Source organism: Narcine bancroftii, chromosome 8 (assembly GCF_036971445.1).
Source record: "Narcine bancroftii isolate sNarBan1 chromosome 8, sNarBan1.hap1, whole genome shotgun sequence".
Classification (NCBI taxonomy): Eukaryota; Metazoa; Chordata; class Chondrichthyes; order Torpediniformes; family Narcinidae; genus Narcine; species Narcine bancroftii.
In genome coordinates this window covers 158,175,382-158,319,560 of record NC_091476.1, presented here as the reverse complement: position 1 = coordinate 158,319,560, position 144,179 = coordinate 158,175,382, and the positions used below count along the sequence as shown (strand labels likewise).

The window sequence follows — 144,179 nt, the reverse complement described above, 5'->3', positions numbered from 1 at the left end:
TTAATGCAGGTTATTTATTTTTTAATAGTTGCAGGAGATTCAAGCTTGCGCCGAAACTTCCAGATCCAAAGAAGATGAACAATTGAACCAGCTAACTGCACACAGGGAGTGTAGGCCCTGATATCCCTAGGTTTTGGTCTTTTCTCTGCAGGTGTATTAGTAAGTCTCCATCTCCATTTACGGCACCTGCAATCCCTGTAGGTGCTAGATAATGGGGATTTTACTGTATTGATTTGAATTGTCTTAATATTAAACAGTCCAGAGCTAAATAGCACATTTGATCCTATAACCCCCTCTATGTCATTATTTGGAATTAAACGTGTTTTAATTCTGAAGTCAGAATCAGAATTTATTCTCATGGACATGTCACAAAATTTGCTGTTCTGCGGCAGTATCATGGTTTAAACATTTTGTATAAACCACATTATAAAATAAATATAAACAGTGCAAGGAAAAGACAAAGTAAGGTAGTGTCTGTTGCTCATTGTTCATTCAGGAATGTAATGACAGTGGGGAAGAAGCTGTCCTCGTGGCATTGAGTGTTCGTCTTCAGGCTCCTGTACCTTTTTTCTGATGGTAGCAGAGTGAAGAGGGCATGGCCTGGGTGGTGGGGGTCTTGCAGTATAGAGGCTGCGTTCTTAAGACACCACCTGTAGTAGATGTCCTTGATGAAGTGAAGTCTGGTGCCCATGATATCACAGGCCAGGTTAACAACCCACTGGAGACTTTTTTTTCCTATCCTGTTGAACCGCCATACCAGTCAGAATACTCTCTGCAGTACATCTGTAGAAAGTTTCGAGACTCTTTGGTGACATACTGAAGTATCGGTAAGAATTGATAAGATGTTATGTTTCTTCCCACTGGTTGTCGTGGATCAGACCCATTTGAGCTAACAAACTGTCTTTCCCTCGTGAGCCCTCACAGTCCCCAGTGACTCTGTGCTTCCAGTATCTGAAGCAGATGCGAACAAAATCTTCGGGAGAGTGAATCCTCAAAGCTTCCAGTTCAGACAATGTACCTGGTGATGTCCCCAAGACGTGCAGGAATCAACTAGCTGGAGCTTTTGGCCATTTTGGCTGAATACCTGCAAATAATGAGTCAAGAGCACAGGATAGTTGGGTGGTGCCAGAACAATAATTTTGCTCTCATTGTCAGCAAGACCAAGGACTTATTATTGATTTTAGCAAGGGGAGACTTAGGAGCCACGCATCTGTTGTCATTGATGAGGTGGAGGTGGAGAGAGTGAGAACATCCATGTTCCTGGGAGTCTGCATGTCCGTGAACCTCTCCTGCAGCCAGCACATCAAGGCAACTGTGAAGAAGATGCAACAACTAATTTCCTCAGTCTGAGGAGATTTGGCCTGTCATCGGATACTCTATCAAACTTTATATACTGACTGGTTGCTTCACAGCCTGATTCAAGTAATTCCAGGAATACAGAAGACTGCGGAAGGTAGCCAACATGCTGGGACCATCTCAGTCTCCAATATCCATCCATTGAGGTCATTATATGAGGTGCTGCTTCAAAAAGGCAACCAAAATCATGAAGGACCCTCATCACTCTGGTCAGAACCTCTTTTCACAGCTGCCTTTGGGCAGAGGGTACAGAAGCTTGAAGACCAGCACCTTCAAGATGAAGAATAGTTTCTTTCCAAAAGCTATCAGACTCTTGAACTCCCCTTGTTTCACCAATCAGAGGTTGCTCCAACACCACAAAAGGACTGTACTATTGTAATGGCACATTTTTTTCTTGCACCATGGTAACCAATATATTAACTACCTATCTTTTGTATTTATTACTTATTTTTAAAATTTTTATTGAATGCAATGTGCCTGTTTGGCTGCAACAAGTATGGATCTTAGTGCAATTGTGCAAGGTATGGAACAATAAGCCCATTGTGCTATGCTTCTCTGTATGTCCAGATGTCATCACAAAGCAATCACTTCTAAACCAACAGGAACTGACTTAAAACAATAATTCTGGTTTATCTGAACTGCACTTTAGAATATATTGTAAAACAGGTTTGGTCTGAAATGTGAATGCAAATTTAAAATCTGCAACTGATATGTTATTCTTTTTGGGGAGTCCATCAGGATCAAAGATCCTACTCTTGTTTGGTAGGTTCCTGAGGAGGGAACTGCAGATGGGGCAGGAGATGGATGATGGGTTAGCTGGGCCACTTCCTTGCTGTTTACCTAATGCGTCAATGTGCTCCTGGAGTACGTCGGTGAGTCTTTCTATGCTTTCCGCAATACCTCTTCTCCAGAATCAGTCAGGATGTTGCTTTTCTTCCAGAAGGTTTTGACCACATTTTTGTTCCTTTTGCTCCTGTGCACGGTAATCTCTTGGGATGATGCAAACTTCGTGCTCACAGGGCTTTTATCAAGGGCATTGTCCCTCTGTGTCAAGGAGATTAGACTGCAACCCCTCAGTACACAGCCTATGCATCAGTTGCACCAAGCTTCAGTGCAATACCCCGGCAGCCTTTAATGTGCTAATGGGTGCATTGCCTTATGGGTATCTCACTGTGCTGGAAGACCAGCAAGTTTCAGGCAGACTAATGAGTGCTTTTCACAGAGTCAATTATCTTTCAGCAGCACTTGGTGTTTGTCTCATTGTGTTTCCCTGGTACAGACAGACATTCAGAGAGTCCTCTGTTTAGCAGCTACTTTGGATAAGAATCCACAATGACCTTTGCTTCTTTCTTAAGACCAAAGATGTGGCACTCATCTCCTCCTCGATGCATTTGCCTTGAAGGGAACATGTGCTGCGGGTGTTTAGGTGAGGGTCCCCTCTCAGCTCAGCCACATATGGTCTTGGTGCTTGTGGTGAGTTCTGGTCATGAGACATTCTGCCAAATTCTGCAGTCTGCTCAGGAATCCATTCCATGAGACCCCTTGCCTCTTTCTTCCGTGGTCTGTAGAATGTTCAGTGCTGTCATATTTGTTGTCAAAAATGTTTTCCTGCAGGAACCTTTCCATGAGCAGCAGGTAGTGCATCAAAAGTCAAACTGAATGGAACTATGCCAGGGCCATCCTTCGGAATATCTGGGACAGGTTGAACCTCAGCATATCATAGACCTTGGTCAGTGGAGTAACTAGGGAAAATAATGCCTATAGCAAGCAATGAAATTGCTCCCCGCCTGTTAAAACTTACTTCAATTCTTCACCCTGCAACCATCCCTCGCTGCCACCATCCCATCCATTTCACTTTCTCTACCTGTCCTCACCACTGTGGAACCCTAAAATAGTCATAACCAATGTTGAATTGTATATATTGAGATATTGGAAAATAACTTACACCTCTGCCTACTTCAAAGGCCAGCATTTGGTGAATAAAAGCAGTGAGTGGTGTTCCCCATGCCAGAGCTGAGTGGCCAAAGTTAAAGGTGTTGAGTGGCTGTCACTGTCCCCGTACGCATCCTCTCTTACCTCCGGTGGAAAGATGACTGGCGCCGAGCACCTGGTGGGAGAGAAACAGAAAGCTGCCGACCCCCATGCTCCAACTCCTCCTTCAGCGCACATCCTCCTCAGCCCTGGCTCCAACAGGGGATGGGGAGGCTTCGGAGTCGGGCGTCAGGAGCTCCCAATGTCTGACTCTGAACCCTCCCCTCAGCATTTAGAGTAAAAGTACTATTGTCAATTATTCTCTTGCTGGTCTGAAAAGTAATGTGTTTGAAATAAATCAGGCAAGGGGTGTTGGGGGAGTCAGGCTTGGGGCAGGTTGCGGGGTGAATAATTTCCAGGTACTGCCCCCCTTCAAGAGGTGCACAGGGCACATGCCTTGGCTGCCATACCCTAGATATGCCTATGCCCTTGGTTTTTGCATAGTTTGGTTCAATACACAGCTGGCTGCAGTCACACCAAGACTGTTGCCCCTATGATCTGGTGACTTGAGCATTGTAGCCATCTTCATCCTGGAAGACTGTTCAGGCGACTGAGATGGTAGAAAGCTGGGTTATGAGTACAGCAGTGGTGAGATCAGTTTGCACCTTGTTAGGTCTGCTTTGTTCATGAATGAGTGAGACAAACACCAGGCTGAGTCGAAATCAGGGTTCTTTGTTCTTTATTACCGGATTGTAACACTTGCGACTAAACATGTTAGTCGGAGAATGCATTCTGCCGTTATCAGCAAAATGGTGATTTTTTATACCCTTGGATATGTGCTTAGAACATCATCATATCATTACTTGTCCAATGACTAAAACTGTTGCTATCCTTTCCCTGCTAGCTTCCTGCCTCTCAATCCATCAATGTCTCTCTTATCTTGTAAGTACAAGGATGCATTCACATCTTGTTACAGCCCTGTACAGGGTAACTCCCTACACATTCCCATCTCATGATGTTTTACCTTACAACCTTGAGGTTATCATTGAATCAGATGATGTTCTAATTCCATGGCAGAGGGGTGTGAAGGCCAGCTGGCATATTCATACTTCTCATTTGCATGCAGGTACTTGCTCTGGCTGCCAATAACTGTAGGTAAATGTCGCAAGACTGCTGATTGTAGATGGATACAAAATGTTTGCAGCTTTTTGCAGAAAAGTATAATTTGCATTTGGATAACTGGGGGTGCATGTTAGTTTTCTGACAGTTAAAACATCAGTGGACAGTGAGTACTCCCATGGCCTATGGTGCTTTCTAGACCATAAACATATCCCTCCTTGCTATCGGTGGTCACTGTTCCTCCTCTGTGCTCCATAGACCTAAACTACAAATAGCAGGCACCTCCAAGGAATGAAAAGATGTCAGCAATGCGGCCCTTGCAAAATCTCCCAAAGTTAAAGCTCCAGTTACATTCAGTCAGCAGTAGCACTGGGCAGGCCACATCACAGGCCTCCACATCAATACCAAATCACTGCTCTGGGCTCTGTATGGAAAGAAATGACCACGCAGACACAGGGAAGGGATCAATAATGTACTTGAATCCTCCCTGAAATTTTTCAACACATATTGAATCCTGGGATGTTTTGGCTGATGAAGTGAAGAAGGAGCATTTGAGATGATATTGAGAACATGCCTTGGGAAGAGTGAGAAACCAAGAGCAGGGAGGACACCATGACACATATGAACTACACAACCCCCCCCCCCCTGTCCATAAACCCACCTCTTGACCCAACTGTGGAAAAGTCTGCAGTAGTTCCCATGTTGGCCTCATTGACCTCAGAACACAATAACTCAAGAGTGGCAGCAGATAATCTTCATGCTGGAGGAGGCTGTCTGAGAAGAAGACAAAAGGATTCATAATTAATGTAAGGAGAGATGGTCACTGTCCTGTTATCAATAACAATTATAATTGATTATGGACTGATGAAAAGCAATACACTTATTGCTCAAATAATTAAATATCAACAAAGTTAAATTGGAATTGTGAGTTGGTTTGATTGTCAGCTATTCTATATAAATAGGATAACATATTTGAGCGGCTCAAAGGCAACCCGAAAAAGATCTGTAAGTTTCTTTTAAAACTCAAATTTGGCAGTTATAGCCTTGCAAAATGTCAAGAAGACAAATTATACTTTAATTTTCTCATTTCTTGTTCAATGGTATTTAACCAGAATTCTTCTGTGTAATCTCGATTGATATCAGACAATTTGTGGGTAGATACAGTCCTAATCACCATAATGTTGAATATCACAAAATTATAGCAATCACAGTTGAAAGAAAACAGACAAAATTTCTGTTTCCCACTGATTTATTGTTCTTTTCATGACTCAAATGTTATGTCCATGGGTCGTGTTTTGTGGTGCAGGGTTCTTGCAGTTATTTAGACTGTGCTTGCTTAGGGTCTCAAAGATAAACATCCGCTGAGATGCATGAGAAACAGAACAAGCATTTGAATGAGTTCATAATCCCTCACCCTGTGGAGTTATTTGAACACCAAGTGGGAAGTAAAAAATGGAATGGGGGAATGCAGTATTAAGCCAATCCTATTTTAAAGTGCATCTGGACAATATCTGCAGTGGCCATCCCAAACTCCTGGTTTCATACCACTTCAATACTTTTTCCCATTCCCACAATGACCTGCCCATTCTCCACTGCCAGACTAAGGCCCAATTTGAACAAGAGGAATAGCACTTCATATTCTGAGCAGTCTAAAGACTTTGAATGTTTCCAATTTCAGGCAATGAGTCCCCTCTCCCTTGTTGTGTTTATGTCTGTTCTCTCTCCTTTCTTACCCAGTCTCACCCCCCTCTTGTATCTGGTTCCATTCTCTTCCACCCACATTTTACCAACAAGTTTTCCCTCTCTTCCTTGTGGTCCTATCTGGTCCAATTTGTCCTTCACATCTCTCCTAATAGCTTCCATTATTTCACCATTATTACCTTCTCTCTGTATCAGTTACCAGCACTGCCAACCTTGGTTTCCAATGATCACTCACCCTCACCCCCAGCTGTCTCCACTTCACCCTGTATGACTCATCCCCTCCACCAGAACCCTGTTTCCCACCCCCCCCCCCCACTTGCTTATATTGCCTCAGCCTCCCCAGCAGCCAATCCATCCCAATCCTGTCCTTTTTTATACTGGCTATCTCTCCTCTGCCCTCTCAATCTTCATGTAAGATTTTGACCCAAAACATTGATCCTTCTCCCTCTGATGCGGCTCGACCCACTGAGATTCTCCAGCAAATATTTTTGTCCCAGAATCTAGCATCTGCTGTCTGGTCTTTCTCGTAACAATAAAGGGTGATGGGATAGGATAGGATAGGTGCGAGCTTCAAGGTGGACAAAAATCTCTGCCAGATGTTGGTTTTACCAATATGTTCAGAAACATGATGTTAATCCATACGGTTCACTGAGGACATGCATGGAATTTCTGGAAGTTGGAAGAATATTGAAGGTTTGCAGTCCAGGGACAGGTGTCACGTTTCTCTGAAATCTATCAGACCCTGCCATTGCGAAAATATGTTTGTTACAATACTTTATTGGAAATGTAACTCCATTCCTTATAATTTCTGGATCTAAATCCTAGAACTTCCTAACCATTGGCAATGTGGGAGTGTTTTCTTCAGAAGGACTACAAAAAACAGTTTGACACCCTCTTCTTGGATATTTGTTTTTTTAATATAAATTTTATTTATAAATTTTAAACCACAAAAGATTCACGTATACACGTATTCACATATACAGCAATACAAGTCCATTTGAAATACAGGTGGTATACTTAAGATAAAGAAAAGAATGTAAGAGAAAGAACCTCGCCCTATAAGCCTCCCCCCCCCCCCCCAACTCTAACCCTCTACAAGGCAAAAAAGAATGGGATAAGTGATCTTCAACAGGAGCACTCCTTACTATAAGTCTTCTAATATACAGAGACCTTTAGGAGAAAGAGAATGTCTGAGATTCATCTAAATATTAATTCCCACAGTTTGTAAATATGGGCTCCATATTTTCCTAATTGGAAGATATTTATCTCTTAAATTATAAGTAATTTTCTCAAGTGGTTACAATTCTGAACTTCCAACTGCCATCTCTCCATTCCCAAGTCTCTATTAGATTTTCAAATTATAGTAATACATTTTCTACCTATTGCTAAAGCAATTTGAACAAACTTCACTTGATTGATATTCAATTTTAAATTAGATTTAACTCCTCTAATATCACTCAATAAAAATAACATTGGATTCTGTGGGAATTTAACCCCCATTATTCGTTCTAATAAATTACCTATTTCCAACCAAAAAGGTTTAACCTTAGGACCCTGCCAAGTAGAATGCAAAAATGTACCACCTTCCTGTCCACATTTGAAGCATAAATCCGAGAAAGTCTGATTCAATTTATTTATTTTTTGTGGTGTCAAATATAACTGATGAATAAAATTAATATATTCCGGGTATTTGGTTCATCCCACTATCAAGTAAAAAGGTTAGTTTTAAACAGCTTGCACTAACAGAACGTCCTTTGCAGATATTATCGGCAAGTATTGCCATGTTGACATAGTTATCCATCCCATTGCAGAATCTGAAACAAAAACTTTACTTGCCAATGAGCAATCAATTTTATTTAGTAAATGCTTTGTTCAGAGAATGAACTTAGGCTTTTGTCTGTTGACAGGTTAAAGCTTCTTTGACAGCACATAGCACTGCCACAGGTTCAGATGCTGGCTTTGAATGAATCCAGAAGAGATGATTATTTTCTTCCCTGTTGCATGTGTGTCACTGATAGAAGTTGTACCAGGTTGTTCACCCCAAAAATTACAATTTCTGAAATACACGCGTTCTACAATTGGCTGATAGCTTACTGCATATTGTTTTGTTTGCATTGTTTTGTTTCACTACAGTTACAGAAATGGACAGACAGTTCTAAGTAAAGTTCTATACCAGGCTTTGAATTCGGCTCTGACCATAGAATGTTACAGCACAGAAAACAGGCCCTTCGGCCACTCTATGCCGAACTATCATTCTGCCTTGTCCCACTGACCTGCTCTCAGTCCATAGCCCTTCTCTACGCCCCTCCCATCCACGTTCCTGTCCAAATTTTCTTAAATGTTAAAATTGAGCCCAGATTCGCCATTTCAGCTGGCAGCTCGTTCCACATTCCACACCTCTCTGTGTGAAGACGTTCCCCCTCATGTTCCCTATAAACTTTACCCCTTTCACTTTTAAAACCCATCCTCAGTGGTCCTTAGGATATGGAGATGACTATTTTTATTTACTGTCAATCCATTCTGGTAAAGTAGAGCAAGATGCCAAGAAAATAGCATTTCAATCATTTTAATGTCTTCCAATGCATTCTGCCAGAAGTGAAGATTTACAGGCCATCTCTAGTTATAAATGTTGCTTTTATTTGTTACCACAATGAAGTATGTGGGTATTGGCCAAAATGCAAGATTAGGTAGATGTACAAAAGTTGTATGCTGTGAATGAGAAACAGGTAGGCTCCATGAGGTCTCCGATATTCCCCTTCGTACTCTGCCATCAAATAAATCAGTTACTTATTTGGCATGCGAGTGTGTTCTTAGTTGAAATTTAATTGGATCATATTTCAAAATTCTTCTGAAAATAAATAAAATCTAGATAAAGTGCAGATAAAGCCTCAGAATAAAAAGTCAACATCTTATTGTCACATACATGGCTGATGGTGACTTTATTCTCAAGCTGTTGAAACTGAATGATTGATTGCAGGGGCAGCCATCCACAATGTTTTAACATAAGATGCCGAACTGAAATTATATTTGAATGCCAGTTTAAATTGGCATTTGGACCCAGGGCTATTATCTTTCACCAGCCTGAGTTGGGTTATTTATTGGCGGGAAGGGAAAGGTTCTGAAAATTTCCACACTGTACGAATGTGCCTTCTGTTACGGCAACCAATGAACTCTTTTAATGTCTACTGTGATCAGACAGAACAAATGAACAATTAATTGCCTTTGGTGCCTGCAGTTTTCTTGCCGCCGTTGTGCTGAGTAGCAATGCTAAAAATTGTTCCTTTTGCCAAACCTGTCTTCTGTCACATTGTAGTTGATACTTTTGTTTTCACTAGAATAAAATGATTGAAACAGTAATGGCAAGATAACAATTCACAAAACTCTGCAGTCATCTAAATCCAATATTTAAATTTACCTTCTGATTTATAGGGCCTTCATTTTATAGTTTTATGATAGGAGACTCTCCTCTGGATTTTTGGTGATCTTGTGAGAAACGTAGCTCTTGCTTTCATTTCATTGACCAAAAGACTTTAACACAGAATTGACAATATTTTTGGCCATCAGATTAATTGCTGTCCCTGATTCTTCATTGATATTGAATATTATGGAAATCAATTTTCAGAAAGACAGGAGTGAAAAAAGATTTGAAAAAATATCTAAAATCTTACTAGTATAGGAGAGAATTCTGTTTAAACTTTGTCTGGTAGATAGATAAGCACTTGCTGCTACAAAGCATCATCGAGATGACTTACAGACAGATTTTTAAGGGGTTGTGAGATAAGCAGGTGAAATAAGGAGGTCAGTTTGAGATGTCTTTTCCTCTGGCTATCCATCCCATAGGATGATGATGTTTCTTTTCATTCAGTTTTTGGGATTTTGTATGAGGATACCTCACTCCTCAGAAAGGAACAGCTTGTGCGGGAATGGATTTAGGTGAGTAGGGGTTGCCCAAGTCCAAATCCACCCTTTTGACATCCCCTCCTGGATCCAGTGGCAAGGTGAGGTCCAAGACGGCTAAGGGAAGTTCTGTTGCAGTGAATGGCCAGGCCGAGCTTCATGGCACGTGCTTGCTAGATGGCCATTGACCCTACAAGAGGGTTCGTCCGCCCTTTGACAGGTCTTGTTTTTCATCCTGCAGTGTGTCTAGCCACCCTCCTCACCAGGCAAGCCTAGTGGGGGAGCCAGATGAGCCGTTGACCACCCGACCATGCAGCAGGTAGTAATGGGTTACGTGGTATCAGATGAGTGACCTGACCAGGATAAATAATAGGAGAAGAGATAAGCAGAGTATATGTTCCACAATAGAATGATTTCCTATTGACCCTACAGCAGTTTTTTTTTTTGGCACTGCTCAGCAAGAAAGAAATATAGCTCATGAGATTAACTTGTCATTATCAAGGATTCTTTATTATTCCAACAGTTGTACTAAGTAAACAACTCTAAAGACACCCTCTTTGACAGATGCCTGTGCAGTGGCAAGTCCTGTTTCCAGATATTTCTTCAGAAACAGTTGTGTTACCTCAAATATAATGGGAAACATCTCTACATTCCCCCTCCCATTCCCCACGTGGCTCCAACAGCCCATTTCACCACTTCAGCTCGCCTGGTTCCACCTGCCTCCTCCCAGCCTTTGTCTTGCCTCTCCCTCTCACTTCCACAAACTGGCTACCTTTCCTATACACTCTGTCATGATGCAGAGCCTCGAACCTGGAGCGTTGACCATCCCTTTGCCTCCACAGATACTGCCAGCCCTATTGCGTTCGCCCAGCAGTTTATTTTTGCTGCATCTATTTTTTTTTTAATTATTTGCAGTCTTTTTTTGTATCATGTAATTATCTTTTTTGTCATTTACTCTGAGCAGCAAACTTGTAGCTTGTTTCTAAAAATTGTTTATTCACTTTCCTCTGCTATTCATTCTTGCCTGGACTGATGAGTGAAAATCCCTTCACTCAGCTTGGAGTGTGTCTGGAGCAAGTGCATGTGGTGCATTTTCATTTTCACAAGAGTTTTCGTAAGAGGAAATATGTTAATAAAGTTCAGGCACATGGAGCAATAGAATGAAAATTGTAAAGGCTACCACCAGAGCAAGTGCTCAGGATTTAGTTATTCATAATCTATATCAATGGTTTGGCTGAAGGAACCAAGAGTCCTATGTCAAAGTTTGTTGATCATACAAAACCAAGTGGAATGGTTGTGGGGCACTGAGGTAGCAGAACTCAGAAGACTGTACAACAGTCAGATAAAAGCCTGAACACCAGTTCATGCTTTGGTGGCTCCTGTGTGACTGGCCCAGGAGGGGCCGGCTCAGGTCTATATTCAGCCAGCCAGGTGGAGTCGGCCCTTAGGTGGTCTTCCTACAGGTACAAAGATCACTCCCTGAAGTAGGCTGGTGGTCATATCACCACATTGGTAAGTTAGGAGGAGGATGTAACGAGACTTCAAGGTGAGTGACTGGGCAAGAACATGGCGGATAGAAAGTAATGAGGTAAAACATAAAGTTATCCACAATGATGTACAAAACAGAGAAGCAGCATATTTTTCAATTGTGAGATACTGGGTGATTTTTCATATTCAAAATAGCCCAGGTGCTGCAATTAATTAGCAAAGCAACTGAAGTGGTGTCCTTTATAATGAGAATAGTTGATTATAGGAATAAAGTAGTCTTACTGTAATTATGTAGACCTTTGGAACCTTCATCGACTTATCTAATTAAAGGATATGCTTTCATGAAGGGAATCCAATCTACATCTGCACCATCTACAGATTTGCTGATGAACCCACTGTAGTGGGTTGTTGTAAAGAAAGTTCATGAGTTGGCAAGCAGGAGGGAGATTGAAAACTTGGCTGAATGGTGCACCAATAATGTCACCAAAACCAACGAGCTGATTGTTGACTTCAGGAAGGGAAAACCAGAGATCCAGTGATCATTGGTGGGGGTTCAGAGGTGGAGAGGATAAGCAATAAGTTCTTTGGAGTCACTATCTCAGAGGATCTTTCCTGGACCCAGCACACTAATGGCATCATGAATAAAGCAGATCATTGCCTCTACTTCCTCAGAGGTTGGTGGCGTTTTAGTGTGACAATAGAAACCCTGGCAATTTTTTACAGATGTGTAATGGAAAGTGCACTGATCAGCTGTATCACGGTCTGGTATGGGGTTACCAATACCCCTGGGCATAAAGCCACCCAAAAGATAGTTGTCACAGCCCAGGACATCATGGGCAAAACCCTCCCCATTATCGAGAATATATACCGGGAACACGGCCATTGGAGATCAACAGCAGTTATCAAAAATCCGCATACTCTGTTCTCGCTGCTGCCATCAGGAAAGAGGTAGAGGTGCCACAAGACTCACACCACCAGGTTCAGGAACAGCTGCTACCCCTCCACCATCAGACTCCTCAACAACAAACTCAATCAGGGACTCATTTAAGGATTCTTACTTGTGCACTTGATTGATTTTTTTAAATTCTCTCTGTATTGCTCAGTCAGTTTGTTTACATTCATTATCTGTTTACAGTTCTTTATTTGTTTAAATGTGTACGCTGTGTACAATTTATTTGCTCTATTGTTCAATGGTAATTTTGCCGCACCTGCAGAAGAAGAATCTCAAGGTTGTATGTGATATCATGTTTTTACTCTGAGAATAAATCTGAAACCTGAATCTGATCAGTGACAATGGTTATTTCTCAGAGGGAGCTTTCCAGGATGAGAAGAGATTGAGTAAACCAGGCCTGTACTCCTTAGAGTAGTATTTCTCAACCTTCCTTCCATGGACCACTAGTTGCCTTTGGGTTTGTTATATGCATTTCAAAAAAAGTGGTAGACAAATATTACTGATATAATAAGCAAGAAATATATAAGACAAGGTTGTAAATTTGATAACAAGCAGTATTTTCTTTGCTTATGGGCTGGAATCGGCTTCAACCATGCTGTAAAGAAATACAATAAATATATTCCATCTGTGATCAGTGTCATCTTTTAAACAGTGACCAATACCAGGTGCCACTGCATTTGGTGAGTGGATTACGGTGGCAGGACTGGTAATTAAAGAAAATCAACACAAAAATTCACTCGTGGTCTAAGAATAAAACAGAGAGAAATTTAATAACATCCAACTTTTTGGAAGTTTTTTTTACAACTCTAGTTTGAAGTTGAACATTTGACAGCTTAAATTTTTCCTCTTTCTTAGTGTATCTTGGTCCAGATGCAGAGTAGTTGTGTTTTCCTTGGTTCAAATTTCTCCATTCCTTCTACCCTTCACTAGACTGCACTCGGTAAAATTACTCGATATAATTAGGGTCCTCATATTATGAGAGGATATAGAACAACTAGTGGATGTTACAAGCCAGAGACAGAATAATGATTCCTGAAATGAGAGGATGGTTATATTAGAAAGATTAGCCTAGCCTTTACTTTTGGAAACGAGGCTAAAGTGTCATCAGATCATTAAGATCATGACAAATGGGGGTGGGGGGCATGGCGAGATGGCATAGAAGGAAGACGTGTATTCCACCTCTCCCTAGCTGGATCATTAAATACCTGTTGTTTTCATAGTATAAAAGTGATTAAAAATAAGATTTACAGTTATTTAAATAACAGTACTGTATGATGCCATCCAATGTGAAAAAATTTAAACCTCAGCTTCAGAAAAAACTACCATATAAAAATGCGGAAGAATTGAAGCCTACCTGCATAGATGAATCCACGGAGTCATTGCTGGGAGTCTCCAAGCCTCAGAGGACTCCAGCCCATTCGAGTCTGACTCCGGCGCCGATCCTGCCTCCGCAAGATGGTGTCGACACATCGGTGAGCTCGGCTGTTGCCGACCTGCTTTCATGTGAAGCCGTGCATGGGGGCGTCATGCTGATAAAGGGACCTGCGAACCCGCAACCTCGCTGGGAAGCCCGGTGGCATGCAGTGTAGTGTCGGAGGACGCTTCTGCGTGTCCGACAGCCTTGTCTGGCCTGCATGGGGCATCGTGGGTCCAAGAGCTGCTGGAGAAAGCCGAGGCTGTGGGGGAGCCCGAACGTCAACGTCCCGAAGAGGTCGGGGTGCCGGCGTCGGGTGTCCAGACCTATGATGACTGAGGAAGAAGAGGAACTTACCTTATTGAATTCATCCAGGTGGAGGAGCTTGCAGTTAAAGAAGGTGAATCTCAAAAAGTGGAAGTGGAATCAGGACTGGATTCAGTGTTCACTGTTTTGGAAGGGATTGCTTGTCAAATGCAGCAAATGCATAATATGTCAAAACAAATATCAACTCAAATGAATCAAGATTTATGGAGATGAAAATAAAAATGAATACTTCGTGTAATGAAATGTCAACTGTGAAACAGGAAATGACTGTAGTTAAAAGTGATATTCTTCTTTCTTTGACTTGGCTTCGCGGACGAAGATTTATGGAGGGGGTAAAAAGTCCACGTCAGCTGCAGGCTCGTTTGTGGCTGACAAGTCCGATGCGGGACAGGCAGACACGATTGCAGCGGTTTCAGGGGAAAATTGGTTGGTTGGGGTTGGGTGTTGGGTTTTTCCTCCTTTGCCTTTTGTCAGTGAGGTGGGCTCTGCGGTCTTCTTCAAAGGAGGTTGCTGCCCGCCAAACTGTGAGGCGCCAAGATGCACGGTTTGAGGCGATATCAGCCCACTGGCAGTGGTCAATGTGGCAGGCACCAAGAGATTTCTTTAGGCAGTCCTTGTACCTTTTCTTTGGTGCACCTCTGTCACGGTGGTCAGTGGAGAGCTCGCCATATAACACGATCTTGGGAAGGCGATGGTCCTCCATTCTGGAGACGTGACCCATCCAGCGCAGCTGGATCTTCAGCAGCGTGGACTCGATGCTGTCGACCTCTGCCATCTCGAGTACTTCGACGTTAGTGATGTAAGCGCTCCAATGGATGTTGAGGATGGAGCGGAGACAACGCTGGTGGAAGCGTTCTAGGAGCCGTAGGTGGTGCCGGTAGAGGACCCATGATTCGGAGCCGAACAGGAGTGTGGGTATGACAACGGCTCTGTATACGCTTATCTTTGTGAGGTTTTTCAGTTGGTTGTTTTTCCAGACTCTTTTGTGTAGTCTTCCAAAGGCGCTATTTGCCTTGGCGAGTCTGTTGTCTATCTCATTGTCGATCCTTGCATCTGATGAAATGGTGATATTAATAAAAGTGATATTAATAAATGTATAAAATCAGTTGATACTGTGCAAGATAATTTTAAGAAAATTGAAACAGCTTTCTCTGAGTGTCAAACTCAGGTAGAACTAATAGAGAAAAGAAGGAAAAAGTGGAAGGTTCTTTTGTAGATTGGGGATTCAGAAAAAAGATTTAATGAAGAAGATTGATTCGTTGGAAAATCAAAGTCGAAGGAATAATGTGAAACTGGTTGGTTTTCCAGAGGATATTGAAGGTGCTGACCCTATAAAATCTTTTAAGCACTGGATCCCGGAGGTGCTGGGTAAAGAGCATTTACCTGAAGGTTTAGAATTGGATAGGGCTCATAAATCTCTGAGAAGAAGACCACTTCCAGGACAAACTCTGAGAGTGGTCTTGATTCGTTGTTTAAAATATCAAGATCGAGAAAAGATTTTACATATGGCAGTGCAGAACACAAGGCAGAATCGATCTCCATTAATGGTTCAACATAATAGGGAGATTTTTTTATGCTGATTTGAGTCAAGAGGTTATTAGAAGACGATGAAAATTTAATACGGCTAAAGATGTTTTGTGGCGAAAAGGCTACAAGTTTGCTTTTCATTATCCTGCAATATTGAAGGTTTTCTATGGAAATTTTCAATCTCAATTTTTTCAGAATGATCATGATACTTTGGTTTTTGTTAATTCTTTGCCGGAATTGTGAAGAAATGGGTCTTCTCCTCCGTTATCTCCTAAGAGGAGAGTAAACGGAAATGTAAATGGACATGGGAATGGAAAGTATGGAAAGAATAGAAAGAAAGAAGAGATGACACAAAGTCTTCTTGGTGTTGAAGATCTGGAGCAGTCATTGGGCTTGGAATCATTGGGCTGAATATATGGATTATATTCAATTGTGTTTGATTAGATAATACATATGTATCTGGCTGGGGGGAGTATGGATGACACTGAAAACAGTAGTCATCTGCCACTAGTGGGTTCACCACACCCAGATTTATAGGGTATTTGGGTTTTTTTTTATATTTTTAAAAATTTTTGAGGGTTATTTTCTTTTTTGGAAGAATTATAGAAGGGAGCATTATTTTATAGTGTGTTAAAAAAACAAATTAATAGTTTTAAAATCATATTAGTAGTTAAAAAAAGATGTCTCAATTGAATTTTGCAACTTTTAATTTGCAAGGGTTAAATAATCCAATTAAGAGAAAGAGAATATTGGCTTATATATAAAAAAAGAAAATTAATATTGCTTTTTTACAAGAAACACATTTGAGTGAGAAAGAACATCTGAAATTGAAAAGCGATTGGGTTGGTCATGTTTTTTCTTCTTCTTTTAATTCTAAGGCAAGAGGAGTAGTGATTTTGATTCAAAAAATTTACCATTTGAATTGGAATCGTCAAAGGAACTGTAAAATTTTTGCTGAATCATGGACTTTGTTGAATCTTTATGCCCCTAATATAGATGATGAGCAGTTTATTTTAGAAGCTTTTTTATTGTTAACTCAAACTAATGAAAATGTTTTAGTTGATGGTGATTTTAACAGTGTCCTTGACCCTTTATTGGACAGAAATCCAAAAAGTATAAGGAAATCAAAGATGGCAACACAAATTAATGCATTAATGAAAGATTTAAATTTGGTGGATATTTGGAGAAAAGTTAATCCAACAGAGAAAGATTTCTCTTTTTATTTTTTGAGACATGATTTGTTTTCTAGAATTGATTTATTTTTGGTATCAGCACATTTACAAGGTAGAGTATTATGAGCTGAATATAAAAGTAGAGTTATATCAGATCATTCATTATTACTTTTTTCTTGTGAATGTTCAGAGGTAGTACATCCATCATTTAGATGGAGATTTAATGTAATGTTATTGAAGAAACCAGAGTTTGTTACTTTTGTTAAAGAGCAGATTTCTTTATTTTTGATTGAAAATTTTAATTCTGTGGATAGTCATTTTGTAATATGGGATGCTTTAAAAGTTTATTTGAGAGGGCAGATCATTAGTTATTCTACTAAAGTTAAGAAACAATATATGGCAGAAAGTTTAGAGTTAGAAAATAAGATTGCTAAGTTAGAGAAGGATTTTCAGAAAGGTGTAACAAAAGATTTTTAAAAAGTTACATTAGAGAGGTTGAAATTACATTATAATACTTTACAAACTTATCAGTTTGAGTACTTAATTAATTGATCTAAACAACACTATTATGAGTTGAGGGAAAGAGAGCTCATAAGGTACTTGCCTGGCAATTGAAAGCCAAACAGGTGTCTCGGACTATTAATGCTGTTAAGAAGAATTCAATAATAACATAAGCCTCAGGAAATTAATGACCAATTTTATTCATTTTATCAAAAATTATATACTTCTGAGGGGAAACAGGATAATGGTTCTATTGATTCTTACTTATCTAAATTAAAGTTACTGGTATTAGATGGAATTGATGTTCAAGAACTGGAATCTCCATTTACGGATTTTGAAATTAAGGAAGCTATTCAGGAAATGCCTAATGGAAAGTCCCCAGAGGATGATGGATTCCCTGTGGAATTTTATAAACTTTTTTATGATGATTTTTCTAATGAATTTGGAGAAGTGTTGAATCAAGTTACTGAAGATCAGAAGTTACCAGAATCATTTTCAAGTGCTTTAATAACTGTCATTCCAAAAAATGATAGAGATCCAATAAAAGTGTCTTCATATAGACCTATATTTTTATTAAATGTAGATTATAAAATTATAGCAAAAGTATTAGCTAATAGACTTGCTAAATATTTGCCTAGATTGGTACACATTGATCCAACAGGTTTTATTAAGAATAGAAATGCAACAGATAATATATTTTGATTAATTACTTCAGTCAATGCATATCAAAAGCAACCACTTATGGTGGTTGCATTAGATGCAGAAAAAGCTTTTGATAGGGTTGAGTGGCATCTTTTATTTAAAGTGTTAAAGAAATTTAAATTCAGCCCTTTTTTATTGATTGCGTTAAGACTTTATATACGAACCCGATTGCTAGGGTGGTGACAAATGGACAGATTTCTTTACCATTTAAATTGACTTATTCAACTCAACAGGGCTCCCCATTGTCACCAGCCCTATTTGCGTTTGTTATTGAACGTTAGCTCAGGTTATTAGACAAAATGATGAAATTAAAGGGATAAGGGTTAAGAATGAAGAATATAAAATTAATTTGTTTGCAGATGATGTGCGATATATTTGATGGAACCAGAACGATCGTTGAAACAATTGCAAGAGTGTTTGTTGAAATTTGGAGAATTATCTGGATATAAAGTTAATTGAAATAAAAGTGAAATTTTACCAGTTGGAGTAGGAGATTATTTTGAATTTAAAACAATTACAAAATTAAGGTGGACAAGTAAAATTAAATATTTAGGTGTGTTTATGGAAACAAATTATCAATCATTATATCTATTAAATTATGTACCTATATTAAGACAGATTAAAGCAGATTTGATTAAGTGAAAAGATCTTCCTTTAACTTTGATTGGTTGGGTTAATTGTATTAAAATGAATATTTTTCCTCGAATTCAATATTTATTTCAGTTACTATCTTGTTTACTTTCTAAGGGCTTTTTCAAAGATTTAAATAAAGCAGTGCGAGAGTTTTTATGGAAAGATAAACTAGCTCAAATGGTGTTGCATAAACTTACATGGAAGTATACTTTGGGCGGACTACAACTACCACATTTTCAAAATTATTATGAAGTGGACCAGTTGAAGTTTATTAGTAGATTGATGGATTTAGGTCAGCCTCCTAGCTGGGCTAAAGTGGAGAAGCCATGTCTTCCTAGGGTTGAAATACATGAATTTATATTTCGTTGGAATTTGATTTTGTATTGATATGTCATTACTGAAGCATTTATTAAAGATTTGGTTAAAAAAAATAGGGTGTTAGGATCGAAAGATAAATTATCTATTTTAACTCCATTGTATAACAATCAGCTTATTCCCTTCTCAATGTTTAATAATCATTTAAAGATTTGGGATTCAAAAGGTATAAAAACAATACAAGATTGTTTTGTAGAGGGGCAATTTCTTTCTTTTAATCAATTGAGAGAAAGATTTGATATACCTGTAAATTCTTTGTTTGTCTATTATCAACTTAGGGCTTTGATAAAAGATAATTATGGTAGAGAGATGATTTTACCAACTTTGTCAAGATTTGAATCTTTGATTTCCTCTATACTGAAAAAAGGGTTATATTTCAGTTATGTACAATTTGTTACAAGATAGTATGAATAAACCAGATTAGGAGAACTCTAAACTCAAATGGGAGAGTGATTCAGTATTTATTTTTCCTGAAGATGATTGGGCGAATATGTGTCAGGACAATGTAACTAAATTGACTAATGTGCAATATGGAATGGTTAATTATAATTTTTTATATCAATTATATTTGACCCCAGAAAATTTAAAAAAAATATGGGTTTAGTAATTCGGATTCTTGTTTTAAATGTGGTTCATGTATTGGAATTTTTTTACATCCTGTATGGAATTGTGTTAAAGTTCAATAATTTTGGCAAGGAATTAAAGTAGTTTCAGAGAAATTATATAATTTTATACTACCATTCGATCCAACGATTTTCTTGTTGGGAAATTTGTATTCGTTAAGGGGAAAGGGATTTGATAAATTCAAATTGCTTTTGTACGTTTGGTATTATCAGTAGCGCGTAAATGTGTTGGTAGTACCTGGAAAGATGATTCTGAGATTAATATTGCATGTTGACATAATGAATTGAAAGTATGTGTTGTTATGGAAAAAAATATTTATAATTTACATGATAATTCTTCTTCTTTTGTTAGTAAATGGTCTTTTATCGTTTAAAGATAAAAGTATAAATACAAACACTAGAACTGACAGTGTTATATCATAAAAATGCCTTTATTTGTTGAGCACAAGACTTAATTCTGTTTTGATCTTGTTTATTTTAAAGTCTAGAAAGATTTGAGTATGACTTTGCAAACAGAACAGTTTGTAGAAAAATACTTTGTTCTAAAATGCCAAATATCAGGAGTATTCATGTCTGCTACAGTGCATGAGAGGACTTCCAAAAAGATTGGAATCATGATCTGTGAAATAAATCTCCAACCGAGCAACCCTCTTTGCTTTAGACTAGGTTATCTGGAAGGTTGCTAATTAACAGTAAATGTTTTTATGATGAAGTGTTGCAAAGAAATGAATGAAAACATATCTTCATGGGCATCTGGCTGAACCAATCTCCTGACAAGATCATGTCAAGATGACATGATGGTGTCTGTGGGAAGAAAACCTACCTAGATTTTATAGAGGCCATTCAGATCATCATAAGAACATAAGAACAAAAAGAAAATAGGAGCAGGAGTTGGCCATCTGGTCCATCAAGTTTACTCTGCCATTCAATGAGAATATCCCTTAATTCCCCAACTTTGTAAAAATCTATCCAACATTGTCTTAAATATATTCACTGAGGTCACTTCCACTGGTTCAATGGGCAAAGAATTCCATAGATACACTACCCTCTGGGAAAAGCAGTTCCTCCTCATCTTCACCCTAAATCTACCACCCTGGATCTTGAAGCAATGTCCCCCAGTTCTAGTCTTCCCCCACTAATGGGAATAACTTTTCTACCTCTAGCATATCTATTCCTTTCATAATTGTTTATGTTTCTATAAGAATCCCCCCCTCCCCATTCTTCTAAATTCAAGCGAGTACAGCCCCAAGTGACTTAAACCCTCCTTAGGCTAACCCCTCATCTCTGGAATGAACCTGGTAAACCTTATCTAGACTGCTTCAAAAGCAAGTACATCTTTCTTTAAGTAAGGAGACCAGAAATGCATGCAGTACTCCAGATATGGCCTCACCAGTACAAGATTTCAGATTTATTGTCAGAGTACATACATGACATCACATACAATCTTGAGATTCTTTTTTCTGCAGGCAAGGCAGAATTACCACTTGTTGATAGCGCAAAAAAACTGTACACACCATATACATGTAAGTAAATAAAGAACTGTAAACCTCATTTTAGATTTTATTACTGGGCAATGAATATTAGATATATTACCATTTGGATTCATCATAATGAATACCAAAATGCTTCAAGATGGATTGACTCAGAGATTAAGTCTACTAAAAGGTATTTTGATACTTGGAGCACCCTTGCCTTTTTTGGCTTCCAAGTTAACTGATAATTTGGTGGTCAGACATTATACTCAGTGGTCAAGCTTGGGTATCCAATCTTTTCTAGATCTATATATTGACCAACATTTTAAAATACCTAAACATCACTTTTTTTCGTTATTTACAGATTAGGAGCTTCTTTGACGTTGAAGCTTCCCCAGGATTTAGATCATGACCTTATTTGGGAAGTTTATAATTTAAAACCTAATCATAAAGGGTTGCTTTCTGCCCTTTTAAGATCTAGGAATAGTTCCCTGGGTAGTATTAAGAAAATATGGAAAAAAGACTTTCAACCACCATTTGCAGAAACTACATAGGATTCTATTTTGAAACATGTTCACTCATCTTCTCTTTGTGCAAGTCACTCATTAATTCAATTTAAAGTAGTCCATCAGGCACACCTTTCCAAAGTTCAGTTAGCTAATTCTTATCCTAATATTTCCTCCAAAATGATAAATGCATAACTGAGAAGATACTTTGTATCATATATTTTGGCTTATGTCCATCTCTCTTTAATTTCTGGCAATGAGTATTTAGTACTTTATCATTAATTCTTCTTGCTCTTTCATTGCTATTTTTGGAATCCGCGGGCCAATGGATTTAATATTGACTTTGTTCCACAATCCCATGTAGTGCCTTTTGCTTCCCTCATGGCTAGAAGGGCTATTTTGCTGAGATGGAAAGATGCTGTCCCTCCCACTCATTCTCAATGGTTGTTGGTCTGTCTCTAGAAAATCTTGGTGTTCTCCTTCTGCAATAGATCTTAACTTTCTTTCTCTTCAGGGCCCTTTTTGCAATGACTTTCAAAACTTGTAGATTCATTGACTTTGTTTTTTTTCATGACCCCATAATTACTTAACTTGGCCAGCAGAGCTCATAACGTAGGGTTTGATTCTAAGTTTAAGAATATATTTATTTTTTTGCTCTTTTCCTTTTTTCCATTTAATAACATGGGTTTATATGTACTGTTCATTGTTATCTGATACTTGTCACTTGATATTAATTTATTATTAATACCATATGTTCCTGTGTATTTTGCATATGTAAAAACCAAAAAAAATTTGAAGAACAGTAAACAGATAATGAATGTAGACAAACTGTGCAATACAAGGAGAATTTTTAAAAATCAACAAAGTGCACAAGTAAGAGTCCTTAAATGAGTCCCTGATTGAGTTTGTTGTTGAGGAGTCTGATGGCGGAGGGGTAGTTGATGTTCCTGAACCTGGTGGTGTGAGTCTTGTGACACCTATATCTCTTTTCAGATGACAGCAGTGATAATAGAGCATGTGCTGGGTGATGTAGATCCCTGCTGCTGCTCTATGACAGCAGCATTCCCAGTTGATGTTCTCGATGGTGGGGACAATTTTGCCTGTTATGTCCTGGGCTGTGTCCACTATCTTTTGGATGGCTTTATGCTCAGGGGTATTGGTGTTTCTATACCAGACCATGATGCAGCCAGTCGACACACTTTCCACTACACATCTGTCGAAATTTGCCAGGGTTTCTGTTGTCATACCAAACCTCCACAAGCTCCTGAGGAAGTAGAGGTGCTGATGTGTTTTTTTTTCCATGATACTATTTGTGTGTTGAGTCCAGGAAAGATCCTCTGAATAATGACTCCCAAAAACTTAAATTTGTTCACCCTCTCCATCTCTGATCTCCCAATGATCACTGGATTGTACACCTCTGATTTTCCCTTCCTGGTGACATTGAGTGCAAGGTTGTTTTTGGTGCATCATTCAGCCAAATTTTCAATCTCCCTCCTAATGCTGATTCATCACCTTTCTTTATACAACCCACTACCATGGTAACGTTGGCAAATTTGTAGATGGTGTTATTATTGTAATGAACCACACAGTCCTAGGTGTAAAGTGAGTAGAGCAGGGGACTAAGAACACAGCCCTGTGGTACTCTGGTACTGATGGAGATTGTGGAGGAGAAGTTTTTATCAATCCTCACTGATTGTGGTCTGGAGATGAGAAAGTCCAGGATCCAATTACACAGAGGGGTTTTGAGGCCCAGGCTTGGAGTTTGCTGACCAGTTTTGAGTGGATGATGGTGTTAAATGCCAAACTGTAGCTGATAAAGAACATCCTGATGAATGCATTTTTACTGTCTAGGTGTTCCAGGGCTTTGTGCAGAGCTAGTGAGATGGCATCCACCATAGATCTATTGCTTAGATAGGTGAATTGGAATGTATCTATGTCATCACTCAGACAACACCAGCCTTTCAAAAGCCTTCTTCACTGTTGATGTAAGTGCTACTGATTGATAGTCATTTAGGTAGGTTACTACACTCTCCTTATGATTGACATCTGTTTGAAGCATATTGGTACCCACCCTGCTGGAGTGAAATGTTAAAGATATCCGAATATATTGGGAAGTTGGTCAGCACAGAGTTTTAATACTCGGCCTGGTACTCTGTCTGGCCAGATGCTTTCCTTGCATTCATTCTCCTGAAGGTAGCACGCATATCATCCTCTGATACAGACAGGATGGGATTATTGGGGATGTGGATTCCAGAGGGTTGGTTCTTCACTGTTACTCTCATCAAATCAGGTGTAGAGGCATTGAGTTCCTCTGGGAGCACTGCTATTTCACTGAATTTGGTTAGGTAGCAGGTTATGGCATTTAGGCCCTGCTATAGCTGTTGGGTGTCCCTTGTTCTTTCCATTTTCATCCAGAATCTCCACTTCACCCAGGAGGTAGCTTTGTGCAGGTCATATCTGCTCCTTCTGCATTGACCTGGATCTCCAGACTTAAATGCCTGTGATTTGGCTCTCAGCAGGTTCTGGGTTTCATTGCTCATCAAGGACTTCTGCTTGGGGAAAACCCTGAACGATTTGGTGGGGAAACACTCATCCGCAGCTGTTTTGATAAAGGTCACAATATATAGGAGCAGAAGTTGGCCCATTCTTTCATTTTAATCATGAGCTGATCCAACCATCCACAGCCCCAGAGGATGATGTGCGTGCTGCCTTCAGGAGAATGAATGCAAGGAAAGCATCTATCCATAACCCTTTATGCCCTGACTAATCAAATACCTGTCAATCTCTGCCTTAAATACACTAAGTGGACTTGCTTCCACAGCCATCTGTGGCAACAAGTTCCACAGACTCACAACCCTCTGATTAAAGAATTTTTTCTGCATTGTTTATCTTGAAATCCCCTACAATCCCCTATCATATTTGTGTCTGTAAGTTTGTGTCATTTTAGAGCTGCTATTGTGGTTACACTTGTGGCCATCCAAGGACGAATTATGAGGCAAGAATTCAGCATTGATTACAGAAAATGGGGAATATACACGATTAAATGAATAAATGTGGTTTATTACTGGTGACCAGAAAGCTACCAGATTATTGTAAAACCTAATAACTTTTAGGGAAAGAAATTGCCATCATTTTACAGTCTGACATTTATGTATCTTCTGAGCAGCCACAAAGTGACGATTAGAAATCCAGCCCCAATGGTGATGCTAAACAATAAACCCTTTTACACTGAGAAGCCATGGTATTGCCGTATACATGACCTGTCTTTGCTTGTTCACACAGAACAGTAAAAAACTGGCTCCATGAGTCCTTTTACACAGCAAGCCAGCTTCCTGAAGCAAAAAGGACGCGATGAGAAACACAGCAGCATCAGCGCCTAGTGTGACTTTGTGTTGTTTTGAGAAAAGAATCAGGTGGGTCTAGACACAAGGGTTTGCATTCATATGTAACCTTATTAACACAACAATTATAGAAGTGGGAAAATGTTATCTGGAATAAAGCACACACACACTAACACACACACAATTCATAAAGGAGTATGGGAAAATGTTATGGGAATAAAGCACACTCTCGCACAGTTTATAAAGGAGCATGGGAAATTGTTATAATGCTATGCATAGTTTATAAATGGTTGACTATTTCTGTTGATTTTACCAATTTTAGCAATTTTCACAGATAGAATTCAAACCTAAAAAATACAATTGTTATTGCTGCCAAGATTGAGGTTACAGAAAGCATTATAGCAACTGTAGCTATCTGCCAACAAAGGTGTGCCACCATATTAGGTGTCTATAAATGTTCCATTGTTGATATTATAGGTAATCGAATTGTAATCTGAACTAATGCAAGAGATCTGCTTCCATTGGCAGTTACAAGGGCAGGTTAAGGCTAATTGTATTCAGCACCCCTTTAGTACATAAGGCCATAAGACAGGAGGAGTAATTGTATACTGTTCAACATTTTTCCACACTCTTCTACAAATTGTTGTGTGTTAATAAAAGCAAAGTTTGATTACAAACCCTTTCTTATGTCCAGACCCATTGAATCTTTCTTTTTGAAAATTTTATTTATTAGTATCTACATACATTTCAAATTAACTTGCTATAACATTACAAAATAGATAATAAATAATTATCAATTTTCACCCCCCCCACCTCCCACCATCCCTAACCCCTGCAGATAGAAAAAAAGATAGAAATAAGAAAAGAAAGAACACATTCATCGTAATAATTATATAACCACATTAATAATACTATAATATTTCTTGATGAAAGTACCATATTTTCAAGGGAGGATTGGATTAAAGGTCTGGATTAGTCTATATTCATAAATTTCATCTCCTATATTTGACAACATTTATCATAATCATCTCTCATGAGTAATTTTTTCTAATGGGAGACAATATTTTATTTCATTAAACCATTCTTCTAATGTAACATTATTTTCCAATTTCTACATTTTAGCCACACACTTTCTGCTGTTTGCTAGACTCAAAAATCTTTTTATCTTTATCTAAGCTTAGTATCTTCATCATATATATTACCCAGCAAAAAGAGTCTTGGTTCTAATTTAATCATCACTTTTAATATCTTTTCTAAAATAACACTTATTTCTCTCCAAAAATCTTTTACCTTTTCACACAACCATACTGAATGCAAAAAATTATATTTAAAACATTGAGCAGAAAAATTCAAATTAAATTTATTCAACATATGGTGTAAAAAATTATATTGAACTATTTGATATCTAGCTTTAATTGTATTAGTTACACTATCTCTACATAATTTCATCCATATTTCTTCTTGAATTTGTATATTTAAATCCTGTTCCCATTCCACTGAATCTGATTTACATAGACATTCGCACACTATGCACCTAGTAGCATCCACTGCTCTACTCGCTACTGACTATTATCCTTTTCAGGACCCAACATTGCGATGACATCTTCTCTTGCCATTTCGACCAGGCAACATGGGTCAACTGATAGGTCCCGCATTGATATGCTCCATGTACCTTGGTGGATCAAAGACGGGTAAATCTAGAACTCACTTCCCATCCCCCCCCCCCCCCACCCCCAATCCACCTTTGTTTTTTTTTACATGGAGCTTGAAAGGCAGATGAAACCCAGCTTTATTGCTCTGTGTAAAAGGGGCTAATGAGAGCAACAGCAGATTGTCACCTGCTTCCAAATTCTATTGCAGATTTTCACTATGATATTGTGGCTATCAGTGAAACTTGGTTGCAGGAAGGGCATGTTTGGCAGTTAACTATTCCAGGATTCTATTGTTTTAGGCATGATAGAACAGGGATTAAAGATGGAGGAGTTGCATTGCTTATTAGAGAGAACATTACAGCAGTGCTGTGGCAGGATGGTTTGGTGGGATTGTCCAGTGAGGCTATTTGGGTAAAATTGAGGAATGGCAAAGGCAGAAATACATTAATGGGAATGTATTATAGACCACCAAATAGGTTGAGGGAATTAGAGGAGAAAATTGTTAAGAAGATTGCATATATGTGTAAATAAGGTGGTAGTTGTGGGAGATTTCAACTTTCCAAACATTAACTGGGACACCCATACAGTAAAAGGGTTGGATGGGGTAGAGTTTATTAAGTGTGTTCAGGAAAGTTTTCTTAATCAATACGTAGAAGAACCAACTTGAGAATTGGATCTCCTATTAGGGAATGAGGTAGGTCAGGTGACATGGTTTGTGTTGGGGAACACTTTGGGTCTAGTGTCACAATACTGTTTGTTTTAGGCTAGTAATGGAAAAGAATAGAGGTGGGCCAAAGGTTGAGATTCTTGGTTGGAAGAAAGCAAATTGTGAGGGAATAAGAGAAGATTTGGAGGGTGTGGATTTGGATAAGATAATTTCATGGAAGAATGTAACACATAAATGGAGAATATTCATAGGAGAAGTTCTGAGAGCGCAGAGTTGGTATGTCCCCATGAGGAAGGAAAGGTTAGAAACTGTAGGGAGCCTTGCTTTTCAAAAGATATTGGGAACTTGGTTCGGAGGAAGAGGGATGAGTACAACAGGTATAAACAGCAGGGAATGGATGAACAGCTTGAGGAATATAAGGAGTGTAAAAAAAATCTTAAGAAAGAAATTAGAACGGCTAAGAAGAGATATGAAGCTGCTTTGGCAGGAAAAGTCAAAATAAATTCAAAGGGTTTCTATAGGTACATTAAAAGTAAAAGAATAGTGAGGGATAAAACTGAACCCCTTGAAGATGAGGGGGATGGGCTCTGTGAAAAGCCAGAAAAGATGGGTGAAATTTTAAATGAGTTTTTTCTTCAGTATTCACTAAGGAAAAGAATATAGAGCCAGATGAAGTGAAGAAATATGGTAGGGAGCTCATGAATAATATAAGAATTAATGAGGAGGTAGTGTTGGCTATATTGAAAAAGATCAGGTGGATAAATCTCCAGGTCCTGACAAAATATTGCCTAGGATCCTGAGGGAGGTTAGTGATCAAATAGTGGGGGTATTGACAGAAATATTTAAAATGTCACTTGCCACAGGAGAAGTGCCGGAGGACTGGAGTGTGGCTCACGTTGTTCCGCTGTTCAAAAAAGGATTCAAAAGTAGACCTGGTAATTATAGTCTGATGTTGGTGGTGGGTAAGTTAATGGAAAGTGTTCTTAGAGATGGTATATACAACTATTTGGAAAGACAGGGATTGATTTGGAGTAGTCAGATCATAGTTTTGTACATGGTAAATCATGTCTAACAAATCTTATAGAGTTTTTCGAGGAGGTTACAAAAAAGGTTGATGAGGGGAAGGCGGTGAATGTTGTATATTTGGACTTTAGTAAGGCTTCTGATAAGGTTCCCCATAAGAGGTTAGTAAGGAAGGTGGAAGCATTAGGTATTAATGATGAAGTAGTGAGATGGATTCAACAATGGTTAGATGGGAGATGCCAGAGAGTAATGGTGAAAAATTGTTTGTCGAATTGGAGGCTGGTTATGAGTGGAGTGCCTCAGGGATTGGTACTGGATCCACTGCTGTTTGTCATATATATTAGCAATCTAGATGATAGGGTGGCAAATTAGATTAGTAAATTTGCAGATGATACAAAGGTTGTGCACAGTGAGGAAGATTATCAAAGCTTACAGGGTGATATAGGACAGTTAGAAGATTGGGCTGGAAGATGGCAGATGGGAATTTAATACTGATAAATGTGAGGTGCTACATTTGGTAGAATTAATCAAAATAGGACATACATGTTAAATGGTAGACATTTGAAGAATGCAGTGGAACAAAGGGATTTAGGAGTCATGGTACATAATTCTCTGAAAGTTGGATCGCATGTGGTTATGGTGGTGAAGAAGGCATAGTATGTCGGCTTTCATAAATCAGAGTATAGAACACAGGAGTTGGGAATGCTATGTTGAAATCGTATAAGGCATTGGTGAGGCCAAATTTGGAATATTGTGAGCAATTTTGGTTGCCAAATTACAGGAAGGATATAAACAGTATAGAGAGCGTGTAGAGGAGGTTTACGAGAATGTTGCCGGGATTTCAGTGTTTGAGTTACAGGGAAAGGTTGAGCAGGCTGGGACTTTATCCTCTGGAGCGTAGAAGGTTGAGGGGTAATTTGATAGAGGTATTCAAAATTATAAGGGGGATGGATAGAGTCACTGTAGATAGGTTTTTTCCACTAAGAGTAGGGGAAATTTAAACAAGAGGACATGGATTGAGAGTAAAAGGGGAGAAGTTTAAGGGAAACATAAGGGGAAATTTCTTCATGTAGAGGGTGGTGGGTGTATGAAATGAACTTCTGGCAGTGGTGGTAGAAGCAAGATCGATGTTAATATTCAAGGATAGGTATATAGATGGGAGAGGTGTGGAGGGTTATGGGCCAAATGTGGGTCAGTGGGACTAGGTGGGAGATTATGTTTGGCACTAGTAGGGCCAAACTGGCCTGTTTCTGTGCTGTAAATGGTTGTATGATTATATGGATATATTCCTGGATGATTGACTCTACTTAGCTTTTGATATGCCCAGCAAGTTCCTTAGTTCATGGACCATCCAAGAATGGGCAATTAATGCAGGGGTGAAACACAAAATTCTGCAGACACTGTGGTTGTAGTAAAATGACACATGAATGCTGAAGGAACCCAGCCAGTCTCGCAGCATCCATGGGATGTAAAAGTATGTACTGACGCTACGGGACTGAGCCCTTCTTCAAGGCATGAGCAAAGAACAGGAAGGAATCAGAATAAAGATCGAAGAATGGCAGGGGGTAGGAGTGCAGACCAACAAAAGGTGTTAAGCAGAGTTAAAATCCTTTCTCACCTTTCATTTAACACCTTTTGCTGGTCTGGACTTGTCCCCCTGCCATTTTTCGATCTTTAATCTGACACCTTCCTGTTCTTTGATTACACCTTAAAGAAGGGCTCTGGCCCGAAATGTCAGTAATGCATCTCTAGCCCCTATGGAGATTCCCTCAGCATTTCTCTGTGTTTTTACAATAAATGCAGAGATAACCAGAGCCGCGCACATTTAGTGAATGAATACCCAGCTGGAGAACAGCGAAGGGAATTGCACTGTGTTGTCAAGATCAAGGTGTAAATACAAACATTTGCACTTCAGAAAAAAAGGCCTTTTTTTTTATTGAAGCACAAGACTTAACTCCAGTGATTAATCAAGAGCACAAAATGAAAAACATCTCAACAATAGAATACAATTTCTGTTGTAGAACAGTAATTCCATTTTAACAATATTTTTATTTCACAATATCAAACCATCAAAAGCGGTTTTAAAGGCAGATTTTTTTTTTATATTTTGTTAATGTAAATTGCAACTATATGACACAGCCAAAGCATACAGCAGTGATACAAATGACTTGAAAAAGTATATTTGAAAACAAAATAGGCAGTAGTTTAGATGCAAATGGTAAATATATGGCAAGCATTCATTATTTTACTATGTTTATATCATGTACATTTAACACTGAAAATGTTTATCTTACAAAATTGAAATCTCCTCAATGACTTTAATCCTTTAGGCATGTTACCTTCAGCATGAAAGCATAGGCCAGAAATTATTTTTTTACAAAAAAAATCTCATAATTATACATTATTTCTTCTCCTTCCCTTGAAAACAAGATACTTATAAATGTGTTTCATTGATCTGATATTCAGTACGGCAGCTCATGGAAATCAGGCCAAAGAAACAAACCAAACCTGATACGGAGGTTTTGGGTGAAACCTTTGCATTTGGCTCAAGATAGTAGCAAATTCGAAGCAAACATTCAGGGTATCAAAAACAAGTAGAACCTCAAATTGGGGCTCAGAAGTAGGTTATGTGCATGATGTTCCATTGGATGTAGAATTAATGCTGCTCTACTGGCTTCATTTTGGTGCTGGGTCCTAGGAGATTGTCCATCTTGTTCAGGTGGAATTAAAGAAAAATTTAACCCGACCCAATCTCAGCATCACCTCTTTGAGATTGTAATGGTCAGCAGAGGTGTACAATACAAGAGATCTTTGGTGTTATCGAAACGCCTGCCTTGTGGCTTCTCATTCGCATAATATCCATGAATCACTGGCCAATTAAATTAAGTATTCAATTACAGTGGTTGGGGAGGGGGGCGGAGGAAGGGGGGAGAAACTGTGACCAACCATTAATTTTAATTTTTTTTTTAAACAATACAGCATGGTAAACATGCCCTTCTAGCCCATGAAACCCTTGCAGCCCAATTACATTCAATTAACCAACCAACCCCTTACATTTTGGAGGGTGGCCAGAAACCAATGCGCCCAGATAAAACCCATGTAGGCCACGGAAAGAACGTTTAAAAACTCCTTGCAGACAATGCTGGGTTTGAACTCTGGCCACTGATGCTGTAATAGCATTTTTCTAACCACAACGCTAACTGTGGTGCCCTGGTCAGTACTGGTTATCGAATTATGGATAATAGGAAGTGGCCAAACCTGTCCACTGCTTTAGATTTGCTTTGCTTGTTAAAGAGCCATGTCTTTGGCTACCAGGTTTTATTTTGGTTCAGTTGTTTTAAAAACATCTTCAGGAAGGAGAACACAAACCAGACCTCATTGAGGGGTCAGCAATGGAGAGGGTAAAGAACTTCAAATTCTTGGGTGCCAACATCTCTGAAGACCTATTTTGGGGCTATCATGTTGATGCAATCATGAAGAAGGCATGTCAGTGGCTGTATTTTGATAGGAATTTGAGGAGATTTAGTATCTCAGCAAAGAAACTCGCAGGTGTTCCATGGAGAGCATTCTGACTGGTTACATCACGATCTATGGGGGTGCCAATTCACAGGACAGGAAAAGGCTACAGAGGGTTGTAAACTCTGCCAGTGTCATTCTGGGCATTAGGCTTCCTTCCATTAAGGAGATTTTTAAGAGGTGGTGTCTCAAGAAAGCAGTTTCTACCGTCAAGGACCCTCACCACCCAGGCCATGCTCTTTTCTCACGGCTGCCATCAGGAAGGAGGTACAGGAGCCTGAAGGCACACATTCAATTTAACAAAAACAACTTCTTCCCCTTTGCCGTCAAATTTCTTAACTGGCAATGGACCTATGGACACCACCTCACTTTTCTCTTTTTTTGCACTAATTACTTTTTTTGTAATTTACAACAATTTTGCACCTATAATGCACAATACTGCTGGCAGCAAACAATAATTTTTTGTGACATATGTTCATGACAATAAACCTGATTCTGATGGCTGTGGAAAGTGATATCCTGTCTCATGGCCCGACTGTGACTTGTATCATGCTAACTGGGTAACCCTGGTAAGAGTCAAGTTTATATAGCTGATGCATCTGAACAAATTAGAATTGTATTTTGCTTTCCAGAATGCTGCCTGCAGCCTAAACTCACAGCTTACAATAGAATTGTAATTTCTCAAATAAGAAAAAGAAATAATATTCGACTCTTTTAAAAAGCCCAGCTTGGCAGATAATTAATCTTTTGAAAAACAAATATATTCAATTATTAAATAGGATGGAATTTTGCACTGAAACAAACTTTAAAAAGCGTGTAACCCGACACCCTTGTATAAGTGCTACTGCTTAATCCAGATACATTTGTACAGAAGTATAAAAGTCTGTATGTGGACAGCTTCCAGCTTCCACTTGCAATAAATAAATTACCAAGGAGACTTTACGCTCAGAAGAGATAAGCTGGAAAACAGTGAAAGCTGACATTTTTTTTATGGCCTTCTAAGACCATATTGAAGCTACAAGACTGTAATCAACAGGACTATCTTTTGCATCTTGTTTGGAAAATAAATATATTTATACCAAAGATGTGTAAAACAAGCTATTGGTTAAACACATTGTGTGACCTCAGCCTAATGGAATTTGTGGGTAAACCTCTTAAAATAACATCTTGGATGTTAGAATAATTTTCATATGATTGAAATGTACCTTTCAGAAAATATAGTCCCAATCTAGATCTATACCTGTGGAACAATGGGATGCTTGTACTCAAGTGTGCACACTTCAGTGACAACCTTCCTCTTTCTTAACATTGGATCAAGTACCGCAGCCTAGGCTGTTTTGACATAAAGCAGCAACATCCATAGCATGCAGAAAGGCTTTGTAGTGGCATCTGTGTCCTACCTGAATGCTCACTGTGAACTTATCCTATTGAGTTAATAATTTTTGACTGTCTTGGGAAATAATGCCATGATGAACATTAAATCAAATCTCTCTGAAGATTTTAAAAAAAACATAGTCTCTTTATAAGAACTTGAGCTAAGATTGAAAATAGATTTGGAAAATAACAATTATGAATTGTTTATAAAGATGCATCAAGTTGTATTAAATGAACTTGTGTTTTAAGTAGACCAAAAATTGAAAGAAAATTTAAATTGTAGTAAGTGTTCAAGCCTCACTGCAAAACAAAACAAAAAAATAAAGTTGGAATCAAGATATTACTTCTTAAGCTTTTGTTAAAGTTTAGTTTTCTAATTGTGATAAGATGGTTGAAAATAGAGATGCAACAAACCTTCCAATTTTCTGAATTATGAGTGTAATCTCTGCTCGATCAGACTTACTGATGGAAAAGGACTTAGTTACATAGGAGTAAAAATAATTGCATATTGTAGACTGGCTAGTTACAAATAATTCCAATTGAACAGGATATGTGTGAGTATTTTATAGGGAACCTTTGGGTAATTGCTGCATATCTTCATTAATTCAGCAAAATAGACCTTCAATCCATTATTTTCACATAAAAAAAATCTTCCTGAGAATGAAGGAACAAGAACATTTTTCTTGGAATATGGGAATGGTATGGGAAGAGGAGGAAATTTGGTTATGCTACCATGTTATAAAACTGAGTGCAAAGTAAAGATGTTAGAATAGCCTTGGTAACATGGAACCAGATAGAACTGAACTAGGATTAAAAAGGAAATTTAAAGATAACCTTCAAGAAACCTCAATTTCTTAAGTCCATATGGGGTCATTTGCTAGTCTGATCAATGAGAATAATTTTGGATAACCAACCATTTCAGCCATGTAACCTATTCCCACAATCATCCTTATTAAAAATATTGCTGTTACTGTAATCCAACATTCCAAACTTTTACATAAATGGCCAAAAATCTAATAAAACTGCCATTATTTGAATTTGTGTTTTGGTCAATTTCTGTTTTTTTCAGCTAGGTGCAGCAACTCACTGGGTATTATATGTATGGACAAGCAACTGAAAGCCTCAATAAAGCATTGCTGTTGGAATAAATATTACACATGCATATCAGTCATGCTAAGGCCATCTCTACTGATGTGCCATTTGAATTGTCATCCAGCTATATCCATAAGAACATATACTTATCTCAAATCCACCAAGCTTTTGAAGAATTTCACTGGCTGATCAGTGACACTGAGTCTTGGTGCATTTTGTATAGCAGTCCACAGTGCGCTAAGTAACTGGCCACGTTTCTAGTTTCCGTTGGTTCAGTGGTATACATGGAGACATATTCTGATTTTTAGCGATGTAGTTATGGACATCAAGACATTTGCAGCTCGTTGGTGGAGATTAACTCAAACATTAAAACATTTGTTTCTGGAAGTATATTGTGCTGTATTTCAGCTAAATAGAGTGTCCTGAATCAACTTGCATGGCTTGGCACTTAGGTAAAATTGAAATCTGCTGTTCTGAATGCAGCCCTACCCAGCAGGGGAAGCAAGTATTTATCTTTAAATATGCCAGGGTACTATTCCAAAATATTTTGTGCACTAATATATAGAGTAAAACAATTGGCATTTCACAAACATTTGCAAGTGTGTCTCCAAGATAGTAATTTGGCCCTTATTGTGAAGAGACGGCAGACAGAAGAAACTGAATGATTTCAGAATACTACTATCTAATGCTTCGATAAATTGGCTGGTCCTTGCACCATTGTCTTATTTGTGGGGGAGGTGGGGTGGGAGGAGGGTGGGGAGAAGAATAACATCAAAACACAGTTTTCCAAAGTTCTCTCAGCAGTCATTGGATGGTGCCTTGTGGCCTTTACTTTCTGTTATTGGCCTTCATGGAAAAATGGAATACGGCTTGTTTGAATCTCTGATGAAATAGATAAATGATGTGCGGATGACGAGACTTTCTAATCCATCTCCTTTTGTCTACTGAATGAGGCCTGCCTTTGTTCTGATAGTTGCAGAAATTCTGTCCATGTACGGTCTCTTTGATAAAGTTTTAAAAGAACACAAGTGCGGAATACTATGGTCACGCCATAGCGGAAAATAAAACTATATCCATATGACCATTTCCAATTGTATAACCATAATTGATCATTTTAAGAGGCCAAGACATTAGTTACGTCCAACCTATCTGTTACTTGTGGAATTACGATGATCATCTTTGGTTGGATGCCATTTTAACTTGTGGCCATTTGGCCACTCTAAAGTGGGCTGATTATTTTCCACGATGGCTCTCCTCATCAGGGAAGGTATGCATATTAAGTAACTTTAGTCAAAAAGTATACTCAAAACGTGGACATTTTTGGATATTTTCTTTCTACTCCAGCTAAAATCATAGAGAGAAGATATTATTGGACATTTGAACAATTACTGCTACTTGTACATCTTTGGTTGACTAATAAGGCCGCCAGACTGACTCGTCCATCCGCCCTGTGGTCGTCATTGCTGTTGGAGAATTGCTTTGACTGCCGTCAGGATCTACAACATCATTGTGGTTGGGCAAATTGGGATTCATGAGTGTACTTCCAGTGGAAACACTGGTGCAGGAAGGCAACATTCTAGTAGGTGAACGCTCTCCTCCAGCCACCATGGAGAACTGGTAGGATCCGGCAGAGGTACCGTAGTAGAGATGATACGGTGAGGCACTGGTCTGGAAGGGTCCACCCTGGTTCTGGGCTGATCCAGGATAAGGTGGTGGCAAGTATGTATGGTACCGAGCAGTGGCAGCCATACCTGTCATACTGATGCCACCAATGCCTCCGGTGGATGGGGTGGAGGAGTAGGTGAAGGCAGCAGCGGACATGGCCCCAGGATAGTGCATACGAGGATCCGAGAAACGAGATTCTGTAAGTGAAGAGAGTCCAGGAAACTGACGCTCAAACTGGCGAGGATCTGCAAATGGGCTGATGTCAGAGGTGCCTAAGAGGAAACAGACAAATTTAAGTTAACATTTGATGGGTTGTGTGGTGGGCTGTTAACCAGAATCAGACACACACAAGGTAAAGATTGTATAACAGGCTTTAATCCACAAAGACTTGCACAAAGCCAGGCTGACTGTAGCTGCAGTAACTCTGAGTGAGACTTCGGGAGGCTGACGCAGGCTTATATCCCGGAGGGTGATTGACACCCGATGGGGTGGGGCTTGATCTATTCAGGCCGACTGATTGACAGGCAGCCAGGTGTTGTCCTGTCCCCTTACACTCCTGCAGGTACAGAGATTGCCCCATACAGTAGGCCAGCGGTACACTCCTGGAGGTACAGATGTTGCCCCCTGCAGTAGGCCGGTGGTGTACAGGTTGTTGTTAAATGCATGGAATTCAAGACTACAGCTCTTTTAACTTTGTTCAAGAAGCTCTGCCTTAAATAGAGCCTCCTCTCTGGAAAAGATCCCAAGTCACTATTGACCAGAGCAAATTTCCCCCATGGTCATCATTCACTTATCTTGCTCCTTTGAGGTGGGGTCTTACTGTTTGCCACATCTGTTTATGAAAAATATATAAAAACACAATGTTGGAGAAGATCAGGAGGTCAAACAGTATCCTTTATGCAGCAAAGATACATGACCAACGACTTGAGCCCTTCAAAAAGGCATGAGCAAAATGTAGGCAGGTGCCTGAACAAAATGGTGGTGGGGAGGGGCAGGGGGAGGAACACAGTCTGACATGCAGGAAGTAAAATGTGGATAAGGTAGGGAGAGCACAACAGCAAACACGGGATGGGAGGGGGGATAACTCTGCGAATGGAGAGGGAAGGGCCGAGGAGCTGGAGGATAAAAGATAGAGCTCTCCCTCCCTTATCCACCCATTATCTCCTTCCTGTGTGCCTGTGCTCCTCCCCGCCCCCCATCATTTTGTCCGCCATTTTTTCAAGCCCGAAATGTTGGTGATTTAGCTTTATCTTTGCTACTTAAAGTGTACTGTATGACCTGCTGTGTTTCTCCAGCCTTGTGTTTTTACTTCAAATACAATATTTAAAAAATTTAGGCACATTGCAGGGTAACAGGCCATTTAGACCCACAAGTCCGTGCTGTCTAATTAAACTACATCCCCAGTACGTTGTGAACGGTGGGAGGAAACTGGAGCCCCAGGGGAAAACCCACACCAACCATGGTGTCTGAAGACTTACGTGCTTTACTTACACCCATTTATGATGCTGACTAGCTTTTCAGGAAATGAATTTCTTGTTAATACATGTAGTGTAGGAGTATTACTAATTTATAACAACTAAAAAGTTAAATTAGAATAATATGAAATCAAAGAAGGATAAATTAAAAGATCAATTCACTGAACTAGGAATGTGCCGTAGATTCTTTGTGTTTAAGCTGGAATTGTTTGTGTTACAGAAAAGCACCATTTGGAAATGATTGTAAAGCCCAGCAGTATCATTCTAAAAAATATATAAATATGCTTTTATTATAACCTGCTGCTGAATACAAGCCTTGTGAGTGCGGGTCTCTGCATAAACAATCAGAAACTGCTGCAGCTTTGAGCGATGCTGTTGGTCAATGAAGGACTGCAAAACCCAAACAGGAAAGTATTCAGCCAAAGCACTGAGTCACAAAGCCAAGCACCAGACTGTGTACTGCTGGAAACTCAATGGCTGCAACAACTTTCCAAGTGGTGTGACTTCCACAACTGCCACAAACCTGTCATTTTACAGAATGTCTGCGTGCAAACCGATTCCAGACAGGTAACAACAGTGAACTAATATATACACCAGCTTGTTACTGAGACTTTATTTTCAGTCAGTCATTCATTTTTCTATTTACTTATTTTTATGTTTTTCCAAAGGACATAATTAGTTCCTCTCTCTTTGCTTCACTTTTGTTATAAACGTGTTGGTTTCTTTTTTTAAATTAAATTTAAACTGGAGATACAGTATGGTAATGTGTCCTTCCGGCCCATGAGCCCACGCTGCCCATATACATCCATGTGACCAATGAATCCATTAGCCCTGTCCGTTTTTGGAACTAGAACAAATCCACGCTGACATGGGGAGAACGTACAAACTCATTGCACAGCGCAGGATTCCAACCTGGGTTGCTGTGGCTCTAATAGCATTGTGCTAACAGCTATATTAATTGTTTCTTTCTGACTTTCACCATTAACATCCATGGAAAAATTCAGCAGGCCCAACATTTTGAACATGGGTCCTTACCCAATGAAGGGCTCAGGCCTAAAACATTAGCTCCCCTTTACTTTATTGGAAACTGCTTGACCTGCTGAGTTTCTCCTGCATGTTTGTGTATTGCACTTGACCCCAGCAACTGCAGGCTTTCTTGTTGAATACCATTAACAGCTATGCACTTTCATATTAAAATTCCAACATTAAGTGTGTGTTGGAAATCTGACTGATAAATCCAGGGTTGGAGTTCCCACAGATGGAAATGGACAGCTGCACCTTGCCAACTGCTGAGAGAAAACAACCATGCTGCCAACCTGAGACCCGGGTGCCAGGAGAAGATGGCTTTGAAGCAATATGCCAACCCTAGACCTGATAAATTATTTTGTGGTCAGGGTCAAGCACGGTGTCCCTTAATCAGATGGTGCAGCCAATTACTGAGACAGAAGCAGTCGATAAAATTTTCTTTCAGGATGAGGAGTTTCAGTAATCTTAAAGAATGCAGCTGTCACTCTGATCTCTATATGATCAGAAGAAATGTAAAGATTTCAACTTTCATCATTCATACTACATGATAAAAGCAAAACTAGGATTGCAACACATCTATTCCATCTAGTTAAACACATCTATAAAAAGACACTGTAATTAAAAACATGTTACAGGTGTGTGGATCATGAAGAAAGCACATCAACACCTCTACTTCCTCAAGAGTTTCAGGAGGCTTAGTATGACATCGGAAAACCCCGGGAAATCTCCACAGATATGTGGTGGAAAGTGTGCTGACTGGCTGCATCATGGTCTGGTATGGGGACACCAGTACTCCTAAGTGTAAAATACTACAAAAGGTAGTGGACACAACCCAAGTCATCACAGGCAAAACCCTCCCCACCATTGAGAAAATCTATAGGGAATGCTGCCATTGGAGAGTAGCAGCAATCATCAACGATCCACATTACCCAGCACACACTCTGTTCTCACAGCTTCCATCAGGAAAGAGGGATAGATGCCGTAAGACTTGCACCACCATGTCTAGGAACAGCTGCCACCCCTCCACCATCAGACTTCTCAACAACTCAATCAGGGACTCATTTAAGGACTCTTACTTTTGCACTTTATTGATTTTTCTTCTCTCTATATTGCACAGTTTGTTTACATTTCTTTGTTTATAACCATATATAACAATTACAGTACGGTCTGCACCGATTAAAGTGTTCTCCTCTAGTACCACTTAACTGCACCTTGCCCATGTAGAGCGCGTCAAAAGAACCAAAGACTTGTTGATCCAAACCAAGGCTTTTATTAACTGAAAGACTGGAGCATATCACATGTAGGTCGACCAGTCCAGAATGACCTAGTCTGGGTAGGAGCAATCCTTTAAGACCTCCCAGTAGGCGTGGCTATGCTCTCAGCCAATCACAGTCATCCTGCACTATAATCTGTACATATACACCTGGGTGATAGAATCTGTATTATCACAGCCCATAACCCTCCAATCCCTTCACATCCATGCACCTATCAAACTTTTTCTTGACAAAATTGACCTTAATGCAAACACCTCTTCCAGAAGGTCATTCCATTCAGCACCACTCTCTGAGTGAAGAAGCTCCCTCTCACATTACTTCTAAACTTTTGTTTGGAACCCTCGTTCCAATCTCACCTACCCTCAAGGGGAAGAGCCTATTCACATCTACTCCATCAATCCCCCTCATAATTTTATATACCTCGATCAAATCCCCCCTCAACCTTTTACACTCCAATGAATAAAGACTCAGTCTTTCTCTGTATTCTAGATACTGCCATCCAGGCCACATTTTAGTAAATCTTCTCTGCACCCTCTCTGCCTTATTGATATCCTTCCTATAATTTGGGGACCAGAACTGCAGACAGTATTCCAAATGGAGTACAGTTTTTCTTGCACTAACAATAAGTGTTAATTCCGTCTTGCCCACAGGAAAAGGAATCTCAGGGTCGTATGCATGTACTCTGGCAATGAATCCAAAATCTGAATCTGGATGCAGTAGTTTCCCATAGCTGAACTTTGGCTTGAGTTCTACACTTATGTTGGTTTTGAAGGGGGCAGTTCTAACTTGAGCCACCCTAGGGAAACTGATGGTACTGGGTACAACATTAGTACCAATTCACAGCCAGCATGTGGATGGGCATGTCATTCCATACAGCCCCAATGATTTCCTGTCACCCATTCCTATGAACTCCATGAGGAGGATAGCTGAACCCTACATTCGAACAATGGAAAAAGAATGCAGTTCGATAATGACAAAATTACTGGTGTTGAGAACTTTGAGTAAACTTCAAAATGCTATCAAGAATGGTTAATTCTATTTCTGTCTTCAGAAGGTTGGGATTAGGTTTATACACTGCATATGACAGTTGTCGGTTCTTCATTGAGGTAAGAAAATAATTCTACTGGAGTAAATTCTATGTTCTGAAGTTCCCTGGTAGGTGGATTGTTACGAGTAAAGAGGAGCTGGTGTATTGCAGCAGATATCTCTTCCCCACCACCACACCCCCCCCCACCACCCCCCCTCCCCACCACCACCCCCCCACCACCACCCCCCCCACCACCCCCCCACCACCACGCCCCCCCACCACCCCACCACCACGCCCCCCCACCACCATCCCCCCCACCACCACGCCCCCCCACCACCACGCCCCCCCACCACCACGCCCCCCCACCACCACGCCCCCCCCACCACCACGCCCCCCCACCACCCCCTCCACCACCACGCCCCCCCCACCACCACCACGCCCCCCCACCACCACGCCCCCCCACCACCACGCCCCCCCACCACCACGCCCCCCCACCACCACCCCTCTCCCACCACCACACCCCCCCACCACCACGCCCCCCCCACCACCACGCCCCCCCCACCACCATCCCCCTCACCACCACGCCCCCCCCACCACCACCACGCCCCCCCCACCACCTCGCCCCCCCACCACCACGCCCCCCCCCACCACCACCCCCCCCCCACCACCACCCCCCCCCACCACCACCCCCACCCCACCACCACCCCCACCCCACGTCCACTCCACAGCCTCTCTAATGAGAACAATTAATTTTTTTGTAGTGATTTTAAGCATTATTTTAAAAGTTTAATCTTATTGGAGACACTGCTATGGATCAGGATCAGGGGAAGAGTGGGAGTGAAGGATTAGGCAACAAATGTTTAATATTGATAGTTACAGATTCAAACTGAAAGACAAGCCTGCTCCTTGAATATGGGAATGCAAAGCCAGACGAAACAATCCCATGCCAAAACGCTTTTGTAAAGGGAAAATTTTAGCAAACAAGTTAGATATTTGTAAGGTTGAAACACAGTTAGAAGCGTCAGCCTGACTAACGAATGAGATCAGATGCTTGGGATGCCTGCTAAAAACATACACAGAATAATTTTTGAAAAGAAAGGTTGCAAATCGTTTCGATGACTTAAAAAGGGAACTGTTCCTGGTGAGGTGTGTTTTGAGGATAGAGCTCTGATCCCTGTCAAGTCTGAGGCAATGTGCCACAGTAGCAGACTGTTAATCAGTGATTTACAACAGTGTAATTAAATGAAGATATCAAGTCTGCACTTTAGAGTTAGGACAGAACGTGAGAGGCAATAATTTAATGAAAATTACTGCTCCCAGAAATTGAAAAAAATAACTTCCGGAAACAGTGAATTAAAGCAACACTCTTTATAAAACCAGCAGGATTGCTCTCTTTATACTCCTGACATTTCAATTATTGTTAACTCTTGATGTACTTTGAGATGTTTCCTGGGTCCCTGGTAACGGTAGAAAAGGAGCCTGCTATGATTCATTCGCAAATTCCTCTTGGAAATACGAGTGCGAAACATCTATTAGATTCCTTTGATATGTGTTGGATTTATTACCTAAATATTGATTTGTTCACTACAATTCACCATAGTTTCTATGACCAGTTTTCCAGATAGACTATTATAATTATAATTGAAGCAATTACAATGAAAATGATTTTGCTTATTGACATTCTTTGGCTTGGCTTCGCGGACGAAGATTTATGGAGGAGGTAAAAAGTCCACGTCAGCTGCAGGCTCATTTGTGGCTGACAAGTCCGATGCGGGACAGGCAGACACGATTGCAGCGGTTGCAGGGGAAAATTGGTTGGTTGGGGTTGGGTGTTGGGTTTTTCCTCCTTTGCCTTTTGTCAGTGAGGTGGGCTCTGCGGTCTTCTTCAAAGGAGGTTGCTGCCCGCCAAACTGTGAGGCGCCAAGATGCACGGTTTGACATAGAGACACACTAAAACATACCCAAACAGTGCTCTGCCGACATTTGTGGTTAATGGGGCTGCTTCTCCGAGCAGTTAGGATTATTTTTATTCCCCGGTCTGACCCACAAAATTTGGTAAATCTATCCTTTGGCCATCCTAACTCTGGCCCAGTTCTACCGAGACTGTAAGCACTTAGTCTCATTTAAAGATCTTCATCTCTTCTAGATCCCATGGATGAAGGTAATTATATTTTTGATTCTTCTCAGTTACGAGGAACAAGGCAGCTTCAGAGAATGAACTTGCACTGCCAGACAGCCATAAGCATCGTACTTTCTGTCTGGATTCTGTTCACACCAAGGTGCACGTCATGGTTTCAATGCACTGCATTTCGACCCTAATAAAATCATACAATAAATGTTTGGGGGAATAAGGAGGGGATAGAGAATGGCAGTTTTCTGGCAGAAAACTGAGGTCCTCCATCAGCCAGCTCCCCACCATGATTACCAGCCCCCCCACATCTCCATCGGGCACACAAAACTCAAAACGGTCAACCAGTTTACCTATCTTGGCTGCACCATTTCATCGGATGCAAGGATCGACAACGAGATAGACAACAGACTCGCCAAGGCAAATAGCGCCTTTGGAAGACTACACAAAAGAGTCTGGAAAAACAACCAACTGAAAAAACTGCACAAAGATAAGCGTATACAGAGCCATTGTCATACCCACACTCCTGTTTGGCTCCGAATCATGGGTCCTCTACCGGCATCACCTATGGCTCCTAGAACGCTTCCACCAGTGTTGTCTCCGCTCCATCCTCAACATTGATTGGAGCGACTTCATCCCTAACATCGAAGTACTCGAGATGGCAGAGGCCGACAGCATCGAATCCACGCTGTTGAAGATCCAACTGCGCTGGGTAGGTCACGTCTCCAGAATGGAGGACCATCGCCTCCCCAAGATCGTGTTATAAGGTGAGCTCTCCACTGGCCATCGTGTCAGAGGTGCACCAAAGAAGAGGTACAAGGACTGCTTAAAGAAATCTCTTGGTGCCTGCCACATTGACCACCGCCAGTGGGCTGATAGCGCCTCAAACCGTGCATCTTGGCGCCTCACAGTTCGGCGGGCAGCAACCTCCTTTGAAGAAGACTGTAGAGCCCACCTCACTGACAAAAGACAAAGGAGGAAAAACCCAATACCCAACCCCAACCAACCAATTTTCCCCTGCAATCGCTGCAACCGTGTCTGCCTGTCCCGCATCGGACTTGTCAGCCACAAACGAGCCTTACCCCTCCATAAATCTTCATCCGTGAAGCCAAGCCAAAGATTTGTCATTATTCCAATCGCTTTTCATAGTTTGTCCAACAAAACAAAGGTTAATTTTCTTCATAGATAAGGATGAAAAAATAAGTGGAAAAAATAAAAGGGGAAACATTAATCACAGATGAAAGGCCAGACACAAAAATGAAGCTTGGCTGGGAGGAGAGGAGAAGGCTGGGTGCAGCAAGGGACAGAGCAGGTGTGTGAGGCAGAGAGAGAAAGCCCCATTTTAATTTCAACAGTCCAACTTAGTTTGCATTCTGCTTACCAGCTTACCAGTTGCTGATTAATAACAGTTAGTGTCGGAATTAGTCCAACATTGTTATAGTGCCACCAACTGGGGTTCGAATCCTGTAAGGGTCTGCAAGGAATCTGTATGCTCTCTCGTGTCTGCATGAGTTTCCTCCAGGTGCTCCGGTTTCCTCCCACCGTTCAAAATCTATCAGGGGTTGTGGGTAAATTGTGTATAACTGGGTGGCACGGTCTCATGGGCCCAAAGGGGCTGTTACCATGTTGTATATGTCTAAAGGAACAGCTGAAAAGTCATAGCTGGCCAGCTCCCTCCAGCTGAAGATGCGTTGCCTGCTTGGGAGGGTTTGGTGGGATCATTTGAGTGGGCTCGTGGTAGAGCCCAGCCACAAAGCTGCAAACTTTCCTTGTTCTGATAGAAAAGTGGCCCCGATCCCCTGGCTCCACAAACAAATGTTTTAAAGTGAGCCGCATAAACCCAGGCTGAAATCATAACTTTTAGCTGGTTGCCTTGACCTCTCAGAACAAATGACCGCAGGACGGACTGGATTTGGAAATTGATTCATTCTATTTGAATTTCAGTTATTCCTTGAGTTTGCTGGCATGGAGGAGCTTAAAATTCCCCATCCAGTCACCAAACTATGGCAGCTTTGAGATTGAATCTGTGTGCACAGAACTTTACATGTGCAGAGCAGGTACTGTTTACATTTTACTGTTTATTCCATACATGATTTAATGTAGGTGGCCTCCCTGGAGTGTGTTCTGCACGTGTCTCTGTCTATACCACTGGTTACTAATTTAACTAGTTTCAGCTGTTGCACAGTGGATTTGCAGCAGACATTCAGAATGGAAAATTCTGAAAGTCACAGTTAGTTACACTACAATCACTCACTCAACCATTTATCTCCAAACAAGGTTTATCTAACAATAAACACTTTAAACTTTACTGCAGGATTCTTTTCTATTCTTTAAGGTGGCAGGATATAGATAGTAAACCATCTATTGATAGCAAGATGATTTCTCACTTATCCATTTGGTCTAATTTCCCCCACATTCAAAAGACATGCTATTTGGCAGGTTAATTGTCCACTGTAAGTTGCCTCTCATGTAGTAGCATCGGGTTGATAACAACTTGTGGAGAATAGTTTAAAGCAGGGATAGCTTTTTGGTTGTAGGCTACAAAGGAGTCACAGGCCAAACACTATTAAGTCCACCAGTTTTCAATCACTGTTGGCTCCTTTAACAGGCCATTTAAAGCCTGTACAGAGCCAACGGCAGTTGGACTAGGTGGTTGGACCACACGGGGAAGCGCTGAGACTTCATTCTCTGTGGGTCCGCACCAGTGGCAGCGCTGCCGATACAGCCATTCCAGGAGTGCCGCCATTTTTTTCTAATGGGCAACGGGCCACAGTTGGCCGGGGGAGGGGTGTCTTAGTTTGGCAACCCCTTGTTTGCAGAGAATGGGTTTGCTCTGTGAGCCAGCAAAATTTGTCACAAGGTAATATGGAATTTTCATCTGTTTGCAAACATGGTGAAAGATTATGTTGTGATGCTTCTTCTATTACAATAAAGAAACTTGGGTTCTTTTTAAAACATCTAGATTTATTAACTAATAAAGCAACTGTTAGGTCTGCTTTGTTCATGAATGAGTGAGTCAGACACCAGACTGAGTCGAAATCAAGGTTCTTTGTTCTTTATTACCGGATTGTAACACTTGCAACTAACAGTGTTAGTTGGAGAAGGCGCATTCTGCCGTTAAATGCAAGTGGTGTTTTTTTTATACCTCAGCATACGTACTTAGTAAATTATCATACCATTACATTGTCCAGTGAATAAACTGTTGCTATCCTTCTCTGTTAGTCTGCTGCACATCATTCTTGTTAGTGCAAAGCTTATCTTGAGTGTACAAGGTCACATCTGCATTCTGTTACTCCTTAGTACTGGGTGACTCCTTCTCCGGTCCCATCTCATGATGTTTTTACCTGACACAACTAGCACTTAAAAGCAGAACATTCACATGCAGACCTCATGGAAAGGGATCCATCTTGAATCTACTAAAGATGCAACAACATTCCCCAGATGCTACACATTGCGTCTCTAACTCCTCCTGGTGGTAGCACTCTATCACTACATCCCCTTTCCTTGAGATGTTTAAACAAGCATGCCACATTAATGCAGTATTCTTTCAATTTAAAGTTCAATACAAATGTAGCATGAACGTAAGCAGCACAAACCTTTAAGTGTGAAGTTCTTTTTCTTTTATAGATTCAGTCTATCTGGTGCTTTGACAACTCGTGTGGATCTTCTTAACACAGGTGCTTGTTTCGGCTCTGCTGGTCCACTACTGTCCAACACAGGTGGTGTTTCCTCTCTGAGCAGGCTGAATCCTCTGCAGTTATCTGTTCCTGAAGTATCTCTGGTTTATTCACCAGGCTCTTTTGATTCCTCCTCAATATTTGACCCTCCTCTGTTCTGACAGTGTAGGACCTTGGATTTATTTCTCGCAGGATAGTAGCCTTTTTGTCCCAAATGTTGGAATCCTTGAGTCTCACTATGTCATGTTGTGCCATGGGGCCCTAAGCTTCTCGCTGACTTGTCATAGTTTGCCTTTTGTCTCCCATGCAGACACTTTATTTTTCGTTCTTGTTTGGGTCTGCAGAGTAGCGAAGTGTGGTGTGTAGTCTACATCCCATACTACCTCCAGGAGGAGTCAGTGACAGGGTATGTAGCATTCTATTACTACAGATGTGTTAACACGATCTCCTGGGTTTTATTTTTGAACTCTATGATCTGCAATTTTGCAGCTGTAGTCAGCAGCAGGATGTAATCATTCATTCGAACTTCTCCACAATCCTCCATTCTTAGCTTACACATACTCACCTTCCTATTGCCACTCACCCTCAAACAACTGCCATTCCTTCACTGCCACACCTCTCACCCCACTGTTCCTACCCAGACCCTTAAATAAACTGCACTGGCTGCTTGGCTGGAGAGATGCCTGTTGTAGAAACAGATTTCTGCACTGGTGCACATGCTAGTGTGACTTTACTGTGTACATTGGAATTCTTGAATAAAGTGGGCACACATCTCCGAGGTCTCTGAGTTTTCCCCATTTAACTTTGATTACTTTTGCATTTAACAGAACTATGGGTGCAGGCATTATGGGTACATTTGCAAATAAACTCTGTTATTGAGAGTTGTCCAGATTTCAGATTTATTGTCAGAGTACATGCATGACATCACATACAGCCCTAAGATTCTTTTCCCTGTGGGCGAGGCAGAATTACCACTTATTGATAGTGCAAAAAAAAAGACTGTACTCAATGTACACATGAGGACAAATAAAGAAACATAAACAAACTGTCTGTGGAACACAGAGAGAAAAAAATTATTAAAATGTAAAAGTGAGAGTCCTTAAATGAATTTCTGATTGAGTTTGTTGTTGAGGAGTCTGATGGTGGAGGGGGAACAGCTATTCCTGAACCTGATGGCGCGAGTCTTGTGGCTCCTACACCTCTTTCCTGATGGCAGCCGCAAGATCAGACCACGTGCTGGGTGATGTGGATCCTTGATCCTCAATATAGGTACAAACGTAGTTTTGTTTGGGAAAGCTTATAGTCTAAGGGAGCTGTACTCTTGTTATTGGCACCATCTTCAGTTATTACTCTGTGTAACTTCACTAATTAATTTATGTGGCCACATCAGTTTCCACAGGCTTCATCTTATCTGATTGTGTTCCAGTATCAGGTACCAAGTGTTTTCCTAAGCAAGAGAGTCCATCCACTCTCTCAGAGAGGAAATAGCAATACTTTGAAGAAGAGGAGGCTTCTCCCAGGTGCTCAGAGCGACTAAGAACAAATATCTGTTCACTGCATCCTTGCCGTTTATGAGAGTTTATTGTTACAAATTGGTGTCTTATTCATTACAGTAACAACTAGACTTTAAAGTACTTTAAGGGATGTTACAGAGTATTCCAAAGTTCTGAAAGGATTTTCATCTTTTACATGCTCATCCATCTTCCGGGTTTTATCTCTACATATTTATGCACTAGATGATATCTACTGAATCAATTACATTCACATCTAAATTGCACACATTTTATCTGGTTTTGCTCATGGGACTATAATATTAAAGATTGGTTCTAGAGATCTTTTTATTGCCACTTAACCGACATTTTGGCTGAGCAGAACTCACACACTCAACTCCATCACCTACCAATGATTAAACAAAAGCAAAAATTCTCTGCAAATTGGAAACACCCACAAAGAGAGAAAAGCAGAGTGTTGATATTTCACCCGCACAAAGATCTTCAAAGTGAAACTTCAACTCTGCCTCTCTTCACAGATGTGGCCTGGCTTTCTGTGTATTCCCAGCAATATTTTTAATATTGAGTATTAACTTTGTCAACTGATCTTCCATCAACTGTACTGAAAGACACAGAGATAATTGGACTAAAGGACCAAGCGGTCAAAGAATTACAGGCAGTGTGAAAATGTGCTCAGTTTAAAGGAGCCCATCAGGTACCATTTATATAATGTCTTATTTCCATGCAATTAGAAGCCAGATTGTAGCACAATGCAGTCTGTGTCCATAATGCCACAGAAGGAAGGCAACAACCTCTGTCTCTCTAGAAAGGTGTGCCTTGGATGGATTAGCTTGTGAAATAGTTTTTTTTTTCCTTTTCTGGGCTTGTACTGCCTCACAAAAGGAACATTGTGCAATTTTTTTAAATGTAAAAATGAATGTGTCCAATCCCCACCTTCTGTTTAATTGCTCTGACTGGAAAAGTAAGACAGGAGGTGTACTAGTCATTAAGTAAAAATGCTTGCAAGGGAGGATGAGAACAGTAACAAGGGATTGAGTAGTTAAGCAAGCATTCTGTTACAAACGTATTTCAAGATCAACAATCATACTCTTTAGTGCATTAATGCAACTTGTATTTTTCTTTCCAGTCATTTTGAATTTTATAATCAGGAGGTTTTGTGTCATAAGCACAGACTTTATAGGATCCAACACTAGAAAATTGGCCAAAATTGAGATTAAAAATAGTGGCTTTCAAGCTTTTTTATATCAAGGCTATTTTGGAACATGCTTTAGAATAAGCTGTGTACTCTAATATCCTTGGTATCTCTAATGCACTGCACTATTTGCAAATAAAACAGTAAATATTCACTAAAAAGTGGTTAACAGTCAGCAATACAGGCAAAAACAGTCTCTGGCTCAGAATGATGAAACATCCTTATGAAGCTGCATTTGTGGCTTATGAAGTAGTTTGAGGTTATAAATGGTTTATTATTTTGGAACTCCTAATTCCACTTGGATGCTTCAAGAGATAAATATCCTTCTGCCTTGATTTCAAGGTTGCCTAACTAAATGACAGGAGACGATTTGCTGCCATCCCCCAGTTAGATTGGGCTCAGGTTCATAAACATTGACTGGATATTTATGTTGGTTTTGACCCCATTTTCCCCATTCTCTTTATATTATTTGCCATTTACCAAAGGCACTCCCGAAAATTCTTTGTTAATTTCTGGATGGAAGTTCAAAGGTAAATTAAGGAGGAAAATGTGTCATTTATCACTAACTTTAGTTCCTAATGCATATCCACACAGGCTATGTTCTATGATTCAAACTTTTTAAAAAAGTTTTCTAATACTCAGTTTTGTGCAGAAGTATTTCCACAGGGATAAGATGGAAACAATTAATAATCCACTACATTCCTTCATTTATGAGATGAACATTTTTGATCCTATGTAATATTGAGGTACTGGCTACATAACTTTGATCAAATACTCCCCTGCTACATTTAATTGTACACATGACATGAATTCATGGTGAAATAGATGCTTCATTATAATGTTCTCATTTTGTGTCCTTTCTTTAATACTCGGAGAAATAGAAATGATATACAAGATATTCCAGAACTGATAACATGGTTGGGTTATGGCAAAAATGTCCGTGAGTCATCAATAATGGGTGATCTTTTGCTGATGTATATCAGAGGGGACTAGAACAAAGGGTGTACTATGCAGTTTCTCAGATCCAGTCTGGGGAAGTTCAGTAGCTGCTGGTCTGAGTAAGTGAGAGGAGAATGCACAGCTGAGAGTTCCATCCTGACATCAGCATGAGGGGAGGGGTGGGGGGGGGGGGGCAGGAGTATCACAGATTTCTGATTTCTAAATCTGATTTACAAAGGAATTTGTTGCCACAGATGGTTGTGGAGGCCAGGTCATTGGGTGTATTTAAGGCAGAGATTGATGGTTTCTTGATTAGCCAGGGCAACAATGGGAATGGGGAGAAGGCCAGGCAGTGGGGCTGAATGGGAAAATGGATCAGCTCATGATTAAATGGCAGGGAACACCCGATGGGTTGAATAACCTATCTCTGCTCCTATGTCTTATGGCCTTATAATAAACAGATTTTTAATCAAAGAAAGTTATAACCATTACAGACCAAACACCTGCCTTTTGAAAGTAATAATTGTATCTGAGTCCACCACACCCCGGAAGATGTCAACCATTCTGTTTAAAAAAATACCTTAAAACTCCTTCCTCTCACTGTAGATCTTAACTCTTTTGTTTTCAATATCCCAACAGCAAGGAAAAGATTTGGTCTATCTATTCTTTTCGTCATTTTTTTAATATCTCCAAGCCCACTCTGTCCAATATCTCCCTGTAACTGACATTTTCCAGCAATTCAACTCAAGTCAAGTCTCCTTTATTTATCGTTCATACCATGCTCGCAAGGTAAAGATGAGATAGCGAGATCCAGACAAGGGGCTGGTGAAAGGCACAAGTACAGATGTTGGAATCTTGAGAAATGGTCAGTCATCGTTTTGGGTCGGGACCCTTTATCGAGACCAAGATGAAATCCCAGCTAGAGGCTTGTGGAGGGACTACAGAGGTGATAGGACAGAAGGTGTGAGGGGTATATATGTAGAGAGAGAGAGAGAGAGAGAGAGAGAGAGAGAGCACTAGAAAAGGAGGGGGGGTGAGAATATTTAGAGGGGAAAAAAGATAGACGAGTAGGTGAATTAAACAGGAAGGTCTGTAGATGTTGGGATTGTACAAAAGTGCTGGAGAAACTCAGCAGGTCACACAGCATAACAGGAAGGAAATGGTAACCAATGTTTTGGGCCTGGGCCTTTCATCAAGGCATGAGCACAAAGTCTGAATAAAATGGTGCAGGGAGAGCGAGAGGAGAGGATAGGTGGGAGGAAAGAACATGGGGAGGAGTACAGGTCATTTGGTGATACAGGTGGTCATACCTTGCTTCTCCCTTGGCAAAGGGCTCAGGCCCGAAACATTGGTTACCCTTTACTTCCCACAGACGCTGCATGACCTTCTGAGTTTCTCCAGCACTTTTGTGTATTGCACAGGGGTAGGTGCACTTTCCAAATGATCAAATTCCTACCCAGGAAATTGATTTTCTGGAAAGCAAAAGAGGAACCATGGACATTTGATGTGGTTGGTGAGAGTTTTCTGGAGTTGTTCCCCGCATAGCACATTCCACTCACCCTGAATCTGCGTTTGGGCTGGTGGACTGAAGTGGGTGGGTACGCTCAGAGGTCGAGGGCTGGGAGTTGACGGACCGACCCTCATCGCCGTCTGCCGGTATCGTTCCAACTCACTCAAGCGGTCTGAAAAAATGGTGCCAGGTTTTGTCTGGTCTTCAAGCTTTTGTCTATGCCCTGCAATGGAAGAACATAGAATAAGTTGTAAATGTTTTTGTTTCTTCAATTTTCCCTCATATTTGTCCAACTGTTCTTTGCCTCTACCAGTGGTGAATCTGCCTTTAACTGTGAACTTGTTAATAAATAAATCTTTGTAAAGGGAAGGACATCATTGGCAAAAGTACTGGGCTGGTGAGAATCGAGGGAGGCAATTACACAGCCCTTGGTGCCCTGGGAAATAGAGATACAAGTGGCACAGTTAGTGTAGTGGTTAGTGCAACGCTGTAACAGTACCAACGACCTGTGTTCAAATCTGGCGCTGTCTGTAAGGAGTTTGTACGCTCTCCCTATGTCTGCAGGGATTTCCTCCAGGGGCTCTGGTTTCCTCCCTCCATTCAAAACGTACTGGGGTTGTAGGTTAATTGGGTGTAAATGGGCAGCACGGGCTCGTGGGCCAAAAAGGCCAGTTACCGCGCTGCACGTCTAAATTTAAAGTAACAAAGTGGTTTTGTTGCCATCAGAATTCTTGAACTGGTTTCATAGTGGTGGATGTGACAATCTTATCATTCAAGATGACTAAATTTACCACCTTTGTCCTTTCCAACAGCCCTGTCTGCAGTAGGGTGGTGAAGCAGGCTGGTGTGGAATTAACAAACAACACCCTCTGCTGGTTCAGCAGAAAACTGATGAAACGTTGCTGACAAACCTCTTCCACGTGAAGTAAGTGGCTTCAGAACATTGAATTAATTGAACTGATACTCTGTTTATCATTAATCGGATATAGAACAGAGAATTTTACATCACAATACAGGCCCTTTAGTCCACAGTGTTGTGCCAACCTAATAACCCACTCTAACAATTTTCTTAGTTCCATATGAAAACACAGAAATGCTGGAGGAACTCAGCAGGTCTCACAATATCCATAACATTACCAATGTTTCGGATCTGAGCCCTTCCTCAGTCCCATGCACCTATCTAATAGTCTCTTACAAAATCCTATTGCACCTGCTTTCATCTCTGTTTTCGGTAGCACATTCTATGCATCCGCCACTTTCTTTGTGAAGAACATACCTCTTACATCCCTGCTGTACTAAGTCCCAAGCACCTTAAAACTATGCTCCCTCATATTGGGCTGGCCATCCACATGATCAATGCATCGAATCATCTTGTACACCTCTAACAGGTCACCCGTCAACCTCCGTCGCTCCAAAGAGAAAAGAGCAAGTTTACTCAACCTATTCTCATAAGGCATGCTCTCCAATCCAGGCAGTATCCTTGGTAAATCTCCTCTGCACCCTCTCTATAACATCCACATCTTCCTGTAGTGAGGTGACCAAAACTGAACACGATACTCCAAATGGGGTCTAGCTGAGGTCTGAAAAAGCTGCAACGTTTCCTCACTGCTCTTGAACTCAATCCCACTGTTATTGAAGGCCAGCACACCATACTCCTTCTTAACAACGCTATCAATCTGTGTAGCAGCTTTGAGTGTTCTAAGGACATGGACCCCAAAACCATCCACACTGCTCAGAGTCCTCCCATTAACATTCTGCCTTCAAATTTGACCTACCAAACTGAACAACTTCACACGTTCCTGGGTTAAACTCCATCTACCACTTCTCAGCCCAGCTGTGCATCCTATCAATGTCCTTTTGTGACCTCTGGCACACCTCCAGACTATCCACAAGACCACCAGCTTTTGTGTAATCTGTGAACTTACTAACCTATCCTTCCCCTTTCTCTTCCAGATCAATTATAAAAGTCACAGAGGAGGGGACCCAGATAATCATCCTGTGGAACACCACTGGTCTCCAACTCCCTGCAGAATACGAACCATCTACAACCGCCCTCTGCCTTCTCTGGACAAGGCAATTCTGTATCCACAATGCAAATCCTTCTTGGATTCCATGCCTCCTTACCTTCTGAATGATCCTTGCATGGGGAACCTTATAAAATATCTTACTGAAATCCATATGCACTACATCTACCATCTACCTTGATCAATGTGCTTTGTTACATCCTCAATAAATTCAATCAGGCTCGTGAGACGTGACCTTCCCCGACAAAGCCTCATCAAATTATGCTTCTCTAAATGCTTGTAAATCCATTCTTTCAGGATGTTCTCCAATAGCTTGGCCCATTATGATTTCCTGGGTTATTGTGTGACTCACTTTCTTGAAAAGGGGAACAAAATTTGCTGCGCTCCAATCCAGAGGTGGGAAACCTACAGTCCATGATCCAAATTTATCCATCCCACAACCCCAATGCAAGCCGCCTCATGTGCAGTGTCTGGACCCAGCATGAGCCATTTTGGAGATGGTGGGGTCAATTGGCGCAAGCCCTTTAACACGGAGAGTGGCGATGATTGCTTGGCACGAGCCGTTTAGCAGACAATGGGGACGGTTAGTGCTAGCCCTTTAACGCGGGGAGTGGCGACGATGGCTTGGACAAGCCCTTTAACGTGGGGAGTGGCAACAATTGCTTGGCGCAAGCTGTTTAGCAGACAACAGGATCAGTTGGTGCTAGCCCTTTAACGTGGGGAGTGGCGACGATTGCTTGGTGCGAGCCATTTTAGTGGACAGTGCCCGCTCCCCAATGTGTAACCCGTCATCCCGCATCTGCTGGCCGCACGGAGATGGCAGGCTATGGCCATGGTGCACAGACAGAAGTGGGCCTTCATCCACCCTCAGGTACCCAGCTGGTTTGGCTACCACCGTGGCCTGGGGTCACAGAAGGGAGATGGCCTGGATGATTCTGCCCCAGGGGTTCATTCCCACCCCTCATGTCTTCAGCCTGCTGTTACACTGATAGGACATCTGTACAAAGTGAAGGGAGGGAAGTTTAGGGGAGATATAGGGCTGTGTTTTACACAGAGAGTTGTGAGTGCCTGGAATGCCTTACCAGGGATGGTGGTGGAGGCTTAAACATGATGCTCCAAGGGCGCATTATCTGGTAATGAGGTCATCAGGTAGAAGTCTGATGGAGTAAACGTTAACCACAAAAGTGTGATTCATTAGCAAGGGAATACCTGATTGAACTTCCAAAGTTGCAGTAAATATATTTTCTACATTTTACTTTTAACAACATAATAGGGCAGAAGGCCCTTCTAGCCCATCAAACCTGTGTCTCCCAATTGCACCCAATTAACCCACCAGCCAGCATCTTTTTCCTTGGGCATTAGCAGCCAACCCCCGAGGCCATCTGGACAAAGTGAAGGGAGGAAGGTTTAGGGCAGACATCAGGCATAGGTTTTTACAGAGAGTTGTGGATGCCTGGAATGCATGGTGGTGGTGGTGGAGGCTGGAACAACAGGGACATTTAAGAGACTCTTAGATACATGAATGAAGGAAAAATAGAGGGTTATGAGGAAGATGTGTTTAATTTTTTTGGTAGGTATATATAGGTCAACACAACACCATGGGCTGATGGGCCTGTAATGTGCAAAAATGTTCTATGTTCAATCCCATATATTTTTGGAGGGTGGGAGAGAACCATGCAGGCACAAAGAGAATGTACAAACTTGTTACGGACAGCAGTGGATTCGAACCAGGATTGCTGGCACTGTAAATGCGTTGACCTCACCGCTTCGCTAAACTTGCCACCCCGTTGAAATAATCTTCATGCACTGAATGTCCAGGCCTTTTCCATTTGATTAACAAAACTCTAAGATTCAGCAAAATACTGAACCTTGGTAGTCATGGCTGAGCTTGTTTGGGCAGTGGGTCATAAAGAGCTGGCAATGTGAATGCAACATGCTGCACCACACAGATATTAGTCTACAATAGTTCAATATTTTTTAAAGCTGAACTGAATCCCGAAGGTGCTTGACCTTGCTCCACTACAGTACAAACTATGGATGCAGGGCATGCCTGGTTTTGAGCATATTTGGCAGCACTGAAGCAATTACACCAGCGTCAGAATTGGCCAAACCCACGGCTTATCTTTATGTGGCTCAGGGATGAGAAGTGACAAAAATCTCTTTGAAAATTCTTGTACTGTAAATGTGCCTAGTGCCTGCAATAAAAGGTTTCACAGACAGCCTTTAAACAATCTACTGAAAAGTCACTGTACTTTCCTGCCGATCCTTAAGGTTTGAGATGAGACAAGGGAACAACTAGAGGAACATGTTAATTGATAATTAATGTGCTGAAGAACTAGTCTGAGCATGACTTGAAGTGAGGCATTTACAACTAATCCTAACTTGCAAGCCTTAGTATATTGGCAATCACAAGAGTTTAATTTGAATTGGCTCTGTCAATAATGATTTGCCATGGTGCAAAGACAGGAGTGGGCCTTCATCCACCCTCAGGTATCCAGCTGGTTTCAAGAAAATATGCAGTGGACAGCAAAGTTTCAACAAGAGACCAGAAATCTAACAGGTAAATCCATGTAAAATTAACCCTTCTTTTGATTGTTAGCTGTTGATCACAGTATTTTCCTATGCAACATTCTTTGCACTTCAGAGCAATGCATTGTGAAGGGTGTTTTAACATGTTGTAATCTGACAAGATGCAGCAAAACTGCAAATATCATTAATGCTCATCAGCACATTTCTGGCAGCGTCCTGAATGGAGTCTCTCTTTTTATTTGTCTTCTGATGTCCCAGCATGCACCTTTCTCCCTCTCGCTTCAATGCAATCTTTGGAATGTAAACTGTATTTCATTTTCTACCATCTAGGGACCCCAGAATATATGGAGAGTGTAACTTCACAACCTGCTTTGAGGAGCCAATGGGCTGTGTTTCTCGTTCATGTTCAGTTAAAAACAAGGTAGACAATATACACTGTAGTGCTATCAATTGGACCCGACAGACCAGAAGTCAAGATTAATAGGCTTTAATCATTATAAACTTACAGGCATCTCTTACATGCTGTTGGCCCGATTCCAAGGCAGTACTGAGGGAAGGGTTTGGGTGGTACTGCCTTTATTAGGGATCCTGAGGGGGAGTTACAGTATTGGGGCTAGCCAATCAGTACATTGCATGTATTTCAGTGTTCCACCACACACACACAAATCATACAGTCTTTGACAGGAACCATTTAGCACAGAGATAAGTGCTAGAAAATACAAGCAATTAGTTTGATCTCTGAGTTATCCATTCATGCAATGCTTTGTTAAACTAAAGCGACAGTTTATAGTTGGATTCTTACATGGTTTTGATCTGGAAAGTTTGTGCTTCATGGTAGGCTATAATAGCATCTGTATTTCATGATCTTCAAAACAACTAAATATAACATTAACCATTATAAATGCACACTGAATTGATCAGTGTGAATGCATTAGACTAAACACAAAATCAAAACTATAGGCTTGATTTCACAGGGCAATGATAGTGGGGACTCTTGGCTTGGCCACTAATTCTGAAAAACGCTGTAGAAAAATTCAACTAACAAGACAACCCATTCTAAAGAAAGCAGTTCCTGCAGGCTAACCAACAGAGCAGATCTGCAGAAGGTCTGCAGCACTTCCCCAGAGTGGAAGTCAAAGGACCCCGTGCCAAAAGCAGAGAGACACTTGACAATAGAAAGGGGGATGTTCCCACCTGACCCTTTTGCCGCCATCCCAAGAGAGTGATGTTGAAATATCGCTCTCTCTGGTGGAAAGTGTCATGTCTCCAACACATCTATCCACTCAGCAGCTCCACTTGAGATGGGACAATGACCATTTGAAATTTGCAACTCTCTAGTCAGGAGGTTACGCCTTCAGTCAAAAGTGCACCACAAAGCACAATATTGTTTTATTCAATTTTAGTTTTAAAAAAAATTTAGCGATACAGCACGGTAACGGGCCTCTCTGGCCCATGAGACTGCACCACCCAATTATACCTACATGATCCATTAACCTACTCGCCCCGTATAGAGATGTTGGAGGAACTCAGCCGATCTTGCAGTGCCCATATGAGGTAAAGATGTATTACTGACATTTTGGGTCTGAGCTCTTCCTCAAGGTATGAGTGAAAAAAGAGAGTCAGGCTTAACATTTGCAAACCTTCATGTTTCTTGACTATCACCAAGCATCAAGATTGCCACCCGAAATTGCCAGTGCTTCTGCACTTGATTTCCTTACACCACATCAGGAATCTATGTCTGAAAGCATGCTATCCAGTGAGTGCAACCACCTCCCCAGCAAAAAAGAAAAGCTTTTGGTTCCTCATTCTAAAATAGAAGGTTGTGATGCATAACCATATTTCCAGTACTGAGAATGAGTAGCTTTGCCTAAAGTAAGGATGAGGTAATATTATGCACAGAGGTAGTAAGCTCTCTATGTAGAAAGGAGATAAAAAGTTTTCTGACTCCTATTGACAAAACCTAACCGATATGTTTAACAGTTACACCCATCCATTTGGCACTTTTTGAACCTCTGCACCATTACTGCAATTTTTTTTTATTCAGGAAATGTTTCAGTTGAAGCTGAGTTTCAGAAAAGCCTCCAAACACAGATGCTCAGCTCATAATTGAACACACGCAAAAGCCACAAGACACAGCATAAAGAGCCAGAGAAATATTTAGGAGGGAACAGACTCTTCCAGCGACTAACAGAGGCAGTCACAGATAGATTATTATTCACAGGTTTGAAGTTGGCCTGCTTGTGCCATTTGGAAAGTGATCCAGTCACGCCAAGTCTTGGCCTTGGCTGCACTCTGCAGGGTTTAAACACTGCTGCTACTGTCTTCTCCCACAATGTTCCAAATATCAACTTTGAAAAAAGAAACCCACCCAAAGCCAAAGTGTCTGCCTTCCAGTCAGAGATTTTTTACCAGCTTTAACAAATATAGGGTAAGAAAAAAAGAATCATTCCAACACTACAATAATTCATATTGCTGAAGGTTATATTACACTTGTGATAAATTGGCTGCCTCTAAAGGCGCAAAGAAAATATCCATTTAAAGGGAAATAGGTTGGCTGGCATCCAGTTGGCAGAAGGATGTCAGCTGCTGAAGTCTGAGAGATTTTGGACTCCCTTTAGTCAGAACAGTGGGAGAAATGTTCATTAAAGGTCTGATGTTGATTATGTGGAGGTAAAATTTCCAGAAGTCCAGAACTACACAGAAGGCAAAGGCGGAAGCATATAATAGTCAGTTTTATAACACACCGATTACATTCTGTCCTGTTGAAAGTCTGTTGCAGCCAGATGAACTATTTATATCATCGTTGTAATGGCTTTTCTCATGCCGAGGGAAAAGGAACCTGCTATAAGCAGCTGAATTGCTAATAACACACTGCTATGCTCTTATAACTTACCCATTACATGTTTCCTCTTAAACAGTCACTGCAAGCATTAAGAATGCACATGGAGTCGCTTAACTATTTCCAAACCACATGTTGCAATAATGTTGCATGCCTGTAGTAGTTAGTCTCATTGCAAGCATCAGGGATATGTACTGCAAACAAATGCAAAATACTGTAGATGCTGTAAACCTAAAACTAACAAAAATACTCAGCCAATCAAGCAATATCCATGGCGAGCACATGGTCAGAATTAAAAGCAGCAGTAGGCCATTTGACCCCTGATGCCTGCACATTGAGATCATGGCTGTTCCTTTCCATTAGTGCCACTTTCCTGCACTGCCCCAATATTCTTTGATTTATCTCTATTTAACTTTCTTGTCGGAGCCACCACGTGCCTCTTGACTGGAGTATTCCAAAGCTTCATTGCCTTCTGAGGACATTTCTGTTCATCTCTATACTGACAGTTTGAGACTTCGGCCACAGGTTCACACTCCAGCCAGGAAAAAAAGCCAATAATCCTGTATCTAGTCTGTCAAGCTTCTTGAATTTTGAGCTCAGAATAAGGAATAAAGGCTAAGGGGTGAAACATTTATAAATGGCACATTAATTATCATAGCAATGGGAATTTCCCTTGTTGCAGTTGAATAATGACCATTTCTTGAGTATTTCTTGAGTCTGATATGTGACAACTTTTTATACACAGCCACAAAACCATGAGCTGAGCTTTACTTCCATGTAAAACATCTTTTTAGAAGCAGATTAACATGTGCAAACCATGTTAATATTGAATTAAAAAAACCTTCTGCTCTAATTATGATGCATTATGCGCAAGGGTTGAACAGTGGAATTATTATTAATAAGTGAAAAAATGATGTCAAGTGATATCACAGGGTGATGATCAGATGGAAAGTTGGGCAGAGAAATAGCAGATGGAGTTTAAACTGGACAAGTGCAAAATGTTGCATTTTAGGAGGTCGAATGCAAGTGGAAAGTATACAACAAATGGCAAGACCCTTCAGAGCATTAAGGTAAAAGGGATCTTGCAGCACAAGTTCATCCTAAAAATGAGAACAAATCTGAATAGGGCTATAAAGAAGGCATATGGCATACTTGCCTTCATCAATAGAGGCACAGAGAATAAAAAAAATCACTGAATTCAGTAAAACCACTGGCATCCAACACCTACATGGATTGATAGATACTGGATTCGTGAACTTTATGGTTGCTTGAGATTGCCTGTTGCATAGATTGGTAAACTAACGGCAAGGCACACCAATTTTAAACGTATGTATTTTTCAGCTATTTATTTTCCACAATTTTTTTTGCCGGTTGCTTGAATTCCAGATAAAAGGGGTTTTACAGTATACATTTTGGGAATACACGTTGCAGCTGAATAAAACTGGTTATGGCACATTTGAAGCATTGCACACAGTTCTAAACATCATACTTTGGGAAGGATGTGTAGGCTTTGGAGAGAATGGACAATATTGGATTATTTTCTCTAGCACATCAGAAGCTGAGGCATGACGAGAGGATTGATGGGAGAGAGAGTCACCATCTTTTTCCCAGGGTGAAGATGTCAACTGCTAGAGGGCATAGATTTAAGGTGAGAAGGGGGACATTTAATGGAGATCTGTGAGGCAAGGTAGGTTCCTGGCATATGCTGTCAATGTAGGTAATAGAAGCAGATGTAATATCAACATCTGTATCATTTAGATGGATGTGTGAATAGAGAGATATGTGCAGACAGGTAGATGAGGTTAGTTTAATTTGGCATCCTGATTGACCCAAACATGTAATTTTGATGTAATAAGAGCTAGATATTTAGCAAACATTGACACTCTGAGCACCCGTATTGAGTTTGAGTGCACCTGGAAGACATGACATGTTTGATATCTCTCCAAGTCTCCCTCCTGTCTAATGTCCAAACAACCTGAACTCAGCCAGTACAAAAAATATATCATCTGATATTCAGTGAGACTGTGGGAATATGGCTCAGAAGCCAAGCAAATATCTTACCACAATAAAGAACAAGTTGGCTTCAGATTGCAAGATATCTCCCCTCAAGAACTTTTCCTAAACTTTTCCTGATGTGATTGTGTAAACTTCAGACACATGGCCTTGCTTACTTATGTTTTTCTGAAGGAGACATTTGGATTCTGTTTGTATGTAAGAAAATGGAGGGAGAGAGTCCTTATTCTTTAAACCGGCATTTGGATGTTGCAGCAGATTATATTTTATAACTTGTTTTCCAATTCATCATTGCATTATCACAATCTTTTTACCTCATAAGGGAACATTCTTCAATTTGGGGTGGCTTTGGGATATTTTCCTCACTGAGTTAAAAGATATATTCCATTCCTTTGCTTGTCACAGGATCTGACTACCCAATAACCTTTCTAATTCTCACATGTACAATGGCACCCCACATGGGCAAGGCAAACAACTTTGTGATATCAGTCAAGAAAGGTATTTTTTCAAAAGAGTCTAAGAAATGCATTCATGTTGTTTATTTCATGAAAGCAATTATGAGATTAATAATAGTTATTAGATTTCAAAACCTCCACAGCACATGACTTCCCTGCATTTGGCTGGAGTGTGATCTCTATTCAATCTTAACAATGCACCAGTCCCAAAAATGCTGCACATCATTTTTCTAAACAGATGATTGATCATTTTAGGCTGGTTAGTTCTTCTTGTTTTCCCCATGTTCCTTATCCCTGGGCAAAAAGCCGTTGTATATTTTACCTTCCCCCTTTTTGATTACATTAAAAAGTTTCCTGCTCCACCAGTTTTTTTCACAATACCTGGCAGTATTAACTCCTTTTACAAGGCAGATCTATTTGCATACAACACCTGATGCCTTTCCCAAATGGCCTTCTATCCCAAACAGGTTTTGAGTGGGTATTGAGTGCAACACAAAAGTCTGCAGACACTGTGTGATGCAGCAAAAACACAGAAATGTTGGAGAAACTCAGCTGGTCTCGTGGCATCCATAGAAGGTAAAGATATATTACTGACGTTTTGTGTTTGAGCCCTTCTTCCAAGCAAAAAACAGGATGCTGTCTGAGTAAAGAATGATGAGAGAAAGGTGAAAGAATCCAGACCAACAGCCAAAAGGTGTTAATTGGATATGATAAGAGGACAGGCAAGAATTGATTTTGGCTCTGTGAAAGGAAACACATTGAAGAGAAGAGAGGGAGAGAGAGAAGGGGAAAGGCATTGGGGGAATTAGAAGGTGTGGGAGGTGGAGGGTTTGTGGTTAACGGAAACCAGATAAGTTGATATTAATGCCATCCAGTTGGAGGGTACTGTTATCAGCAGGTTACTGGAGGCTTTGTCTTTCCTTGCCTTTCAAGCAAGACTGCAATGATTATGGATGGCACAGAGGCAGAACTAGTCAAATTGCTGCTTCAAACCTCCAGCAATAGGGCTTAATCCTGATCTCCACTATTACCTTAAAGGAACTTGTATGCTCTGTCTGTGACTACATGGCATTGTTTTAATCTCAGAGTGCAAAGTCACTGAATAAGATCACTAAACTTCTGAAAGAAGTTCAGACTAACTTTTTATTGAGTTATGTGAGGCAAATTCCAGAAGTATTCAATGGAAGTACTTAAATGGTACATTTAGGCAGGAGGAATGAGGAAAATATGAGTATAAAGGCCAAAGGGATGAGGAAGCATTCACAAACTCATAGAATAGAAATTGAATTCATTCATACATACACACATGAGTGCACCTATACACACATGTATGGAAATATTCTGGAGCAGTGTGGCGTGTCACATTATTTGGAGTATCCCCTCGAATCTAATGCAAGGCTGATGCACTGAATTGTTGAAAGCGTGATGCGAGAAAGAGCAATAAGGATCACATGATCATAGGATATGACCTTAGGATCACACGATCATAGGATATGACCTTAGGATCACACGATCATAGGATATGACCTTAGGATCACACGATCATAGGATATGAGCTTAGGATCACACGATCATAGGATATGACCTTAGGATCACACGATCATAGGATATGACCTTAGGATCACACGATCATAGGATATGACCTTAGGATCACACGATCATAGGATATGACCTTAGGATCACACGATCATAGGATATGACCTTAGGATCACACGATCATAGGATCAATGAGGTGCCTTAGGATCAGAGCAAGTACAGTAAAATCCGTGTTATCCCAAAATCAAGCAACTGGCAAAAAGAAAATGTGGAAAAATAAATAGGCAAAAAATACAAAAGTTTAAAATTGGCACCCCCTTGCGGTTAGTTCGCCAATCACGCAACATGCAATCTCAAGCAACTGGCACATACACTTATCTGACATCTACTAATCCCCACAGATGCCGGATACCAGGGGTTTTACTGCAAGAAGATCACAAGGCACGTCCTTCATGAATGAGATTTAAAGGTTGAGAAGGAAACAAAAGAATGGAGGAAAGGGAACAATAGAAATTCAGTGACAGATTGTTTATTGAGAGAAAATTGAAAACACACTTTTGGTGAAATGAAAGAATGATAGAAAAATATTACAAAAATGTACTTATATTTCCATTCATTTGTTAATTTGTCGGATGGAGCTTCCATGCTTTCAATTGTTCCTTAATTAGGCCAACTGCCAAATAATATAGGAAGATGATTCTCATTAGGTGAGGGATATAGGCTGGTGCACATCAGCCATAACTTTCTGAATGTGCAATTAATGGATAAATGCTGCAATATCTTAGAACTTATGATGGTTAGCTGCCATTTATGCGAGACTTATGGTGAAGTGACACAAATCACTACAGAATGTTGTGACAATTTGCAAAGCAAGAGGTATCATTTTCTCCCCACAAATTGCTGGGCATTTACACACATAATAGGATCTACATTAAGCTCCAAGTCTGCAGACACAGTGATTGAAGTAAAAACACAAAGCTGGAGAAACTCAGCAAGTCAAACAGTGTCCTTATATTCTTTTTTCTTTGGCTTGGCTTCGCGGACGAAGATTTATGGAGGGGGTAAAAAGTCCACGTCAGCTGCAGGCTCGTTTGTGGCTGACAAGTCCGACGCGGGACAGGCAGACACGATTGCAGCGGTTGCAGGGGAAAATTGGTGGGTTGGGGTTGGGTGTTGGGTTTTTCCTCCTCTGCCTTTTGTCAGTGAGGTAGGCTCTGCGGTCTTCTTCAAAGGAGGTTGCTGCCCGCCAAACTGTGAGGCGCCAAGATGCACGGTTTGAGGCGATATCAGCCCACTGGCGGTGGTCAATGTGGCAGGCACCAAGAGATTTCTTTAGGCAGTCCTTGTACCTTTTCTTTGGTGCACCTCTGTCACGGTGGCCAGTGGAGAGCTCGCCATATAACACGATCTTGGGAAGGCGATGGTCCTCCATTCTGGAGACGTGACCCATCCAGCGCAGCTGGATCTTCAGCAGCGTGGACTCGATGCTGTCGACCTCTGCCATCTCGAGTACTTCGACGTTAGGGATGAAAGCGCTCCAATGGATGTTGAGGATGGAGCGGAGACAACGCTGGTGGAAGCGTTCTAGGAGCCGTAGGTGGTGCCGGTAGAGGACCCATGATTCGGAGCCGAACAGGAGTGTGGGTATGACAACGGCTCTGTATACGCTTATCTTTGTGAGGTTTTTCAGTTGGTTGTTTTTCCAGACTCTTTTGTGTAGTCTTCCAAAGGCTCTATTTGCCTTGGCGAGTCTGTTGTCTATCTCATTGTCGATCCTTGCATCTGATGAAATGGTGCAGCCGAGATAGGTAAACTGGTTGACCGTTTTGAGTTTTGTGTGCCCGATGGAGATGTGGGGGGGCTGGTAATCATGGTGGGGAGCTGGCTGATGGAGGACCTCAGTTTTCTTCAGGCTGACTTCCAGGCCAAACATTTTGGCAGTTTCCGCAAAGCAGGACGTCAAGCGCTGAAGAGCTGGCTCTGAATGGGCAACTAAAGCGGCATCGTCTGCAAAGAGTAGTTCACCTTTGTTGACCTCACCAAAGCCTTCGACACCGTGAGCAGGAAAGGGCTTTGGCAAATACTAGAGCGCATCGGATGTCCCCCAAAGTTCCTCAACATGATTATCCAACTGCACGAAAACCAACAAGGTCGGGTCAGATTCAGCAATGAGCTCTCTGAACCCTTCTCCATTAACAATGGCGTGAAGCAAGGCTGTGTTCTGGCACCAACCCTCTTTTCAATCTTCTTCAGCATGATGCTGAACCAAGCCATGAAAGACCCCAACAATGAAGACGCTGTTTACATCCGGTACCGCACGGATGGCAGTCTCTTCAATCTGAGGCGCCTGCAAGCTCACACCAAGACACAAGAGAAACTTGTCCTTATATATGGCAGAGATAAAGACACATCCCCAATATTGCTAGCTTGAGCATCATGGTATGAGCAAAATATAGACAGGCAGTCATTGATGCAAGTGGAAGACAGCGATGGAGGTGAATAATGAAAATGAGTAAGAATTGATTGCACCTCCCTTGAATTACTTGCCTCAGGGTGTCTGCTTGATAGGTTGCTTTTGAATTTATGTGAGTGACAACATATTTATTCATTCTGATTTGGTGAAGGCACTTCACTCAGTGTCTGATTAATCTCCCATGGTGAAAATGTCTTTGCTTTAGATTTATAACCAAAGACACTAAGAATTTCAATGTAAACAAGGTTTAGCAAGGATGCATCTGTAAACTTAAATTACAGCTGTTGGTCTTGTTTGTCCACGAGCAAAGCAAACAAACTGACGAGGAATCCAAGAACGAGGTATATTCGTCAACTAGGATCTTGCCTAGTGTGGCCACTAGACATACCTCTTGACTAACAAACAGTACAGATTTATTTGTAGAAGTGACAAAGCATTACTGGACTGGAAAAAAATAGCATCAGTCTCAACATTTTGCAGGTCATTGTGTGGACTTAAAAACGCAGAATCAGGCATTTGGTCATTGGATCTTAACAGTGCCTATGATCTATTTACAAGTAATCTCACTCCTCCAAAACATATGCCTCTATTCTTTTCTCATTCATGTCCTGTTTGCCCATGCAGTACAGAATTTCACACACTGTAAAAAGACCTTCCCTTGATTTCTCCTAAATGGTGGCTCCTGTCGGATGCGAAAATGCCCTTACAACCTTTATCCTTGCAAACACCTTCCTTATCTTAAAGTAGTTTTGCCTCTTGATACAAATTGCATTGTTAATATTTGAAAGGACATCTAACACAGTGAGTGAGAGCGAGAGAGAGAGAGAGAGAGAGAGAGAGAGAGAGAGAGAGAGAGAGAGAGAATTTTCTCTGAAAACCAGTGGTAGCAATTGTAAAACAAATATTTATTATGCTTATTCTTTTGTTCACCCCATTCTTCCACCATTCTACAGCATAGCAGTAAACATCTTTGCCACCCAGGAGACTGTAATCCATAACATGTTGCCTTGAATTTGATCAATATAATTAAGTTTAACTGTACTCTATAACATGTTGCCTTGAATTTGATCAATATAATTTAAATTCAAGTAAAACTTTTTCCCCTGCAACCGCTGCAATCGTGTCTGCCTGTCCCGCACCGGACTTGTCAGCCACAAACGAGCCTGCAGCTGACGTGGACTTTTTACCCCCTCCATAAATCTTCGTCCGCGAAGCCAAGCCAAAGAAAAAAAGAAAGAAGAAAACTGGTTACAATGACAGAACTCCTGATTGCCTGAAGCCTTTTCATGATTGATAAGGTACAGAAGGAGTGATGTGCCTGGATGAGTGCAGGTCCAGAGATACTCAAGGGCTCCAACCAAGACATAGCGGCCCACTTTGTTGGTGGCCCGTTTCGTTGGTACCCCACCTGTTCATCCAAACATTTACCTTCCTCTAACACTATCTACATTACAGGGGTGGCCAACCTTTTAATTTTTAATTTAGACATACAGCACAGTAACAGTCCACGAGCCCACGCCGCCTACTTAACCAACACCCCCAGTATGTACTCATGGGAAAAAATGGTCTTTTACCGTGCTGAATGTCTAAATTAAAAATTAAAAGTTTGGCCACCCCTGAATATGAGCTGCATTTACTCGTCTTGGATACTTTGGTACCACTGCACAAACACAAAAACTCAACCAGCAAGAAGGACAAGAGCAGCCAATGCATGGAAGCACCACTGTCGTCAGGTTACACACCATCCTGACAGGGAGATTTATTATACTGCAGGACCAGCCTTGCAACTAGATCCTGGAAGTCCTTACCTAATAACGCTGTGCTTCCTCACCAGGAAGAGTCTGAGTGATGAAGAACACCACTCACCTCATTCAAATAATTAGGAATGGGCTGTCAATGCAAGCCCAATCAGCAGCGCTCAGCATCACCCAAGTTTACAAGACATAGCTCTCCTTAGAAATGCATCTTAAAGCCTGTTGATCATTCCATTTACCTTCAGTTCAACCAAGCCTGCTACAAAATATACACTGCTCTCCTCAGCTACAACTGAGGGATTTACTTTTGGATCCACTAAGAATTATTAGGACATTTCTTTCTGTTTTATTGGCTGATAAAACCCACTTGGTAAACTGATGTTTATGTGGAAAGTTTTAACTGTGTCCAAAAGTTCACTGTTTGCAAACACTGTTCACCAGTAAAGGAAACTTCTACAGCCTCGGAGATAATAATTTTGTTACTGATTTTGAAGATAAGTATATTCATATATAAATACAAATATATCCTGTAAATAGAAATATATCCTGATCATGTCAGAGGTTTGGATCCAAAGCTGAGGTTGCCGATGGCTTGGACGGGAGTCTGTGCGGCTACAGAGGCTGTGGGAGCGGACACTCAGTGACTCTGCGGGGACTCTCTTTCACTTTTCTTTATCTGACTGTAAGAGTCACCCAGCAATTTCTGCTCAATTTCTGTCAGCCTTACAGCTGACTTGAGCACATTTTGTGTCTTATTACATGACAATAAAATAATTTTAAATCTTGAAATACAAATGTGACTAATATAAATGTGGACAGTGCTCATGTACCACATAAAATCTAGTCTGGTTTGATCTTGGATACATGAACATGATACAATACTTCAGTCCAGGTCCCGTGGCTGTTAACTATTATTTTTCATCATGTTTCACTGAGCATATGGTAAATCCAATTGAGGTAATAACTATGTTGGTTGAAAACAAAGGACTAGATCAGAAAATATAAGGAAAAGAAAATATATCAAATTGTTCCTACTTTTTTTTGACATTTGGTCTCCCATTGTACAAATATCTATGTGAGGTTCACTAACTAGTTGATAAATACTGGGAACAGCCAAATTAATAAAAATCACTGTCGCTTTAAATTTGTTTCAGATACACACGCTGCTGAAACACAAGAAACTCCTTGAGGATGTCCCTAAAATCTTGACTACCTTTCTGGATATTGTAAGAATTTCTTTCAAAAATATTTTTATTGAGTTTAATATATAAACTTGTACACAAAATTCAATGAGATATATAACCAGTCATCTCATATACATGTAAAGAAAATCAGAAAGAGTAATATAACAGCATTAGCCAGTTGCCTATTCATATGAAACCAAAGCAATTAACATATTCTTAATGTACATAATTAAACCCAATTATCAAATTATTTGGATTAAAAAAATGATAAAAAGAAAAAAGAAACAAAGAAAACCTATAAAACTAAAACTAATCTAACCCCTCCCTCTAATCAAGGTTACCATTGTTATACAAAAGAAAGTTTGGAATCAGATAACGACCTCGAGACATCAGATGGCAAAATCCCAGATTCTTCCAATCAGAACAGTATTCCAAGAATGGGCTCCACATCTTTACAAATTGAAATTTTCCATCTTCAATATTGTACTTAATTTTCTCCAAGCTTAATTAACACATTACATCATGTAGCCAGTGTGCATGGTTAGGAGAAGAATCATCTTTCCATCAGTAAAATTGCTCACCTGGCCATCAGCGTGGTAAAGGTTAAACCTTTGCCCAGAGTTGCAGACAGAGCTATATCTGGCTCACGTGAAATAGACTCTAATTGATTTAAAAAATCATGAATAACATTTGGAAAATGTCTTTCCAAAAACTCTCTTAAATTTTGGCACTCCCAAAACATGTGGAAATGTTTTGGTCTTAATAGTTTTTCTTTGGTGAGTCCTATTGTAGATAATCATTTTTTTGAACCATCGACGATGGATGTAGATTTCAGTTAGGCATTCAAAATTATAAGGATCCTTTTACTCGAGATAACTGCTTTCTTTGACTATGCCACATGTAATCTTTCCAATAGACATTTTTTTTAGGTATTAACAAATTAGACATTTTGTTGAATCTATGCTTTCTGATTTTCCTCGAATTTCAGACACTAATTTTCTTGATTTGTTTTTTTAACACAATTTTCTCTTCAAGGTGGATTAATATCACATATTCCATAATGAATTATTGGATTTAAGATCAGCTTCAATGGCTGGGATTAAGAATGATTGGGAACGAGATTTGAATATAAACTTTTCAGACGAGGCTGGTCCTCTACTCTTAGCCTTTTGCAATTTAAAGTCGTACATAGAATATACATGTCTAAACTCAAACTGTCTCGTTTTTATGAAATGGAAAATTTTTGAAGCTTCACTGATCCATATATTGTAAGAACTTCTGTATTAACAGAAAACTAAACATTAAAGAATTAGATTATGACTATAGGGAACAATGGTTTCTTTTGACTGCTATCTGTAACATCCACATGGGGAAATGAGTTTTGGGCAGTCTCGGATTCCCAGAGTGCACAAGGCAACATCATTAAATCCATTTGGAAAAGGCAGGATGTATCAATCAGAAATGTATGAAGGTGTTGGGTATGCAAGTTTTGTAACATGCAGAAAGAACCACACTGGTGCAGTAGAGGGTGCTCTGGCAATAATTGGGAACATTATACTGTATCTTGGCAATAAGATATGCTAGCTGCCTGAAATGGAAGGTGTTTCTTTACTCCGCATTAACACCAGTTACCTAGCTCAGCACAGAAAGGAAGGACAGGTGTTTTTCTAAATGCCACCTGCACCAATGAAGGGATTTTTGGGGGTATGATTCACACATCAAACAGATGAATTTTTCAAAGTCTTCAGTAACCAAAAGAGCCTTGATTATTATCTCTCCAGTGCTATAGAATCAAACAGTTGAACTGTAGAATTGGGTTAACCAGATGAATTAGTAGCAAAAATATTCTTTTTACCTAATGCCAGAGGACCACTTCTTCCTATTGTAAATAATCAGTTCTCCACCTCCAAAAAGTGCAGTGACAAAAAGCCAGTGATGTCAGTGCTTGTCTTTGAATCACAGTTCAGATACTGGCCAAAGGAACAACATTATTACCCAACATGCTTCTGGCTGTAAATAGAACTTTACTTGACGCCTGCAGTCTAGACATTATTTATGTGCATCATCTCTTGCAATGAAGCCTCCCCAAGTTCACTGGCTACACTGGTATTTGCATTCAAATAAAGTACAACAATTAACCTGATTCCTTATATCTGCAAACTGTTTACTTTGTTGACATGCAAAGCACAGAAGCATGCAGTGAACATGAAAGCATGCACTGACTGGTGAATGCAGGTGGCTGGGTGCACTTTGAATTAAACCGGAGTTTTGAGGCTGAAACTGTACCCTGCCTGAACGCAAAGAACAATTTGTAGGATTTTGAATACAAACTGGATTATCAGGGTTGAACCTGTTTGCAAAATAAAAGTTTGATTAACCTTCAAGTTCCTTTTTTCATTTTAAAGCCTTTGCCAGGGATAAAAATAAATGTGAATTTGAAATTTCATGAACTCTTTGTTGTATCTATCACTTACTTCCACCCCCCACCCCCCTCACCTTTCAATGATCCCCTGGAATGAATTGTAAATGGACCAAGATGTTCCTGTTTCTGAGCAGTACTTTATTTTCTGTGTGACAGCTCCATCCCTCTCATAGGCAACTCTCTGAAGTTAACCACCTGATCACTGCTTTACTGTAAGATCTGACCCTATATGAACCCAAGCCACTCATTGGTTAAATTGCAAGACTTTCCTCCGTGTCTGTCACTGAAATCTTGATCCATGCCCTTCTTAACCTCTGATCTTGACTATTCCAATGTCCCTAATATCAGAATCTTTTGTCCTCCCTTCATCTTTCAACCCTCTGTTGTCTGTGTTCTAACTCTCTGTTCACCTAGCATTCTATAGTTTTTGGCCTGTATTTGGTTCTTTTTAAGCAATATAGATTCAAAGAATCATACAGCATGGAAACAGACCCTTTGGGTCATGAAGTTCATACTGGCTGACATCTACCCATTTAAAAACGAATAATTACTCATTCCATTGTAACTTCAATGTTAATATTCTCATTCCAGTTTTGAAACTGCCCTCTTCCTTGCCCCTTCCTAAATCTAGAAATTCCTCCACTGTTATAATCTTCCAAGCCCTGTGCACTCTTCAAATCTTGCTCATTTGATCGTGCTTGATTTTAATGACTGCAAGATTGGTATTCATATCCAGTCACCATGCCCCTAAGCTCTGACTTACCAAGCATTTACACTTCTCTATCTCCTTTCAAAACTATGTCTTTGTCCCAACACCTCGTTATATGATTTGGCATTAATTTTCTGTCATGTCTTGTTCTAATGCCAAGGGATGATTGGTACATTTAAAAAGTTGCTATATAAATGTAACATTTTATTGTTGATGCCCATTGGATTGCTTGATTAAATCATTGGATAATGCTTCTCTCTCTACTTTTACAGAAACCCTGAAGTTGAGGCTGAGGCGAATGGAAGTTCATAATTACTTCAGAAGCTTTCCATATCTAATACGATCAAAACTTACAGTGTATGTGTGATAGTACAGACCTATCACCAATGTATATAGTTACAGTATCTAGAGTGTAATGACTGTGCTTACAGCGATTGGCTGAGAGCTTAGCCACGCCTACTGTCTGGGCCTTAAAGGGTTGTGTCCCTAGCCAGGTCGGATCATTCCGGACTGGTCGGCCACCTGTGAAGAGCTCCTGTCTTTTGCTAATAAAAGCCTTGGTTTGGATCAACAAGTCTTTGATTCTTTCGACGAGCTCTACAGTATGCACATGTTGAGCCCTCAGTAAGTTGACATACAGAGCTTTCAGGTATTATGGACATACAGAGCTCTCTCTCTCTCTCACACACACACACCCACGCACACCACCATATAAACATAGAGACATGCATTTACAGAGCGTTCTCAGGCAACAGTCATGAACCTATGTGCATCTCTCCCTTTAAGGAAATGCTGTGCATAGCTGGCTTTCAGGAAGTGCTGAGTGTGCTTGTGTGATGCAGTGGTTATCTCTTTTTTTTGTATGACCTATATGTATCCTGGCTTAATCAGTATTAAAAGGATGTGGAGTCTGGATGAATCACATTAGATCTTGTTGGAGAAAATGTTTTAAAATAGATTTTTTAAAATAATTTTTTCAAAATTATTTCTTATCTGATTTGTTAATTCACTGGAGGCTGAAGAGCCTTTCAGATTGCAAATTACCTTCTCAAATTCACTCGAGGCTTCTTGGCAAAAAATAGATGCCATTAAATTATTTCATAGTAACTTGAGAAGGAATATTTTGCATGTCGATTTCTTCTTTTGCATTTTTGATGGAGGGTTGAAATAAAAACTCCCTTATATTCAATCATCTTAAACATTTTTTTCTCTTGGTCACAATGTACGAGGAAAGGAATCTTTCAGCAAAACAAGTTCCCTTCACAGTGACATCATCTGTTTTGTTGGGAAAAACAAGCTTTACCAGCATGACTGTGGAGGCTTTTGCCTGCAGGCACATCTTTCAACTTTACCCGTAAAAGTTGATTTTCTCTTGAGAATCTGGGTTAGAGGTTGCACAATTTGATTAGCTTTTCAACTTGTAAGTAAGCGATGCAAGAATTTGCACAACTTTGCACAATGGATGTGTTTTAAAGTGCATTTCAATGAATGCTTTAATTAGCTGGGTCGGCTTGGCCCTATGCCTGGACCTTGTGAGATCAAACTCCACTCCTGAATCTTAGTACATAATGTGGGCCTGCGCTCTGGTGCATTCATGAGGCAAAGATGCATTGGTGGAAGGTGAAGTGTTACACTGAGAAACAATGTTCAAATTGAAGGGTGCATAAAAGAGGCATCTCCTGGGGTACCACCCAACATTCATTCTTGACGAAGGGCCCAGACCCGAAATATTCTTTATCCTTTACTTCCTATGGCTGCTTTGTGACCTGCTGAGTATCTCCAACTGGGTATTGCAGCCAATGTTCATCCCTTTCTCGTGCTCCACATAACGTATATACGACCTTCACTTGTTCCTCCCCACCTCTCCCACTCAGCATCCCCATTCTCATTTGCCTAGTGGAACTGTGATGGTCATGTGATTTTTAGAAAAGATATTTAAAAATTATTTTAATATATATTTTTTTAATTGGTTCATTGGTATTAATTGCTTTTGAATGTGAAGGGTTTTTGTGAAGCATTAAAACCAGCAAAGCCTGTGGTGGGGGTTGGGGGAGGATGGCATTTCCAGTGTGATGGGTTTTGCAGAAGTTATAGAGTCAAGAGCACAGAACCGGCCCTTTGACAATAATCCTATTTGTATTTTCCTCACTTTGTGATCAATCTCCCGCACACCCTTCCCCCCCCCCCCCCCCCACCCACCCACCATTCTACCAACTACCTACACACTGGGGACAATACATTGTGGTCAATTAATCAGCGAGCCTGAACACCTCTGCAATAGAGGAGGAAATCAGAGCACATGGCAGAAACCTATGCAGTTACGGGCAGGATATGCAAACTCCACACAGACAGCACTGGAGGGGAGGATTGGCCCCAACTGGCTGGAGCTGGGAGGAAGTAGCCCGACACTGCAGCACTGTGCCAGGGTAGGGTTGCTTTGCGCCATCCACGTGACTCCATTACATCAAGCAAGCCCCATCACCATTTTCGATTGGCATGGCTTTGAGCATCAAGTCACCTCCAGCAGATTAGGAATAAAGTAAGTCGATACTGCCTGTATCTTCAGCGACAGGCAGAGGCACGTAATACTAACGACACACTTTCATAGTTCAGGAAATGGTGTTTTGAAGTTGCAGCTTTAGTGGAAAAGGTCTGGTGTTTATGGTTGTTACCACAATATTGTTTTATTAAAGGGGCACAGCTGTCAATTTAATTAGTATAAAACAAGTTTCACCGAGAAACAGTGAAGATATACCATAGGACCTGCCATACGGCAGACCTTCTGATTGCTGGGCACTTTCAACACGTGCTGTTCCAGTGCAGGGGTATAACTTCTCGTCAATACGACAATCTAAAGTGCAAAGGTAATGACTCTGTGGGAGTCATTATTGGTTTTGCTCTGGGGGCTTTCTGCTTCACAGCCACACTATACCAACTAAACATGAATCATTATCACCCTTGGAGCTGTTACTGTTGAATTTTTCAAAAGAACTAACAACATTGTTAGAGACAATTCAAACACCACTATTTTAAAGTTCTATGGTGCAAACTAGGGAATGAATCACTACCCATTGGTGTTATTTGACCAAATCTCACCCAGGATTGTGGTAAACCACTTTGGTAAATTCAAGATTTTGCACATATAAAAAAAATTCTTTTTTTGTGTGTGAATCTCATTTCAATATACAATAACGGAACAAAGAGAGAAGATCAAGTATCCTGCTAAATGAACTCAGCAGACATACTTTATCAAGAATATCACACATCTGGCCCAACGAGTACGTACATTGTTCCTCACTTCTAATATTCAGTTTGGTTGAAGTGACATTTCAGGAAAGGTATGCTATCTACACCCAGTACCATCTCATATTATGAGCACATGTTACTCAGTACAAATTCCTGCCTCTTGATTGCCTGGAAATTTTTGTATAGCCAAATTGGTGCGCTGGATGTGGATTGGAGATATTCTTGGTTACGGAGCAGCCACTGCAAGTTTACCCTTTACTTCCTATCAATCCTGTGTGACCTGCAGAGTTTCTCCAGCACTTTTGTGTCTTGAACTACAACCACAGTATCTGTAGATTTTCCTGCTTAATTGCAAATTTCAGTTGTATTCAGGTCCAGACCAAGCCCTGAGCTTTACCAGAATTAGAACCATACTTGTCTGCAGTCGAAAAGGCCAGAGATTGGTTGTGCGGAGTCAGAGGGACGCTTGGGGAGGGATCTTTCAGTTGTAGGCTGAAGTTTCGGGTCAGGTCAGCAAGGAACTTAACAGCTGGCAAGGAGTGAGACTGGGGGGTGGAGGGGAGGGGAAAACAAGGGGCTGGGGGAGAGATTTTAGGCTTGGGCTTGGAGGGCTGTGCTTTGGCAAGATTATAAGTGTGGGAGAAACAGGGGCCTGAGGGGTATAGGTGGGAAATGGGATCGGGCTTGGAAAATGAGGGGCTTGGAGGTGCTCGGCTTGGCTTTTGAGATGATCAGGAATCAGAAAAAAATGAGATGGTGAGACTGAAAGGAGGAGTTTTGAGTGGTCCAAAAAGATGACAAGCTATATGGATTGTAGGGAACTTATAGTTGTCCCAAATCAGCCCTCTGATTGGTGCTTAATGAGGGTTGTTCCTAGTCTAATTTCCTCATTAATGTTTAATACAGGGGATTAAACAAGAATTGGTGTATTCCACACAGGACTGGAACAGAAATAAATCATTCCAAGAGGCATGGAGTCATGCAAAATGACTTGGAGAGAAACAAAGTGATTTGTTTGAATTTGTAGACCATAGACTTGAATGTGAATGGGGATTACTCATTCATTTTATTTCCCCAAAACCACTTCATTGCATATTGGACAATCAAACCAATAAAATTTGTTTATGCCCACAGTAGATGTCATTTAACCATGGGCGTAGTATGCTTGGTTGAATAAAAAGCCTCCAAAGCCTCATTAGCACCTCCAGCCTTATTTCCTCTCACCAACCATGACAACTGAATAACTAGGTCAGAAGTTCCTCATTTTGTTTCATTTTTTTACAATTCTAAAGAAATGACTAAAAATACATCAAAACAAGACTGTGTTGGCTTGCCTTACACTTTGCCAGTGGTTCCATGGGGTCCCACTGATTATCCTCCCCAGCTTGTTCAGCTCCCTTCTGTTTTTGACCCCGATGCAATGAAATGCCAAGGTCAGAGATGAGCACCAGGTCAGATGCCAAGACTTCTGATCTCTTGACCTCTCGAGCCCATTGTGGCGATGTGCAGGTGTGCCGGGACGAACTGGCCCCGCTTGTTTCGAGTGGCCACGGCGAAGATGGCGACACACATCCATCTCTTCTGGTCCAGGCCAGAAGTTGGCATGCGCGCTTGCGTCAGCGTGAGGCAAGCATCGGGACGTACGCACGGTCCAACTCTCGGCCTGAAAAGCAAGTGCGCGAGTTTTAAATAAACATTCCGTTGTGATACCCGAGCTAGCAGCCTGTGTCTCCAGTCTGTACAGCCACTCTCTCACAACGAGCTACAGAGGTGAGCCCGATGAGTCTCCATTCCCTGATGACTCAATAAGATGGACCCCGAGGCAATAGGCACTGTAGAGTTAAAGATGCCAACTTTCTGGACTAACCGGCTCTGCACTTGATTTGGCCAAGCAGAGGCCCAGTTCCAGATTAAGCAAATCACTTCCAATTCAATGAGGTATTTCTACGTTGTTAGCTCACTCAACCAGAAGACCACTGCCCGCGTCGAAGACCACATCCAAGCCCCTCCGGAAGAGGATAAATATACGCCTTTAAAAAAACTCCTTATCAGCACATACAGCCTTTCCCACATCAGAGAGCTGCTGGACTCCTGCACTTACACCCCCTGGAGGACAGGATGCCACCTTCACTTATGGATGAAATGCTTTCACTGGCAGAAGGCCATAAGCCCTGCCTCATGTTTGAGCAAGCCTTCCTGGAAAAAATGCTGGAGGATATCAGGCTTTTGTTCATGGATGCCAATTTCAGTGACCCGCATAAAGTTGCAGAAAGGCTGACATCCTCTACTGCATCAAACGCAAGATCCCTCAGATTATTTCTGCCCGGTTCATCTGGCATGGCCTTTGCAAAAAGGTCACAGAATGGGCAAGACCGTGCATGGACTGCCAGATGGCAAAGGTGCAGATGCACCCACGACCAGCCATCCAACAGTTTGAGCCTGCCTCATGCCAATTAGAACATGTCCCCATGTGGACATCGTGGATCTCCTGTCTATCTTGAGGGAATACTGCTACCTGCTCACCATGGTGGACAGATTCACCTGGTGGCCGGAGGTGACCTCCCCTTCCTGACATAGCTGCCGACATGTGCGCCAGGGATCTCCCATTTCGGCATCCCAGCCCACGTAACCACCGACCACAGTGCACAGTTCACATCCATCTTTTGGGGTGAACTTTCCAAACTCCTGTGGATCCAACTACACCACACAACTTCCTATCACCCCCAGTCCAATGCCCTAGTGAAGCTTTTCCATCAGCATGTGAAATCAGCCTTCGTGGCATGACTCAAGGGTCCAAACTGGACAGACAAGCTCCCTTTGGACCTCCTGGGTATCCATATGCCCCATGAAGATGACCTTCATGCCTCAACCAGCATGTTGCTTTATGGCGTCCCCCTCGCTGTTCCAGGTCAGTTCCTACCCCTGGCCCCCAGCCCAACCCAGGACTCAGGAAGCACCCTAGAGCACTTAAGGGACAAGTTGGGGTCCCTAGCACCTCCTCCACACTCAAGACACTTGCCAGCCTCACTCTCACGTTCCCCATGACCTAACGAATTGTGCTTATGCTTTTTTGTGCAGGGGTGGTCACAGAGCACCTTTTCAGCGTCCCTACACGGGATCCTATAGACTGCTCCACAGAACGGGTTCCGCTTTTGCCTTGGAAATCAGGGGCAGAGAGAAGCTTTTCACTGTGGACCATCTGAGCCCACACACTTGGACATATCCCAGCTGGTCAGAGTTCAGCAGCCAACTTGCAGAGGCAGGCCGTTGAAGCAGCAACACCTGTCATCAATGCAGCAGGACTCTACCGGTGCCAGTTCTGGGGCCAGGGGGAGGGGTTGTGTGGCGACACGCAGGTGTGCTGGGATAAACTGGCTCTGCTTGTTACGCACGGTCAGCAAGGCAGCCGTGGCAAAGATACCGGAGCAAATGGCATGTTGGCTTTCATAAAGAGGGGATTGGAGTTTAGGAAAAGAGACGCCCTTCTGCAGTTGTACAGGACCCTGGTGAGACCCCACCTGGAGTATTACGTCCAGTTCTGATCTCCAATTTTGAGGAAGGACATACTAGCTATAGAGGGTGTGCAGCACAGATTTACAAGGTTAGTTCCAGGGATGGCAGGGATGACATATGCTGAAAGGCTAGAAAAACTGGACTTGTATCCGATGGAGTTTAGAAGGATGAGGGGGGACATGATTGAGGTATACAAAATTACCAGGGGGATAGACAGGGTGAAGTCGGATTACTTGTTCCCAATGATGGGGGAGACTAGGACTAGAGGGCATAGTTTAAGAATACAGGGTAGGCCCTTTAGGACGGAGATGAGAAAACATTTTTTTACCCAGAGAAGTGTGAATCTGTGGTATGCTCTGCCACAGAGGGTGGTAGAGGCAGATTCGCTGATTATGTTCAAAAGAGAGTTAGATAAGACTCTAGTGGGCAAAGGAGTTAAGGGTTATGGGGATAAGGCTGGAAAGGGGTACTGATAGTAGTGATCAGCCATGATCTGTAAAATGGCGGTGCTGGCTCGACGGGCCGAAGGGTCTACTCCAGCTCCTATTGTCTATTGCCTTCCGGTACAGGCTGGAAGTTGGCGTGCATGCTTGAGTCAGCGTGAGGCAAGCAGCGGGACGTATGCGCAGTCCGAGTTTTGGCCTGAAAAGCAAGTGCGTGAGTTTTAAATAAACATTCCATTGTGATACCCGAGCTAGTAGCCTGTGTCTCCAGTCTGTACAGCCGCTCTCTCACAACGAGCTACGCCATCACTATTTACTAAGAACTCAGTGAACAGAGAGTCCACATGGAAAATGTCTCCCTCTCCTCAGCTTTACAAAGGATGGGCTGAATAGAGTTTGAAAGAGGTGGACTATTTTTATTTAATTAATTTTACATTAATTTATCTTAACGTTTTAAATTAAATTTTGATACTTTAATGCATCTTCATTAATCTTGTTTTGTTAAAACATTATTTAAGTCTATAGAACGGTTCTCTGACATTTAAAACTTCTTGGAACATAAGAAATAGCAGCAGGAGTAGATCATCCGTCCGGTCGGGCCTGCTCCGCCATTCACTGAGATCGTGGCTGATCTGATGATGGCCTCATCTCCACCTACCTCCCTTTTCCCCATATCCCTTAATTACCCTACTTTGTAAAAAGTCTATCCAACCTTGCCTTAAATATATCTTCTGCATCTGTACAATTTTAATACGGGCAGGCACTTCAGTAACTAATTTGGGTAGCAGACGGGCACAGGATGATCCATTCCTAATTTAACCAAATATGATGGTGTATTTAATTTTATAATCATAGATTTGCCTTGATGTAACCGGCAGTTGGAGCTGTCTGAGATCTTAATGATTGTTTGGTGTCTAATCTAGTCGGAATCTTGAAGTTGTGATGCAAATGAAGTACTGAGGGGCACAGAAAACATGTAAGAACAGTTGATAAACGTGGGACCAGGCAGATGATAACTGCCATATCCTGCACATATCTGGCTCTCAGTTTGAAGGAATCAACTTGAATTGACGTTCTTTCTCTCTTCTTCTGATGTCACTTTGCATCTGTGTAAGAGCATGACATCTGGAGAGTGATGGATATAACCTAGTCAGTAATCTTAAAAAAAAAGAGATCCTGTCAGCCTGGCCCTCAGCAAAGGTTCCTCAAATATTGGTCCAAAGAACTGGAGCATCTGCCTCCAAGCAGCAAGGTCATAGAATGTGAGAAGGGAAATATTCCACACTCCAAACTCTAAATATAGGCCACAACAACATAATTTCCCAATTTACTTCTTATTCTTTGCACCAACTTGAGAGCAGAATGCAACTATTAAAAATCCGGATTGAATAATGAAACAGGATTAGCAATCATGGTCTTTTTGAACCTGTACACCCCAGCAATCTTCTATTTTAAATATCTCATTCATCTGGGTTAATTTTCCTTTGATACTGTTGCTTACACTCAATTTGCTAATCAAGTCTGTTTTACTGAATGTTTCAGAGACCTGCATGGGCTATAAGTCCTCCATGTGACATGTTCCCTCACATCTCCAGCATGGCTTGAAGATGAAGTGGTAGCGAGACTTTGCTGCAGCATTGGGTGCAAATATAAAGAAAATCATTTTTGTCTTGTGAAAATTCTTTTCAGCACCAAGGGCCACCTAATTATTTTTTACATTGAAAATGTGTTTACATTCAATGAAATTATTTTTAAACAGACTCTCACCCTCGAACAGATAGGTGGCCTCCACGGTTCCCTCTAAGCTGTGCGTGTGCGCATACCTGTTTGGTAACCAGCGCACAAAGGAAATGAAGGGGCGCAAAAAAAACCCATCGATGTTTTATTTAATGGAACAACATAGTTCAAAGTACAGAATGAAATATTAACTAAATACATTTCTTCATAGAATGCCCTTCCCCAGCAAAAGGTCTGCTTGAACCTGCATGTTGGTATTTTATTAAAACATGCCAATGCATTTTTATTAGGCTGTGCCAAAATTATCTTGAAACAATTTCAAGTTTACATTTGCACAAGCATTTGGTGTGCACATACTTTTGTCACAGGAAAAAAAATTGCATAACGTACGATTTTTGCACACACTCACAACTAAAAAAATTCGAGGAAACGTTGGTGGCATCATCCTGAGAATGACCTGCTGCCTGAAATGACAATCGCTGCCAGCCCAGAGCTTTTAGTACCAAAGGCAGTGAACGGTGCTGAGCCCAGTGAGAGTCACTGACAGGAGGGGTGGCAGGGAATAGTACCTCACCTCCTGAAAGGCACTTTTTCATGTGTCTTTGCTATTCAGAGACACTTAAACATGATTGACAATGGCATAAATGTTTCAGGACTGCCAACCACATTCAGCCCCCATGATGAAAATGATTACAGAATCAGTCAACTTCTAGCCTTTATTCTTTATCACACACTCAAAAAATATTAGGTATCTACTTGCAGATGCTTTTTAAGAACCTTGTTTATAAGCACTCTTTACCACGAAAGGGAGTAATTGGCAGAATTCCAGACACTGGCTATTGAACAGACTAAATGTACAGCTATCTTTCAGAATAGAGAGACGTTTAGATGAAGATTGATTCTGTGATCTGTGACATTCTGTTCAGTGAGGTAGAATAATGAAAATAAATAGAACCTACAGATATTAGAAATCTAAAATTAAAACAGAAGCTGCTGCAAGCATTCAATAGATCTGGCAGCATCTGTGGAAAGAGAAACAGAGGCAATGTTTAACCTTTATTGGACAGAATAGTGAATGCTGTGAAGAACCAGGGTTACATTTTGAAAAGCAATGCTGAAACATTTACTTTTTCAAGACCCTCTTATCTCGTCATCAGTTCTCACCTCCCTTTGGGTTAGATTTTAATCTGGATCTCTGAATGATAACATATTATGGCTTGCGGCTCTTACTGACAAGTGCAGAGGCCCTACTCACATTGACCAATGGGCCGCCCACTGTTTACAGCATTCACCCTCCACTACAAACTCCATAATTCCCTGGGTTGAAACTGACTGACTTTTAGCTAAAAAATGCCCTTCCCCAGCAAAAGGTCTGCTTGAACCTGCATGTTGGTATGCGTTTGTGTGAGTATAAACATATGCATATAACCACGCAGTGTGTGTTTGCATGTATGTTTGGGCATGTGCATTCAATGTACATTTATGAACATGTGTGCATATGTGTGTATGCATGTTAATGCAGTTGGATTTTGTGCATGTTTGTGGATGTGTGTGTTCGTGTGCACATGTATGTCGGTGCGAATATTGGAGAATGGGTGAGATGGCAGGTGGCCTTTAGAAGGTTTGGAGCATGGGGATTGTGAGGTCAGGGATGGAGGATAAATGACAGGCTGGCGATTGAATGGTACCAATGGAGTGAGAGGAGCCTATTCAGTGTCAGGTGGAAGGGACGTGGCAGAGGAAAGATGAATTTGAGTTGTGCTTAAGTGATCACATGGCATTCTCAGAACATTAGTTCAAGGTCTCCAGCATGAATCCAAGGAAATTTTACACAGAAAATGCCATCATTCCTGATTAGAATTGTATAAGTTGAAAGGTAAGCTCATGCCTGGTAGAGTCCAGTTGAATTTCCAAACCAAAGCAAAATTTTGGAAAGAAAATGATTTTTAATGCACAACAGGAAAAAAAATTCTGCCATTGAATTTGCAGGCATTTATACATTATGAATTCTGAAAAAAAACTGTTTGAAATACACTGGAATCGTAGGTTAATTGAGTGTAAATTGAGTGGCACAGACTTGTGGGCCAAAATGACCTATTTACTGTGCTGTCAAAAGGCAAAGGAGGAAAAACCCAACACCCAACCCCAACCAACCAATTTTCCCCTGCAACCGCTGCAATCGTGTCTGCCTGTCCCGCATCGGACTTGTCAGCCACAAACGAGCCTGCAGCTGACGTGGACTTTTTACCCCCTCCATAAATCTTCGTCCGCGAAGCCAAGCCAAAGAAGAATGTCTAAATTTAAATTTGAAAAAAAATTAAACAATATGCATGGATGAGAACTGATAGGATAGGTAAGGGTATCAAAGTTTATAGGGTGAAGACAGGAGAATGGGGTTGAGCGGAAAAAATACATCAGCCATGATTTGAATGGTAGGGCAGATTTGATGGGCCAAATGGCCTAATTCTGCTCCAACACCTTATGGTCTTTTTTGATATAAAAGTTAGAAATATTCAGAAATATATGTTAGAGATAGGCACACACTTTATGCCAAAAGTTATGATTATACATTAATCACACTGTATTTTTGCCAATCAAATCAATGATAATTTTTTTAATTCAATCAATATGTTCAGGGTAACAGGCCCTTCCAGTCTATGAGCCTCTGCCAGCCAAATACCTCAATTTACCGATAATCCCATATGTTTTGAAAAGTGGGAGAAACTGGAGCACCCAGGGGAAAAGCCATGCAGACACAGGGAGAATGTACAAACACTTCACAGACAGCATCGGATTTGAACCCGGTCACTGGCCCTGTCATAGCATTGCATTAATGGCTATGCTAACCATGGCACCACCCCCCCCCCCCACCCCACCCCATTATGATGATGACTTTATTGCAATATTACTTGGTACAATCTACACATGCACTGATATTCTTACTTGGTGCAGCTGAACAGTCATTTGTAAAAACTAAACAGTAAGCATAGCACAGAAATTACAGAGACCCTTAGAGCAGGTGTGGTGAGAGCATGGGTTTTACAATGCTGTCTTAACATTTTCATGCATCACCTTTGATCAAGTATTATTTTTAGTTCCGCAGAGACTTTCAGGTTTATTGGATTCCTATTCTCTTTGTCAAGATGCTAGCAGATAATTTATATAAAAACTTATTGCAGAAATAAACACTTCATGGTGAAGTCAACTGGGACAATGCGGCAAGGAATGGCAGGTGGAATTTAACTCGGACAAGTGAGAGGTATTGCATTTTGGGAAGTTAAATCAGGACAGGACTTAAACAGTGAATGGTAGGAGAGCGTTGCAGAAGAGAGAGAGATCTCGGGGCATTCACACATAATTCTCTGCAATCTGCAAGACAGATTGGTGAGGAAAGCATTTGACACACTTGCCTTCAGAGATGAGGGGATTGTAGAGAAGAGTTTGGACGTTTTGGAGTGTTGTGTGCATTTCTGTTCACTTAATTAAAAGGGGGGATATCAATAAGCAAAAGAAGGTGCAGAAAAGATCTCCAAAGATGTTACTGAGACTGGAGGACGAGTTATAAGGAGACTTTCATTATCCTTTGTGTGCAGACGTGTTTCCTGGAATCAGCTTTGTCACCTGCAACCAGTTTTATCCTTTTGTTTCCAAACTTCCTTGTTACAGGACATTGTGTTTCCCGATCCTATTTGGATCTTAAATCATCTTAATGGAACAACAAAATTTTGTGGGTGCTGGTAATTAGAAATGAATACAGACAATATTGCAGTTATGCAACAGATTATGTGGAGCATGGTAAAAGTAAATGATTAAAGGTTTCAAGTTGTAGAGAAAGGGAGAGTGAATGAAAAGAAATACACCATCTTAGTTATTCATTAGTGTCTTTGGCCTGAACTCCATTATTATTAGAATAATACTAATACTCTCTCTGGCAGCCACCTAGCAGAACCCTTTTCTTTTATTTTCACCCTCCCTTTGCAACTTCAAATGTTTATTTTTAATTCAATTTTTTTGGCAGTTCCAATGAAAAATCGCATTAACTCTGTTTCTCATCTTATACACTTCACCGAACCACCCCTGAATTCTCTATCTTCTGGATTTAAAGATGATAGGACAGTTCTGATAATGTGCAAAAAGTTAAAAAAAGAAGAGGTGCCAGAAATAATCAGCAGGTCAAGTTGTATATGTGGAGATGGAAAAATGGTTAATGTTTTGTCAGAACTTGTTAGTCATTAGAAACAGTACTGTTTCTCCTTCCATGTGTGCTGCCTACATCTCCAGCATTTTCAGTTTGTGTCTGTGATCTAGCATTCACAGTAGTTTGTTTTTGTTCTTGTGATGCATCAGTCTGATTACAACCTGTGGTGCGCTGTTAGCCAGAATCAGACACACACAAAGATAAAGACTGTACAACAGGATTTAATCCACAAAGACTTCCACAGAGCCAGGCTGGCTGTGGCCGCAGCAACTGAGTGAAGCCTCGGGAGGCCGGCGCAGGCTTATATCCCGGAGGGTGATTGACACCCGACCGGGTGGGGCTTGATCCATTCAGGCTGACTGATTGACAGCCGGCTAGGTGTTGTCCTGTCCCCTTAAACTCCTGCAGGTACAGAGGTTGCCCCCTGCAGTAGGCCGGCAGTGTACCACCACACAACCAGCAGTCATTATCTTTTCAAGCAGCTTCTGAAGAAAAATGCTGCTGAAATGATGCCATTAAAGGACTCATTTTCATCTTGCTTTAATGGCTATTTTTATATATTGGTTTACATCCAATTTCCTTAAGGCTTTAATAGTGTGAGCTCACAAGATCTCTGGGTAATCATTAACATTCTCCCAAGACAGCACCAAAAATAATACTTTGAAATCAAATCCATTTGCACATTAACAGACCACAATTTTGGTGCATTTGGTGTGCAAAAGATTCTTCAGTACACAGAGGGTTAAGTATTTCACCGCAGTGTTGTGCACCAGTGTTAGAAAAAAAAACAGCTACTCTTTCTTAACGGAAAAGCATAGCTGATAATCATCTCTTCAAACTGCTATATCACATCCACAGCAACATTTATTTCTATCTGTGTGGACATGTTTAACTCCTTTAAGATGTGATTGGAAACATTCAAAAATATTCTCACACTTTGCTCCGTCACATGGTGAATTATGCTTTTAAATATTAGTAAAACTGCAGACACATAAAAGAGCTTACTTTTTTACCATAAAAAAATAAAAGTTATCTCGTTTATTTATGTTCTGCATCTGCTTATTTGTGCTCTGACTATTTTTAGATACTTCTTAATCCTCCAGTAAAACATTGTTTTCCATCTTATATGTGGATGACCTATCTGGGACTATCTATATTTCCCTCTTTTAGAAAGGTACACTTGTCCAATTGGCTAAATTCTATTTAATCTCTCTTCTAAACGTGATAAATGTATAACTAAAGGTACATTAGTTCTGCTTATGCCCCTCTCTTTCCAATTTTTGGGAAGGGTTATTTTGTGCCTCGTCTTTAGTTCTTAATATTACTTTGACTCCAAATCCTTTTCTTGCTCTCTTTGGAATAAGTGGACTCTCAATACATTGACTGATTCACAATCCCATGTAGTTGCCGTCGCCTCCCTTATCGCTAGAAGGGCCGTATTAACGAGATGGAAAGATGCTGCCCCTCACACTTATACTCAATGATTGTCCGATATGATGGCATGCTTCACTTTGGAAAAAAAAAAATTAGAGGTTCCACGACTGAAATGAATCTTAACTTTGTTTCTTTATGGAGTTCCTCTCTTAATTATTTTCAAAAAGTGTAAGACTAATTATTTTCTGTTTTTTTTACCCCATTGTTTACCTTTTTTATTATTAGTCGTCGACTGTTTGTGTTAAGCCAGTGGCCTCCAAAGAGAGGGAATCGATAATTAGTATAGTGCATTTTTAAAAACATCTTTTCAATCTAGCATAAGTTTCAATACCATTTTTATTACTATATAAGATATTAATATTTTATTTTACTGTCATGCACCTATGTAACATTTATTTGATGAAACCAATAAAAATACTGAAAAAGAAGAAAGGTACACTTGTCATAGTTTGTGACCTGGTGCTTATAGAACCTAGGACATTACAGCACAGTATAGACCCTTCGGCCCTTGATGTTGGGCCTACATATTCCTTCCATAATAATAGTAAACCCTTCCTACCTTGTAACCCTCTATTTTTATTTCATCTATGTGTCTGTCTTACTAGTCTTTTAAATGCCCCTAAATGTTACAGCCTACACCACCACTTGGCAATGCATTCCATACACCCACAACTCTCTGTGTAAAAATCTTACCCTTGAAATCTCCCCTAAACTTTCATCGCTTCACTTTGTACACGTATTCTCTGGTATTTGTTATTCCTGCCTTGAGGGGGGTGGGGGGTGGGGGGGGGAGTGTTGACTGGCCACCCTATCTATACTTCTCAGAATCTTGTAGATACCTCTCATCCTTCTTCTCTCCAAACAGAACATTTCCAGCTCTGCTAACCTTCCCTCATAAGATTTATTTTCCAATCCAGGCAATATCCTGGTAAATCTCCTCTGCACCCTCTCCATGGCTTCCACGTCCTTTCTATAATGAAGTGACTAGAACGGAACACAATATTCTAAATGTGGTCTCACCAGATATTTGTAGAGTTGCAACATGACCTCTTGACTCTTGAGCTCAATCCCCTGACTAATGAAGCCTATTATATAACTTTTAATTCTTTATTCATAGGAAAGGGACTAGTCTTTGTGGTCCCAACAAATGACAATATGCAGTGAAAACATTAACTTGCTCAGGCAATATTGCCATTGTTAAAGACCTGATAAATTACATTCATTCACAGATCTCCTTGCACAATTTGTTGAATTTATCATCTGTCACAAATTTAAAACCCACTCAGTTATCTCATGCTAATTAACTAAATGTGAGAGCACTTAGATAAATATAAGGCTTGCACATTCTGTTTCTGGTTTGTTTGATGAGGAACAATTTAGTTTTCATGTTTTATGAATGGCTCAGGTAGACCATCCCATGCATTCGATTCACTGACAATAATTTTGCTGCAAAATTAGTCTCTGAGTAAGACTCATACCATTTAGAAAGCAGCACAATTTCCAAGGGCATCCTCGACCAATGAAGATACCCATAGCAGGATTGCTCAAACCTAATTCCTGAAATGAATACTTCACCTTTACAGTGACCACCAAGACTACAATTATAACTATTTTCACTACCATGGTCAACCAACCCATGATTTTCAAATTGTTCTCCATTTGTGAATAATTTCTTCCTCTCTCTTCAGAACTATGTTTGCAAATTCATTGAAGCATGTCTACAAATATGAACAACTGGAGCACAGGGAAGTGAAATTTAAAGCCTCCAATGCATGGAGCAATGTCACTCTGGAAAGCTGTATAGATATCACTGCAGAGAAAATGGGTGGCATTAACAATTTGATGATTTGACATGATAAGATTTTCAATCAATTTATGCAGCTCAGGAAAGCTTTTCTTTACTTCTACCTTAGCAAAAAGTTTGTATCTTACCTGCTGAGCTCCTCCAACACTGCACAGCATGAGAGCTGAAGCTATGGGAAACCTAGATGGCACATACTCAAGTAGCTTTCACAATGAAGTAGCTTTCTTGGTCTAATGCATCACAGTCTGTGTAGGTGAGGATGGGATGACCACCCAGGATCGTATACGAGTATGGATGTAATGCTGAGACGCTAGAAAGCAATGGAGTACTGTGTACCGTTTTGGGCACCTTATTAGAGAAAAGATGTGCCGGCGTAGGAGAGAATTCAGAGAATATTTACTGGAATGATACCAGGAATGAAAGGGTTAGCGTAAGAGCAGATTTGTCAGCTTTTGGACTGTACTTATTGGAGTACAGAAAGAGGAGAGGGGATCTCATAGAGACATTTCAAATTCTGGAAGGCCTGGACGGAGTAGATGTGGCAAGGATGTTTCCCATGGTAGGTGAGTCTAGGACAAGAGGGAACAACTTCAGGATGAAAAGGCTTCATTTTAAAATAGATGTGAAAACATTTCTTTAGTCTGACGGGTCATGAGTCTGTTGGATGTTGCCATATATGGCTGTGGAAGGGAGGTCGTTGGGTGTATTTGATTAGTCAGGGCATCGAGGGTTATGGGGAAAAAGGCTGGGGAGTGGGGCTGAGTGGGAAGATAGATCAGCTCATGTTAGAATGATGGAGCAGGCTCGATGGGCCGATGGGCCTACTTCTGCACCTACACCTTGTGATCTTATGTTCTTGGGATAGATGGTGTCGAATCTAGATTTGAGACTAGTCCTCACCATTTTTGGACAATTGCTGACTACAAGTAGCTTTAAAAGGTCTGCCTGGACTGGCCTCAACCATTCTTGCCCTGACACAAATCTCAAGGCCACACTTACAAAATGTTTTACTTTCTTTGTCATCCCTTACGCTAGCAATCTGCATGCATTTAAAACTTAATTTTGGTGCCACTGAGCTTCTTTCCTACTCTTTTTTTTAATTCTGAGCCGTGGACTTCCACCTGAGGTTTATCAATTAAATGTAAATAGACAGACCTTCTATTATAATAACTGCACTTTATCAAAATCTATAATTAATGTACTTTGAAATATTGCATAATAGTTAATGCATTTATAATGGAAAATTAAATGCTACTTCTGACATGGTTGTTTCTGATTGTTGTGGGGATCAAGAAAAGATTCAAGAGAATGTGGCTGGGACCAGAGATCTCACTCTTTTTGATCCTTCCTCATAGTTTTCCTGGAGAAAGAAGGCTAAGGGATGTCCTCATAAGACCATGAGGGCATAGATAAAGTGGATGGTCTCTGAGGGAAGGAGAGAGGGCATAGATTTAAGGTGAGAGAGGAAAGATTTCAAGGGGGACGTGGGATGTTGAGTGGCAAGTTGTCCACACAGGGGTGGTAGGTATGGAGAATGAGGTGTCACAGAACGTAGTAGAACCAGGTACATTTACAACATTTAAAAGACATCCAGACATGGATAGGAAATACTGGGAGGTGTATGGACCATACGCAGACAAATGAGAATAGCTCAGGTAGACATCTTGGTCAGCATGAACTCATTGGGCCAAATGGCCAGTTTCTGTGGTGGATGCACTAATGCAAGTACATCCCACATTTCCCTACTGTATGCTTCTTTATCTAATGACATTTTAGAAGCATATTTGTTAAAAATGCGCTAATGTGACCAGGCCTGCTCTGAAACTTTCTTGTCCTCACAAAAGACACCAAATGCACATCTGACAAACTGATCGGTTTCTTTTTGTGTTCCTTTTCTATAGCTGAAACAGAGTCACGCAGAGGGGAATTTGTTATTTGAATATACCCATTCATAGAAACACTGTTTTAAATAATTAATGTTAATCTTCAGTGGCAATTAGTCAGGAATGAACACCTGCCCAATGGTTACAGTCTCATTTATGTAGGATCATATGTGGAAAAGCATTGTACTGCAGTCACAATCTAACAAATCACTCAGTATTTCTTAAACATTCCACAAAAGAGCACAGGAAATTTCACTTTATTTTAATTCTTAGGGGATTGAGTGTTGTTTTCCTTGGCCCGTCATGTAATAATTCATTTGGGTTAAATCAAATGCCTGAAATCAACTCTTCATATCTCAGTGAATGAACCTGCAATGAACATTTCAGGTTATATGCTCCTGTAATAATTGAAAAGCATAAACTGAAGAGAAATTTTCACCCATAGTTGCCTGCGCCATACGTTCCTCTGCACTTAAGACGAAGCATATCAGAAATCTCACAGAAAAGTGGATCTCAAAAAAAAATCTACTTCGGAACTTCTGCTGTGTTTACAATGACAACGTGCGTTTCCTAAACTTGCTTCCTATTCCCTCCCATATGAATTTATAGTTGAGGCTGAGTTTTAAAATTATGAACAGAATATTGTAGTCACTATTTTTCAGATCTTCGTCAAGAGTGACATAGCCTAAGTGTGGGTTCTGTATCATCTCTATGCTGTTCTATTTTATTTATTTTCATTTGAATTAAAGTTAATCTGGTTTTAGGTGGCAACATGAAATGAGACTACTTCCAAATGTTTGCCACTGAGCGATTGCAATCTAGGCAAAATGCTCAGGTAATGCAGAAGAGCCAAACTTTCTTTTCATGGTTCAAGTTATCTTCTAAACAACATTATACCTTGACCGTGATCACTTCAACAAAAACCCTGGATCTGTCTTTTCCAGTGAAGGTTGCACTCCCAGTTTGGCTACTAATATGTTAATGCTGATTACTTTGTTATCAGTTCCTGGTTCTCTGATCAATAGGAACTGTCAATAAAAAGAAGAGTACAGCCCACTTAGTAAATAAACTGCATGGTTCCACAGTCCAGACCCTGACAGAAGTAGCACATTTCTGTGGCTTACTGTATCTGCAGTGCAATTATGTTTATGTTCTATCCTTGGATCCAAATCCTTGTCCACAAACCAAACGACGGTAGCTTCTAATTATTGTCTTAATCCAGGAAGCATAGTACGTGTCTCCGCCAAGGTTATGGTTTGCAAAGTTCCAAGCTGGCTAAGCCCCACAAAATCCTCTATTTCATTTGGTTCTATTTACTTATTAATTGTAAATAAATTATTGAGTGAAAGGAGCTGAATATTTTGAATGTAAATACTAATGGAATGTACATTCCAAGGCTTGCATGCTCTGACTACAGCTTGACAACATTAGGACTTCTCTGCAGCTACAAAGCCAAAAGTACAAGTTGTGCTGAACATCGGTTGGTGTATTGTTTTTCCAGATGCAGGTCCTCTTTAGCTATTAAATATCTATAGCTTCATATCTCCCACAAATAACTTAAAATTATCGAATAATACTTCAGTATCATTTACATTTTTGGCACAATTAGCCCTTTGAATAGGGTTAAATATTGCCTTTAATTGAAACTGCTTTGAAATGGCTGTTAATCCTGCATGAATACTCTCCATGTTATCTTTTGCCATGTATTTAAGTTTTCAAAGTGAATATATACTAATTGATATCTGTACAGCACAGCTTTGCAATTACAGTTTAAGTAGTGAATAAACCTATTCATGAACAGTAATTGCGGCTGATTAAAGCACCAATCTCAGATGATAATTAATGCTGAATGAATGTATTCTATGTATGAGATTTATAATCTGAGTTTTGACTTACTGCGTGGCTCTCGAGGCCCGTCCACAGTGACTTTAATGGCTCTGTGGTAGGTGGCAACTTGAGGAGGACTAGTGAATACAGTGATTGTCAGTGTGAAGCTTTTACCTACAAGGAAAGAAACAGAAAATGTTGTTTATTTTACCATGTTTCTGCCAGACATGTCAAATATTGCAGACTGGGAAGGAAAGGGACCAGGAAGGGGGAGGGGGGTGGCAACAAATTTCCTGATTTAAAAAAAATTAGACATACAGCATGGTAACAAGCCATTTTGGCCCAGGAGTCTGTGCTTCCCAATTTAAACCCCATTAACCTACAACACCACCCCCCCCCCCCCCAGAGCATTTTGAATAGTGGGGGGAAACCAGAGTCCCCGGAGAAAACCCACACAGACACAAGGAGAATGTCCTTACAGACAGCGTGGGATTCGAACCCTGGTCCGGCTCCGATCGCTGGTGCTGTAAAGGTGTTGCGCTAACCACTATGCCAACGTGGAGCAGCTGTCCACTGTTGACTTTTAATTTTAAAGTCCATAATAAAATAAACCTTGCTGTTGCATTTAATCTGCCTCTGACGTTAAGGATGGATTGACGTTAAGGATGGATTGACGTTAAGGATGGATTGCTGTAGTTATGAGGTTCACCTTTGTGAGAGTAACTTCTCTGAGTCTAAGGAATCATTAACTTGCTGCAGAAACAACCATTAGCACCCAGCAACAGACCTCTAGAGCTTTATTTCCAAATCTTCAAAATCCTAGGTGGTTCAGTGAATAACAAACAGTATTAGATCCTTTTTTAAGCAAAGAGGTAACAATTAAATAAAATGATTAATTATGAAGCCCACATATGAGATACATTTTCTCCACTGCTGCCCTCACACCTGTTATTCTTGCTCCATCCATAAGGAGGGATCTGCATGGGCATTTGATCTCCGCCTGTTAACACTACCACTCGACAATCTGTTATTTGTAGGTCAGATGCAAGCTTCACTCATTGAATAATGTTGGTTCAATGAGTCCTTTCAGCATGCGCTGCCTTCGTGGTGAGAATCAAAATGTTGCCCAGTTAAGAATGATGGCTGAGAATCACCTGCCACCTGAGGAACAGGTTTGTTAAGATGTTTATGTTAAAAAAAATGATGGAACCTCTAGAACTGCTGCAATGATATCGATGCCACTAGTGCAGACCTGGGGAGAGCCGGGAGCTCCTTCCACAGGATTCAACAGCCCAGTCCTACTACCAATCATTCTGTACACCTTTAAATGGCTTGTTAAAGGAGCTTATGGTGTTTTATTTTAAAATCCTGCGACCACGGCGTCTGAGTCCAAGGTGGCAGCATCTGTGATGGCAGTAGCCTCAAAGGGTTGCAGCCTGGGGAAGCAGAGGACTAGTGCAAGGCACCAGAAAACAGAGAGAACACACTCCTTTCTCTGAGAAGGAGAAGCAGTGGAGATGACACTATGGGACAAGGACCATGGCGGTGTACTAGTGAGGGGCTCTACGGCTGAAGAACACACAGGTGGCAGGCTGTTGGCAATTCGAGGTGAAGAACCTATGCAGGACTGCGGATGGCTGGTGGCCTGCAGTCAAAGGACTCACACCAGGCTATGGACTACTGGAGACTGGCTCAAGACTGGGTGAAGGGGTACCAGGAATCCGAGAGGTGGGAGGGGCTCCAGAGGGGCCCCGGGTGCTAAAGGTTTTCTGATCGTGTTGTGAGGTTGGATCTAGAGCTTGGGTTGCCGATGGTTTGAACGGAAGTCTATGTGACTGTAGAAGGTTCGAGAGCACTGGAAGTGAATCCAAGGACACTCAGTGATTGTGGGGTGAACTCCTTTGCTTCGCTTTCTCTGAGTAACAGGTGCTGCACAATTTCTGCTGATTGCAAATCTTTGTCTCCCTTACAGCAAACATTAAATGCAATTTCGTGTTAAATCTGTTTTTTTAAAAGAATCTTGAAGTATTTATATCAAAACAATTGCAGCTGCCTTTCAGGTCTTGAGATAATTCCTTGCTTTTCCGTAAAATTTAACCTGTCATCGTCACTCAGTCAAAGAGCTACAACTCCTTACATAAGAGCACTGAGATTGCATCTTCACCAACAGGAGTGTACTTGTTTAAGATGGCTCACCACCACCCTCTCAAGGGCAATTATTAGAGGTGCCCAGAAATGCTGGCCTCACCTGGGACATCCTCATCCTATGAGAGGATTTGGAAAAGGGTGCATACTTTAAGCTCAAACAATACCTCAAATAATACAAACTCCGGGTTTTCTGAAAGGGATACACATTAATCAACAATATTATTTTACACCCTTTGAGTATTGAGACAATTTTTGCACAAAAATATCTTCCAAAGATTTCTTATGAATTAAGAGCATACTGCAAAGATATCAATGAGTTCACTCTATTCTTCCAATTGACTCAGCACCTCATTTTTAACTGAATATTGAAATATATGAAGGGGATTTTTAATTACAGGAGGAATAATTAATCCAAACGAATATTATAGATCAGAAATTCCCTTGATTCATTTACAGATACAATCTTTGAAAGCTGACAGATGCGTTAGGAGAATAGGATGACATCATACTATAAAGAGGTGTCCTGTCCCAAATAGGGGATTTTGGGAGTGAAAGGACAGCCCTTGATCTCACTGAGCTTTTAGAGCACATAACCTTTCCTATTCCTGTCATCATTCTCTCTTTCCTTTTCCCAAAGGCCGCGTAATTACATTAATAATCAGTAAAGAACAGGAATTGGAGTTTAAGCAGTCAAAATGCTGGCGGGACTCATTGCTGCACCCATCACTCCAGTTGAGAACAATACCAGTAACCAACCAATTTAGATGGACCAATCACGAATCAGTAAAATTTCAGGCTGACGATATCAAATAAATAAAAATCTCAGCAATTGGTAAAATTAGTAGGGTTGAAATCATTTACTTAAATCATAACAATATTATGGCTTTCCAATGGCCCAGCTCATCTACTATTTAACCATATTCCGATGTTCCTTCTTGGGCTTTGCATACCACCAAATGCTACTTGAACAGCTTTATAGATATACAAAGTAACAGATGACAAACAAGGAAAATACAGGTGCATTTTTAAATTTAAAAGGGACATTTCTTAAAATAGTCAAATTTAAGTTTTGATGTGGGCATTTCATTTGATTTGAGGTGGCACAGTGCTCAACCATGTCCTGTGATGTGGTTCACTATGTACAACTGTGTTGGTTCACCTTTGTGGTTCATTGTGAGAACCAAACTAGCAGTGAGTTGACATTCTCTTTATTAATAATATTATTTTCACCACAGATCTCTGTAGTCAGATTTATCTCAGCAATCACCACTGACTAATCAGGGACATCCACATGGGCAGTTTAGCAAGGAAATATTTATCGGGGAAATGTTTATGATCTACAAGGGGCCAGAGCATTTGATTACATTATTGGTTTCCTTCTCACTTTTTTAAATATATTAACAGCACCAGATGTCAGAAGGGAATGTTTTGACTGAGCATTCAACCCTTATTTGACTGAAATCAAATGGACCTTTTATATAGTTTATTTACAGGTATGTGTTCAAATTTCAGGAATATTTCCTGAATTACGGCCATCTATTTAATTTAACTTTAAGCGACATAACATCTCGTGAACTGAATCTTACTGTGAGTTTGTTTTCAAGTTGTATGGTGAAAGGTTCTTCCAAATTGAATGCAGGTAACATGAATTCAAATGCAAACATGGATGGGGAATCACTTGAGGGATAGTACAGTTAAATTGTACAATAAAATTAATTAGCAAATTATATTGAAACTAGGGGTATTTACTCATCAGTTTATTTTCTTGTATTAAACGCTCTTAAATGCCGTTGAGGCTGTGTTCAGTGGCATTAACTAAAGTTAAGCCTGATAGGAACTGACTTCCATTTTTGTTATGTCATCAGATGTCAAAACCCGCATAACATAGTTCATTAAACTATTTAAGTAGCCATTTTAGAACGTTTTGGAGGACTTCTATTACTTAAGAAATAGGATCGGTTGTATGCAAGAAGGCATTTTTTTTTTGTTGTGAATATAAAGTTCAGTCTGCTCTATGAAATGCATCCTAAAATAACAGATTGTGATGGTGTCTGAAGTGTAGTATTTACTAAAGACAGATGTATTCACACAGGATGATGCTTTTCTTAAAGCCTTGATGGATATTGGCTTATTGAAGTAATAATAAAGCTTTGAGCCAACAGTAAATTGCCAAAATTTAAAACAGTGCTACATTAGACACTGAGCCACATTTTAAATGTACAGTTTTAATTTTTTTTTATACAATAGTCAACTGGAATTTCATTGAGAACTCAAAGTGAAATAAACAGCAAATTTAGGACATGAAAAACTAATTTTCATAGTTGAAGGCAGAACAAATTTTGTTTTCTACTTGAATGCCTTTTTAACCCCCTTGACTTTGCAAAATGAAACCATCTTTCAAGGCAGAACATTAAGAATCATTACAATTAATTTTAATTGATGAAAATGTCCAGATTTAATTGATTGTTTAAACTTTGCTGGTGTGTATACCATGAGAAGTTTCAGTGTGGTCTTCACTTGGGGACTATTATTTTATCCGATTAATAATTATTTCCTATTTATGATCTAAGTAAATAATTTTGTGAAATGTGCTTTCATCTCTATTTGGAATGAAATAATTGTTCCCATCATTTAATGAGTAACACCTGCCCAATATTACAAGCTAAGTAGAAATTAATCTCATTTGCAAATTGTTCTGTATCATGTTTTTAAAAACTATATATTGATACAATTGCAATATCTGCAAAGAACATTGAAAGAACCAGGCTTCCACTGCAGTTTAAAGTCATCAGCCATAAACATAAAGTTCCATCCAGTTTGAAAAAAATGATCTTGACAGTATGGTATTGTTAAAATATGTTTTTCATTATTTTAATTGCAAAATGTAAGGACATTTTGATGATCACCTTTTTAAAACATTCAGATCATTACACCATGATTCATTTTGTAAATGACCCTTTTGCATCATTTCCCTAGAATTGTCAAAACTGAGAAATCCATTTGTGAAGAAGTAAACATTTAACCAGGTGTTTCTCATTATGTGAATAGAAAAATAAGATTATGGTGTGATCATTTTGAAGCTAAATGGTTCTTCGAATGAAATGCTGATAAAAAGCAGAAGCAGGACGGGAATATTTCAAAGAATGTTGCCACTGTTAAGAAGATGATGCAACATCCAAAGTCAGCTTCACATTTGCTGGAGTTTGGTGTGATTAAAATATCCTCACAAACACAATTGGCAAGTGAGGGATGTTTCCTGACAAAGTGTTTTGTGGTTATTTAAAAAAATTGCCTTTCCTGTCTAATTATTTTCTGAACGACATTTACCATGTTAGTTCAGTGCCAATTTTCTTCTGGGTACAAATTTAATTCTTCTTGCCTTTTTAAATCCCTTCTGCTGAAAATGATCGAATCAAGCATGAGAACAAATTCACATGCAAGGCAGCAGAATAAAGGCAATTAAAGACATCTTTAAAGGTTTATGCGCCTTAAGGGCAGCGAATCTCTTTCCACTGACTTGACATACTTGTGAATCTCTAGGAGCTCTGACAGTTTATATTAGTTAAGAGGGTCTGTAAATGGTCATTTTGGGCTATATACAGAGCAAAGATTAAATTTGGTGCAAGAATGTAAACAAGATCCTTTTTGAATGAACAAGCTGTGGTATTTACTGACAATCGTCAAAACAAGCAAAGTTTTTTTAAAAAAAGAAATGACCTTTATGCAATTGATTTCGAATCACACCAAAGTTGGTTCAATTGTTGAGTAATAATTTTATAGGTTGAGTCTTTTTTTGGGTCTAAATTTAGTATTTTTGTCTTAAATGGATACATCAATACAATGAATGGGGCGACTTAACGCTGAGAAAGTAATTCGGCATCGAATGTGGTGGAAAATAATTGAATAAAAACCATGAAATCCGTCCCAGGATAAACTGGTTTTGTTTAAAGCTGAAAGCGGTTTATTCAATAAACTTCTAAACATCGCCACAATTATGGTCTCTTCCGTACCACTTCACAAAGAAACCTACCACCACCGGGTTCACTGTCATGACTGAGGAGGTAGCCGGGTGCAGCGGGGTAGATTGAAAGAAAGCCTCAGAAGGAAACCTCCCTCATCCGTGAAGTACTTGGAAAGTTCGGAAGATCTTCAGATCGGGAGAGGACGAGGAGAAGACGGAAATGCCGGAGGAGTTTGTAAAAGTACTCAGACTTTGGCTGAGAAGTGCAGTGGCCCCGTCGCCCTCCAAGCTGCACAAAGCGCGACTCTGTTCAATCGAACTCGCCCACAAAATAGACCAGAGGCGACAAATCAGCCCAAATAACGATCGATTCCAGATCGGACGTGCATTTTGTTGGCTGTGGATTGTGTGTGTGTGTGCAAATAATCTAGGCAAATGAAATGCTGAGAGGCATTTGCAAGTGGTTAGGGAAAAAAAGATACAATGTATCTGATCATCGTCGTCATTTTCTTGAATATATGTTTTTTTAACAAAACTTGGGATTTTTCAAAGAGTGAAACAAAACTAGTGAGGACGGCGAAGAGTGTTTTGTGCAACCCTCTAATCGTCGCACATCTTAACCCAGAGAATAGATATGGTAAGATCAAATGATGGAGATGAAATCATGGCCCATGGCATCTTCTCATCTGGAAGGAAAATTTGCAGGATAACCAACTACTGATTATTGTTTAATAGCCACAGGAAAGAATTCCCTGCTGCGGCGACCCAATGTGGAGGAAAAAGAGGTTACTTTAACTCTGTGCCCCCAAAAACCACAAAGCATTTGGTGTGCTGTTGGTGGAAATACCTCGTCCGCTTCTTCCCACAAATCTGAGGTCGTTAAACCGGGCCACCGTGTTCTTCATGACAGCCGAGGCGTTCCGAAGCTCTGCCGAATAATTCTCGTCGTTCCCAGCCATGACAGTGACCAGGGTTCCATCCGAAACATCTCCAAGTGCCACCACCTGCAAAACCGAATCAGTGGGGTGAACCTCTCTCCCCACTCGACTGACCGCTGCCCTTACCATTTTTTGGACCCCAATTACGGCCAAGGGCAGATAATGTTATTCCAACAATACCTGCAGCGAATTGGTGGTTATATATTCGTCTATATGTGCCATTAAAGGTGGATTAAATACAACGATCTGATTTTTAACATTTCAATTCAAATAAAGCAAGCAGCTCACTTGATGGTTTCAGTGTACGACTTTGTATTTGTATTTTGCGGGTACCCCATCAGCATTGTTAAAACGACCGAATTAATTTTTAAAAAAGTACTGTTATAATGAACAATCTATCCGTGCTACTGTTAGTTAATTCGCCTCTTTCGGACTGATTATTGCCTGGACGGATAATGCTGCATGAACGAGTCGACGCTCAATATTAAAAACTCATTTAATCTCAATGTTTCGAACGCACTTTATAAGATATAATTGTTTTCTCTCAAGGACCTTACCTCAAGATGTAAGATAGGCAAACTTTGAACATGTCGAATTGACGTGCCGGGGGTGGGGGTTGGGGAGAACTGCGCCCAGGATGAAATGTTCACGGACAATTTTCACCCTTTTCTCCTCGCGGTGATATTTCACACCGCCGCGAGTAACTTTCTGATGAGAAGAGGTGATGGGACGTCCTGGTCAGTTTTAGGGCTGTCGGCTAATAGTGGGCCGGAGTCGTATTATATTCCGATCATTTTTAATGCTTGCTTAAACCTCAAAGACTGTAATAAATCCAACGCCGAGTTTCTTAAATGTTAAATTTCTGCGATGGAGATCTTGTCCGCCAATTTATGGGGACTGGACGCATCCAGTCCTGGCTGGACAGCGCGCTGCTGGAAGGAAGGACGATCTCTTCCTTTCCCTTTATGTGTGGGGCCAAATTTTGTTTGAAAGCCTTAAGTCGTTTTTCTACGTTGCATGCATGTTGCTTCCTTGTATGCATTCTATTCAATCTGCACAGACAATCGGCATGTTACATTTTAGTGTTTCGTGTTATGTATTGCCTAATATTAAGCTTTTCTATTCCATCTGTAATTATTGATGACGGAGGGATATTGCGCAACGTTTAAAATGCACATTTTAGCGGCAGAAGCAATAGTTTAGTGGAGGCTCTCGGATGGTGGAACATGCAAATAAGTTTCTGCTCATTTGATTGCTTTGATAGTGCCATATTGCAAAGCATTTAATGACCTCTGTGGATAATGGTCTTGTCATTGTTGTATGCCTACCCACTGATCTCTATAAGTACTGAGGTTGTGGTGGTAACGTGGCAGAAACTTTCCCAAATTGACCCCCCCCCCCCCCCCCCCAAAAGTTTCTAAGACACTGACCTTAAATGCCACAGGCAACGTCTTGTTGCACCTCCAATGTGAAGGCAGTACCGAGCAGAGGAAGTTCGGGCTGTCAGTCCGGACTAATTCTCCAGCGTGATCCTGAAGGACATCGACCACCGTGCGGGTCTCAGGCCGGATTCGGGAGAGTCCGGCGGGGTTGGCCTGAGTCAGTGACACCGGTTCGCTCATCTTCCCCGAGCTGGACGTCAGCGTTGTGGAGGGAGGAGTGAAGCGCCTGCTCGTGCTGGGATCTACGGGAATACGCATCACAACACTCGGGTTAGAGGACAGCAACGAGGAGACAACGGGTTCAACCGCTTCGAGCGGTGGCGGTGGCTGAACAACCCTTAAGTTTGGTCTGAAAGTGGAGGAAATCTTTTCTCAAACTTTTAAAAAGCAAACTAAACTCCCACGAACAACATTTAGTTTCAGCCAGTCAAGAGAGGCGCGTTTCAAATCGCCAATGTTCTTTCAGTTCCAATGCCTCGAGTTTGCTTCCTTCCTATTTATTGTGATACTGAATTGCTTCTGCTGGTAGATCATTCGGAAGTCTCGGGAATCCAGGGCCGGTGCCCAGGCGTTCCGCAGCCGACTTCAGTTTCAGGGTTCTTCAAGCCAAGAGTTCTTCAACTTCAAAGCGGACGAACACCATTCCCCTTCACGAAGCCCGCAGTCTTCACATTAAAGTCCACGAGCTGAGCCAACCCCAGGAGGCGACGATCACTTTCAGTATCACCGCAGTTCCGTCAAGACAGATCTGGACACCTCCAAGCTACAAGCTGGCGGTGCAGTGTTTCGAAAAATAAAATGTTGCTATTTCCCCCACCCCCCAAGAGGTTGCCGAGTGCGAGAAGAACATCCGCGTGAATTGCTGAAAGCTTTGGGTTCTCTTTCGGAAAGTTTGTTTGCTTGCCGATTAAAGCAAGGAAGTGAACTGAGCTGCCAATATACGGTCTCCGTCACCTAACCTGCGAGGCGCTGCCACGGAGTGACGACACTTTCAACCACTCACGACCTGCAGTGTCGTTCTCTAAACTCTTGTTGCCAATGAGCGCTCGTCTCGCCCCGAAGAAGGACGAGTCACCCTTGAGCCCACCCTCATTCAGAATCTTGTGCGTTTCTGCATTTTATTAATATGTTTACATTATTACATATCTTACGGAGCTTCATAGAAACCGGGCAAATGACAAACTTTTAATAACTATAATCAATAAGAGTGTTTGGGGAATACGAAGTCAGACTTTGAGGGAATGCCATATAAGTTATCTTGTTGTCAGGATCTCAATGGACAGAGAGAATGAGAGGAATTGCCAACGCGCACATGCGTTCATACAGGACATGACTCGAACAAACGATAGAAAACCTTGGTTAGGTTCACCCATCATATGTGTTTATCGCAGTGGTTGGCCATGCATTTAGCTGTAAATAAATCATATGATCAGGATACGTTTGGTATTCAGGGCAAGGCTATTGTATTTTTTAGCATAATTGAACGAGTTATGGGCATAACTTTAACGATTGAATAACCCCTAACCCCATTAATAAAGGGGATAATTAAAATGTCTTTCTATCCATCGGATTACGAGACACACTTCTGTCAATCGAGTGTGTCGTACCCTGACTGATAGAACGACACTTTATATATTTATATCCTTGATGATATGTGGTGGGCAAAGGGAAAAAGGGAAGTGAATATTAGACAATTATTAACATCGGTCCAGGCAAGATATTTTTTTTTAAAAAAAAGATCGTCCGTTCAGGGAGCAAACGTTCACCACGGTTCCTGGCTCTTTGTATGAACATGCACGCTTGACTCCATTCTGCACCACACAATTTTACTGTGGGCGTTCTTATTGATTCAGTAGCATTTATTAGTATTCATGTAGTTTGGAACCACGTGTGAGAAATTCGTAGAAAAATTTCCTCCTCTTCAAATAAAGGATTTTTATTTAAATTTGGTCGCCCGCAGAATCAGTCCAAATCTGTGAGATGCTCTTTACAAAAACTAAAAGGCATTACTTGTTCCAAATCAACTCGAATGCAGCGGACACGTCCTCGGCATACTCTAAATATAAGCCTATAAGAACAATTTTTAAATCAGGAGTTCAACCGAAAACAACTAAAAGCTTTGTTTGTCCCATTGGGAAGTCCGAGCATTGAAACGAGTGGCAGTAAGGTCCCCATAGAAACTTGACAAAGGTAGCAGTGAAATAATTGGGGGAACGGGTCACCATAAAAACAGACAATCTTCCTCCACGTTTTTTTTAAATGAATGAGTGCGATTTTGAAGCTGTTCTGCATTCTGTCCGATCAGGATCCGACGTTAAATACAAGACATTTTATTCTGTTCAATGTTTTGTTTTGCGGTGAATAACCAATGTGATTAACTTTCTGTAAATTCCGTCCAGTCTATCCAGTGAGGATATCCTGACCTTTTTAACCGATACATCCTTTGCTCGTTGTTTGAAATGACAGGTGGGTATATGGAATGGTGACAGATTGTTTGTTAAGTGCGGTGTAAGACCTGTCAATAGCCTTCACCATAAAATACCCACAAGAATTTGCCATAAGCCGCGTGTTGTCAGTATTTACTCTCTCTTTCTCCGCTGCATGGGACGCCGAATTCAGAAACATCTGGTCACAGTGGTCATTCTTCGTCCAGTGCCTGAGGTCTCATCATGTTTTCATCTGCAAGTTAGCATGGGACGTGCTGACTTCGACGCAGGTTTTGTTTTCATAGCGCTGTTCTGACCATGGAACCCGAGCCACTATTCGTCTCAAGGTTGGAAAATAAGGGTCACCCCTGTTTCCCCCCATAATGTTCTGCACACTAACAAGTCCAATCCTGCTTTTAAAAAAAAACAAAAATAAAATTCCGATCGAAAATCAAGATTCCCCTTCCCGTCAGGATTGTTTGCAATGGTTTTCAGAAACTATTGTACATCTTCAAAGCCCCTGTATATATAATTTAAAAAAAAACCCCACACCATGCCGGGAAAACTCAGCAGGTCAAACAAAGTAATTTATATAACAAAGGTAGAGAACCAACGTTTCAGTCTTGAGCCCTTCATCACATCTGACTACATTTTGCTCACTCCTGAATGAAGGACTCAAGCCCGAAGCGTTGGTTATGCACCTTTATCTTTGTACCCTGTTTGACCAGAAAAGTTTCTCTGTTTTTACTTTAATCATGCTGCCTGCGGACTTTCGGTGTTTTACCCCCTTATAAAGAATTCCTTCGATGTGGTTTTTTTTTCCTCCAAACTATTTCTTTATGGAGAATTCTATTGCAAGACCGCCAAGGAAACATCGAAGAAGACGTTTTATTGATCAGGGAAACTGGACTGAAGCAGCGCTTCGGTGTCCGGTTAATTGTGGCGGCGAGAAACTCAATCAGAAACTCGTTAAAGGACTCTTGTACGTGTGCACTTTATTGATGTTCTTTTTGTTCTCTCTGTACTGTACCGTCAGTTTGTTTACAGTTCTTTGTTTGTTTACGCTGTGGACATGTTACCAATTAGTGGTAATTCTGCCGCGCCCGCAGGAAAAAGGAATCTCAGGGTTGTATGTGACGTCATGTCTGTACTTCGACAATGAATCTGAAATCTGAAACAGGGATTGATATCTGAAAATATGATTATTCGGGTAATTTATCTCTCTGATAAGAATTCTATCTTTCTTTTTTGGCCAAACAGCTTCTGGGTTTAGATTTTCCTCTTTTTTATATCTATAATAAAATAATATATAATAAAATAATATATCAATTCTACAATATAATCTGTTTGTGGGGTACCTTAGATATAATGATATGATCTAAGTATCCTTTTGAATTTTAACATATATCCATTTGTGGATGTGAAATTTCAATGTTAATAAACTATTGAAAAAGAAAGACAAATTTTTCAGTCTAAAGTGTGTGCAACGAAAACGAATTTCTCTGCGACCAGTCACGCACGCCGATAGATATTAATAATATTTCTATATTCCGAAACGAATACTTAAAATCAGTTTGCTCCAACCTCCGCCAAAGATCCCCGAGAATCCTCGTGGAGGTGTGGATTTAGGATCATGAATATTTTCCTGTCGAGGAACGCGATTCAGAAAACTTCCGAAAGTTTTGGATTTCAAGTTAAAGCAATAAAAACCGCGTCGTCCAGATGGAACGAATGTGAAGGAATTCCGCACAGTTCAACCCTTTCGGTTTCCAAAACGTCGACTCGTTTCAATCAGCTCCCTTTCTCGCCCAAACAATTCAACTCTATCATGGTAACGGGAGTAATATTTCCCGATCGTTAATCAACAAACCTGTGATCTGAACGGGAGAGTGTTTACAAAATGACGGGGTTTGGATTAATTCAACAGGTAAACCTGAAGTCTTTCTGATACTTTTCAATGCACAGCCTGGGATGGATCGGCAATTGATGGCACGGTTCAATCGTACATATTTTCATCTCCCACTTGCACAAGAGGCGGTGCCGGTTCACACCAATATTAAATGTACTTCTTTCAATAATCCTTCCGGATTTCCCACATGCAGAAATTAGAGTTCAATACCTTCTACCCTTTTACTCTTGAAAATGTTCCACATTTTAAAAATATATTTTGTCCGTCTCAAACTGAGATCCCAGCGGAGCCGCTGTTACATATAAAATAACGTTCCCCTTGAAATATTCGATGAGAGTTGACTACAACCAAAAATGAGCAGATAACCTGCGTGAGGAGAGCGTGGCCGTCTTGGGAGGGGGTTCTTTATTTGTGGAATGGTTTACCTCTTGTGACTCGGCGTTGCCGCTAGTTGGAGCATTCGTTGCGCTGCAGACGGTAACTTTGCAAAGGGGCGGCGTAATCGGAGTTAAATTCACGCATCTCCGACGGATCAGAGCAGCTGAGGACTCGAAACGACTCCGACTGACATCTCCTGCAAAACGCTTAATGGTCATTTCAGTCGCCACTGCCTGGAGTTTGTGCAGGCAGTTAATATTCACGCCCGCCTTGTATTTCATTCGAAAGATCAGTGGATACTGACCCTCCTGTCACCAAAAGCGCAGTAGGTTGGAAAGGATCATTATCCTGGCTGTGTCGAGAAATGAAAAACCACTTGCTCATCAACACCTTTCACTTCATGGGCATTGATTGAGGGTCAAATTTCTTCCAGTATGTGATGCCAAAATGCACTTAAAAGCTTGACCAATTCTCAGCAAGGGTCTTAAACAGCGCAAATATAAAATCACGATGCTGGAGAAACTCTAGCAAAGACGTAACCAACGTGTCGACCTTCACCAAGGTATCCTTGCTACATCAAGGACTGCTTGACCTGCTGGGTTTCTCCCGCCTTTGTGTTTTCACGGTGTCTGCAGACTTTCGAGCCTTACCCTTAATTTAGGAACATGAGATTAAAGAATGGCCATGCAACATTCAGTGGAATCCAACACAGAGGCATAGTCGATATTTGCTGGTCAGTTTAGCGAATGTGGCCCACGTTTCAGCGATGATAGGAGATGGTGGGATTTGGGATTCTTTCCTCTCTTGGAACTCCCCACTCGCGGAATTTCCAGCAGAACTCGGGATGCTGGGGGGAGCGAGACGGCCCCTCGGTGGGAGTTTGGGAACGTTACAGGCGGGTTCTATTCTCGGAGCATTGCCGGGCGAGTCTGAGAATTGCATTCATTTTGTCCTTTTCCAGAAAGATAAAAAGGGGAAAGTTTGCTGTTGAAATTCACCAAATCTCCCAGAGAAGTTAAACAACAAATAGGGTATCATCAAGATAAATAAGCTTTAGTGTGTTAATAGCATAGAACATAGACTATTAAAGCACAGTACAGGCCCTTTGGCCCTCAATGTTGTGCCAACACATATTCCTACCAAAAAATGTATTAAAAACCCTTCCATAACCCTCTATTTTTCTTTCATCCATTTGCCTGTCTAAGATCTCTTAAATGCCCTAAACATTTTAGCCTCCACTACCAAGGCATTGCAGGCACACACAACTCTGTGTAAAAAAAAAATTACCCTTGATGTCTCCCCTGAACTTTCCTCCCTTCACTTTGTACAGATGTCCTCTGAAGTTTGCTGTTCCTGCCCAGGGAAAAAAGCAGTGGCTGTCCACCTTGTCTGGACCCCTCAGAATCTTATAGACCTCTATTAAGTCTCCTCTCATCCTTTTTTGCTCCAAAGAGAAAAGTCCCAGCTCTGTTTACCTTGCCTCTTAAGACTTATTTTCCAATCTAGGAAACATACTGGTAAATCTCCTCTACTCTCTCTCCATAGCTTCCACATCCTTCCTATAATGAGGCGATGAGAACTGAACACAATACTCCAAGTGTGGTCTCACCAGAGATTTGTAGAATTGCAACAAAATCTTGAACTCAATCCATCCCACTATTAATGAAGCCCAATGTCTTAACTATCCTATCAACCTGTGCAGCGACCTTGAGAGATATAAGGATTTGGACTCTAAGGTACTGAAATGCTCACATCTTGTCATTGTCCATTATGATTCCAATGTCCATTCAAGAAAAGGTATTACATTTGGATTGCTTGAGAAAAGTGAAGATGACATACTGATATTTGCATAAATTATATGCTTAATAAGCAGTGAGTTGCTTCGTGAATCCAAATAAGTGCATTCCTAAGTGTTACTGACTAATTCCACAGTAGCCAAAAGATGCAGTCATCCTGGTAAAAGATGTTTCACAGGAATGTCATCAAGGAGAATTTTAAAATTTAATTAATTTAAATTAGACATACAGCACTGTAACAGGCCAATTCAGCCCAACGAGTCTGTGCCGCCCAAATTACACCCCGGTATATTTTTGAAGGGTTGGAGGAAACCCGGAGAAAGCCCACGCAGACACGGGGAAAACATACAAACTCTGTAAAGACAGCGCAGGATTTGAACTTGAGTCTTTTCCCGATTGCTGGCACTGTAAAGGTGTTGTGCTAACCGCTACGCCAACCAGACGTTAAAGGTTAGTTAGGTTCTGAGGCAGAGGGGTGCAAAGTAGATGCAGGGAGAATATTCCAGTACGTATTGCAACAGCTGAAGGTTCGGCTGCTAATCATACCATGATGACACTAGGACTGCAACTCACTCATCAACTTGATAGGCCAAATTGCCTCTTTCAATGCCATGAAGAGATTCAAAATATGCAAAAATATGATCAATAATTGGGTAAATGTAGATATATCAGAATATAGAAGGATGGTATGAAAGGATTATCTTAGAGAATTTTGAAAACAAAAGTGAGAATTTTAACATTTAAGGAATTAGTGTAGGTCAGTAATCATGGAGGTGCTGTTAATTAAGACTTGGTGTCTTAGACATGCACAAGGTTACCCTATAAAGGTATTTTGACAACTAAGGAAGAGAGGGACAATGGTATGGAAGTGTTAGGGAGTGTGGTTCTGATGGTGAAGAGAATGACAGGTTAGGTTATCTTATGATCAAATGGACAATCAAATTATGAACCATCTGATTCAGCTTCAGATAATTGTTATGGCAAGGAATGCAGTTGGTGGTTGGGGAACAGAATGTATAATGGGTCAGGAATAATTACTTCTGACCTCCCAATATTTAATTTGAGAAAGTTTCTGCTCTTCCAGAGTTGGAATACAAATAAACGGCATTCAACAATCAATTTGCACTTCGATGAGAATTTCAGTTCCATGCTTTCATTTTTGATCTACTTGAAATTCTCAAATTAGAAATTTTCAAATCATTGCACTGATTAATCAAATTTATTGTCATCTGATTGCACAAGTGCAATCTGACAGATAGCATTCTCCGGTTTTTGGTGCAAAACACTCAGACACACAACCAGACATAACACACATACAGACAACCAATACATATGCAGTATTCATATATACAAATAAATAAGTAAATATTTTCCCGCTGCCATCAGATTCCTGAATAATCAATTATCCAAAGACAATTTCTTTTTGATAGTAATGTCATAAATTAGTTATAATATGTATGTTTGGACTATGATGCTGTGGTAAAACACCGAATTTCATGTATTGGTCATGACGGTAACTTTTGAATCTGATTCGGAGCTGTGGATGGTTTAGTGTGAGCAGTTCCTTTGGTCGTTCAGCAGTCTCACTGCCCTTGGGAAGAAAGAAGCTTCATTTGAATATCAACTGAGATGCTTCTGAAATTATCAGGGAATAAAGCAAAATGATCGACACTGAAATGTGCATTTGATATGCTCCCATGTACTTGAGGCATGCTGAGGTCAGGGCAAGTCGGTCAGGGGTCAAGTGGCAGAATTTTAGCAAACTGGTTGGAAAATAGAGAGCAGGAGTTAAGCATGTTTACACAGACTGGAAATAAAAGTTGCAAATAATGAATTACAAGGATTGGTTTGTGGACCACTGAGTCCAAAATTCTGTAAACAATTTTGACTTGGGCTAATTCAAATTTTTTTGAAATCTACCATATTGGGTTTGTGGTTAAACCCAAAGAAAACTGAAAAATACTCGCACAGAATTGATATATTTTAAGAACACTTACAACACAGACAGGCGAACACAAGGTGGTATTTTTGGGGTAGAAATAAGGAAAATAAGAGTCTAAAGGGGACAGAGAGGCATAAGCAATGTAATGTCATTCTAAGAAAAAACAAGCAAAGCACTGGTGAGCATTTCTGAAAATTTACATAGAATCAGAAGTTGAAAACGGAGTACTGTGCACAGTTTTGCTCTGCAAAAAAGATTATGGAGTCAATGGGAAAGGAAGGGGGAAATAAAGCACTGGAAGGATTATAGCAGAATTGAGAGGTTAGAACCAATTGAATATGTTGTGGAGTCATACCTTTTGGCTCACCTAATCTGCACCGATTACACTCATCCTGCATCAAACCTATTTTTATTCTTGCCACAGTCCCATCCTCTCACCTGTACTTTATAGGCATTTTGCAGTGGCCAGTTAACCTACCAACCCACATGTTTTTGGAATGTTCAGAGGGAGTGGCACCAAGTGCAAAGAGTGGCAGGCAAAACAAAGCTGAAGGGTTGACTTACTATGGTTTTCAAATTATGAAGAGGTTAATACATAGAAAATGTTTCCACATAAGAGGAATTCAAACACCAGGGTCAGAGATCTAAGTTGGTCATTTATAAGTCTAATAAAATATTCATTAGAATATTCTTTACCCAGAGTGATTAGAATGTGGAACTGTTCACCGCATGAGGCAATTATCATGGATGCAGTTATAGAGGCTGGCTTGATAAGCAAGGGTCAGAGAGAGGATCAGAAACAAAAGGCAAATTGAGCAAGATGAGATAGGGTGGGACAAAGTTTGTGGGGAGCATTAAAATAAAAGCTACTGCCGAGTTTCACTGGGTAGCGTGTTTTTATGCTGCTGGTGGCACAGTGGGTGTCGTGGTTAGTGGCAGCATTCAGGACCGGGGTTCGAATCCCACGCTGTCTGTAAGGAGCTTGTACATTGTCCGCGTGTCTGTGTGGGTTTTCCCTGGGGGATCTGATTTCCTCCCACCGTTTGAAACGTACCCGGGTTGTAGGTTAATTGGGTGTAAATTGGGTGGTATGGACTTATGGGCCGAAATGGCCTGTTACCGTGCTGTGTGACTAAATTTTAAAAATTATTTATAAAGAAGAACATAATTACAATAAATTAACAATTGATTTTATTGTTCAGTCTGTTGAATGTTCAGGAACCTGTTAATTTTTTAACATTCGGCTTTTGAATAATTGCTTTTCCCAAATCCTAGAATGCAGTTTGATCACAATTTGATCAAAAAATTGAAATTGAAATGTGCAACTGCTTGATCTGGGAAAACAATATCTTGCATTTAACAAACACATGTTATATTATAGTCTAAAGGAGAAGTTCAAGGAGAGTTGCCAACAGTGCAGATTCCACTGTAGAACAACAGGGGTCCTTCACTCCCTCAGTATATTCTCAAGTACGATCCACTAGAATGAACATCTATGAGGTCTAGATTTAGTTCATTTATGTAAAACATCTCAAATGCTTTTTATTCACAGTGATTAATGGGGTATTGGAGCAAAATCTGAATGACTTCAGGCTGTACAAGTTCAGAAATGGCAAGGTGATCGTTGAAAGCTGGAGGTTAACCTGGCTGAGCTGACTTATAGTTCTATATATATCTTAGATTCCCAAATTCCCACTGAATTTGTATTTGAAATCTGGATGTCCTTCTGGAAGAATCCTTATCATCTGAGCACACTTTTTTCTTGTACTTTCTTTTTAAAATCAGAAGAGAAGTGTAAGAACAGCAACAACAGCTGAATTTTACCCTTGGCCCCATGGGGTGGCTTAATTGATTCACAAAAGTGCTGGAGAAACTCAGCAAGTCGCAAAGTGTTCATCAGAAGTGAAAGCTAACTGAGGTTTCAGACGTTACGGATGCTGAGTGACCTGCTGAGTTTTTCCAACAGGTTTATGCATTGCACTCAACCCCAGCATCTGCAGACTTCCTTGTTTAACTTAATCAGTCAGGTATTTTCTTTCTAGTGGTTCGTTTTGGAGGTATGCCTTTCAGCCGTGCCTGTAATATAGAAAGAGGGACACTTCCAGAGTGTTGTGGACCATAAATGTTGGAGCTAATTGACCACATTCTGTTTCAAATTTCACTATGTGTGTGATCTGAGCTAAAGTATGATGTATCCTGCATTACTTTGGCTTGGAGTTTACTTTGGCTGAATACAAAAGCATGCCAAGTAAAATATGAACAATGTAAAAATTTTAAGGCGTGGGAGACCATGCAAGCTTCCAGCTTTAAAAAAAACTATGCACCAAGGAGAAAACTGGCATTGTTCTCCCACTGGTGCATTCCAGCCATAACCTCCATCCCTTTTCAGCCATATTCTTTTCACCTGAACAAGCACCCATTACTTGGCTCTGCAAAATACAGCCTCAAAATTCGTGACTATAGAACCAAACTAACTTCAGTTCCACATTGCAAAGATAACCATATCCTCTGTGACAATTCCTTCAATGAGTATCACCTCTTTCTGTTGCCCTAGGTTTGTTTTCCTTATAAAAAATCTGGATAATTCCTCTGTAAAACAGCCAAAGACTTCCATATCAGGGCTGGTTATACAGCAACTAAGTTATTAGTTTGGCTCCATGGTGCTCAATGAAGATGTAACATTTGGAGTTATATAATAAAGTATTTTACCAGAGCAATAAAAATGCCTCGCATTATATTTTTCTTTTCATGGCCCACACAAATTTATTGAAGAATATGTTGCAAACAGAGCCCTTTAAATATATTTGATGGACTGACAAGTTTTAATCAGGATTTGGTAATATTTGGGAAGAACATTTTTTTTTCAGTTTGAATCCAGTGGCATCAGTAAGGGGTTCATACATTCTCCCCATGTCTGCGTGGGTTTCCTCCAGGTGCTCTGGTTTCCTCCCACTGTTCAAAATGTACAGAGGTTTTACATTAATTGGGATATTTGGGTAGCACAGGGTTGTGGGGCAAAATTACCATGCAGTATGACTAGTTTTTAAGATGTTTTGAGTTTGTGAATGAAATACATTTGAAAAGCCAATGTCAACCTCTGACCATAAAAGACCCAAAAACTCTTTTCTGAACAGTAATGTACTTGCCTGTATTAATGACTGCTAGCATATAATTAAATGATTCCTTTGAAAACAATGACAGAATTATGAATTGCAAGAACATATTACAACCAATTAGGTCATGTCTATTGCACGATCATAAATATAATTATTGATTACTTTTTGTGTAATTATTAATGTAGAAAGGCAGCCTTGATGTTCCATTTTACCCAATTCTTTTAATGTCTAACTGAAGTCCTCATTATTCCCTATGTGACCCTTGACAACAATGAAAATAAAGGTAGAGTAACAGATACTTGCCACAAATCATTCTACTCTAGACAATGGTGCCGATCAATGAACACATTTCATCTGTACAGGAATTGCCTGAATAAGTGTGAGATATCAACTTTTCCTGATGACAAAAGACATTTACACAATGGGGTACAAAGTTGGAGTAGAAATCCTTCATTAATTGCTTCTGGCAAACGTAGTATATTAGCCAATGCACATAGTACACTCTATCTGAAATTCAGATCCATCAATTGAAAAAGAAATGAACTTTGGAAACAGAGTACAGTGTTCTACCTAGTTGCTCATCAAGCACAGTGACCAAGGAAGAATTTCTACCCATGGTCCATGGAATCATCGTTGGGTGTAAATTCTGGAACTCTTTGTTTAACAGCATTGTTGGCACACTGTCATCACAAGGATTTTTGCTTTTCAAGAAGGCAGCTCATCTCATGAAGGCAACTCTTCCAAAGGTAATTAGGAATGGGAAATCAATCAATAAAAAAAAGAAAAAAAAGTGGAATACCATCTTTGAATTGACCTATTGTTTGGAAGTGAATTATGAAAAAAGGTTTCATGGGATATCAAAATCAGTACAAAGAAAGGTTAATGGCTATTATAGGAAAAAAGATAATGGTGAGGGGAAAAGTGACTCCCTAAAAAGTGCTAACTTATTTATTCTGTCTATTTATCATTAGTTGTGATGTTCATTTTTATCCTAGGATGCATTGTACCTACATATTTTTCTTGTTCTTACACGTTTATTTATTTATTTATAAAAAGTTCAATAAAAATCATTATTTAAAAAGTGTTAATGGCAATATAAATGAAAATAACCATGATTTTACATAAAGAACTGGATAGGTGACAAGTTATCTGAAGCAAACTAATATTGAATGAATTACTGGAAACACAAAAATTTGACAAAACAATAATGGAGCAGAAATCCACATATTCACTTTCACCATTGATATTGTAAACATTGGAGGTAGAGATATTCAATTTCAAGGATATATTAATGCATTGAAATGGGAAAAATGACAGTAAATTAATTTGCATGCAGGCTACTAGAAAACCAACTTTGATTCCAGAGAGGATAGAAGAGAGAATTTTCAAAATGCTGCAAAATAGCATCAATTCCAATCCAAAGAAACTTGAAGGTCAATAATTAAAATGTCATGGATGGATACATGAAATTTCCAGAGCATTAAGTATATAGAAATTATACCACAGCCCTATTTTGAATCCACTGTGATCTGTTGAGGAATATTGAGCTCCTCCAGCATTTCTGTGTTTTCAATAAAATCTCAGCATCTGCAGACTTTTGCATTTCACTCAATTTTGTATATCACTTGTTAGGAACAATATATTGGCCCTGGGGGATGTTAGTGTGGATTTATCTGCGATACCTAGACAGCAAAGGTAAATTACATGGGGAGATCATCTGAATTTTCTAGAATTTACAAATCCAATGGATGATTTGGTTGAAGTATCCAAAATATTAAAGAGAGGGAAACTATTTAGGTCACTAGGATATCTGGAATAAAGGGGCAATGCCAGGCCTCTCAGGATTGAAGTTTGGAAACATTTCTACATGCAGAGGTTGATGGAAATTGGGAACTTCAAAACAAATGACAATTGTTTCTGGGTCAATTTTGAATGCGAGTTTGACATGTTTATTTTTGATGATCAAAACAAAAGGACTTATCTGTGTTTATTCACAGATCAGCCATAATCGTACTGAATGGCAGAATTAGTTTCAGGAGCTAAATAATGGCTTTGTTGCCATGTTTACTTCACAAATGTAAATGTAAGAAAATCACCAACAAGTACGTTGGTGAAAGGTAAATGGATAGATGAACTTGAAATCTGATGAGCCAAAAACTTATTGAACAGCAGATCAAACTTGAGGAGTTCTGTAGCCGACACTAGCTTGTAATGTGCATGTTCATATATTCATCTGATCACTTACTCACTCCAAGGAGTTGCTCCATTAAAGAAAAACAAACCATTAACAAAGTTCTTTGCTCTGATTTTATTGAGGGCAAGAGCCTGGCATGGGAGAGTCCTGACAAGCAGCTAGTTCATGCTAGCTTCTTGATGTTAGAACCACTGTGCACTGTCATCTGGAGAAACACTGTTTCATCCGATTGTATATGTACTGTCAGATGATAATAAACTTGAACTTAAACTTCAATGCCAAATCTTGCCTAATTCTAGCTGGAACTATCGGTGAGCAGAAGCAGACATGGTAATAGGTAACACCTGGAGATCCAAGGAAATCATTTGGATCCCCGAATCAAAGACAATTAAAGGAAAAAAAAGACACAAAGCTAAAACGTTCCAAAGATCCATGCAGGAACGAGAAGAACACTCCTGATCCAACCTATGGAAGCTGTTCAGTAAAATCAAACCTGTGATGTCCTAGATCACTTCTTATTCTGCCTCTTTCAACAAGTAGTTCTCAGTGGGCATGTTGACCACCCCAATGTTAAAATTATGTAGAGATCTGAATAATATCATCAAACTTTGACTCCCATCCCAATGAAACCATCACCTGTCAGTCTTGGTATTCTTAAAGGATCTGATTTAAAGCTTTGTGATTCAGAAATCATAAGAAATGGGCGAGTGTCACTTTGCTGAGATTTTGTATCAGGTTTCACACTAATTTGAGAACAGTAACTGCCTGCACACTTCCCAATTTTGAAAACGCAGAAGTAAGTGATTTACTTTCCCTTTAATGTTTTGCTTAGATAGCAAAATATGTCGTTATTTTTCTTATTATCTGGATGCTGAAGGATGTGTCCTAGATGACAGGAGTTCTGATACACTGTTGGATTATAGAATGGTACAACTCAGAGTGAAGATATTTGGCCATTGAGTTCATGCCATCTCTTCTCATTAGCTTTACTTCCTCTCTCTTTTTCCCTGCTGTCTCCTTTCTTTTTGAAGGCTATTGATGAATCTACATATTGTGCAGTGTATTCCAAATTCTAATCACTGGATTAAAAACATTCTCTCCATGTCACCTCTTTAGTGATTCATCTTAAATCCATTCCCCTTTGGTAGTTAATTCTTCAGTCACTGGAAACCATTTATTTTCATTTACTCTATCTATCATTTTAAACACCACAGGTCCCGTTTCCCCACCCCCCCCAACCCAAGTTCAAGTTTATTCATCATCCGATTGTACAAGTACAATGTTCTCCAGTCCATGGTTCGATACACTGCAAACACACATACCACCATTAGACACATTCAGGCAAACAATTCATATGAACAGCACTTGTATACGAGCATTAAAATATTATTGTTAAAAAGATAGTTGAGTCATGGAGAGTCTGCCATAATGAGAATAATTACCACCTTTCCATTCAATCTATGTGAAAGTAATGCTTCATCCTGGAACCACCCTTTTCAAATTTATTCTGCAGTTCTCCAAAACCTTCATCTTCTTCCTGAACTGGGTATAAAGCACCAGCTGTGGCCAACCAACATTTTATGTAGGATTGGTGTATGTAACGTACAAAGCAAACAACTCAAAATTAAAACAATGCACACTTGACCTATGATCTTCCCTCCCTGGTGCCATTCAGAAAAATAAGCTTCAATTTTACCTCTTCTGGAAATTACAGTTCGCTGTCACATATCTTGAACATCTCTAATATCAAACAGCAGGCAGTAAGAGATACACTTAATAAAGTATGTCAAACGCACATAAACCCAAAACCTTTGCCACCATGACTATACTTTAGAAAGACCAACGGGGCCTTATGAAACATCAAGAATTGCTTAATGCCTTTTTCAGATACAATTAGTTTCCATGAGAAGAGAGTTGAGCAGCTGGCCTTATGCACAGCCAGACCTCGATCTGTCTTTTAGTGTGGTTAGAAAGGAACGCTGTTTGAGACATTCCATCTCAAAGCACAAACCACATGCTACAGAGATTATTTTCTCCTGAAATTGCTTTTGCAAAAACACTCAGCATTAAAATACATTGCTCCCAATTTTGATTACTGCCTGAATTGCTGCCTTTTGGATTATTTTCCCCCCAAACCAGTTAGTAGTTTGAGATGAATAAATAATAACCCACAAAGAAAGGTAGGTTTTGGCTCAGAAATTTGTAAGTTCAATTCTAACTCACCAAATTGATAAGGAATGAAACTTGGATTATGTTAAATATATTCTGAAGTCAGATTTAGCTTGGATTCTGCTTATGACAATAAAAGGACATCACAGTTATTTGCTGTGTGCTAAGTGCCATTCATCTGACTTCCAAGGCGGCCCTGTAAGGCGAACTCACTGATTTACAATCCGAGGGTAGAAACAACTGCAAAATTCAAAACTATGTATTCAGAAGTAGAGATCTACTACAATTAAACCTGACATTGTGCTTTCTTTTCAAAAAGGGATCAATGTATCAGGAAGCTCAGTATTAAGTGATAGTTCTTGGACAGAATATCTGCAGTCAGACAATTTGGACATTATAATATAATCTTCATTCATTATACTAAACATCTCAATACATTCACTCACAACATAATTTCATCCTTAAACACTGCCACAGTGAAATGTTTGAGAGACCACAGCTCAAGGCCCAGTCTCTCAGTATTCACTGACATCAGGGAAAGACAGAACCTCAGCACATGGCAACACTTGGTCTTCAGGTATCCAAGGACTAGGCATAGCTTGATGCCGCCACATCCAAAGATGACCATCAGGATGCAGGTAATGTTGACTTTTTTTTGCTGCTTTCACTAGAGACCTGCTCATCATATCCCTGTGCAAATGATTCATTGTGTATTTCCAAGTAGGAAGATTGCTTGGAAGAGGAGTAGCGTATGGCCCGCACATATGCCGCATAGAGCAATACTGAGAGCAGGTCACACTGGGTAACATTGCTCTTTCCTGCTATGTATCAAGTTGGAGCATCACTCCCATATCCTGAACCTCTACTTCAGACCATTCTTGCTTCAGGGTATCATTCCTCAGAATCAGATTCTGAGCATCTTCCAGGAAGGAAAGATAAGTTAGATGAGTTGCCAAAAAACATGGTCACACTCTTTCTGTGATTATCCTGCCAATCTAATTCTGGACTGATAGTGGGTCCAAGCAGAAGATGTAGAGAAGGCTTTGACTTGAGCTCCCCTGCTTAATGCAACGATAAGCTTCCTAGGCTATGATCTTCCTGCTGCCTTTATTGATGGCTCATTACAATACACATTCGTTAGCACAGTGAGGGTATGACAACAGATTTGATTGTTGAGCTGTTTTCTGTCATCTTCCAATCATGAACAAATAAAATTAGTTTAAGATATTTGGTCCTGTTTATGATGTCGCAATATTGCTGGAGAATACCATTGGTTGCATGCAAAATGGTGAACAGGTATACCTAATTGTAGGGTACTCTTTATGGTCAAAAGGGCAATGAAGAAATACTGTGATAGGCTGACATATTTGGATGGAGTTTTGGGAACTACTGGAGCCCATTGAAAGATTACAGAATTGATGTTATTAACTCGAGGAAGGAGTAAATAAATTTTAAAGGTTAAATTTAATGAGTTTTCATTGGAAAAAAATAACTACCTCAAAAAACACAATATATGTATGTGATAACGTATTTGCTTTTGGAGTTTGAAGTTTTGACTTTCCTTAACCATATCTGTCATTTCTCACCATTAATTGTGCATAATCGCACATTTCCCAAGCTGACAGTTTCTCACAGTCTCTGAGGTACAAAACACTAAAAAAAAGTATAAATTTAAAACCACAAAGAATTCACATAATTGATAATAATACAAATCGAATCGAAATACGTGGCATATATAAAAAAGAAATTCCCCTATATACCTGTGGTGAATCTCTGCCAAGCTGCCCGTCTCCCCTCTGACGAGCCTTGCTGTACTAACATTGACTGTGCATTATCTCTACTGTTAAGGACACTCCCCTTGGATATAACTGTATATGCACCTATTGTCTTTCATTATTGTGCCATGAGTTTCTGCTAATAAAAGCCATGATTACTGTTTGACCACATCGCCTTTGTCTACTTCATCAACTGGCACTTCAATACCTCCCTGTAACCCCTTACTAAAAAAAAGGACAAGAGGCCCTCAACAGGAGCACTTATTACTTTAATGTTTCTTTTAATATACTGAGACCTGAAAGAGAAAGGAATGTCAGAGCTTCATTTAAATATTCACACCCACATTTTTAAAATATGGGCAAATTATAAGTAATTTTCTCAAGTAGTATACAACTCCAAACTTCCACGTGCCATATTTCTATACCTAAATCTGTATCAGTCTTCCAAGTTATGGCGATACATTTTCTTGCTTTTGCTAAAGCAATTTGAACAAACCTAATACATATTAAGTTTCAATTTAGATTTAACACTTCTAATATCACTCAATAAAAATAACATTGGATCCTGTGGGAATTTTATCACCATTATTCATTCCAATAAATTACCTATTTCTAACCAAAAAGGTTTAAATCTAGGTCACTGCCAAGTAGAATGCAAAAATATACCAATTTCCTGTCCACATCTAAAACATAAATCCGAAAAGGTCTGGTTCAATTTTATTTTAAATTTTTGTGTGTCAAATATAACTGATGAATAAAATTATATTGTACCAGCCTGTACCTGACATTTATTGTACTTTTCACATTTTCTCTACATAACTCAATGATTATGATGATTATAATGATTATAACTATCGATTTGTTTATTCAAATCTACTTCCCATCTTTGTCTCGATTTATGAACCCCTACTTTTCAGGCTTTCTTTTCTAATAACCTTTACATCATTGAAATAAATTTCTTTATATCTCTATTATACAACAATTATTCTAATTCTATCGCTACTGGCAATAATGACTCTTGACCAAAGTTTTCATGTAAAAATTCCATAACCTGATAATAACTAAGTTTAGTATTCTCAGGTACCTTGACCATCTTCTTCATTCCATTAAAAGTAATTAATTTCCCTGCTTCAGAAACATTCTGAATCTTCCTGATACCCTGGCACTGCCAAATCTTTGATTTCCCATGGAAAACAGAATCAATCTATTCTGAAATAATGGTGTTTTTCTTGACAATACACATCCTCCCCCAATCTCTTTATCAACCTTGTTCAAAAGCTCAATTAAATGTTTCAATAAGGGAGTTTCTCTATTTGCTATTAACAATCTCGAATTCCATTTATAAATAAAATCTTGTGGGTTACTTCCCTCATTTTACTAAGTTTTATGTACACCCAAGCTGGAATTTTATTTAAATCATACATTGTGTTTACAAATCGCAACTGGGTTGCTTTATAATGGTTCATAAAATTAGGGAGCTGCAAACCTCCTAAATCATAATTCCACATTGATTTATCAAAAGAAACCCTTGCCATTTTTCCTTTCCATAAAAATTTCCTAACATAAGCACTTAATTTTTTAAAAAGAATTGAGGACTTGCTATAGGAATCGATTGAAAAAGATATTGTATTCTAGGAAAATCATTAATCTTAACACAATTTATTCTACCTATTAAAGTAATAGGTGACGTATTCCATCTTTCCAAATCTTCCCTTATTCTTTTTAATAACGGAGAATAATTTAGTTCAAATAAGTTTTTTTTTAAATCTGGTTCCATTCAAATACCTAAATATTTTATTCCTGCATCTGGCCATCTAAAATCAGTTACTCGCCTACATTGTACATAATCCTCATTTACTAAGGGCATAATTTCACTTTTCTCCCCCAATTGATTTTATAACCAGATACTTCTTCATATTCTTTTAATCTAAAGTTAAGTTGTCACAAAGAATTGAACAGATCTGTTAAATAAATCAAGATATCATCTGCAAACAAATTTATTTTATGTTCTTCCTGATTCACCTTAATACCTGTTACCTTATTAGTTCAGATAAGGGTTCAATTGCTAAAATAAATAAAGCCAGTGACAGTGGACAACCTTGCCTACTTGATCTAGTCAACCGAAAAGTTGTTGAGATTTGACCATTAGTCACTACTTTTGTACTAGGTTTCTTATATATTATTTTAATCCAATCAATAAATATTGACCCTAACCCAAATTTCTCCAAAACTTTAAAAAGAAAATCTCATTCTAATCTATCAATGCTTTTTCCGCATATAAAGTTACTGCAACACTAATCTCCCCTCTTTTGAACTAAATGTGTTAAACTAATTAATTTTGTTCATTATCTGCAGATTTCCTATTTTTAACAAGTTTGATCTATATGTATTAACTTTGGTAAGTATTTTGCCAATTTATTTGATAACATTTTGGCTAATATCTTATAATCAACATTCAGTAATGAAATTAGTCCACATGAAGCTGGTTTCAATGGATCTCTATCCTTCTTTGGTATTACAGGTATAGTTGCTGTTGAAAAGGAATCCAGCAGAGAATATACTTGATTTAACACCTCCAAAAATTGAGTTATCAAAAGATCCTTAAATTTTTTTATAAAACTCTACAGGAAATCCATCTTCTCCTGGCAACTTACTACGTTGTAATGAACTCATTACCTCAATTACCTCCTTTTCTGTAAAAGGAGAATTCAAATCCTTTTGCTCCTGAACATTCAAACTCAGTAAATCTATTTGGGATAAAAATGTATTAAACTTATTTTCATTTTGAACTGATTTTGATTGATATAATTCAGAATAAAATTCCTTAAAAGACTAATTTATTTCTTGTGCTTTATATGCATTAAAAGATCAAACCAGCAACCACAAGAAGGCATATCACACAGGGGTAAAGATGAACAATTACTTTATTAACAAAAATTCACCTTCAAACTTTAATTCAAAATCCTCCCTTTTATAACAATGCCCACTGGTTACTATGCAAATTTCTATAACAGTGTAAAACTAATAAATTCCCCAGCCTATATATAACATATGTAATTAAAGTCTAAGTTATATTTCCAACCAGCCCACAGAAAAACTTAGACACAAAACAAACACAAAACACACAAGACTCACAAAACTTCAATCTCAACTGAAGCAAAGATCATAAACAAAATTCAGTTTGTTTGGTAAACTGAAGCCAAAAGATCTTTGAGAGAGAGAGAGAGCACAAAATTCGAAGTTGTCTTCTTGTGTTGCTTGCAGAGAGGAACACTGGCTTGGTCCGGATCCTTCTGGCTGCCTTTTGAATGTTCAACCCTTTTAAAATGCCCAACATTCTAAATGACTCATGTTTTGGGCCTTCTTCCACTCTACAGCACACCCAGTGTTGGTTTGTCGTCCAAGTCCAGAAATTTTTAGATCATTTTCTGCACATGCCCAGTCCGTCTCCCACTCTCTGCAATCCTTGGCTCTTGGCTCACCTTCACCTTGGCTCTCAAAGGCAAACTGTCACTTTTTAACATAAAACCACAACACATAGGTCAATGCACAACAAAGAACTCTGTAACATATGTAATAATCCCAGAATGTTTTTTTTAACTGCATTAATTATTCTAGATACCTGTTCTGCTTTCATTTGCCATGTGGGAAACGTGTGCTCTTTCTCCTAATTCATAATATTTCTGGATTGTTTTTTAGAATTAATTTTTTAGTTCCATATGTCTGAATAGTATTATATTAATTTTTTTATCAATCATTTGTTTCTTCTTTTCTACCGAAGGTTTAGTTTGCAATTCTTTTTTCCAACTCTCATACATCTTGTTCCAACTAATTTGTTTCTTTCATATAATCTTTCTTAATTTTGGCTGAATAACTTATTACTTGTCCTCTTAAGTAGGCTTTAAGTGCTTCCCATATAATAAATTTATTGTCTACTGAAGTAGAATTTGTATTAAGAAAAAATTGAATATGTTTTCTTATAAAATCACGAAAACCCACTCTTTTTAACAACATAGTATTAAACCACCTATAAGGTTAACCCTCTTTCTCAGGGATTGTACATATCATTAAAAGTGGCCAAAATCTGATAATATTCTAGATTTATACCAACAAAATTAATTCTACCCTGTAACTGTGCTGATATCAGAAAAAAATCCTTCATCAAACTCAATGTAATCTTAGCTGTTTTAGTTTTTGCTACTAATGTAGTTGATTTATCCAATATAAAATCAAGTTAACAATTAAAAACCTCCTATTAATAATTATTCATGCGACTCTGACAAATGTAAAAAAAAGTCTCCCTTATAAAGTCTTCATCATCTACATTTGGTGCATAAATACTCATATGTGTCCACATTTCAGAATAAATTTAACAATGAATCAAGATGCATCTTCTCACAGGATCTGTATTAACAATTTGAATTTTCATCAGTAGTGTTTTTTAAATTAATATTACTACACCTCTTGCTTTAGATGTAGCTACCACTTGACCCACCCATTCCCTTTTTAATTTTAAATGTTCTTTCTCTGTCAAATGAGTTTCTTGTAAAAATGCCATATCCACTTTCATCTTTTTCATACAAGCATTTTTTCTTTTAATTTGACTATTAACCCCATTAATATTAAAATTAAGAAAATTTAGTGTATTATTCCCATCCATTATTTTGATCTTAAGTCTCTTTTAGTTCCACCCTCCCAGGTTTCCACCATAAAGCACAAGCGACTCTTGTGAATGTCTCTATCCCAATGAAAAAGTAAAGAAAACAGTAAACAACAGATCATATAAAGTCCCCCCCCAAAAAAAAGTGCTGAATAAAAAATAAACAACACTACTCCCCTCAACCGTACAGGTGTGGCTCCCGCCACAATATGAAACATGATGGATAAGGCAAGTAAGGAAAAAATATCCACCCCCGCAGTGGAAAATTTTTAAAAAATCAATTACAAAATTCATTCGAATTCAGGTCAGCGAATACTTGATCTTCATTGATTATGACCGACTGTTCCTTCGTGCCTATCTGCAACTCGTGTTGACAGCTTAAAACCAGTAACAGTACGGCTCCCTTGGGTGTAAGCTGTATCTGTACCACTTCCCCTTGCATTTCTCATTGAAGGCTTGAACTTTCGCCTCCCACTTGATGATCTTCTTTTATTGAAGAAAGAGATTCTGCAAAAGCTCTTGCTTCTCCTGCTGCCACGAAGAACCTGGGTTGATTATTGTCCGAAAACACCTTCAATGTAGCTGGGTGTCAGAATCTTCTTTAAAACTAACAATCTAAAAATTGTTACATCTACTATGGTTTTTCAATATGTCAATTTTTCTCAGCAATTCATTCCTCTGCTTTTCCCCAAACTTTCTCAATTCTATCCGTACAAATAACCGCATCATTTTCAACTAACTGCACATGCAATTCCACTCTCTGAACTTTTTCTTTAACTTTATTAAATTCTGCAGTCTACTTCATCACATCACTTCTAATATTCTGTACATCTCTTAAAATCTGAAATGGACCCATCATTAATGAGGAAAGATCCTTTATAGTTGAACCTTGACCACCTTCATGCTCTTCATCTGATCTCCTTTTTCTTCTGTATCACTATCTGTCAAAAAAAAACAGGTGTTTCTGACAGCACTGATAGAGCTGAAGTGGTACTGTCAAGTTTCCATTCAGAACATCGTTGCTCCATTTTGAGCATGCACGGGGTGGGGGGCGGGATATCATTTGCACATGCACACATTCTGGTATTCCTCCAGAAGGATCTGGACAGCTCCAGCATCCTCTTCTCCAGTTCCCCGGAACGGTGGCGCTGCTGCCAGCTTCAGAAAAACCGTCATTGCTCGTGTCATTCGTGGAGGCATCGGAACCTGAGCCCCAGGCTCCAATGTTAATGTAGGCCACACATTCTCCATTTTCTTCATTTCTTTACTCATAGTTAACTTGGTTTTTGCTGTCTTCTTTCCTCTACCAGCCACGTCCAGCACATTACAGGTAGGTTCTGTGTTTTTTTTTAAAATAAATGTAGATTATTTTAAGAAGTTCTTATTTTTGAGATTTAATTTTATTCCTCTGGCAGAATCTTCATTCCACCTCCTTCCCTCATGCCCATCATACTCTGCACCCCCCTCCAAAACACTCTTACAATGAGGAATTTTATTACAGGCATCATGCACTGTTAATTTTTTTTTAAAGAGTATCTGTGATACTTCTCTGCAGGCATGAGTCCTAGAACATGCACACACACACCTTTCACTGGAGTGAATTTATTTTGTATATACCTGTATCACATTTCTAAATACATACAACTTCCTTTCTTTTCTCTCATCTCTACTCTCTTCCCCTCTTCAGTAACAGTTTGGATATGGCTTGAAATGATAATTTCCACCCTTTGTTAATCTGAATGATTTTACTGTTAAACAATCTATCTGATATCTATACTTCCCTGTAAAAACACAAAATGCTGGAGAAACTTGGCTGATCAAACAACGTCCTTTATGTAGCAAAGGTAAAAATACTTATCCAACATTTTGGATCTGAGCCCTTCATCAAGGTATGAAAGCATAGGTTGGTCAGCATCCAAACAAAAAGATGGCGGTGGGGGGGGGGGGGGGGGAGGTGGTTATGGATTTGTGGAATTCATTGCCACATACAGCTATGGAGGCCCAACCCAATCATTGGGGGAGATTACAGAGGAGATTGATAGGTATCTAATTAATCAAAGTATCAAGGGATATGGGGAAAAAGCCAGAATTTGGAACTAGAGGAGAGAACCATTTGGCTTAGGGTGGAGTTGCAGAGCAGGGTTGATGGGCTGAATGGCCTACTTCTGTTCCTTTATCTTGTGATATGGCACCATTATCATTCTTAAACTAGACAAATAGCTATTTACAATTTTAAATTGTATGAATGTTCAAAACATTTTGTTAGCATCTAGATAACTCATTAATATAATTGAAAGAACCAATTAATTAACAATCCATACTTATTTCTGCAATTGACAATAGCACATATTGTGGAGACTGAGAGGGAAACAAATGGTAATGTGAGGGAAAAATAGATGACTTCTGCAGATAATCATAGCCTCCTACTCAATATTGCTACATCATTAAAGCCAGAATAACCATTCAGGTGTTGTTATTGGGAGCATTTAACAAATATATCACCAGTTTAATTTACACAAATAAGTTTCCTAAACCCCAGTGACATTTTTAATGGCTGATAAATTATTTTCACCTCTCCCTTCCTCGATTAACAGCAAATATAATTTTTCCATTTTGGGGTAGATTAGTGAAGGACGGGTAATATCAGATCTGGTTTATATTTCTCTCACTGTTGATTTACACTGAAGTCAAACAGAAAGAAAAATTAGGTGAGATATGAAAGGACTTCTGACCTGCTGTCACTCATTTCATAGAAGGGCACAGTGTGTGAAAAGCATTCACCATGTCACCACATGGTGACATGTGTACTGTGATGGAGCAGTTAAGACTTACCCCTCAGTGCCATCTCTTTCAACGGTTTTTACCCTCAGTTGGTTGTCCATCCATTGTCCCTTTAGATATCTTTTACAGTTTCCCATGATCAAAACCAAATGGCCCCATCAATAGCATTAAACCTAGTCTTGTGTTTTATTTTGAATTAATGACACTCACGGCTTGGCAGGATGTGAAAGTACCTCATTCATTTTGGAAGTTGCTATATTTCACTTGCTTCGAACTAATGCTTCATGATTCATGACATGTTCTCAGTCTTAAAATGCGTGCAAATGCACCTAAATGAAATCCACTGTATTACTTATCCGTGAAAATTTTATTTCCACAGGCGTGACTAACCACAATTTACTCATGAATTTTTTTATTCCTGCTTATTCCAGTCACCCTCAAACTGCAGAGCAGTCATTCTTTTTCGCTAATTAGCATTGGAAATCCACACATTTTACTTATATTTTTGCTTGACCTTTCCTTGATTGCAGTCACTTTATAATCACCGCAATCTTCCTCAGTGTACAATTCTGCATACCATGAATGGAAAAAACAATTCATATCAATCTGAATACAGTACTCAGCTATCTCCACATTATAAATGATCAATAAACACTCCATCACAATCCCTCCCCAAATCTTGCCATCAATGTACTTTGTAGATAGCTCTAAGGATTGTTAAATTTTCACGCAAAAAAAGCAGTATCACAGTCTAAAAAAAATGTTGTGCAATTTATTCTTTTACACCTTTGTAGTTAAGATAATCATAGGGAATAGTTACAGGCCAGAAAAACTTTTAGTAAAGCACAGAAGAGGAGGATTTTTAAAAGGGGAAAAAGTAATAGAGGGGCAGTTAGGTTCAGGGGGAAAAATAATAGTCAGACCATCCGCAAATTGGAGGAACAACACCTCATCTCTTTCTTGGCACCTTCCAAATGGATGGTATTGACATTGACTTCTCCAGTTTTTATCATATCCCAACCTCTCTGCTTCTTCCCCCATCACCTTTGCTCCAGCTCTTTCTCTCTCTTCCCTTTTCCCTTTGTCTCCATCCACAGAGCCAAAATCCATTTTCACCTCTCCTCTTATCATATCCAAATAACAGTTTTGTTGGTCTGGACTCCTTCCTCTCCCCCATTCTTCAGTCTTCCTTTTCTTTGCTTATACCTTGAAGGAGGGCTCAGGCCCAAAGTGTCGCTAATATATATTTACCTCCAATCAATGCTCCAAGACTGACTGAATTCCTTCAGCTTTTCTGTGTGTTTTTCCCATGTGGATTTCCCCAAGATCCTCTGGTTTTCTCCCAGATTCCTGGGACATAGGTAACTGTAAACTGTCCCTCGAATGGTAGTCGAGAGGGGTTGATGGAAAATTGGAGAGAATAAAATGGGACTCATGTATAAGTTATGTAAATGGCTGCTGAATGAAGGGCCTGTTTCTATACTGTTTTGCACTTGAGATATTTGACTGGATGACCCAATGAGACTTTATTGGAGTTTATGGTGAACTGGAAACCAGCGAAGTGAAACTTGGTTCATAAATCTCGTGTTCAAAAATAGAGTTTTGAAAGTAGTTCTGCAGCAAAGAAGTTAAATTATTGGCAAAAATAAATTATGGAACTGTGGAAGATGTAAATAATATTTGTGATAGAGATGAACTTGTGTCGAAAACTAAGCTGAGAGCCAAAAGGATGATAAAATGTCAAACTAATATTACAAGGAAAAAAAATGACTGATAGAAAGCAAAGCTAATGTGTGAATATCATCCACATTCATTCTCTTTGTTTGGTTGAATTCCAACTGACTCATCAAGTTTCCTTTACCCTTCTGCCTAATAATCATACAGTAACAGCATACTACCTCCCATAAAGAGTGGGAGTGTTAACCAACGGTGGTGATCCTCATAGGCCTGATTAACTTGGTTTAACTGTTTCATTGCAAGGTCAAATTCTGAATTAATACCGATACATTTAAATCTTGAGAAAATGGTTTCCTTCTTGTGACAGTTTCTTTCACCAGCTATGTTCAGAATCATTTCAGACCCACTGACTGACCTATTTGTTCCATCTGTGATCAATAGAGACATAATCCTCAACAAAATAGACAAAGGTTCAGCCCTTTCATGAAGCCCACTCTTACTAATGCATGAATGCAGTGGGTAATATGGGGAAATGGGGTGGAGGAGGCAGGACTAGGTTATTAATTCATTCTAATTAATATTTTACAAATTTGGAGAAATCAATTTGCATTACAGATGTCCTTACAAAAGCATAGCTGCTTGACAAATCAATGCAATGCCAAGATCGTGGTTTGTATAATCTCCAGATAAAAATAAGCAATTATCCACTATTAATACGATTCATTTAATTGTCCCTTTTTTTGTCAGTCAAACAAAAAAAGGGATGGAAATATAGGACAAAACCTGATTTAATTTAATAACTTTCCATAATATGCTGCCACGCTAAAGGTGCTTTATTTGATTATCTTTTGCTTTCAGATGTAGAGAACAAGTGATTGGGGAATAGTTTATGCCCACTTCAGGACTTTGTGTTTAAATATTGTGCTTGGATCTAGCGTCGCTATGAGAGGAAGGACTGGAAATGGTTGGTATAGTGGAATTCTATGCTTTGAATTATGTTTGGACCAGTTTATGAAAATTTCTGCTCTTCGTGTTTCTGCTCTTTGTGTTACAGCATAAAGCTTTCGAATAACTTAAGAACAGTTGTTCTGTTTTTTATCTGAATGGTCACTGACACATTTATCAGCATTTACCTCATCAGTTTTCCCAATTGAAGTCCTGGATGTTATCTTAACAGCTAAAAAAGATTAGATTCTGATCATATTAGAGACACTGCTCTTTTTCTACCAAGTTTGATTAGTTTTGCCATTCTTGGCCCAAGACTGCATCATACTGTTGCTACCATTGGAACTCTCCTTCACAGAGAAAGGAATAAAACATTAATGCACAAATTTATTTGAAGTGATATTGAATACAACAAAAGTACTTCTGGATTTTATTCAGTACTAGTATACAAGTGGAGTGGAGTAATTGGAAAAAGCCAGTCCACCAACACAGGGAATTTAAACTTCCCTGTTTCATTCCATGGCCTCACCCCCTGTCACTTTATCCAGCTCAAAATCCTCCAGATATTTGGCTCTTGTGTAGAGATTCCAAAACTTTTGTTTGTTCATTAGCAGCTTTATGTTTCCAGATGTTTAGGATCCAAGCTCTGGAATTCACTTCCCCTTTGATACCGTCCTTAAAACAAAACTATTTTTATGTCGATTTGGGTCTCCTTCTTTAGCTTGATGCCATTTGTGAAACATCTCGGCATGCATTACAATGTTAGAATGGACATTTAAAGAAAATATTTTGGGTGATTGGAGGCCAAACATGCAACTTGGAAAAACTTGGAAAAACTTGGAAAAGATTTGCCATGGTAGGCGAAAGATATTTCAATGACATGGAAATAAATTCTTAGTATAATTCACAAAATTATTAAAACATCCAGGAAGATTTTATAATTATGTGAGAAATAAAATGGGAGGAATATTCTAACTCTGATTACGATGGTCTTGATAATCACTGTTCTGCTCTCAAGGTTGTGGCGGCTATTAATTAGCAGCAGCCATTTGGGGCTGCAGACTCCAAGGACTGGAGAACGGCATCAGAGGACAGGAAGATCATGCCCCATCTGAGAAGGAGAAGCAGAGGAGGCGACCCGCAGAGACGATGACCAGGTGGTAGACCAGTGAGGGGGCTCTACAGCTGAGGGACCAGCGCATGCGATGGGCTACTGGCAGCTCAAGGCAAGGAACCCCGTGGAAGCTGTGGGCTGCTGTCGGGAGACTTGCACTGGGCTGCAGACTGCCTTGAACTGGCTGGAGGGGAACAAAGTATCAGAACCGGGATGCAAGGAGGTGCCAAGGGTGCTGGAGGGTTCCTGATAGTGTCAACGACCGATGGTTTGGACTGGACTCTGTGTGACTGTGGAAGCGCTGGAGGGAAATCTACGGACACGCGTTGACTCTAGGGGCATTCTCATTTGCTTCTCGCTCTCTGACTGCAAGTTTGACTGTAAGAGGCGCTTAGGCAATTCCTGCCGGTGGAGAATCTGTCTGCCTTGCAGCAGGCAAAAAGAAATTTCATGTACCATGACATTATTTTATTCCTATGATAATAAATTGAATCTTGTATCGTGAATAGAATTTGGAGTAAATTTGCTTACTGTAAACTCAAATCTGTAAGTCTGATGTAAAGCAGAATTTGTCTATCTCAGTTTATGAAGCTAATTTTTGTTAAGGATTTAGATTAGATTTCAGATTTATTGTCAGAGTACATACTTGACATCATATACAGCTCAGATTCTTTTTCCTGCATGTGAGGCATAATTACCACTTATCGGTAGTGTAATAAAATTGTACTCAACAAACACGTGAACAAATAAAGAAATGTAAACAAATTGTGCAATACAGAGAGAAAACAAAATCAATAAAGTGCAAAAGAAAGAGTCCTTAAATGAAGCTCTGAGTTTGTTGTTGAGGAGTCTGAAAGTGGATAGGCAGCAGCTATTCCTGAACCGGGTGGGGCAAATCTTGGGGCACCTATACCTCTTTTCTGATGGTAGCAATAGTAACAGAGCAGGTTCTGAGTGATGTGGATCTCTAATATTAGTTTTCCCTGTAGATGGCTTGATGGTAGGGAGGGTTTTGTCTGTGATATCCACAATGGTGTTCACTGCCTTTTGCAGGGCTTTACTCTCAGTTTCTCCATAGCACACCATGATGTAGCCCTACAATAGGAGAAATTGTTTCCCTAACAAATCGTACAAGTTGCTGCTCACAGTATTCCAATCAGTTTGAATTGTTCAAAGTTATCGGGTTATAAACTTTGGTTGGGTTCTCATTGTTACATAAAAATAAGGCAACTTATTGTTAGTAAAATGTCAGAGTGAAAGTGTAAAGTATTAATAGAATTCCTGGGGTCACCAAAAAGCAAGCTAGAAAAGGGCACAATGATTCTGAACATTGGCTTAAGCATTTCACCAGAAGTTTCCATTGATTATTTAAAAAGAACCTGCATACACAAGGTGAATGGGTCCATGGGACTTCTCCAAATAATACAACATTCTAACCCGAAAAGAAACCCACTGTTGCTTCCTATTTATAACAAGCCTCCTGAATTATACTCCATAACCACCTTTTCAAGTGTAACTAGTCACAGGCTGATACTGCTAATGCTGGGAATAATAAATAGAACAGAAAATACTGGAAGTGCTTAGCAAGTCAAACAGCATCTTTGGGAACATAAATGGAGTCATTCTTTCACCAAAATCCTTTATTTAGGCAATGAATGTTGGCAAAATCAGTACCATATTTTCACTTCATAAAACATGTGCATGCATATAACATGCAGAAAATAAAATTGTGTAAAAATATTTTTCTATAACACGCACACACATATACCACATGAGTGCAGTATTCTAAATTCCTACTGACAAAAGCAATTTGCATTTAAATAGGACATGAGGCAAAGCACATACAAGTATCTTCCACAGTTAATCTCCCTCAATTAATACCCAATCAACTTCCCCCAGAGGTGTCAATTGCCCATTATATATGATATCCTGCTGCAACACATTAACAAGCTTTGGAGAAGAATCAATTAAATTGACTGAAGATAGGCTTCAAAGTTAAGCAGGATTTTAATTCTAATGTTGTCTCAAATCAAAGGTACTTGATATGTCAATCTCCTCCATCAGGGATGGGTCTGGGAAATTAACATTGATAAGGTGCAGTGCCCTAACCAGAATGTCCTGTTTATAGGGTGCGTTCTTTCATTACCACTATTATATTCCCATGCCTGCTATAAATTGTGCGCGTTCTTTCATTACCACTATTATATTCCCATGCCCGCTATAAATTGTGTGCATTCTTTCATTACCACTATTATATTCCCATGCCCGCTATAAATTGTGCGCATTCTTTCATTACCACTATTGTATTCCCATGCCTGCTATAAATTGTGTGCGTTCTTTCATTACCACTATTGTATTCCCATGCCTGCTATAAATTGTGTGCGTTCTTTCATTACCACTATTGTATTCCCATGCCTGCTATAAATTGTGCGCGTTCTTTCATTACCACTATTATATTCCCATGCCCGCTATAAATTGTGCGCGTTCTTTCATTACCACTATTATATTCCCATGCCCACTATAAATTGTGCGCGTTCTTTCATTACCACTATTGTATTCCCATGCCCGCTATAAATTGTGCGCGTTCTTTCATTATCACTATTATAGTCCCATGGCCGCTATAAATTGTGTGCGTTCTTTCATTACCACTATTGTATTCCCATGCCTGCTATAAATTGTGCGCATTCTTTCATTACCACTATTATATTCCCATGCCCGCTATAAATTGTGCGCGTTCTTTCATTACCACTATTATATTCCCATGCCCGCTATAAATTGTGCGCGTTCTTTCATTACCACTATTGTATTCCCATGCCCGCTATAAATTGTGTGCGTTCTTTCATTATCACTATTATAGTCCCATGGCCGCTATAAATTGTGCGCGTTCGTTCATTACCACTATTATAGTCCCATGCCCGCTATAAATTGTGTGCATTCTTTCATTACCACTATTATAGTCCCATGCCCGCTATAAATTGTGCGCGTTCTTTCATTACCACTATTATAGTCCCATGCCCGCTATAAATTGTGCGCGTTCTTTCATTACCACTATTGTATTCCCATGCCCGCTATAAATTGTGCGCGTTCTTTCATTATCACTATTATAGTCCCATGCCCGCTATAAATTGTGCGCATTCTTTCATTACCACTATTATAGTCCCATGCCCGCTATAAATTGTGTGCATTCTTTCATTACCACTATTATAGTCCCATGCCCGCTATAAATTGTGCGCGTTCTTTCATTACCACTATTATAGTCCCATGCCCGCTATAAATTGTGTGCGTTCTTTCATTACCACTATTATAGTCCCATGCCCGCTATAAATTGTGCGCGTTCTTTCATTACCACTATTATAGTCCCATGCCTGCTATAAATTGTGTGCGTTCTTTCATTACCACTATTATATTCCCATGCCCGCTATAAATTGTGTGTTCTTTCATTACCACTATTATAGTCCCATGCCCGCTATAAATTGTGCGCGTTCTTTCATTACCACTATTATAGTCCCATGCCCGCTATAAATTGTGCGCGTTCTTTCATTACCACTATTATAGTCCCATGCCTGCTATAAATTGTGCGCGTTCTTTCATTACCACTATTATAGTCCCATGCCCGCTATAAATTGTGCGCGTTCTTTCATTACCACTATTGTATTCCCATGCCCGCTATAAATTGTGCGCGTTCTTTCATTATCACTATTATAGTCCCATGCCCGCTATAAATTGTGCGCGTTCTTTCATTACCACTATTATAGTCCCATGCCCGCTATAAATTGTGTGCATTCTTTCATTACCACTATTATAGTCCCATGCCCGCTATAAATTGTGCGCGTTCTTTCATTACCACTATTATAGTCCCATGCCCGCTATAAATTGTGCGCGTTCTTTCATTACCACTATTATAGTCCCATGCCCGCTATAAATTGTGTGCGTTCTTTCATTACCACTATTATAGTCCCATGCCCGCTATAAATTGTGCGCGTTCTTTCATTACCACTATTATAGTCCCATGCCTGCTATAAATTGTGTGCGTTCTTTCATTACCACTATTATATTCCCATGCCCGCTATAAATTGTGTGTTCTTTCATTACCACTATTATAGTCCCATGCCCGCTATAAATTGTGCGCGTTCTTTCATTACCACTATTATAGTCCCATGCCCGCTATAAATTGTGCGCGTTCTTTCATTACCACTATTATAGTCCCATGCCTGCTATAAATTGTGTGTTCTTTCATTACCACTATTATATTCCCATGCCCGCTATAAATTGTGCGCGTTCTTTCATTACCACTATTATAGTCCCATGCCCGCTATAAATTGCTGGTTTGACTTTCCTACACCCACTATTAATTGTGCACATTCTTTCAACATGTAAAAATTCTCATATAGCATATACACAGTGGGTGCCCAGTTTATAAAATATGATAATGTTCAGAGTAATAAAATTAAGTATTGAAATGGTAATTCGACAATCTGGAACAATGTCAGAATTGCCAGAACATATTATTTTATGGATTAGTTTTAAAATGTACAGTTTAGTTTGTGACCTTTAACCTTTTGGTGGCTTTGATGTGAGCCCCTGGGTTTATGTGGTACTCCAGATATCAGTGAATGCTATCTAGTGCCACATGAAGGGTTGTTTCTATTTCGGAAGTGTCATTGTTCAGTTGATGTGTTAAAATGATGCTTTGTCTGATTTCTTAGCTGAATAGGAATATTTTGAAAAATGGCTCGGAATTTACCCTGTTGGCTTGGTTAATATTCATTCTTTAATCAACTTTTCCCAAACAAATTATTTGATCCTAATATTATTATTTCTGTGGGAACCTTTGGTATGGTCAGTGGATGCCATATTTTTGTACATTGCAAAAAATGACTATTTCAGAAATACTTCATTATATCTTTTAAAAAAGATTGGGATGTCGTGAATGGGATGTGAGAAGTGTTATTTAATGAAAGCTGTTCTTTCTTGCTATGATCTATGACAAAAATGTGTCAAGTGCTCATTTTGTGAAAGGTTCAAAAGATGACGTGTTAGGATACGTCAGTCAATAAGTGCCAAGGGAATTCCCAGTAGAGGTCTTTTGCAAGCTATCAAACAAATTCTTTATTTTTGAAGTTCAGTGTACTGGTTTCTATGGGTTGATCTGACAGCAAATGATTTAAGAGCAATTTCCCCTACTGCTTCGAAGGCAGTGAATGGAAAGGAGAATTCCTAATAAAAGGAATTGCAATGAAGCAGAAGTTCTGTGCAAGTGTGCTCTATTTGGGGTTCTTTGGAACAAGGCATATTATTTTTGGCTGTGAGACAAGAATTCTGCTGCTTTTGATAAATTCTAAGGATGTTGTGTTGCAATTGTCTATAATCAGGTTGAAAAATTCATTGGGGTTAACAATATTCTTTCTATAAAAACTTATATTTTAAAAATTCTTTCTGGGATGCAGGGATCAATTCAATGATTGCAAAATTTAGCTGTTTCCATTTATATGACTGTCAAGATATAAATAGTTACCTAATTAAATTGTTAAGAAGGAAGGAGAAGAGATTAAATAAGGTTTCTGGTCCTGAAACAGTGACACTGTCAGGAAAATGCACTTGTATGGTCAACAGATAAAGATGACATCGGACTCCAATGAACAAAGTATCAAATGATGCTCTCCATATCATTGTGGATTGTGTTTGCACTGTTTTTGTACCATCGATCAGAGAACGATGTTTCATCAGGTTGTACCGGTACAATCAGATGATAAATAAACTTGAACTGGAACTGTTACCTGAACATATAACTTAGCAATATGTGAGTGGAAAAGCTGGATATACAAGACCACTGGTATTGTTAGAATGATGAAGGATCTTCAACACTCAAATGAAAATCCAGTCAGGCGAAGATCAAACTATTCTCATTTGCCCCTTTTCCCATCTTGGTCACATTTATGTGTTCAAGTAAGTTTAACAAAATATTTTTTCTGAATTATTAATCTTTAGATTCCAGATAAAAATTGGTCCCCAAGAGGATCAGAGTGGTCAACTATGTGTGGACGCTCTAGTAACGGGGGAGATCTTAAATAGTTTCAGTAATAGTGCATCAGTATTTACTCAGAAAACTGGCAAAGTGCATAAGGAAGGAAGGTAAAAAAACAGAAGTGTCATGGAACAGATGGAGATTAAGAAAGAAGATGTGCTTGCTGCCTTACATTGAATAAAGGTAGTAAATCACCTGGGTCAGATATGATATTCCTTTGGACTTTGAGGGATACTAGAAATTTCAGGGGCCCTGGCTAATATATTCAAAATGCCCTTAGCCATGGTTAAGGTAGCAGAGGTTTGGAGGGCAGTTCATGTTGTCCTGTTGTTTAAAAAAGGCTCCAAAAATAACCCAGACAATTATAGGCCAGTGAGCCTGATGTCAGGAGTAGGTAAATTATTGAAAGGAGTTCTGAGAGACAGAATATGTAGGTATTTGGACAGTCATGGGCTGATAAAGGACAGTCAGCATGGCTTTATGTGTGGTAGGTCATGTTTAATGAATCTTGAGGAATTTTCTAGGAGGTTACCAAGATGATAGATGAAGGAAAAGCTGTGGATATTGTCTACATGAACTTGCAAAATCAATTCAAATATGATAAATTCAACCATTGTGTTAATGCATGTGGGCATTTTTCTGGTTTTTTTTTAATTGAGTCATTGCAATAGGGTTGGTCATTAGGGTGAATGTGAATGACGGATGGGAGAGGACTGGAATTGCAAATTAATGGAAGGCTTCAAAACTTTACATTTAGGAAGTATGAGAACATATTCATGAAAAAAGTTGTGAATTTATCCAATTCATTTCATTTCTCAGATAAATTCCCCACCTCTGCACACCTCCAATCCTACATTCTCTCATCCATTCTTGAGCCATTGTCAGCTGCTGGGAATAATTTCATGGAATTCACTCTCTCTCATCCTTTGGTTTCATGAGTTTTTAAAGAGAGAATCAGGAAATACTTTGAAGCTAGTCAATTTCTTTATGTAGGGAAATACAATGGTATTTTGCATGAAATTTTGCCAGCTCTTTGATTTTGAGGGCATCACAGCTAAACCTGATCGTTTATTTATCATCTGATATTAGTGCACACGTGATACCTGTTCAGGGTTTCTTAAAAAGCAATCAGCAAGAGCTACGTTCCTTTTCCTAGCTCAGATTTACTTCTGTCCATATTTACCTTCTGAGGTTGGAAAATACAACAATGGTGGGGCCAATTTTCAACAATAAAAATAGAAATTTGCTGAAGAACTTGCCTCAACAGAGTTGAGGTTTGAAAAACAGTGATGTGATTTTAACAATTTTGCTATAGCATAGCATTTCAATTCTCAATGTTGATCAGTAACTATTCATATTGCCCATACTGCAGGGAATGAAAAAAAACATTTATGTTGATCCCAAATATAGAATAACATCTTACTGAGACAAGCATTACCATTTGCCCAACAGAACCTCAGTTCTCAGCAGTGAAAATCCTGGGTTGCAAAAGTCCAAAATTAAACAATTTTACAGTTCATTATGAACCTCCTGGAAACTTACAGCACTGGGATCGAACAGTGATTCAAGAATTTATATGTTTATAAAGCAGCAAAAACCACTTTTCACCTAAAAATTTAATGCTATAAATCCAGACATATGGTTTTAATTTGCTCATAGCACTTTGATTGTTTATTAATGTCTTTTACTCCAATTTTGTTTAAGGTCTCTGCAAGATCACACAACTTTATTCAGTAATTTGAATTCTGTAAAGTTAAGTGCCCTTCATACAATTAATCCTTAGCTGTCTGGTTAAGCTGCCAGCCTTCCACTTAATGTACACAAGCCTGTCAAAGTTATTTGAATAGCACTGATATCTTTCATTCTGAATAAGTAAGGTAAAAAGTGTGGGAAATTCGATGTACTCAGAAAACCCTGGATTATCTCTTCATGCCAATTATCCTAGTTTTTATAGAGTGGTTTGTTAAAATAATTGTTTGCAGAAGTTCTCTGTGTATCCATGAATCCTGGTGACAAAGTACATAATATTCCAAAATAGTTGGGAATGTTTCCACTGAATATTTAAATAAATTCAGTATTATTGGCTACTCCTTCAGACTGACATCACATCCCTAATAATCTGGAGTGTGCCTTTTTCTGCCTAATATTTAATCAACTGTTAATTAAACACTGAGTTTGAAACCTGAGATTGTTCACCAACCATTGGAGAATAGATGCGATTCTTTGCACTAAAAAGTGGATTCATTCTCCAACTGCTCTTTGTGGAATATAAACTGGGTTCAAAAATCAATAAATGTCATTATTCCTATCAGGCAAATAAACACATGATATTTTGTTTAATAAGATAAATATTTTTTCTTTAAAATCCTTGATATATCAAATAAAAAAAACAATGATTCTTACTTGCAATATTAGGGCAGAATTTTATTTACCATGCCAGTGCAGATTTAATTAATCTTCACCCTTCCATGAAAGTAGTTGATTCTCATCCCAATAACATTAACAAACTAAACCCAGATTCTCAAAGGATAGTTGAATGATAAGCTGACACAAAACGTAAAGAATAACTCTCAGGTAGAACCAAAAGTTGGACTCAAAATGGGTTTCCCAGTTACGATTAGCCACGGAAATCTAGTATTTGGAACGTTTCAAAAACTCATTTAATGTGGATTCTGGAATATAATTTTTCAAATGATGCACTTATCAATAAACAACCCCAGAAAGCAATGTATTTATGGACTGTCATGTTTCTGATTAGTTCCAGGAAAAATTGTATGCCTTAACATGCTTTGGCTAAATAGTAACAGGTTTACAAATTGAATAAGCATGCACTAATCATAATTCTTATTCTTCTTTCACTGAAGCAGTCCCTTCTGGTTGAGGAGGATTTGTTTCCAGCCTTCTCTGAAGTTTCTGATATACCTGCTTTATTTTCTTTTGCAATAAAACTAACCCAGAATAATAACCAGTGAGTGATTTGCTCCTGATCAAATAAGTAACAATAAATCACAAACATTAATCTAATTTAAGATGTGAAGGTTTCGACAAGAACTGAGGTATTTCCATAAGCAAAATGAAATAAGTAAAGCTCGAATAATCAGGCATCTGATCTGATTAGAACATAGAAGTAGAGCAAGGAACATGATGCCCAATTTAAACTAAAACTTTGTTGCTTGGACATGAAAAGTATCATTCGATTCGCTGCACATTGATGCATCTATCTGGAAGCCTCTTGAACACTACTATTGTATTTGCTTCCATCATTGTTGTTGACTGTTTGGAAATACTACAAATTCAGCTGCTAACTCATTCATTCATCTGAAATGTGAGCTGATAAGGGTCTGAAGTTTGGATTCTGTATTAGCTTTGAGGCCAAAGACAGCTTTGGGGGTCAGGAAAACAGGGAGGTCAGGAACATGGGTGGGTTTGTAGTTGGGGCCAGAGACTTGAGTGTGTGTTTGTTCCCTTGAAGCTCATTGAGTTCACTGGAAAATATATTGTAATACGTGTTTTTAAAAAAAAGTGAAATGGAAGAGTGTTTATTAAATAAAAGGAGTAAAATCCAATAATCTGGAAAAACTACTTGTTTTGCAGGACCAAAGTCTGAAAGGATCTGGAATATTGGAACTTAAGCATAGAATAGTCCAGCAACTAAAGTAAAACCAATTATAAAAAAAAATACATCAACATCTGATTCAAAATCACCATGATTGAAACCAGAAAATTCAAGAAAAGTGAGGACTGATCAAACTTTATTTGAAGAATTCCGGATTGCACACTGCTCACTGACGTGTTATCTGCTCCAACATTTAGAAGTGCAACCTTTCAGTTAAAAAATGCTGAACCCTCAGAGCAGCAGGATGGTGCAACAATGCTTGTGCTGCAGGTCTCCAGGGTCATAGGAGACCCAGCCCAAAGGAAACTGAAAATCAAGTACTCCAACAATGAAGCCACTTCTGTTCCAACACTTGTGTCAGCCATTACTATATGACAGATGCAGCCAAGTGAGAAGCACCAGTTTATAAACGAGGACCAGCAGATTTGAGGACAGTTTCTTCTCCAAGACTATTGAATGGGCAGCTCGGTTAACATAAAGTTTAACCTGATGCTATTACAGCGCCGACAACCTGGGTTCAATTCTGGCGCTGTGTGTAAGAAGTTTGTACATACTGCCCACGACTATGTTTTCCCTGGGTGATCGAGTTTCATCCCACACTCCAAAATGCACGGGATTAGACATAGAGAACAGTAACAGGGCCTTCGAGCCCATATGCCAAATGCTTTCTTCACCACCCTATCTACATGCGACTGAACTCTCAGAGAATTGTGGACCAGAATTCCTAAATCGCTTTGTTCTACTGCACTCCTCAATTGCCCATCATTTAACATGTATGACCTTTCCTGATTAGTCCTACCAAAATGTAGCACCTCACATTTATCAGCATTAAACTCCATCTGCCATCTTTTACCCTACTCTTTCCCACTGCAAGTTTTGATATCCTTCTTCATTGTCCACAACACCACCAGTCTTCACATCATCTTCATTCTTACAAATCCAATTTACCACCCTATCATCTAGATCATTGGGTATTCATAGGATCATAAGGCCAAACAACAATGGACCGAGGACTGATCCCTGAGGAACTCCACTAGTCACCGGCCTCCAATCTGACAAACAATTTTCCACCACTACTCTCTGGCATCTCCCATCCAACCATTGTTGAATCCATTTCACTACTTCAACATTAATAGCTAATGCTTGAATCTTCTTAACTAACCTCTTATGCAGAACCTTGTCAAAGGCCTTGCTAAAATCCATATAGACAACATCCACAGCCTTCCCCTCGTCCACCTTCTTAGCCACCTCCTCAAAAACACTAAGATTTGTTAAACATGATCTACCATGTACAAATAATGTATATACCACCTCTAACAACACTCTCCATTAATTTACCCATCACAGGCCTATAATTACCAGGTTTACTTTTGGAGCCGGTTTTAAACAGCAGAACAACATGAGCCATCTTCCAATCCTCGTGGCCAGTAACATTTTAAATATTTCTGTCAGAGGCCCCACTATTTGTACACTAACTTCCCTCTGGGTCCTGTAGTATCCAATACTACCTCCTCGTTAATCTGTATATTGTCCATGACCTCACTACCAGATTTCCCCACTTTAACTGGCTAATATTCTTTTCCTTAGTGAATACTGAAGAAAAAAAAAGTCATTTAAGATTTCCCCCATCTCTTCTGACTTCTAACATAGTCTCCCCCTCTGATCCTCAAGGGGCCCAATTTTATCCCTTACTTTTCTTTTACTTTTAATGCATCTGTAGAAACCCTTTGGATTTATTTTTTAACCTTCCCTGTCAAAGCAGCCTCATATTTTCTTTTAGCTTCTAACATGCTGCAAATAAAATTTAAATTTAAATGGACCTCTCGTTAGTAAAAATTGCACTGTCCTTACACTGTTTAAACTGAACGTTTTCTCTGCCCACACAAAACTGCTGCATTTGTTTTCTTTTGTATTAGTTTGACGTAACCAGATAGCCCGTAAATCAAAGATCTTCCACTGTGTCTGGGAAAATGTGACATTAAGCAATTTAATTCAATTAAATTGAGATAGCAATGAGGATCATTTGGGTTAGTCAGTCGAGTTTGAGCATTACCTGCCAGCTGAGTCACATCGGGAAGTCACAAGTATGATCCCATGTCATGCAGGTCATTTGTTTCTCTATCCATGGTTGCTGTCTGGCTTGCTGAGTATTTCCAGCATTTTCAGTTTTATCTCATTTTGATATTTATCAAAGCTAGGACCATTTTTGATGTTGCAGGAAAAGGAAACAATAATTATTCGAGCTGGTAGGTTTGGTTTCAAAATGGGAATGCGTCAAAGAACTGGAGATTTTGTATTTTCATTCCAAGTTTCATTTCCCCCTCACGCTACAACCTTCCCCGACACAAGATCCATTAAAATTATCCAAAGGACCATGCAATCTATCAAAAAATTGGCAGTTGTTGCGTTGCTGGGAGCATATACAGCAGGGCCTTTGTACAGGCATGCAACACTGTGGAGGGTCCATTCCCAGTGTCTGAATTCTAACCTGGCCCTCCATGCAGTTGGGAGATGGACTAAATGCCAGCATTCATACTCAGATCTTTTTAAATGCTTCATTGCAAAATCCAAGAGATGAACGTGACAGATTTTGGATTTTGAATAGAGCAGTTGTTGTAAAGTACCTCACATCCGTTCATTTATTTCAATTTTTGATGAGGGTCATAAAGGGGTTGTGTGAAAGCAAGTGAGTGAATGGTGGGGGATGGATGTAGAGCGAGTGTGCCCTTGAGTGATGAGAACCTTGTATTTACCTCAGACTAACTCAATGTGAGTGTTCCCTGTGCATGAAAGAGTGGGAGCACATGGCAATGTAGTGTGTGAGCAAGTCTTGAATGAAAACACTGTTTGGGAGCACTGAGTACAGTATGAGAAAGTGATAGTGTGTGCTGTGTTTTATTGCTAAGGAATTCTATCACTTGTCTTTTCGTGTGAAAATCTATACTTCCTGAAGCACAATAGAAGTACAAGGTTTTCAGTCTCAAGTCATGATACACCGAACATTTGACCGGGTACTTTCTGTTATAAATAGTGTTGGTACAGATGAGGTATCTGTACATAATGACATCATTCTTGGGGGAATACTTGTTTAGAGCTGGACTCAGGTTCCTATTGCCAGGCTGCTCAGGAAGTCGCCTTTGAATTTGCATTTGAACAGTGAGCTACTGGGAGAAATTAGGTCCCACTGATCCCTTTGGCCTCCTCCAACCCATTCAGGTTTTCATGGCACTTTTGGCTCAGCTGCTGTTAAAGGGCAGCAAGCAGATCCCAGCTCAGCACTGAGATCCCATTGAAGTATTTGCTTACAACTGTCCTTTGGACCCCTTCCAAGATGCACTTCATAACAAATAAGCTCCCAATCTTCTTTCAATTACCTCAGTCACCTGCCAGCCCACAACCCAATGTTCAATCTCACAATTGAAAAACCCCACCCCTACAAGGCACAGGCCACCCAACTCAAAGACCAGCATCTTGAAACCTCCAACTTCCAATTACACATGATCCATCTCAAATCGTTGATGGCCCACCACAACTGAATGCAGTCTCCCAATGTCTTAATACCCTAACTTCTGACTATGTCGCCACCTGTCAGCCCTTACCTCAAATCCACTTTATAATACTCAACCCCTCCCTCCTCAGATCTATGGGCATTCCTCCTCCCAGCCTGTGACCCCGAAAATTAACTGGGAGCCAGTTTTAACTTAGCACTGGTGTATTATAGGTAGAGAATTGGGCCTAGATGTTCTGATGCAGAAATTCACCGTAATTTACAATTATCAATACTCTGTTCACAGGCACCAAAACACAAGTGGGAGGCAGTATCATTCATCTTTCCAGGGTTTATCTGATGCCTTGTAATATGACTATATAATTGCTGTGCTATTCAATTTGAATACAAAATGCTACATGATTTATAAGTTATCAGAATGTCATCATGTTCAAATTAATTACTCTGATGGCTGTACGATGCAAAGGAGGCAGCGTAACTATTTAGGACATGTGGCTGCCGATTGTCACATGTCAATCTTCCTCAAGTGACGAAGGATTTTACTGCCAGGCCAGTATGAATTAAATTTTAATGTTAGCACAGAATCACCCATCTTACTGGTTTGTTATTAACATGCAAATTTTGAAAAAGTTGCAACAATTCCCAGATGGTGAAAGGGGTCTAATGAACTTTTTAAACTCGGCTGCCTCAGCTGGTGTGTGTTCAAGCTGAGTGAAGTCATGTTACCTTTGCATAAGTGCACTTCTGTTGACCTCGCACCTAAAGCTCAGTGTAATGTGGATTAATAGGAAGTCAAAACATTTTGCATTAAGGCATGGTCTTAAGTATCATTCACCAATAAGAGATTGTAATTATATTTTTCTAGCAGTATTAGAACAATTGTTTGATTCAAAAATTAATCCCTTTCCACCTCCAAAGTAACTCAACAAGTAAATACAATATTCATTGCATTATATCCCTTTGGGCTCCAGCCATTTTAACTTTTCATAATATATTCTCCAGACTGGGTCCATGGGTAATCTTTTACAGTGGTCAAGTAGAAACCAACTGGTAGTTGGAAAACTGGGATATAGAGTGTATGCACTTGTTGGTAGTAGTCCTGGAAAACCAGGACCCAGAATTCAAATAGATATGGCCACAAAAATTCAAAGAAACTGGGTTCAGGCTTTAAACTTGCTGGATCACACAGTGATAAGAAGGCAACAGTAGATTTGGAGACATCAGATTCAGGAGAGAATAGGGCCAGGATAACAGAGAAGTTAGAAGATAAAACAAGTTAATTTAACCCGCCTAACTCAAATAGCCTAACATTCATTGTTTTTGAGTTATACAGCATGGAAATGGCTACTTTGACCCCACAATGCTGACATTTTTAACCAATATACAGTAATCCCATTTGACCACACTAGGTCTGTATCCTTCTGTTTCTTGCCTATTTCATTCTTGCCCAAATATCTCATGGCTTTGTGGTGTTATTGACTCCACCATCTCCTCTGTCAGCAAGTTTCAAATACCAACCACACTGTGTGTCTTTAAAAAAAAAAGCTTGCCCCAAAAATACACTTTAATATGCTTTCCTCTCACCTTAAACCAATGCTGTCTTGTTTTAGATATGGCCACCATGGGGAACGGATACTATCTAATCCATCTATGTCCTTTATCATCTTGTATACCTCCATCAGATCAACTTTCAGCCTTTTATCTTCAGGGAAAGTATGTCAATGGATTTAAATAAACAATTTAAACAATTCCAATTTTCAAGCATATTTTACTTTTTGACAGGATTAATATCATTTAATTTTCCAACTATA

The 144,179-nt window shown here is 39.8% G+C and overlaps 1 protein-coding gene and 1 long non-coding RNA gene across 2 annotated transcripts; one reads left to right on the top strand and one right to left on the bottom strand.

Annotated features, from left to right (window-relative positions):
* Nucleotides 1-30,337: 30,337 nt before the first annotated feature.
* On the bottom strand, nt 30,338-101,315 carry runx3 (RUNX family transcription factor 3). Its single transcript, XM_069895625.1, has 5 exons — nt 100,326-101,315; nt 98,805-98,961; nt 91,918-92,022; nt 51,875-52,048; nt 30,338-36,338 (listed from the first exon to the last, which is right to left on the bottom strand). Exons 1-5 carry the CDS (start codon nt 100,593-100,595, stop codon nt 35,815-35,817), a joined length of 1,230 nt encoding a protein of 409 aa, XP_069751726.1. The 5' UTR covers nt 100,596-101,315; the 3' UTR covers nt 30,338-35,814.
* Nucleotides 56,199-72,252, top strand: LOC138741464 (uncharacterized). Its single transcript, XR_011343506.1, has 3 exons — nt 56,199-56,409; nt 68,603-68,674; nt 72,036-72,252. It is a non-coding gene; the product is annotated as an uncharacterized lncRNA (long non-coding RNA).
* Nucleotides 101,316-144,179: the final 42,864 nt, after the last annotated feature.

Bases quoted from the DNA above. Each gene is read 5' to 3' on its own strand.
- runx3 (XM_069895625.1), bottom strand. From the start codon at position 100,595: ATGCGTATTCCCGTAGATCCCAGCACGAGCAGGCGCTTCACTCCTCCC. The intron at 98,962-100,325 runs GTCAGTGTCTTA...TCGGTTTTGCAG, and splicing joins CGTTGCCTGTGGCATTTAAG to GTGGTGGCACTTGGAGATGT. The intron at 36,339-51,874 runs GTGAGTGGAATG...GTTTCCTCTTAG, and splicing joins AGCCCAAACGCAGATTCAGG to GCACCTCTGACATCAGCCCA.